General features: G+C 37.3%; 1 protein-coding gene and 2 long non-coding RNA genes across 3 annotated transcripts; 2 read left to right on the top strand and 1 right to left on the bottom strand.

Annotated features, from left to right (window-relative positions):
• Positions 1-31,447: 31,447 nt before the first annotated feature.
• On the bottom strand, positions 31,448-81,996 carry Emc2 (ER membrane protein complex subunit 2). The gene is made up of 11 exons (NM_025736.2): positions 81,900-81,996; positions 66,942-67,055; positions 64,421-64,485; positions 63,976-64,061; positions 62,107-62,164; positions 51,495-51,580; positions 51,304-51,363; positions 48,329-48,410; positions 47,415-47,525; positions 45,376-45,480; positions 31,448-31,828 (listed from the first exon to the last, which is right to left on the bottom strand). The coding sequence occupies exons 1-11, from the start codon at positions 81,937-81,939 to the stop codon at positions 31,742-31,744; spliced, it is 894 nt and encodes a 297-aa protein (NP_080012.1). The 5' UTR covers positions 81,940-81,996; the 3' UTR covers positions 31,448-31,741.
• Positions 55,812-56,425, top strand: Gm41316. Its single transcript, XR_003951458.1, has 4 exons — positions 55,812-55,851; positions 55,967-56,054; positions 56,123-56,210; positions 56,370-56,425. It is a non-coding gene; the product is annotated as a predicted gene, 41316 (long non-coding RNA).
• A 192-nt stretch (positions 81,997-82,188) lies between the features above and the next one.
• Positions 82,189-128,282, top strand: Gm10373 (predicted gene 10373). The gene is made up of 3 exons (NR_046064.1): positions 82,189-82,257; positions 119,453-119,642; positions 127,874-128,282. It is a non-coding gene; the product is annotated as a predicted gene 10373 (long non-coding RNA).
• Positions 128,283-144,179: the final 15,897 nt, after the last annotated feature.

The raw sequence follows: 144,179 nt of genomic DNA, 5'->3' as shown, positions 1-144,179 counted from the left end.
TTCCTCCTATAGGGCTAAGGATGAATTTCTTTAGGCATAAAAGCTACCAAAGTAATTATAGATGAAATAAACAATTTACACAGACTTGTAGTCCCTAGTAAAATAGCAACAGTAACTAAAAAACCCCAACAAAAATAGCTCAGGATAGCTGGATTCAGTGCAGAATTCTACCAAACCTTTTTAAAGAAGAAATAACAATAACATTACTTAAATTGTTCTGCAAGATAAAAATTAAAGGAATATTTCTTAACTGTTCTTATGAATATGCTTATCAGTTAACCATAATATGAAAACCACACAAAGACTCAATTCAAAAAGAAAATTTCAGACTAGTATCCTTCATAAATATAAATGCAAAAATTCTCAATAAAATACTTGCAAACAGAATTCAAGAACATATCAAAATGACTACCCACAATAATCAAGTTGGCTTCATCTCAGAGGTTTAAGAATGACTGAATATACAAAAATCAATAAGCGTAACCTACCACATAAACAGACTAAAGAGCAAAAACCACATGATCATCTCATTAGATATAGAAAGGGCCTTTGACAAAGTCCAACAACCCTCATCATAAAATCCCTGGAGAACCTAAAATACAAGGCACATATTGCAACATAACAAAGATAGTTTACAAGAAGCCCAGAGCCAACGTCATCCAACATGAAAAGAAATCAAACCATTTTTGCCCAAATCAGAAATAAGACAAAGATACCCACTTTTTCCATACCTGTTCAATACAGTACTTGAATTCTTAGGCACAGCAATAAGCCAACTGAAGAATATCGAGGAAACATGACTAGGAAAGGAAGAAGACAAAGTAGTCTTACTTACAGATGGTGTGATTTATATATGAAGACCCTAAAGATTCCACCAGGAAAAGTTCTATAGCTTATCAATACCTTCAGCAAGGTAGCGTCATAATACTTAATAGGTAAACTACAAAGCTTAAAACCAAAAAAAAAAAAAAAATGGAAAAAGAAACAAGAAGATGGAAAATTGTTCCATGCTCATGGATTGGTAAGATTAGTATGGTGAAAATGGCCATATCATCAAAAAAAAGAAAATCTGCACTTTCAATGAAATCCCCATCAAATTGCTGAAACAATTGTAAGCTGAAATTGGAAAAAAACAATATTCAACTTCATGTGGAGATGCACATACATACATATACAACAAACAGAATAGCTAAGCAATCTTGAATAATAAAAGAACTCCTGAAGGAATCACTATCCATATTCCAAGTTGTATTATAGAGATATAGTAATAAAATTAGCATTATATTGCCATAAAAGCAACTACACTGATCAATGGAATTAAAGACCCAGACACAGTTACACACACACACACACACACACACACACACACACACACATTATAATTGAAAAAGAATCCAAAATATTAAAAATATAATACTTTCAACAAATAGTTCTAGTCAAACTGGATAGCTGTGAGTAAAAAGGAAAATAGATCCATATATATTCTCTGTGAAAAACTCAAATCTAAATGGATTAAGGGCTTCAACCTAAGGCCAGAAACCTTGGATCTGATCAAAAAGAAAGTATGGAATAAAATTGGACTTACTGTCACAAGCATCATCCTGAGTGAGGTAACACAATCACAAAAGAACTCAAATGATATGTACTCACTGATAAGTGGATATTAGCCCAGAAACTTAGTATAGCGAGATATAAGGTACAATTTGCAAAACACATGAAACTGAAGAACAACGAAGACCAAAGTGTGGACACTTTGCCCCTTTTTAGAATTGGAAACAATCACCCATGGAAGGAGATACAGAGACAAAGTTTGGAGCTGAGACAAAAGGATGGACCATCTAGAGACTGCCATATCCAGGGATCCATCCCATAATTAGCCTCCAAACGATGACACCATTGCATACACTAGCAAGCGTTTGCTGAAAGGACCCTGATATAGCTGTCTCTTGTGAGACTAGGCTGGGGCCTAGCAAACACAGAAATGGATGCTCACAGTCAGCTATTGGATGGATCACAGGGCCCCCAATGGAGGAGCTAGAGAAAGTATCCAAGGAGCTAAAGAGATCTGCAACCCTGTAGGTGCAACATTATGAACTAACCTGTACCCCAGAGCTCTTGACTCTAGCTGCATATGTATCAAAAGATGGCCTAGTCGGCCATCACTGGAAAGAGAGGCCCATTGGACACGCAAACTTTATATGCCCCAGTACAGGGGAACGCCAGGGCCAAAAAATGAGAATGGGTGGGTAGGGAGGGTGTGGGGGACTTTTGGGATAGCATTGGAAATGTAATTGAGGAAAATACGTAATAAAAATATTTTAAAAAAAAGACTTTGATAGCACAGGCAACAGGAGCAAAAATTAATGAATAGGACCTCATAAAGCTGAAAATCTTCTGCACAGCAAAACATACCATTGGTCAAGCAAAGTTAGAATCTACAAATGGGGAAAAAAACCTTTACCACATGTACGTACATCTGACAGAGAATTAGTAGCTAGAATACCCAAAGGGAGAGAATGGAGCAGGAGAATCAACATCAAGGAAATAAGCAACCCAGTTAAAAACATGGTGTAAGACTAAACAGATCAGGAAACACAGATAGCTGAGAAACCTTTAAAATGTTGAACATCCTTAGCTATCATGGAAATGCAAATTAAAACTACTTCGAGATCTTCACCCAGTCAGAATGGTCAAGATTAAAAAAAAAGAAAAAGTGACAGCAAATTCTGGCACAAATGTACAGATGCAGGAAAAGAAAAACACTTATTCATTGTAATGGAGTGCAAGCTTGTACGCAACTATGGAAATCAGTGTTGAGTTTCCTAAAGAAAATGAAAAAACAAGAGAAAGAAAGAAAGAAAGAAAGAAAGAAAGAAAGAAAGAAAGAAAGAAAGAAAGAAAGAAAGAAAGGAAGGAAAGAAGGAAGGAAGGAAGGAAGGAAGGAAGGAAGGAAGGAAGGAAGGAAGGAAGGAAGGAAAGAGAAAGAAGGAAGGAGAGAGAGGGAGGGAGGGAGAGAGAGATGAAGGAAGGAAGGAAGGAAGGAAGGAAGGAAGGAAGGAAGGAAGGAAGGAAAGAGAAGGAAGGAAGGAGAGAGGGAGGGAGAGTAAGAGAAAGAAAGAAAGAAAGAAAGAAAGAAAGAAAGAAAGAAAGAAAGAAAAGAGAAGGAAGGAAGGAGAGAGAGGGAGGGAGGGAGAGAGGGAGGGAGAGAGAGAAAGAGAAAGAAAGAAAGAAAGAAAGAAAGAAAGAAAGAAAGAAAGAAAGAAAGAAAGAAAGAAAGAGAGGGAGGGAGAGAGAGAGAGAGAGGGAGAGAGAGAGAGACAACTAGAAACAGATCTATCAAAAGATGTTCCAAGGACTTCAAGTAGTAAGAGAGCCAAGGACTCTTCATCTTACTACAGAGATACTTGCTCATTCATATTTATTGTTCCTCTATTCATCACAGTGAAAGACTGTAAACAGCATAGATGTCTACCAAAAGATGAATTAATGATGAAAACATGGTATGTTTACACAATGGAATATTATTCACCTGTTAAGAAAAAATAAATTATGAAATTGAAGGTAAATGAATGGAGCTGAAAACAATCATCCTTAGTGAGATAACCCAGACCCCAAAAGACAAATATTGCATATTTTCTTTATATGTGGATGTTAGCCTTAGATTTTGTATTTAATTTGAATAATCAAAGTGAGTCGCTAGTAAAAGACCAAGGAGGGAGCAGGGTATTTTTCTTCCATGGAAGAATAAATGGAATATAGTCTTATAGAGATAGAACAGGAACTGGATAGGACGATTAAATGAGAAAGAAATATGAAAGGGCACAGTAAAGGAAAATCACGTGGCAGAAAGCTTACACTAAAGGTTTTTTTGAAAAGCTGTACAGAAATCCATCACTGCAGAATCTTCCTAATATAGTAACATATACTAAAGAAACTTATACTGAGCCACCATATAACAGAGAAGAGGATTTCTCAACTAGATAACTTAAACCATCAAATAAAACCTCCAGCAAGGAATGAATTACATCTTGAGAAGTCACTGGCCAAAAGAATCCCATAGACCATCTCACCCCAAATCACAGGCCATGACAAATCTATGGTTTTCTGTGATAGCTAGAATAGTAATGGCCTCTGAAGGCTCAAATATTTGAATACTTGGTCTCAGATTAGTGAATCCATTTGGGAAGTTTCAGAAGATGAGGCCTTGTTAGAGGAGGTGTGTCAATGGGAGGGGCTTTGAGGTTTCAAAAACCCTCATTATTCCCAGTTAGCTCATTCTGCCTCATGATTGTATTTCAAGACGTAAGCTGTCAGCTACTACTGTAGCACCATGCCTGTCTGTCTGCTGCCATACTCCGTTTCATGATAATCATGAAAAAATGTTATGGAATTTACCAACCAACCTTCAGAATCCATAATCTCCAAATTAAAGACTTTTTTTTGTAAGTTACCTTGGGCATAGTGTTTTATCACAGGAATAGAAAATAAGAAGAAAGCTCCCCTCTAGAACCTCACAATAAGGCCCTATTACTGAAGGCACCACTTACTTAGACCACTGAACACATAGAAATTTAGCTGGTGCCCAACTAAAAGCTGTATCCCTGGGTTTGATCACAAAGTGAAACTGGAGTTAGGGCAGGACAGTTGAATAACCCTCAGAATTCAACAAGTAAATAAATTGTACTTAGTGCATTTTGAAGAGAAAAATAAATAAGTGACCAATAAGTTAGGGAGACTAGATTTTCCCATGGATACAGATGAGATTCCACTTCTTAGATTCTAATGGCTTTGATTCTGTTGAACTACTTTCTTGTCAATTCTGTGTGTGGAATTCAAATTGTTAATGTAGTTCATTATTGTACAGAGTACTTTCTATACAACTTTGTGGAAGAGAAAAATAATCATTGATATCACCCAATAACAAATTCTGTAACCTACAGCAGCAACCTACCTGCAGGGTATACTGGTGTAATGGTGGCACAAATATCATGGCATTAACCAAGCACTTTTTTGAGTGTATTTAAGAATCATGAGATGGAATTCATTCCTGATGCTATTAAACTGGCCTAGGCCCTAAGGAGAAACCACTACTATTATTCTGCTAGAGGAGAATAGCAGTAAAATGACAACCAATTACCTATTTCTATACCTACAGAATAGTTCATCATCCAGACCTCATCAAAGAAGTTTGTTGTTGTTGTTGTTGGCCGTGGTGGTGGTGGTGGTGGTGGTGGTGGTGGTGGTGGTGGTGGTGGAGGTGGTGCACTACATGGTAGTTAACCTAGACCCCAATATCTTGACAATGAGTAGAGAGTGAGAGACTTTGAAACCTTCAGTTCTAAATGGAATCTTCTCATCAGCTCCCTTCTTTTAAGGTGCAGGTATCTATGTGGAAAAGAAGGTAAAATGATTGTAAGAACCAGAAGTGATAAATAACTCCAGGGGAATAGCATTTTCCAGGACTGATGCACGTATGAAATCCCAGAGACTTCAATAACATTCACAAGACTTTGAACTTGTGCAAGTTCAAAGCAGGGGAAAATCATGGAGAAGAGATACAAAGTCCTACCCCTTATCAAGAACCTATTTGCAATTCATACTTGACAGTAAAGGGAGTATCAGTTTTCTCCAACGGGTGCGCATTGGGAATATCAAGGACATTCTTGGGGAGGCCTCGTTCCCAGGGATAGTTAGATATTTAGCCAATGCAAAACAAATTTCTGGGGTTTTGTGTGTTTTGGTTTGGTTTAGTTTGATTTTGAGTTTTTGTTTATGTTTTGTTTTGTTGTGTTGTGTTTTGCCCTGTTGGGTTTTTACTTAATATTTGTTTTCTGTTTATTGGTTTGGTTTTGGTTTTGAATTTTTGTTTGTTTGGGTTTTTTTGTTTTGTTTTGTGTCTGAGAGGGCTAGAAAAGGAAAGCTTGGTGGATACAGAAGGTGGATCTTATGGGAATTGGGGGAGTAAGAGTAGACAGAGGGTGGTAATAAAAATGCAGGTATGCTTTGAAATGAAATAATTTTACAACTTTTCAACACTTTAGATATAAATAGTTGGTTAATAGGAAACCATGAATATGGAATAAATATATTCCATCAATGTAGATTGAATACATAGTGTACATTTTTAAAATGCTACCAGGTACTGGTACATGGATTTTGTTGGGAATATAGAATCTACTACTTGTAATCCAATGCAGAGACCTAAGTACTTCTGCTCACTCCATCATGTCATTGTAATTACCTTGGTGAATTAGTGCTTAGTGGCCTGTTTTGTTTTCTCTTGTGTGGCAACATAAGCGCCTTACCCCCTCCCTGCAGGAGACAGATACAGTACTGTGGTAGGCCATGTGCTGAAGGACACAGCTTTAAGCATAGGAAAGGGTACATAAGAAATCTAAAACAGAAAAGGGCTTTCTCACACAAATTTTCAATTCCATATAGACTGTTAAGACTCTTTATCTATTGGTAAGGGAATATTCCAGACCCAATTTACATTCTTATATAATAAGAAGGAGTAGAAAGTTGAACATATTGGATTGTCTTCCTTAACAAAACAGCTGTTCCTCTGTATTCACATGAGTCTGATTCAAAAACCCTGTTTTACCATTCCTTCTGCAGAAACCAAAATCCATACATGCTCAAATCCTTTATATTAAAAATAGCCTGGTATCAATATAAAATGAACACACATTCTCATATCCTTTAAATTATCTCTAGTCTACTTATAACACCTAATGCAGTCTGAGTGACATATAAATACATGCATTGCATTTGATCTTGCATTGATCAAGAATCATTAGCAATAAGAATTCTACAGATTTTCAGTATATAGACAACTTTTCTGAGTATTTCCACTCTATAAATGACTAAATCTGTAAATGCTAAGCCTACAGATTAGGAAGGATATCCATGCCTGATTCAAATGACCTATTTTCCCATAAAGACAAAAAGTTTTAAAGATATACCTTTAGTATAATTTGTCAATTACTACAAAGTAAAAAATCTTTAAGTGAGTGTACTCTAAGAAAAGGTCTTCATTCCGGAGGAAGATGTTATCCCCATTGTGGCTGCTCATCATACGAGCATCCTAGCAATGATGATCTAGAACAGAAAAGTGGCAACAGGAAGTCTCAAAAATACGGAAGTATTAAATACCAATGAAGAATTATCTCCCAACAAGTAAGAGTCACATGACACAAATGCTTAAGAAAAACAAATAGATAAATACTAAATATTAAAGAGAAAAGATACCCTAACAAGATGATAGCATCAAAGAAGCACTGTGAAGATAAAAGCAACTTAAGGAAAGAATGGTTTATTTTAATAGGTGAATAGTTTGAAGTTATAGTCCTTTATGGCCAGTAAGGCATGGTGGCAGCAAAATGAAGCAGGTGATCATGGTGCCTTATTTCTCCTTGCCACATTTATCCTTACCATTCATTCTGGGACTTCAACCCATGGGGTGGTGTCACACATGCCTTCATGCAAGGTAGGTTTTCCTCCTCACTTAAACATCTAGAGACACTTTCAAAACTGTTGTTTCCATGGTGATTCTGAACATGTTGACAATGAAAAGTGACCATCACAATAGGATAGTGTTTGAAGTAAGAAAAGGAAAAAAATCAGAGTTTAAGTATTTTTTTAATTAAAAAATAAATTGTGGCCATAATCCTAATTCTATAAGATATATAACCCAAATAAGAATGAAGATTATATTATTTTCTTCAAGTTACAGCCGCCAAATTGCTTGGACTCCAATGAAATATCTCCTACCCTCACTAATAGAACAATGCTAATGAAACTCAGTAGATCACAAAAAATTAAATGTACAAGTAGAAGAGGGAATAGTTAATAGAAATGATGTCTCTGGGAATGTATAGGTGTAAAAGATTGACAAAAATCCAATAAATATACAGATAAAATTAATTACTAAGGGGAAATCCTGCAATAACTAAATACATTGAGACCCCTTTTCCATAAAGCCAAATTTTCTTACATTATCTTTTTTCTTTTTGCAAAGATTATTTAAGGTAGGAAAGAAAACAATATAACAAACATGCTACCAAGATTTTTTACTTCTGTCTTCTAAAGTGATGTACCTTGCATTTTACTTAAGAGATAGAAAAGGGGCTGCAGAGATGATTCAGAGGTTAAGAGAACTTGTTGGATTCAGTTTCCCAGAATCTGCACTGTGGTTCACAACCATCTGTAACACATGCTCCAGGAGTCAAGCTTCCTGGACATGTGGCATGCATGTGGTTCACACACATACATGTAAGTAAACACTCATACACATTAAGAACAACAACAACAAAAACAGAGACAAAAAGAAACCTTAAAACGTTTGGGTTTTTTTTGTTTTGGGGGTTGTTTGTTTTTAAATCTAGAATAGAGTGAGAATATGATCAATTAAGGCTACTATAAAAACGACAGATCCTTTTAGTGAGCACTTTCAATCACTAGACAAATAGTCTTATTCTATAAAAGACATAAAGCAAGAAAGATATGAGTGTAAACCTGTATTCCCAAGACTTGGAAGGCCAAAGCAAAGGATCACAAGTTCCACGCCCATTGGTTACTTGGTAACATCTCCTACCCTCCAAAATTACATATCTATTTTTGTCTTTGATTCACTGTTTTTTCAGTAATTACAAAATAGCTTAATTGTGCTATAAGCTTAAAATTACTTTAAAATAAACTTGCAGTAATTGGAATGAGAATGCCCCACTTTGGCTCATATGTTTGCTTTCTTGATCTCCATTTAGTGGAACTGTTTGGGAAGGATTAGGAGGTGTGGCCTTTTTGGATTAGTTGTGGCCTTGTTAAAGGTTATGTGTTACTGGGTGTGATGGATTGTATATGCTGGGCTCAGAGAGTGGCACTATTAGGAGGTATGGCCTTGTTGGAGTAGATGTGTCACTATGGATGTGGGCATAAGACCCTCATCCTATCTGCCTGGAAGCCAGTCTTCCACTAGCAGCCTTTAGATGAAGATGTAGAACTCTAAGCTCTGCCTGCACTGTGCCTACCTAGATGGTACCATGCTTCCCACCATGATGATAATTGACTGAACCTCTAAACCTGTAAGCCAGCCCCAATTTAAAGTTGATTTGACTTGGTCATGGTGTCTGTTCACAGCAGTAAAACCCTAAGACACTGCGGGAAGGCTTTGAGGCTTCAAAAGCCCATGCCAAGGCTAGTCTCAGTCTCAGTCTCTCTCTCTCTCTCTCTCTCTCTCTCTCTCTCTCTCTCTCTCTCTCTCTCTCTCTCTCTCTCTCTCTCTCTTTCTTTCTCTCAGCTCTAGTACCATGCCTGGTTGCTTCCTGCTATGATGATAATTTACTAACCTTCTGAAGTTATAAGCAAGCCCTCATTAAACAGTTCTTCTATCAGGTTACTGGGTTGCCTTTTACATGGTCTGTCTTCACAGCAATAGAACAGAAATTAAGACAAAAGTCTATTTTGAATTTATAATCCTTGAGGCCATGGAACAGCTTTTTTTATGGCTATCAAATGTAAACATTGGAAAGATGGATGGATCAATAGGTGATTGAATGGAGAAACTTTTATCTATTTTCATTCTTGTTACTAATAGAATAGACAAATCTGTGATCTATTTCTAATTAAAAATATGAACCTAACATTCAAATTTAACAATTCCTTCCCTCTTTCAGCTTTTACCTCTGATAATCTGAAACAATAGAAGCAACTGGTACATGGTTACATAACAAGAATGCTCACTAACAAACTTGGGGAGAGGAGTGTGGCACTGTGGTATGTAACCCATACAAATCTCCCTGGGTAACAGCCATGAGGCCAAAGGAATTTGAGTTATTGCCACATTCAGTGCAGTAATACATGATGTAATTTATGAATTTGAGTTACCCTCTCACCCAGAAATTCAAGTTGTAGAAAACTCATAGTGAAATTTTCATGTGTGTGGGCAGAGATGTATTTACAGTTTTAGTCTGTACAGCAGCATTTATTGAAATATTGAAAATTCAAATGTTGTTCACAATAAGTGGGATAAGCTCACTAAGCTTATATTGCCTATTAGGGAAATGTTATATGCCCACTAAAACTTAATATAAGGGATTGTCAGTATAGATTGGTAAAGGAATGTTTGCTGAAAATATATGAGCTTCCAGCACTCTGTGTGTGTGTGTGTATGTGTGTGTGTGTGTGTCATCAAATTCAATGATGCTTATAATACTGTAAAAGTCAAATACTTTAAATAGTATGTGGCATTTTAAAAATACATATAGCTATAGACATAAGTACATGTAAGTATGAATAGAAAAAAAAAGTATTTAAAGGACCATATAACTCAAAAATCATTTGTCTTATCTATTGAAAATAATCCCCTATTTGGTCTTTATTTCTTCTACTACTCTAAAAAGACACAGTTGTAATATGCAGATCCTGTCACATTTCCAGTTAAAAGTACTGAAGAGTACTTTTAAAAGTTAAAAGTACCTGGGAGGTGAGAGACTCTAAGGACTCAAAGGGAGAGACCATAGATGAAATGCCCAAATTTGTAGAGTCTACCTCTAGTAGAAAGACAGGGCAGCAACCAGAGGGATGGGATTGCCATCCCACAGTCAAAAACTCTGACCCAGAATTGTTCCTGTCTAAAAGAACTGCAGGCACAAAAAACAGAGAAGAGACCGAGGGAAATGAGGTCCAGTGACTGGCCCAACTTGGGATTCATCTCAAGGGGAGGCTCCAAGGCCTGATGCTATTACTGGTCCTATGGTGTGCTTACAGACAGAAGCCTGGCATGCCTGCCGTCTGAGAGGCCCAACAAGCAGCTGACTGAGACAGATGTAGATACTTGCACCCAACCAATGGACAGAAGCCAGGAACCCCTGTGGTTGAATTAGGGAAAGGCTGGAAGAGGTTGTGAAGGAGAGTGACCTATAGGAAGACCAGGAGTCTAAACTAACCTGGATCCCTGAGATCTCTCAGACACAGAGCTACCAACCAGGCATACTCCAGCTGATATGAGGTCCCCCAACACCTATACAGAAGAGGACTGCCAGGTCTGGCCTCATCGAAAGAAGCTGCACCTAACCTTCAAGAGACTTGAGGTCCCAGGGTGAGTGAGGAGACCTGGTGGGGTGGGGGGTGGGGTGGGGACATCCTCTTGGAAACGGGGCAGAGGAGGAATGGGATGGGGAGCTGTGAGAAGGCACACCAGGAGGGGGATAACAGCTGAACTGTAAAAAAATATTAAAGAATGTTTCTAGAGAGAGAGAGAGAGAGAGAGAGAGAGAGAGAGAGAGAGAGAGAGAGAGAGAGAGAGGAGGAGGAGGAGGAGGAGGAGGAGGAGGAGGAGGAGGAGGAGGAGGAGGAGGAGGAGGAGGAGGAGGAAACTGAAAGGCTATATGTAATGATTTTTAAAAAGTACTGAAGTGTTTCTTGGAAGGTAAATAGGCATGTCTTGCAGGTTTCAAAGCCTATCCCCTTTGCTCTCTTTCTCTCCCAGTCTCTCTGTCTCCATTTTAACCTTTTGCTCTCCTTGCCATTCTTGTACTCTGTCTCTTCCTTTTCTCTCTCTTCTGTTACAGATCATTTCTCCCCTCATTGCTTTCATTCATAACTATTGCATCCCAAAATTCTGCTCAAGTAGACACATATACTCACGTCCATCTACAATTAAATATTGCTTTCACTCTTCCTAACTGTGGAGTACAAATGGTTCCAACATATACACAAGTAAAAAAAATTTATATATCATATAACACCAATAAATAGGCCAATTTTTTCTATGATTTTTAAAACAAGATCTTGGCTAAAAAATAAACAACACACAAAAGCAGATGGCTTCTCTCTGTAGTGTTTTGTACCCAGCTGTTTGGCTCTCTTGAATAAGGGTGAGATCTGCTCTTTCTGTGGCACTATTTGGTCATAGAAAGTGGGTATTCTACCTTTTCCTGCATCAGTAAATCATAATAAGAAAGGATGTTGACACGGATATCCCAGCCATACTCTGTGTTCATCATATCTAGCTTTCTTACCAACAATGCATCTTTGTGACCTCTTAGTGTTTTTTTCTGTAGTGAAACAGAATTATGACTTAGTTTGTATGCCTATTTCAAAATTTAATCCTGACAAGGGTACCTCTAAGACAACACCTTCCTGTATCCCTTAATTTTGTGCTAGCTATGTGCAGATTAGAGGTAAATGATATACCATGACTTGCCCTAATGCCATGAAGCCCCAGCAATGGATTTGAGCAATAAATGCTGCAGAAGAATGATGACTGCTATTACTCTGCTTCCTTTTATCTATTCCTACACCTTCCCTAGCTCTACTTCATGTCATTCTACATTTAGGTTGCATAGTTTTAGTGCCTACATATGAGAAACAAATATTGGTTATTTTTTTATTTCATGTGGTTTATTTAATCTCATATCCTCCGGTTTATAAGATACCCCAGTTTTCCCCATTGTTATATAAATTATGTCTGTGACTGAATAATGTTAATATATGTATGCATATATAGTATATATTCCATTTTCTTTGTCCTGTTATCCAATAACATTTAAATTGACTCTATACTTAGCCATTCTGTATAAAACCATATTTAGATAGAATTAATAACTTCTGATATTCTATAACATAGTGGGATACCTGTAGTTTAACATAATCTAGTCTGTATTTTGTAAAGAAATTTGAAAATGCCAAACACAGGGATATTGTGAAAATTAAATTCCAATTACCTTCATTAGATCTGTGTACACTTCATGCATGTGCTGAAAATTAACACTAACCTCCTTTAATATGTGCAATTCATGTATAAGCTAGTATACAAATAGGATTGTTAAAGGTGAACAGAAGACATGCCCCCACAAATCAAAGCATTTGCCAAATATTTAAATCCACATGAAAACTCTGGCAGCTGAAATGTTTTATGCATCTCAGTGCTAAGTGAAATTCTGAACATATACATGGGTTTTTGTGTGTATGTGTGTGTGTGGTGTATGGTATTTGTGTTTTGTGTACATGCTGTATATTTGTGTATGCTGTATGTATATGGTATATGTGTGTGGCTGTGTGTGTATGTGTGGTATGTGTATTTATTTGTGATATGTGTTTAGTGTGTATTTGGGGTATTTATGTGTGTGTTATGTGTGTTTATGTAAGTATAGTGTGTATGCACATGCATGTATGTGGTACATGAATGTATTGTGGTATATGGGTGTATGTAAATGTGTGTGTATGGCGTTTGTGTGTTTCTGTGTGAAGCAGGTGTGGTTCTATGTGTGTAAAAACATGTGTGGTGTGTATGCATGTGATACATGTGTGTGTGATATGTGCATGTATGTGTGACATGTGTGTTATATGGTGCAGGTGTGTGTGTGTGTGTGTGTGTGTGTGTGTGTGTGTGTGTTATGTGCAGATGTTTTGCAGAGAAAATCCCTCAAGTGTAAGCAATCCTCTTGTTGCTCAAGACTTGTTTTGATCATGGCTATACAGATAAATTCAAGAAGTTGTGCAACGGGCACCTCAGGAGGTTGATGGTCTTATAGACTCTAATCCCACAATACTCCACACCATCATTCTTTTAGAAAGGAAAATAACACATCCTTCATGAAGAAACCGAGGTAGACAGTGAATTCTCTCCCTCATAATTTTTCTTACTAGTCTTTCAGATTTTATAATATGATATGCTCTGAACCTTTTAGTAAAACGAAGGTTTCTCATTTCAGCCTAACTGCTGCTAATCTATTCCAAATGTTAACAATGCAAGTAAGGTCTGGTAACCATCCCTGCACTGAGCTGATAATAGGAGTAGAGCTGATCACCATCTGGTTTGGTTCAGAGTAGAACTTGCAGCCTAATAGTGCAGAATTTGAGTTGGAAGTCCCTTGCATTTCATGAATGCCACAAACAGAATTTAAACAAATGGCACTCCCCAATAGACATGAGTCCATATTCATTGCTCTGTAGGTTTGCTAAATATGGAATATCATATTACTAATTTTAGCAAATTCTAGGCTATATAAACAGGCCCAAACCTCTTAACATAAATTATGCCAGAGCTATTTAATGATAATTTACATGGTGATGCCTTTTAGGAGTTATGACAGAAACCCATTTTAGAAATAAAAAGCAAAATTTAAAATTGTGTTTTTCTTGCATGCTTCTCTTCCCAATGCTGCTGTTGTAGATCTATAAAAAATATGTTCTACTGCACCACATCATGCATAAATTAGAAAATCTGATTTACCTACAACTACTAGTGATTTTTAAATGGGTTGTTGGTCCAGACTAGAAGTGTATCACCAGTCCTTTTCAATTACAAATAATTTCAGCAGCAATCTAGATTTATACAAAGGAATCTTTCTTCTAATTATATTAAATTATAACCAGATTCAAACTTGTCTAAGAGTTTGGGAGCTCAGACCATGGATATTTAATAATCAGATCCATGTTCATCATAGTCTCATTGTATTGCCAATACTTTGAATTATGCCTGGCACACAGTAAGCATCTCCTAAATGAATGAAGCCCGAGAGACCTATATGGAAATTAACAAGTGTTTGGACAACATTGTTCTACTTTCTTGAAATTTCTGCTCCTTAGCCAGGGACATTTTCAAAGTTAATCAGAGAATATAAAGTTTTTATAAGCCTGGATGGCCTAGGCCTTTACAAGTATAACATCTACACTGGCAAATTAGCCCTATTTCCTGCAGATTAATTACTCAATTATTTATGTATGTACTCCATCTCCAAACAAAAGCTCAAGTAGGAGAGATAGTCCTCCTTCACAAACTTATTTGCTGTGTGTTGACACATGTACAAATATCACCAGATGCTCTCTTTATCACAAGAAAACAAAAATTGTATAGGTACTTCTATGTCTAAAGGAAAAGAGCCTGAGAGAAGACACAAGAAACAGAGAGCCACTTGTTTATCCACTCAGGGATCCTATAAAAACACTAAAATAGAAACCGTAATATATATGCAAAGGATGTGATGCAGACCCTTGAAGGCCTTGTATATGCTGCTTCCATCTCTGTGAGTTCATACGTACTTTGGTCATATTGATTTACAAAGTATTGTTTTATCAGTATCCTTCATCCCCTTTGACTTTTATACTCTTTGACTCTTCTCTTCCACAGGGTTCCCTGAGTCTTGAGGGGAGGAATTTGATTTAGGACTGAGCATTCCAAGGCCTCTCATTCTTTGCATAGTTTTTGGTTGTGGGTCTCCGGTGATGGCGAGTAAGGAATTGAGCTATAGGCATAGCAGAATGTCATTAGGAATCATTTTATTGATACATATTTGCATAGAATAATTGTATTTCATTATTATTGTTTGTAGTGATAACTGTTTTTCATAGATTGAAAGGTCTGAATATAAGGCTGAATTTGCAAGACAAAATGTTAATCACCAAACATAGTTTTCTACATTTATTTTCAGGCAAATCCATGTTTAAAGGTACTAAAAGTGGTATAAATGTATCATTAAAGGCCTACCAATTTGCTATTTTAAGGTCATCCAATGAATTCTTCTTAGATTATTCTGAGAATCCTCTGAGATTAGGCAGTTCTTTAACTTCATTTTTATCCTATGCCTTTTAGCTGATCTCTCTGCTCAACAGAGCACCTCTCCTCTTCCAGCCAAAAGTCTCACGTCTGTAATGTCTGCTTTTCTTTTAACTGTATGCTTTTTTTTTTTTGATTTTTATAATTAAGCAAGGTTGAGGTCTAGCAGCAAACTTATTTCTCTGTTCTGTTTTCTTGCTTTTCTTTTCAAGTTTCCCATCCCCTCTTTTTCAGACTCTGCACATCACGTGTCAGGAGCCGGGTGTATATTTGCTTTGTCATCCACTAGACATAATTCTGTGGATGGGAGTGGTACCTCTGTAGCATATTATATCTTGTGCCAATAAATCCCCATGGTACCAGGAAAATCCTTGTGTACTGTGATGAAGGTGCCTTCTAAGATCCAAGAAAGGAAACACTATTCCACATCTACACCTAAGAGAAACTTCATGTACTTTGTTTTTCTTTACTATCTGACAGCTCTGCACTTTTAGAAGTGAAGCAGAGTTGGATCTGCTTAATGTGTGGAAAGAAGGCAGAGATACTCAACAGGGTAAGTTTTCACTCCCATCCCCACCCCCACATCATTGCTGACCTCACCTGTTCACAGCAGTATGATAGAAAGTTAACACAGTGATTCAAGAATATTGTACACATTCTAAACTCTCACTGTGCCCCAAATCTCAGGACAGATCTTTTAAAGACTCAATTCTAAAATTCTAAAATTGAGTTTCTTGATAAGAATCTACTTGTCCATGGTGATTGGAAATGGGTTAGAATGAGAAGTGATATCACTCTACTTGAAAAGTAAAGTCAAATATGTATAATGTAATCTTGGAAATACATGTGCCCTTTGCCTGCTCCATTCTCAAAAGCTACTGATTAAAAAAAAAAATACTTGTCTCCCCTGTAGGGTTGCAGACCCCTTCAGCTCCTAGCATACTTTCTCTAGCTCCTCCATTGGGGGCCCTGTGTTCCATCCAATAGATGACTGTGAGCATCCACTTCTGTATTTGCCAAACACTGGCATATAGCCTCACAAGAACCAGTACCCCCAGAACTCGTGTCTCTAGCTGCATATGTAGCAGAGGATGGTTTAGTCAGCCACCATTGGGAGGAGAGGCCCTTGGTCTTGCGAAGATTATATGCCCCAGTACAGGGGAATGCCAGGGCCAGGAAGCGGGAGTGGGTGGGTTGGGGAGTATGGCGGGGGGGAAGGTATAGGGGACTTTCAGGATAGCATTTGAAATGTAAATGAGGAAAATATCTAATAATAAAAAAGAAAAGAAAAAAAATACTCGTCACTGCTAAACATTCCCTTTCCCTCAGGACTCCCCGACTCAAGTGCAGCATTCTGCTTGAAGCCGAGTTATAACAACCTTAGTAAATTATCTTCTGGAACTCAGTAAATGTGTACAAGCATAGGTTTGATGGTTGAAGCTTTAAAAATGTGTGCGTGTGTGACAAAAATAAATAAATGGAGACACTAGCTTATATTCCCAGTCTACAAAAATAATTCAGATCTTGTTTTATCATTTGCTCTTAAAAAATAAATGTCTGGTAAGCAGAAGGCAATATTTAGTATAGTAATGAATGGCCTCCTTGCCTCATTTCCAAATGCAAGCCTGCTGTGGAACAATTGTGTCTAACTTCTTCCCACCTCTTGCATATGGGCCAGTCTTGTTTTTCCAAAGGATATTTTCATCCATGGTTCCACTACAGTGCTGCTAATTTTGTTCATTTCGTTGCTAAAAAGGTTTAGCAATTTTGTTGAGCCTCAGCAATGTTTTAAATCTTACATACAACTGTGTGCTAAGTGGATAAAGTAATGTCATCGTTTATAGATGTGCCAAAAAAAGATGCTCATTTTTTTTTTGGTTTCATGCTAAGCTATTTGACAGTGTTATGAATCAAGATAATATTCACAAATAGAAATTCTAAGTGTTAGTTTTCAGCACCCATTCAGGTAGCATGTATGGTGATTTCCTCACCATAATGGCAAAGCTGAATAATTGTGGAAAGACTTTTAGGCTCACACACACTAAGCTATTTTCTATATAGGACTGCATTTGATCTGCATCACAATGCATTCTATAAACTACAGGCAGGCTTTTGAATTTTCCCCTACAAATCGACCCTTAGAAGAATGCAGAAGAGGAACACAGGCTCAGTTCAGCACTACAAAAATCACGATTGTTCACTGTTCATCCTCAGAACAAAACTAACAAAATTTGCAATATCCAAACCTGTCTTCAGTCTCTGCCTGACTCACTGAGTCGATGCCAAAAGGTGCTGCACACAAAGTATGTAGGGTCTTTTCGCATTTGATGACTGGAAAGTAAACTGAGGAACAGATAGGCCACTGTCTCCATGCATTCAAAGGATTTTTGAAACATGAACATATACAAGCTGTGTTAATGAGATTTTTCTTCACTATGACATAACATCTGACACAAACAACTCAAAGAAATTATTTTGGCCCCCAGTTGCAGGGGTCTCTATTCACAGTCCCTGACTCATTTCTCTGCAGTTTTACTGAGACAGTACATCATGGCAGAAGGGCACAGTACAGGAAAACGTCTCACACTTTGGCAGCTCAGGAACCAAGAGAATACCCTATGCCAGTGAGTTCTTTCTGTCCATTTTATTCCCTCTGGGTTCCCAACCTATTAATGTCAGTTCCATTCAAGGTGCCCCCTGCCCCACCTCAGACAATACTCTCCAGAAACTTACTTGCAAACACACAGAGGTAAACTTTACTTAGTCTCTCAATCCAGTCCAGTTGACACCAATCCATCATAAGTCAACTTGATATAAAAAAAAAATTCTGCTGCCAAAGTCCTTAGTACATCTAATAATGTACTAGGTTAATCTTCAAGAGGACCTAGAATCATAACAATTCCATTATTGTTCAAAAGTGCAAGTGCAGAGCCTCCTCTGAGAAATCAAGGGAAGCTAGTACATCTATACACCCTGCAAAATTTAAAAAGGTAGTTAAATGATTCCCACATACAATGACATTGAGGAAATATCCCCATCCCAAGAAGGATAGCTAGAATAGGAGGGTGAATTAGACAAAATCAAGACTACAACAGAGGCCAAATATTACATTCTGTAGCCCCACGTTAACAAGTGACTCAGTGGGTAAAGACACCTGTCTCCAAAACTCACCTGAGTCCAATCCACAAAACACATGACAGAAGAAAAAATTCTTACAAGTTGTCTTCTGCTCTCCAATTCAAGCTCATTTCCCTGTACACAAAGCAGAGAAATATACTAAAAACATTTTAGAAAGCAACACCAAAGTCTGTACCTTCATGTCCAGTATGGGAGCGTGTGGTTGAATGATATAGGCTGCTATTGGCAAGCCAGGTGACCTCATTCCTGTGCTGCCTGCCTGCTGCTTAGAGCGCTCCTTCCCAGATATTACATGTGTCTCAAGCATTGGAATTGCAGTTATGTACCATCATGTGTAGCTTTTTAAAAACATAAATGCTAGGCATCCAAACTGAGATCCTTGTGCATCTTTGCCAGCCATTCCTAGAACCTCACTCAACTCAGCTTTTAGCTCAACATTTCTATCAGCATTTGGCTTTCTGAGCTCTCTGCTTATAGAATTTAAGGTGAATCTTAATTTTTCTAAACTGTTGCCACAAACCACCTCAGAGGCTTCTGAACTGCATGGTTATACTATCACCGCAAGACCCTACTTCTTACATTAGGTGTCTATGCTAAGTAGACTCTTTGCCATTGTGACAAAATATTTGACAGAAATAAAGGTTCATTTTGGTTTAAAGATTTCAATCTAAGGGACCTTTCCTCTGTGTTTCCTGACCTTGGTGATATAACACTTGTACTGCAGGAAAGCCTTTTAGCTTGTGACAGCTAGGTTGGCTTTTCCTGTCAGCTTGACACAAGTAGCCTTACCTGGAAACAGAAACCTCAACTGAGAAATTGAGCCTTACAAATCCAGTCCTGAACTTCCTGCTCTCCTCTCTCCGAATTCAAATTTTCTTAAACTATTATTTAGGAATTTTCCAGTCACCAGGAAATAGACAATCATGATCTCACAGGAAGACAGTTGCATTTGTCTTAAAATAGACATGAAAGCTAATTTATAAATTCTCATTTACAAATGAAACACTCCACTAACTTGTAAGGACTGCATTTCAAGAAATGTTCAACATCCTTAGCCAGTAGGGAAGAGCAAATCAAACCTATTTTGAGATTCCATCTTACATTTGTCAGAATGGCTAGGAGCACTAATACAAATGACACCTTATGCTGGTAAGGATGTGGTGCAAGAATATTCCTTCATTGTTGGTGAGAGTGGAAACTCATCTAGCCACTATAGAAATCAATATGACTGTTCCTCAGAAAACTGGGAATCTACCTAACTCAAAACTTAGTAATACCACACTTAGACATAAACCTAAAAGATGTCCTGTTCTACCATGTGGACATTTCTCATCTATGTTCAGGATTCATAATAGCCAGAAACTTGAAACAACCCTCAAGCAACTAATAGATAAAGAAAATGTGGCACATTTACACAATGGAGTATTACTCGTCTGCTAGGAAAACATGACGTCGTGAAATTAGCATGTAAATGGAAGGAATTAGAAAAAAAATTTATCTTGAGTGAGGCAACCCAGACATAGAATGATAAACACAATATGTATTGAATTAGAATTGGATATTTGCTATTAGTACAGGATAGTCATACTACAATCCACAGACCCAGAGAAGTTATATAAAGAGCAGAGGTCTAGGAGGGAGGCACAGAATTTTCTGGGAAGGAGAACTAGAATAGATTTTGTGGATGAACTAGGAGTAGGAGGGTATAGGAACAAGAGAGATCATCGTGGGGTAGGTGGGATGGAGGGAGAGCCCACAGGGAGAGACAACTGGAATAGGTGAATATTTAGGGGGTGATGTAGAAACCTAGTGCAGTGGAAACTTCCTGGAGTTTATCAGGGTGACCCTAGAGAGGACTCCTAGTAATGGAGGATATGGAGCCTGAACTGGCCATCTTCTGTAGCCAGGTTAGGTTATCAGTGGTGGGACTGGGACACCAACCTATGAACCAGTACTGCTTGCAATAAATGCACTGGGACAATGGTGGCTCTGAGCTTGTGGGAGTAGCCAACCAATAACTGGTCTAACTGGAAGTCCAACCACTAGAGGAAGCTCATGCCTGACCCTGCCTGGATGGCCAGGATTCAGAAGCTGGATGGCTCAGAGATCAAAGGTAGAACCAAACACAGTTGGCAAAAATAAATATGTATGTCCGTACACATGTACGCAGGGATGCTTGTATCTATGTCATAGATGGGTGCCTAGTGATCATCAGAGAGGCTTCCACTAGTAGTTGGTGTAAGCAGGAATAGGGACCCATGGACAAACATTAGGTGGAGCTCCAGGAACACTTGAAGAAGAGAGGGAGAAAGGATTGTAGGAGCCAGCATGGTCAGGAACACCAGGAAAACATGGGCCACAGAATCAATTAAGCAGGGCTCAAAAGTGGCTCACAAAGACTAAAGCTGCAACAACAGAGATGGTATGGGTCTGCATTAGACCCTTTGCATACATGATGTGGTTGGGGGGGTTGCTGGGACTCCAAACAGTGGAAGTATTGCTATTTTGATATCAGTGAAGAACATCAGCTGTAGTAGCAATGATGAGATAGTTGTGATTATCAGTGAGAGGCAAGGCAGGAGGATGCTTTTCTTCTGCAACCTACCCTTTGTATGTGGACTGAGGGTAGAAGGACCAGCCCATTCTTGGAGAGTGTCTTCTTCCTCAGTAAACCTTCCTGGAAATTTCCCCCCAGAGATCTACCCATAGGAATACCTTAGTGTATTTCAGATCCCATTAAATTGACAACACTTACCATTCCATCAAAATTTGAGAATTAAATACAACAATTATGAAAGCTCATTTTTGCTAAAGTATCTTTATAAGATGTCATAAAAAAACCAGAAAATAAGCTTAAATACTTGAGGTATCAAAATCATGCAGTATTATGAAAGAGGTTATTTGTTCAAAAAGATCAGAAGTAACCTTCTAATCAGTAGCACATAAAATCTATTACATATAAGATTTTAAGATTCTTTTATTATTTCAGAAAATTATGATTCATAATGTTCTATCACACAAGAAAACCACTACCAGACTTTACTGAACACTGCCATGGAATTTTAAGTGCTCAAATGAGCAGAGATAAATATTTTAATGAATGAGCATGATTATTTAAAATAAAAAAATAGAAATAGAAGACAATAGTAAAATTTAAACCAATTAATTCTCCTCCATAAAACTATGGTCAGTAAATCATTTTTCTAAGATAAGGGAAAAAAATGTAAGAATTGATGTCACTTTTGAAATCATGTATTTTATCTTTAAAAGAAAGCTTGTCACATACTTAACACTCTCTTTAGATTTTCTTTAGCTGTTATAGTCTATAACAAAAATCCCCAGTGGTTTTAGTTGTATATTTCCAAAGTAGTAGTAATAAAGATACTGTCACAGAGCTGGGTGTGGTGGCACACTTGGGAGGCAGAGGCAGGCAGATTTCTGAGTTTGAGGCCAGCCTGGTCTACAGAGTGAGTTCCAGGACAGTCAGGGCTGCACAGAGAAACTCTGTCTCGAAAAAAAAAAAAAACCAAACAAACAAACAAAAAAAAACAAACAAAACAAACAAACAAAAAAACTGCCCCACAGGTACTTTATAGTAGATGGAAATTACAGATATCTCTTATATGTTTTAAAGTATATTGGAATTTCCTGTTCTACTATACAAATTCTGGGTCTTAACCTCGCTCCTAGCAAGAAAGACATAAAACCTATCACTTTAAAATGTTTTGTTTTCTCCTCCTTATAAATGGGGCATGTCATGCAGTGGTGGGACATGCTGGGAAGGTGGCATATACTTTTAATCCTAGCACTTGGGAGGCAGAGGTTCACAACCAGTCTGGTCTACATAGCAAATTCCAGCCAGGTCAGACAGGACTACATGGAGAAAACCTGTCTTTAAAAATAAATAAATAAATAAGAAAAGCATAACTCTTCCCACATGGGATCACAAAATTTCCCAACCCTTAGTTTCATTATCGTTTGAAGGTGCTGCATAAGCATTCAGTTATGAGATGCTGGACTTTCACTCTTACATTGACATCTTGGAAAGTTGATTAGTGATTTAAAAAAAAAAAAAGAAGAATTTTCTTTCTTATTGACTATCTTTCATACTAAAAGAAAGCTCCTTGAGGGCAAAATCTAAGAATGAGATCATTATCTGTGGCTCCATTTTCCACTTCTTACCTTGTGGTGTCCAGGTACTGCTGCATACCAGGTAGGAAAGAATGGCAGGCAGTCTAAAATGGATGGGTTGGCAGGATCCAGGTCTGGCAGGGGATGTAGCAAGGAGAAGGCCTTCTCCTAGGATTTTAGTATTACAGGCGCTTATACCGGCTCTTATACCGTATTCAACGAAGCGGCTCTTTTAGCTGAGGGTCAGTGAAACAGCTTATGCACATGCACTTTATTCAGGTTGAATCAAGACAAAAGGAAACTTAGAGAGAGGGAAGGGATTCTTCTTTGGCTGAGTTTCATTGGCTGAGGCTTAAGGTTCTGGGGATATTTCATTTCCATGGAGAGACGTTCCTCAGGTCGAAGATTGAGGGTCAAACTCCACAGGTCGTGGAGAAGATGAAGACCCTCTAAGAAAAGGGAGTATTCCATTTTCCGCCAAGCACAGGAAAGCTGTCTGGACCTGGTAGACTACAACCTCAGTAGCAAGGTGCAACAATGATATCACTATCACCCCTTTTACACATATGTACCACCATATCTGTGACATGAAACATTGTAAGTTCATGTTGAATCAAATGCTGTCTCTAATACTGCAAACATTGAAATTTTTAAAAATCTACAAAATTACAATGAAAATAATGTATATACCTAAGCATTAATTCTTTATATTAAGGACCCATATTAAAGTGTTTCTATAGTCTTGATTGCTCTTGGGATGCCTGATGATAGTCTGATGATGATCAAACAGGGCTATGTAGTAGACAAAGCCAAACTTGTAAAACTGGATTGAACAATATATGGTAAATCTAAAACAAAATTTATTTTTAAGAAAAAATCGCAGACTCTAATAAATTAACTGTCATTTCCTATCTTGGTTCTTTCATTATAACTGAAAGCTGAATTTTTAAGATAGTTTATTTAGATTTTCAGTTGCAGTTGGGTGATATAGCAACACGCGTGTAATCCCAGCCCTTGGGAAGCTGAGGGAAAAGGATCGAGCATTCAAAGTTAGGTTTGGTGATAGGGAAACCCTGCCTTAAAAATCTGAAAAAGGTTCCCCTTGTTTAAAGTAAATGATGCATTATATGATATTGATGATTCCTCTTCAATAAGCAAACAAAATTCAGAATTTCCATATGGACTAATTCCCCATATTAAAATTCCAATTAAAAGCCAGTGCCCTGTCAACTGACAGAGTACAGTGTTCTTGATCTCCTGGGTTTTTATATTATTAGAAAAGCCTGCCTCATGTATAGAACAAGGGAACACGACTGCAGCTACATTTTGTGTTCTTGGAATGAATCAATGCAAGTAACGAGAAGCTTCAGTTTCATTGCCCAGAAGTCAAGTTTAATATGCTTTCTTTCCCCTTCTCTTCAACTGGCTGAAATACAAGTTCCACTGCAAATGCAACAACCAGCAAACACAGATGCCATCATAAATATATTTTGTGCCAAGCAGAAAACTCTGCACTGACGAACAACAGAGCTCCCCATGGCAACTGCAAGAGACTCTGGGTACCATAAAGCCATAAGGCAATATTATAAATAAAATGTATATATCCTTTAGAACTAAAACATAAATTTGGGTTTAAAGGGTTTTTTTGTTTTGTTTTGTTTTGTTTTAAAGCCACTGACATTTACTATAACTTAGTGGATAATTTTTCTGTCTGGTTCATATTCTTAGCAGATTGGGAAATTTCATAAATCTTTCACTCTGAATTTCTGCAAAATGTAAGCTGCTGTCAAGGAGTTCCTGCTGGGCTCTAAGCAAAATTTGTCATAATCAATTAAAAATAAACCTAGCCTATAACTTTCAAATGTTGCTATTTAAATTCACAGACTGATAACCTCAGTTTGAGTGTTGAGAAGCTTAGCACTTCTTTGCTACTCCTTGTGGACATCAGTTGGCATGGAGACAAAATATGAGGTCAGCACACTTTCCTAAGCATTCTCTTTAGGACAAGTATATGCCTGAGGAGAAGGGAAACTGAAAGGAGACATTCTTACTGGGAGCTTTTGCATTTGTTGGTAGAAGACATAGATAGAGACCACCAGAGAACGAAAGCGCTGCTTCAGCAAGCAACCTGAACTCAGTGTGGCCCATCTTGTAAGCAGTATCATCTGCCCTCAAACATTCCAATCGTGAAGTAAAAAAACTGCGGCTCTTACAAGTGCCATTTGTAAGAACTATGAGGAATAGGGATTTTTTTTTTTTTCAAAGATAGAACTGAGGATTTTGGTAGTTGTAAGTAGCTCAGGATTCAAATTTTAAAGTTTTTTTATCGATGTTGATGAAATCTCTATCACAATCTCTAGTATATATTAATGCTTTTCTCTCTCTCTCTCTCTCTCTCTCTCCCTCTCTCTCTCTCTCTCTCTCTCTCGCACTGTCCAGTTAGTTGAACAGCCTAGAGAACTCAACATCGTAAGCAACAGTATCTTCATTAAAAACCTTTATTTTAGTGGTGAATTGTTAATCTGTTCTGAGGTCCTAGTGGTGATCACACTTCTAACACTGTTAGAGTTTTCTGGATTCACAAATGAAAGACACACATTCAACCTTTATATTTTGATACGCCATGACCAGCTCAATGGTTGGGTGCTTCCAAACCTCTCCTCAGCTAGCACACACTCACCTCTGGTATTTCTCAGTTAACACTTTCTAAACCTGTTTTGTACCTTTCCTGCCCTGTTTTCCCTCTGGGCAGCCCTCCCATGGGGCTGCCTTCCTTCTGCACCTCCACTGCTGGACGATTCTCTTCAGAAGCTCCGAAATCTCATCAGGTTCAGTGTCATGGCACTTCTCTTCCTTCTCTCTTCTGCATTTCTTGCCCAGGAATCCTAAAAGTCCTTCTACTTTTTTTACCCTGCCCAGCCATTGGCCTTTGGCTCTTCATTGATTAATCAAAAACCAATTGAGGATAGGGACCCTTAGCATCTGGAGATGCAGATTCCTGTGTGATTTGGGGAGCTGAATTAAGACAAAGCATTAGAACCAATTCTCAACACTTCATCCCTATGAATAAATCTTAAAACCAGCCCTCCTTAGGTTTTGACGTTTTGTTCCAGGGCATGTCTGCCTGCATATTGGTTACTCTTCTCATTGCTATGACAAAAGAAAATTCAAAGAAGGGTTGTTTTAATTTTTTTTTATGTTCATGCTTTAGAAATGAATACAGTCTATCACAGCAAAGGCATGCCAGCAGGAACATGAGGTAACACTGCCTAAATGATTATGAAGCAGAGGGTGGTGAGCAAGGGATCCTGTCTATGGAATCTCAAGTCTTGCCCCAAGACAAGCACTTCCTCCAGGTTCCAAGTGCTCCCCTCTACAGGTTCCAAGAACTTGTAAAGCAGCAGCAGCATCGACTGGCCACCAAGTGTTCAAACACATGAGCCTATGGTACTATTCCAGATTTAAACCACAAGACTACTTGAAAAGCCACAGGGATCAAATCAAAGGGTTTTAAATTTACATTTGTATTAACATTTGAAAATGTTTCCTACTGGAATACAGGCTAATGTGCATCCAAAATGCAAATTTCCATCATCAGACAATATTCAATGACTAGGACCTCAATTAATACAATTACACTTATAAACTCAATGAACACACCAAGGATAAATGACGCTGCCCTTGTTAGACATACACATAAGTATTGATTTATTCACATTATTTAACTAATAATCATATATTCAAATTAATCCTAAGGCTTTAAAACTTGTAACTCTTGAACTTAATTTCTTATTTACTACAAGTTGGCATGTTAAGTGAATTGCTGAATTGGGATAATCAAATAAGAAAAACATCCATCAAATATATAACAACTTTAGGAAAGTCTGATGTCAAAAAGCTAGAGCACATATATAACAATGTTCCACAATTATTTTAACCTCTGGATTGATTTGAATAAATCATGACCACATTTTGTAGTTTAAAATAACATCAACTGCCCCTAAATGGACTTCCTTGTCTGTCCTCAGTGGGAGAAGATGGGACAAGTCCTGCCGTGACTTGATGTGCAGGGGCTTCTCCAGAGAGAAGGGGAAGTTGGAATGAGGAGAGATCAAGGGCTGATAGGGGGTTGTAAAGTGAATAAATAAATTTTAAAATAATAAAAAAATAATACCAACCTAGCCTGCGGGTTCTAGAATTTAAAAAAGGTAAACACTAGGTGGCGTACTTCTACAGGCTTGTGAAATAGTATAGAACTTAACATGAAAGCTTTGTTATTTCAAACCAATAATTACTAAATTATGAATTTTAACTAATCAACTAAAATTGATATTTTTAACATATCAACTATAGATATAATGCTATTAATGCTACAAAATATGCTGTAGAATAGTCAATATTTCCTTGTGGGAAGCTAAAGAATATGATCAAGAATGTGAAGTCTATAGCTTCCTACCTCAAAATGAAAACAAATATTTTGTTGAACACCTTTTACTGATTTCTTTAACCTTTAAAACAGTTTTCTTTCTAATCTTTATAATAATGTTTTTTTGTGTGTGCAGGAATTGGAGTCATATGGAATATACATCATTAATTACTCTATTTCAAAATTATTCTACATGTTCACAAAACATATTTTTGGACAACCAGGTGGCTTGTTAGACACACTAACTGAGCTCCTGACACTGGAGGGTGTGTTTGCTACCCACAATCTTGATTATTACTGGTGATCAATCGTTTGTTTGTTACCATGTAGAAGGTACTATTTGGAGTTCTTTTTAAGTTCTTTTTAGAAAGATGTGTGTGTGTGTGTGTGTACATACACGCATAATATATATGTATCTTCAACATTTTCTCACTACCCTGATTCCCCTCATTAATATTTTAATTACAAAAATGATAGGCATCTGTATTCCAGTAGTTTGTTTTAAGTCACTGAGGGGTTACCAAACAATGGGGCTGTATTTTCTCTGGTCCTCTCTGACCTACGAAGAATGACAGTTAGGCCAGGAAACTGAAATTAGATCCAAAACCAGTTGTCATTTGAGCTGAACATTTGAAAGCAGTGGTTCCTTCTTAGCACTCTGGAGACCTTCACTTTGACTGCCAATTGCTGTGGACAGCCAAAGCTACAAGGGGTCTCAGAAGATGTGGCACACTCACCCTTCCATGTAATTCATAACCCATTTGCCTAAGAGGTACTCGAAAATAAATTCAAGTCACAAAGGACACTCAATACTTTATCCCACATTTGATGGGCAGTTCTTAAAATTTCTAATTCATTCTGTTATATAATTTTTTTACTGTTACTGTATAAGCTTCCCTAATAGTGACTTCCTTGCTAAAGGAAGTTCACCAAAGTTACACAGTAACTTGATAGAAGTAGAGAATTTTCTCACATATCTAAACATCTTAAAAATGAATTTTGTAAACTGGAGAGATGTTTCTGCAGTTAAGAATACTGTTCGTTCTTTGAGAGGACCAGAGTTTGATACACAGCACCCAAATGGCTCATAACCATCAGTATCTCCAGCTCCAGACAATCTGATGCCTTCTTCAGGCTTCGATATGTAGTGCACAGACAATAAGGCAGGTGAAACATCCATATACATAAGATTTTTAAAATGAATTTTAAATTCTTACAGTTTTTATATTCTTGTGAACAATAGAGATGCAAATATCATACTGGAATTCACTCATTTTTTAATGAAGGTTACTTCTAATTTAGTTTTTGAGAGATATCCAAATTTACTATAAGCTGTACAAGAACAATGGCTAAGGAACTCTGTATTCTTGCTTTCTGCTGTGCTATTTTGTGTGGAGCAGCAGTATTGCATACTATAATACAAAGCATGTATCTTCCCTACATTATGGTGATGATAATATTTTGTTGCAAAAAACCCCTGCAATTATGAATGTATATGGATGTGTACCTATAGACCTACAGGAAAATATTTACATATGAATATCAATAGGCTACTTTATAAATGTCTAATGTTTCTCATGATATTGAGGGCACTTAACATAAATAGAAATAATTAACCTTAACTTCTGAGAAATTAAAGTGATAGTTACTTAAAAGTGATAAACTATTCTTAAATTAAAAAGAAAAAAAATACTCCAAAATATAAAATACATGGGGTAAAAGGTTTGTGGTAAAAAGAAGTTTGAGTTAAAAATAAAAGAAAAAAGATGCAAAGCGAAAAGAGAAAAATATAATACAATAAACACTAACATAAAAAAAGGTTAAGCAGCAAAGAATGAAACATACAGATCTCCACAGCAACAAGTCTCCATTGTCCACCAACTTAGTATAACAATGGGTTTCCAATTTCAGTGGCTCTCAGGATTACCTTTCAAAAACACAAAATGCTAGAATTAGTAGGGCGTAGCTCACTTGATAAAGCATTTGCCTAAGTGTGGGTTCAAGGTCAAGGCCCTGGATTTGATCCCACCCAATTCCTCCAAATAAAAGCACATGCTGTTTTGTTAACTATCTGTAACTGTTCCAGAGTACTTTTAAAAGTTGCTCCAACACATTGTTTCAAACAGTACTTTCGAAAATCAAATGTCCATCCAGCTATGGGTCTGTTTCTTGGTTATCCTTTCCTGCCTGCCGATCCGATCTTCATACTGACCACTCCAAGAGTCCTGCTCACTGCAGCCTTCTATCTTAGTACCTAGCAGCACCATCCCTCAATTTTCTTGTCTTCAAGTGCTAATGCCCCTCTCTGGCGATGCCTTTTCACACACTGCAGAATCATCTTTTGACCTACAATAAATGGAGAATCCTGACAGAAATTACGTTAATTCTATAGAACCACTTTGAGAAAACAACTGTTAAAATGTTAAAGCCTTTAATCCCGAAAAAATGATTTTTTATATACATTTTATTAGCATGAGTCATATTCATCAAAAAATTTCTCTTTTGCTTAGCAAAAAACAAACAAAAACCCAAAACCTTACTGACCTTACTGAATTAATGTATGAATCCGGTATATTTTGGACGCTACCTTAAACTTTTTCTGTGGACAATCTTTTTAGTGGGAAGGAGATGTAATTCTTTCTTCCTTTTCAGTTTACAAGCCTTTTATTTCCTTTTTCTATGCAATTATGTGGCATAAATGAAGAAAATTTGTCTTTGCTCAGTATCTTACTGAGAATGTATGTAGTTTTTCTGCCGTTAAGTTGCTGTTGATTCTGCTCATCAAGTAAGGAAAGTTTTCTTTTGTTTCTGAGGCTTTATTCTGAATCATAAATGGAAACTGAAGTTTGCCAAATGCTTTTTCTACATAGATCTAGAGTTTTTCTATTATGATAAAATATATTTATTTTCAAATATTTAGCCTCACATTTCTGACACAGCTTCTACTCATGTCCTGTATCTGTCACAGAAAGGAAATTCTGTCATTGTCTAAACAAAACAGCTCACTGTAAATAAAGAAGAAATAGAAATTATCTGTGTACTTATATTAAAATTTATAAATTACTACTATTAGCAACAAACTTAGGCAGGAAGTTATTTTAAAAATACCTTTGAACAATCAAAGGAAACCGCAGGGAGCAGCCACAGGAAGAACTAACTTTCTTACTACACAAATACAACTTCAGAGATACATTCATATCTAGCAAGGGAGAAAAGGTGCAGGCACGAGGTTATTTATGTTTCATAATGCTGATAATATAAATGTTTCATAATGCTGGAGATGCAGTAAGTAGGTTTGTATACATAAAACGTATATCTTTATGCTAACAGATCGGTGGTGAAAAAGTATCTTCACATGGGCAGCATTAGCTCACAGAAGACTACAAATTTCTGTTCATTGCTCATGAACTTATAAAATGAAAATACCTATAACATGTAAGATTAAACACCAAAAACAATTTTCTGGTACAAAGAATTATTTAAACGGTTAAAAGTAGCTGATAATGAAAGTAGTTGTCAATATTTTCTGTAACCCCTACTCATAGTTGGAGAATAAACAGCCCTGTATAGACAGCTGCCTGGTGCTTAGCACTCAAATCTTTTCTAACCTATGGAGACAAGCAAAGTGCTGTTGAAGGCAGAGTACTGGCTATGCACTACTCAAAGAAACAGACAAGAAATTGTAGTAAAGAGATGACTATATATAAGAACAGTAATAATATTTTAAAAAATAGTTTAGATTTTTCCTTTCCCCTGAAAACTAAGGAGATCCCAGTGGTTACAATATCCTTGATATTTTTATGATTCTAAATATATTATATGTAATTCACAATTAAAAGCTTTAATAACCATAATGTGTAAAAGGGTTAATTCTAAATGTTTAGCCCATTATTGCCTTTGAGGCATTTTATGGATAAAAATGTCTACATCAAACAAAACCTTCACAGAGCTATCATCAATTTTAAAGAATGTTATAATTTATGTAAAATTTATTATTAGAACAATTTGAAAGAATAAAAACCTCAACAGCCCACTGAAATGTACAACAAAATCCAGCCTGACACTGTAAAATACTCAAAATAATTTGTTTCTGCAAGCTATATATTTGTATGTTTCTCCTCACCAACGAGAAGAACTTAGCTGACAAATGAGCTCTACAACAACACACGAATTCCAATAAAACAAAAGAAACTAGAATTTTCATACATGAGTTTAATAAACCATGGTTTATTTAATAAGGTGTAGGGGTGATATACGAGGATGGATATACAATCAATAGGTCTTAAATCTCTGTCCCATGGATTACCTCCATCTCCCTGCTTCCTAGCAGTACAAGGCAAGCTGAGGTTTAGTTAAACATTCTTTATAACAACCTCTTCAGAGAAAATTAGAATACAAATAGCACTAGATATTTAGTAAATTCAGTCACAGGCCAAAAAGTTCAACTGTGTAGTTTGAAATCTAACGTCAAATGGGTTCCTGAAACCTCAAGACTGAGTGATCTGCAATGTCTCCAACATGTCTTCAACTGCCTTAAGAGAGTATTTGGTTTCCTTCTTACTTCGACCTGCAAACTAATTAAAAAGGAAAAACAGTTCAGTTAGGTAGGTTCAATTTCATTGCAAAGTTTAAACATCACACCTCATCTTCATATTGTGCAAGAAAATATTATTTATCATTCCTGTGAAATCACATGTACTTTACAGTCTGAGCGAACTCTGAGTTTCATGGATATTTGCAATAGGGTTTCATCTTCAGTTGAAGTGTACAAATATTTCACTACATACTTGGGTAGTTTAAGCTGATTTTAATTAGCATGATAACCTATAAAAGTTTAGATTGAATTTTAAAACTACCCTAGGTTCAGACTCCAAAACATTTATGAGGAACTGAATAACTTAGATGAAATTTAAACACACACATAGAGAGAAATAGAGTTGATATTTACTTGTCTAACCTGTAAATGGATGTTTGGAATTTAAAACGAGGTGCACTATACATGCAAATATCTTAATTAAACATTTAAAAGTAAAAATGTACAGACTTTGACATTATTTAAAATAGGTCACATTTTTCAAACTTCAGATTTGTTACTTCGCTGGATGATAGATACACTTCTTGCCTACTAAGTTCTAATTCACTTTATAAAACTAATTGGGATTAAATTTTATAATGAAAACAAAATATATTATATCAAGTCCTAGGTTCCTGTATACAAAAGCAAATTCAGAACATATTAAATTCAAACTCATCCACTGGGGAATCAGTGCTGACTACCCCATGCTGATTTCAAAATGAGCTTTCTAACTGAGCTGGCAATCACCGTCATTTGCATCAGGTCTGATTTAACACAACAGATTTACCCAATAAGTGCTTGTTCCCTATGAGGGTGGGGGAAAGTCTATTAATCTGAAGTACTTATTTTCCCATAGTTTAAGTATTGATTGAAATGTGGTATTAGCAACATCTAGTATTCCTAGTTAACACATTTTCCAGCAACTGTCTTTTGATGTAAGTACTTAACATTTGATTTACTCTGTGTTTCTTTTCTTTGGGATGAACTGAATGTGGCAAATGACCTGTTCAGAAGATGGAATGAGAGCACAGATTACAGGAGCACAGGCTTCATGACTGGTAACCTCCTCTGACCTGACTACATTTAGCGCAGTAAATCCCACAGCATTAGGTGCTGCGGCTCAGAGTCTATTTGACAGAGGAGATAATACAAGAGCATCCTAGAGACAGTGAGGAAATGCAAGGCACCAGCCTGCCATAAGGCATCACAGCCTAAAGGATAGAAATGTTAAAAATAGCAGTGCTGTTTAGAAATTATGATAACAATATCATATTTAAACCTTTAAAACTCCTGTTAGCAATTAAAGATTACAGAGAAGGTATGCTTCTCTTGCAATTATCCAGCTGATAAATTTACCTGTGTGGCGTTTACCAGAACAGAAAGACTTTTCTTTTACCACTGTTTACTCAGTATAAGCAGGAATAGCTCTAATCAAAGAATTTATGCATTAATTTTGAGGAAAGCTTTGATGGGTTTGGGGCGAGGGTATACAATATGGTACCACACAGTAATAATTATTCTAATTTCTTTAAGTACAAAGGAATAATAAAAATCTGTGAAGCTTTAAAATCTATTTTTAAATATAGGATTTTAAAATTAATATGAAATATATTTTTAGAAGTAAAAGTATGATTTTTTTCATAATTAGCCATTTATAAATACACACATAGGCTAGTGACACCACCATTGACAACCAGTGCACTTTAGGATAAGCCAAGCTTGCTCATTCATGTCAGAACATATTGAAAAAGGAGCACATATAAATCTATCATCTCAAACTCTTCATGACATGCAATTATTTCTGTCTATTCTAGAATTATAGAGCAAATGAACTGATTAAGCCAGGATCTCATTTTTTCCCTCAAATCATAATTTAGTTTTCCGTTTTCCAAAGGAACAATAACAGAGCCACATCTACAGTTACATAATAACATATGGATCGCTGACAGGCAAATTTACAGTGTAAGGAAGAAGTGCCGATCTGAAGAACTGTCAGGAAAGTTCATAATAAACTCTTCCTGAACACTAAATCGATGACTATTCTAGTCAACATGCTAGACCAGGTTTCTAATTAAAGGTCAGGCAGTGGTCACATTTTGTTTCATTAAGTGGAAGGGAAGAAAATCTGATAATAAAACCTCATTTTATCAAATTCTTAAATACTTAGAAAAACACTACAGTAAAGAATATATATTTGCTTTATGCTTTGCACTGGTTCATATGCCTAGATACACATTCCTAAATTTTCAAATGCATCTTAAAATTTTATTTAGTTATAAAAATGTGAGTCTGAAAGCTATACTTCTGATACCATTCACAAATTTTCTATTTATCACAGTTACACTTGTTTGAACACACTAATCATGTCTGTACTGTGGATCTTAAAAATTTAACAACAAAACTCAGCAGGAAGAACATTAAAACAACCAAACAATAAAAAACATCATTCTCCAATGTACTGGTGTATTAGTTACCCAGGATAAGTGAGAAACTGAGCCAGACAGAAAGACATCTACATGGAGACCTGTCATCTATCACTGTGGAGCCTGAGTCAGGAGGACTGAAACAGGGTCAAGGCCACAGCCTGTGTTTCACCAAGGCCAGTTACAGCTACAAAGGAAAATCCATATACTGCCACTCCCACAAAAGCAAAAGCAGAACGGAACTCCACCTCACTGCATAGTATGGAACTTACAGAGCTGAAGCCAGAACCTCAAGCACACGAGCAATGCTCTCAGGGCTCTTTGTATTGGACAGTGAGATTTACAACACTTTATAAAAATGAAATGAATCTAACAACAAAATAAATAAGGGAAGAAAATACTGAGCTAAACGGAGAGGGTCGGAGAGAAGACAGAGGAGGAAGGGAGAAGATGAACATTGAAGCAAGGGTAAATGCCACCAAGAACAGGGTTTAGGTCTTCAATGGCTTAAAACATCAAAATGATGTCAGTTGGTGAAGTGGGTCTCACAAAGTAAGGGAAAGATGTTTGTTTAGAAATGTAGGGACTTTCTATAACTGAAAAGATGTGTAGGAAGCCACCCCAAAATCAGATTCTTTAATTATTATAGAGTATTTTACATCTAAAATAAAGATACAAGTAGGGCCAGCTATGATATCAATTACTTACATGAGATAATAACTGACGAGGGTGTTAGAATTATGATAGCACCTGTCTTTGTTAGAAGTATCATACTGTGATTTTAGAATAGCAACCTTGAAGGTATTAGAGTTCCTGGGTTGTAAAACAGGAGATGCAGGTCAATGGTATGTAATTTATCAATGCTATATAGGCAATTTAGAACCTAGAAAATAGAATCTACCATTTGTGACTTAAAAAAAAAAAACCACTACATATTAATGTGGGTAAAAACTGATTCTACTTCAGTTCATAAATTAGTTTTTCCTAATGAATAGGAATTTTAAATGAGAAACAAAATATATATATGAGTATCACTCTTGAGCCTTTAGTAGCCACAGATGTCTTATACAAAATATACAGATGAAAAACTATAGAGGAAGTGATTAATGAATTTGAACACATTTTACTTCAGATGATCTACTTCTCAAACTCATTTTAAAGAGAAAGCAAGCACTTAAGAAATATCTGCCATCATACACTCAAAACATGGATCAGCCCTTCCGCTCGACTCGAGACTCGAGCCCCGGGCTACCTTGCCAGCAGAGTCTTGCCCAACACCCGCAAGGGTCCACACGGGACTCCCCACGGGACCCTAAGACCTCTGGTGAGTGGACCACAGTGCCTGCCCCAATCCAATCGCGCGGAACTTGAGACTGCAGTACATAGGGAAGCAGGCTACCCGGGCCTGATCTGGGGCACAAGTCCCTTCCGCTCGACTCGAGACTCGAGCCCCGGGCTACCTTGCCAGCAGAGTCTTGCCCAACACCCGCAAGGGTCCACACGGGACTCCCCACGGGACCCTAAGACCTCTGGTGAGTGGATCACAGTGCCTGCCCCAATCCAATCGCACGGAACTTGAGACTGTGGTACATAGGGAAGCAGGCTACCCGGGCCTGATCTGGGGCACAAGTCCCTTCTGCTCGACTCGAGACTCGAGCCCCGGGCTACCTTGCCAGCAGAGTCTTGCCCAACACCCGCAAGGGTCCACACGGGACTCCCCACGGGACCCTAAGACCTCTGGTGAGTGGATCACAGTGCCTGCCCCAATCCAATCGCGCAGAACTTGAGACTGCGGTACATAGGGAAGCAGGCTACCCGGGCCTGATCTGGGGCACAAGTCCCTTCCGCTCGACTCGAGACTCGAGCCCCGGGCTACCTTGACAGCAGAGTCTTGCCCAACACCCGCAAGGGCCCACACGGGACTCCCCACGGGACCCTAAGACCTCTGGTGAGTGGAACACAGCGCCTACCCCAATCCAATCGCGTGGAACTTGAGACTGCGGTACATAGGGAAGCAGGCTACCCGGGCTTGATCTGGGGCACAAACCCCTTCCACTCCACTCGAGCCCCGGCTACCTTGCCAGCTGAGTCGCCTGACACCCGCAAGGGCCCACACAGGATTCCAAACGTGATCCTAAGACCTCTAGTGAGTGGAACACAACTTCTGCCAGGAGTCTGGTTCGAACACCAGATATCTGGGTACCTGCCTTGCAAGAAGAGAGCTTGCCTGCAGAGAATACTCTGCCCACTGAAACTAAGGAGAGTGCTACCCTCCAGGTCTGCTCATAGAGGCTAACAGAGTCACCTGAAGAACAAGCTCTTAACAGTGACAACTAAAACAGCTAGCTTCAGAGATTACCAGATGGCGAAAGGCAAACGTAAGAATCCTACTAACAGAAATCAAGACCACTCACCATCATCAGAACGCAGCACTCCCACCCCACATAGTCCTGGGCACCCCAACACAACCGAAAATCTAGACCCAGATTTAAAAACATTTCTCATGATGATGATAGAGGACATCAAGAAGGACTTTCATAAGTCACTTAAAGATTTACAGGAGAGCACTGCTAAAGAGTTACAGGCTCTTAAAGAAAAGCAGGAAAACACAGCCAAACAGGTGATGGAAATGAACAAAACCATACTAGAACTAAAAGGGGAAGTAGACACAATAAAGAAAACCCAAAGCGAGGCAACGCTGGAGATAGAAACCCTAGGAAAGAGATCTGGAACCATAGATGCGAGCATCAGCAACAGAATACAAGAAATGGAAGAGAGAATCTCAGGTGCAGAAGATTCCATAGAGAACATCGACACAACAGTCAAAGAAAATACAAAATGCAAAAGGATCCTAACTCAAAACATCCAGGTAATCCAGGACACAATGAGAAGACCAAACCTACGGATAATAGGAATTGATGAGAATGAAGATTTTCAACTCAAAGGGCCAGCTAATATCTTCAACAAAATAATAGAAGAAAACTTCCCAAACATAAAAAAAGAGATGCCCATGATCATACAAGAAGCATACAGAACTCCAAATAGACTGGACCAGAAAAGAAATTCCTCCCGACACATAATAATCAGAACAACAAATGCACTAAATAAAGATAGAATATTAAAAGCAGTAAGGGAGAAAGGTCAAGTAACATATAAAGGAAGGCCTATCAGAATTACACCAGACTTTTCACCAGAGACTATGAAAGCCAGAAGAGCCTGGACAGATGTTATACAGACACTAAGAGAACACAAATGCCAGCCCAGGCTACTATACCCGGCCAAACTCTCAATTACCATAGATGGAGAAACCAAAGTATTCCACGACAAAACCAAGTTCACACAATATCTTTCCACGAATCCAGCCCTTCAAAGGATAATAACAGAAAAGAAGCAATACAAGGACGGAAATCACGCCCTAGAACAACCAAGAAAGTAATCATTCAACAAACCAAAAAGAAGACAGCCACAAGAACAGAATGCCAACTCTAACAACAAAAATAAAAGGGAGCAACAATTACTTTTCCTTAATATCTCTTAATATCAATGGACTCAATTCCCCAATAAAAAGACATAGACTAACAGACTGGCTACACAAACAGGACCCAACATTCTGCTGCTTACAGGAAACCCATCTCAGGGAAAAAGACAGACACTACCTCAGAGTGAAAGGCCGGAAAACAATTTTCCAAGCAAATGGACTGAAGAAACAAGCTGGAGTAGCCATTTTAATATCGGATAAAATCGACTTCCAACCCAAAGTTATCAAAAAAGACAAGGAGGGACACTTCATACTCATCAAAGGTAAAATCCTCCAAGAGGAACTCTCAATTCTGAATATCTACGCACCAAATGCAAGGGCAGCCACATTCATTAGAGACACTTTAGTAAAGCTCAAAGCATACATTGCACCTCACACAATAATAGTGGGAGACTTCAACACACCACTTTCTTCAAAGGACAGATCGTGGAAACAGAAACTAAACAGGGACACAGTGAAACTAACAGAAGTTATGAAACAAATGGACCTGACAGATATCTACAGAACATTTTATCCTAAAACAAAAGGATATACCTTCTTCTCAGCACCTCACGGGACCTTCTCCAAAATTGACCATATAATTGGTCACAAAACAGGCCTCAATAGATACAAAAATATTGAAATTGTCCCATGTATCCTATCAGACCACCATGGCCTAAGACTGATCTTCAATAACAACATAAATAATGGAAAGCCAACATTCACGTGGAAACTGAATAACACTCTTCTCAATGATACCTTGGTCAAGGAAGGAATAAAGAAAGAAATTAAAGACTTTTTAGAGTTTAATGAAAATGAAGCCACAACGTACCCAAACCTATGGGACACAATGAAAGCATTTCTAAGAGGGAAACTCATAGCGCTGAGTGCCTCCAAGAAGAAACGGGAGACAGCACATACTAGCAGCTTGACAACACATCTAAAAGCCCTAGAAAAAAAGGAAGCAAATTCACCCAAGAGGAGTAGACGGCAGGAAATAATCAAACTCAGGGGTGAAATCAACCAAGTGGAAACAAGAAGAACTATTCAAAGAATTAACCAAACGAGGAGTTGGTTCTTTGAGAAAATCAACAAGATAGATAAACCCTTAGCTAGACTCACTAAAGGGCACAGGGACAAAATCCTAATTAACAAAATCAGAAATGAAAAGGGAGACATAACAACAGATCCTGAAGAAATCCAAAACACCATCAGATCCTTCTACAAAAGGCTATACTCAACAAAACTGGAAAACCTGGACGAAATGGACAAATTTCTGGACAGATACCAGGTACCAAAGTTGAATCAGGATCAAGTTGACCATCTAAACAGTCCCATATCACCTAAAGAAATAGAAGCAGTTATTAATAGTCTCCCAACCAAAAAAAGCCCAGGACCAGATGGGTTTAGTGCAGAGTTCTATCAGACCTTCAAAGAAGATCTAATTCCAATTCTGCACAAACTATTTCACAAAATAGAAGTAGAAGGTACTCTACCCAACTCATTTTATGAAGCCACTATTACTCTGATACCTAAACCACAGAAAGATCCAACAAAGATAGAGAACTTCAGACCAATTTCTCTTATGAATATCGATGAAAAAATCCTCAATAAAATTCTCGCTAACCGAATCCAAGAACACATTAAAGCAATCATCCATCCTGACCAAGTAGGTTTTATTCCAGGGATGCAGGGATGGTTTAATATACGAAAATCCATCAATGTAATCCATTATATAAACAAACTCAAAGACAAAAACCACATGATCATCTCGTTAGATGCAGAAAAAGCATTTGACAAGATCCAACACCCATTCATGATAAAAGTTTTGGAAAGATCAGGAATTCAAGGCCCATACCTAAACATGATAAAAGCAATCTACAGCAAACCAGTAGCCAACATCAAAGTAAATGGAGAGAAGCTGGAAGCAATCCCACTAAAATCAGGGACTAGACAAGGCTGCCCACTTTCTCCCTACCTTTTCAACATAGTGCTTGAAGTATTAGCCAGAGCAATTCGACAACAAAAGGAGATCAAGGGGATACAAATTGGAAAAGAGGAAGTCAAAATATCACTTTTTGCAGATGATATGATAGTATATATAAGTGACCCTAAAAATTCTACCAGAGAACTCCTAAACCTGATAAACAGCTTCGGTGAAGTAGCTGGATATAAAATAAACTCAAACAAGTCAATGGCCTTTCTCTATACAAAGAATAAACAGGCTGAGAAAGAAATTAGGGAAACAACACCCTTCTCAATAGTCACAAATAATATAAAATATCTTGGCGTGACTCTAACTAAGGAGGTGAAAGATCTGTATGATAAAAACTTCAAATCTCTGAAGAAAGAAATTAAAGAAGATCTCAGAAGATGGAAAGATCTCCCATGCTCATGGATTGGCAGGATCAACATTGTAAAAATGGCTATCTTGCCAAAAGCAATCTACAGATTCAATGCAATCCCCATCAAAATTCCAACTCAATTCTTCAACGAATTGGAAGGAGCAATTTGCAAATTTGTCTGGAATAACAAAAAAACCTAGGATAGCAAAAAGTCTTCTCAAGGATAAAAGAACTTCTGGCGGAATCACCATGCCAGACCTAAAGCTTTACTACAGAGCAATTGTGATAAAAACTGCATGGTACTGGTATAGAGACAGACAAGTAGACCAATGGAATAGAATTGAAGATCCAGAAATGAACCCACACACCTATGGTCACTTGATCTTTGACAAGGGAGCTAAAACCATCCAGTGGAAGAAAGACAGCATTTTCAACAATTGGTGCTGGCACAACTGGTTGTTATCGTGTAGAAGAATGCGAATCGATCCATACTTATCTCCTTGTACTAAGGTCAAATCTAAGTGGATCAAGGAACTTCACATAAAACCAGAGACACTGAAACTTATAGAGGAGAAAGTGGGGAAAAGCCTTGAAGATATGGGCACAGGGGAAAAATTCCTGAACAGAACAGCAATGGCTTGTGCTGTAAGATCGAGAATCGACAAATGGGACCTAATGAAACTCCAAAGTTTCTGCAAGGCAAAAGACACTGTCAATAAGACAAAAAGACCACCAACAGATTGGGAAAGGATCTTTACCTATCCTAAATCAGATAGGGGACTAATATCCAACATATATAAAGAACTCAAGAAGGTGGACTTCAGAAAATCAAATAACCCCATTAAAAAATGGGGCTCAGAACTGAACAAAGAATTCTCACCTGAGGAATACCGAATGGCAGAGAAGCACTTGAAAAAATGTTCAACATCCTTAATCATCAGGGAAATGCAAATCAAAACAACCCTGAGATTCCACCTCACACCAGTCAGAATGGCTAAGATCAAAAATTCAGGTGACAGCAGATGCTGGCGAGGATGTGGAGAAAGAGGAACACTCCTCCATTGTTGGTGGGAGTGCAGGCTTGTACAACCACTCTGGAAATCAGTCTGGCGGTTCCTCAGAAAACTGGACATAGTACTACCGGAGGATCCAGCAATACCTCTCCTGGGCATATATCCAGAAGATGCCCCAACAGGTAAGAAGGACACATGCTCCACTATGTTCATAGCAGCCTTATTTATAATAGCCAGAAGCTGGAAAGAACCTAGATGCCCCTCAACAGAGGAATGGATACAGAAAATGTGGTACATCTACACAATGGAGTACTACTCAGCTATTAAAAAGAATGAATTTATGAAATTCCTAGCCAAATGGATGGACCTGGAGGGCATCATCCTGAGTGAGGTAACACATTCACAAAGAAACTCACACAATATGTATTCACTGATAAGTGGATATTAGCCCCAAACCTAGGATACCCAAGATATAAGATATAATTTGCTAAACACATGAAACTCAAGGAGAATGAAGACTGAAGTGTGGACACTATGCCCCTCCTTAGATTTGGGAACAAAACACCCATGGAAGGAGTTACAGAGACGGAGTTTGGAGCTGAGATGAAAGGATGGACCATGTAGAGACTGCCATAGCCAGGGATCCACCCCATAATCAGCATCCAAACGCTGACACCATTGCATACACTAGCAAGATTTTATTGAAAGGACGCAGATGTAGCTGTCTCTTGTGAGACTATGCCGGGGCCCAGCAAACACAGAAGTGGATGCTCACAGTCAGCTAATGGATGGATCATAGGGCTCCCAATGGAGGAGCTAGAGAAAGTAGCCAAGGAGCTAAAGGGATCTGCAACCCTATAGGTGGAACAACATTATGAGCTAACCAGTACCCCGGAGCTCTTGACTCTAGCTGCATATATATCAAAAGATGGCCTAGTCGGCCATCACTGGAAAGAGAGGCCCATTGGACTTGCAAACTTTATATGCCCCAGTACAGGGGAATACCAGGGCCAAAAAGGGGGAGTGGGTGGGCAGGGGAGTGGGGGTGGGTGGATATGGGGGACTTTTGGTATAGCATTGGAAATGTAAATGAGTTAAATACCTAATAAAAAATGGAAAAAAAAAAAAAAAAAAAACATGGATCAAAATTTAAAGCTTTTATGAACAGATAGACAATAGACTTTATGAAAGAAGGTATCTAAGTAGACAAGAAAAGAAGATATCTATGTAGACACAAAATATACAAAAATGTTCAACCTCTCTGCACATTAGGTAAATACAATATAACAACATGAAGTAACATTAGGAGCACACCAGAACATACGTTGGTAAAAAGATGACTCTCTCCAAGTACAAAGAAAGTAAATATTGATTTAGAAAACTCTCCTCCCTAATAAATATGCGCATATTCTAAATCAGTGCTACCAAGTAACACACCAGATGTGCACATGTACTAAGACCAAAACATGTGGACAGAAAATTAAGTGTACAAGCATTCCTTATAACCTTAAGCAAGAAATAAATTACATACTAGCAATTAATAAGTAAGAGACTTTGTACAACCAGAATAACTAAACTGCAGACATATGGAAGGCTGACCTCAAACCTAGCAGTGAATCAAACAGAAAAGGCAAAACAAATACTACAGTATGGTTCTGTAACCTAGGAGGGATTGGCCAGGACTCCTGAAAAAGACAGAAGGAACGGCCATTGGGAGGACCTCCTAAGACATAATGTTTCTACTTACTAGCCTAATAAACTTATTCCATGTTGTTCATTGACATGCCTACCCATAACAGGTTCTTATTTCCACATATGGAGTAATTTAATAATAGCTGATTTTAAAAATGTATTCACGCTGTGTCAAAAGATCAATTTCTCGGTAGCTTGTTGTTTCTAATAAAAAACTAAACATACTCATACACTATACATGCTATTAGTTTATGTTATTACATTGGTCCTATCTTTAAAACACACACACACACACACACACACACACACACACACACCCACACCAGATATAGGCCATGCCAACTGTATTTGAAGAAACACAGAGTACCTATTTATAAGGATTTTGAGTTGTAATATGCTAACAGAACTAAGATTTTCTATAATATATAATATACATAAATAAAGGTTATTCTCATGATATAATTAAGGGGCACAGTTTTTAATAGCCCCAATCTTCTCCAACCAAGGAATGCTAAAACAACATGAAAACCAAACGAACAGAAGAGAACACTAGCCCTCTAATGACATCTTTCAAAAACTCTATCATAAGCAATTTTCTAAAAATTCCAATGTGATCATGTGGCCAGTGGCAGGCAGCAGAATTGCAACAGACAACTGGGTCTAGGCTGGAGCAGGGGAGAAGAGAGTAGATCACTCCTTATATTAAATCAAAGCTGAAAAGTTAGGAACAAACACTAATCCTGCAAAGAAGGAAACCTGAAGTGATGAAATCTACAAACACCCCAAAACAAACAAACAAACAAACAAACAAACAAACAAACACACAACCTCGGTAAGTATCTTCCCAGCCTTCAAATTACAGGCACATTTGAAAACTGTATGTAAACATGATTAAACAAATTGAACTATATATAAGATCTCAAACTAGCAGCCAATTACTTCTGTTTCTTGAAGCATAAATCCTTCAAAGTATGAAGAAAAATACTAACATCCGAAACCAAATTGCATAGGACAGAAACATGGAACAGGAGGAAGAAATGATCTAAGGAAGCTGAGGAGGAGCTAACAGCAGAGTGGACACCACAGGCTCAGAGGACTCCACGCCTACAGAACTCTGTGAGGTGTAACTGAAGACCAGAATCAGAAAATCCTAGTCGGCCATCATTGGGAGGAGAGGCCCTTGGCCTTGTGAAGATTATATGCCCCAGTACAGAGGAATGTAAGGGCCAGGAAGCAGGAGTGGGTGGGTTAAGGAGCAGGGCGGGGGGAGGGTATAGGGGACTTAAGGAGAGAAAACTAGGAAAGGGGATAGCATTTGAAACATAAATGAAGAAAATATCTAATAAAAAAAATAAAATAAATTTTTTTCTAATAAAAAAAAAAGAAAGAAAGAAAGAAAGAAAGAAAGAAAGAAAGAAAGAAAGAAAGAAAGAAAGAAAGAAAGAAAGAAAAGAAAAGAAAACCAAGTCAGGCTTAACTGGCACAAAGACCAGACACCCAGCGGTTATAACGGAGATCTCAGCAACAAAGGGAGGAGGACACAGTAAGGCCAGGAAAGCTACCTTATCACATCTCCAGTGCCCATCCCACACAGTTACCAACTCAATGTGGAAAAAGAAAAAGAAAGTGAACAAACACCATAGCTTATTATTATGTTAAAATGACAGAATCACAGAAAAAAAGAAAAAGAAAAAGAGTAAGAGGCAAGAACAGTGAAGGAATGCATTTATAATTGGAATCTTACAAGAGAAAAGAAACTGAATTCCTAAGACTATCTTTCTCAACAGGACTAAATCCTAGAAACAACTGTTTTGTGCATTTAGACATAGTGACCCTAAAACAAGAAAATAAGTTACATACTGACTTAAAGAAAAACTTCTTTGGGACAACAAAGTAAAAGTCTAAGTGACTTGTGAAAGTCAGGGTGGCATTAGGGTTCTGGACAACATTCTATCGAAAAGCCACTGGGGAAATATGGTTAAAATCTGTAAGTAAATGATAACCAATGTATGAACTGCCAAAGGATTTTATAAATATAAATGCTGTCAAAAATATACAAGCATGTATTTTTCTCATGAACAAATTTCCCATGAACAAAGTCCCCTGAAAAAAAAAAGAATTTCCCCTAGAGAGGAGCTCCTGAACACTAACAAACAGAGGTTTGATGGAAGCTCTGCGGTGCACACAGACAGGGCAGGCTTTAGGGTGAGGTCTGCCTAGTTGGCCATTAGGCCTTTCTCTTTATTTCTGAGGCACATCTAATCAAATTGCATTCTCAATTCCAATGTGCTTCTAAGCTGCATCTTCTAGTTTAACGTCGGGGTTTTATAATTCTTTTCTATTTAAGAAATGAAAATTTACAAATAAGAGATTAATTATATCATAAAATTAATAGATTGTTTTGTTGGGGAAAGGTCATAAAAATAACATTTGTTAAAAGCCTAAGGCATTAGAAAAAACTTTCAGTGATAGACATTTAGCTTTGTACTTTACAGGGATCAAAGTGACAAAGAAATACATCCAGTAATATACATAGCAAAATTGCCAATACTAACCTGATAAGCCCTGTTTATTTGATTAGCGGCCCAACTAGCATATTTGATGTTGTCTTTTTTCATTTTTGCACTTGCTTTTGGATTAGAAGCAATATGACTTGCAGACTAAATCAAAACAAGAAAAAGAAACATCAAAAGTAAAACTCTTTCTAGTTAAGATAATAAAGACATGAAAGTCATAGCTGTAGAGAGTTGATAACAAGTTTTAACACTGAAGCAAAAACAATTTTAAAATAAAAATAATATTGAATGAAATCAATACTCTAAACTTAAAATATAAGTTAAAATGCAGCATAGTCCAAAATAACATGACAAAGAATATTTTTAAAGTGTATTTTAAGTGTAATTACTTATGTATTTACATCAGCCCTTAGAGCTAAAATCTCTATCACTAGGGAAAGATACTTTATACATAACAAAGGACTTTGCTTAGGTTACTGCTATTTCTTGACACTGAAGAATAGCAAAATTCCAATATTTAATTATCAAATATTAACAGAGATCTCAAAAACAATTTAGCATAACTTCCAATATGACCAGGTGAAAACATATTCAGGCCGATAGGAATTATCTAACTTGAACAAAGCAAGTTAACTGAACTCTGAGATAAAGAGGATATTTATCTCTACCTGACTTGTCTTTTACTCTATACCAAGAGCTTTCCAGTTATACTCTAAACACCAGAATAGTCACAAAATTTTGCTGTATCTGTATTCTTATAGCAATTTCTATACATTTATGAAATATTATTACATGTTTGGTGTGAACTTAGGCAAATACAATGGCTGAAAAACTGAATAGTCAACTTCTGGGGCTGGGATCCCAGTTAAATATAGTAGCGTTACGGTCAGCTTTGAAATTAATTATATTTGTATCTCAGTTGCACCATTTGTGAACTTCAGGTAGCAACTGGAGAATTTATTTAAATGACTGATGTGAATAACTACTGATTTAAAATGAAATCTCAGACTCAGAGCAATGCTCTGTATAAGCAAGCGGTTGTTAGTAATCACTGCCACGGAGTTTCTAAGATGGTTGTTTGACTTATTAGATAGTGTTAGCAGCAGTACATCCCCAAGCCACTGGAACTGTTTCTGGTAGAATCAAAGAAAACTTCCTTCCCATTTTTCAGAGGCATATTTTAACCTTACTTCTTTCCTAAAAATCATCTCATTTGTTTCTTCCTATTGCTGCACTTTCAAACAATTCTCTTTCACTGGCTTCAACAAGAAGACATCCATAAAGAATCCATTAAAAAAAAAAAAAAAAGACCAGTGAAATACTGTCAGCACTAATTAGTATACTTGTAAAAAGTGTGTATGAATTTGAGAGAGGAAGGGGGGAACATAGCAAAAGGCAGAAGGAAGTAGAAAGTGAATTTTATCAGAACATTACATCCATGTTTGAAATTCTCAAATGATAAATATTCAAAAATAAGCAAACAGGTATACCACAATTTCAAAGATTTAAGGACCCATTAGAGTTTATTTTCCTAGCGTTTCTGATTGCAACCAGGTGCTCATTTTAGAAATATTCTAAAGCTCTGCAAATTGTCCTTCTTCCCATAGGTCTTGTTAATTGATTTTTCTAAGCTCTTTATGAGGCATACATAAATAATAACTATTTAATCTCACATATAATTTCCAAACTGCTTTTTTACACTTATTAAAATATTTAAAATTTGATATACTATTGATTTTATTTTTAATACTTTTTATTGACATAGCTTAAAATATTAGGAAATAAGTACAATAAAAATTGGCACAAATCCCAAGAACATCAAAACAAATGGACAATATACATTATGCTTTAGTATTTAATACTGTTTAGTTCTGATAAGTCAAATATGCCTCAATTGAAATGTCAAACGGCAAGAATGTACTAAAATTCACAATTATAGCATTTTTTACCATCTTGTCATAATTAACTATGCTCATCAAAAGAATACAAAAGCAAGCAGGGAGAGATTGGAAGGACAGTTAAATGCATTTTAAATGACAGACTCCGTCAAGTGACGTTGAACACGTACATCAACTCACCATGTAGAGCCCAAACAGAGCTCTCATGTTCCTGTTGTTGAGTTTCAGTGCCTGTGCAAAATACTTTCTTGAAAGCTCGAGGTTTTCAAGTCCACCTTGGGTGTATTTGACCTGTTAAAAGTTGCAGATTGCTGAAACCTGTTTATTTTACTACTCTGAAATGTAGCATGTTCCATCATACATAGGCTTTATGTAATGAGAACAGATATTCTCTAAACAAATGCAACATGCTAAAAGAATTCACATTAAGGTAGTTAATCTAAAATGTAAAACACACCCTAGCTCTTGATGAACTATTCTCTCCTCTGAACATTAAGATCTTTGAGTAGCTATTATAACCAAAATGTTGTCACACTAAAAAGCAGAGCACAATTTTTGTATCAATAGTCTTGCTGTTACACAACATTGTATTTTCTATTACATGTATTATAAATCTAGACCTTGACAAATTTCCTATTTTACTTGTGTACTTTAGAAATGAGAGCAATAGTCTTTTTATATTCTTTTATAATGACATATTTGTAACCTTGTGGCATTTAGTTATACTGTGATTCTTAATAGTGTGCAAATTAAACACATTATTTTCAACATGTCAATATTCTAGTTTTCTAGAATATGTATTCCATTATCTTTATAAATGTCTCATAACAATTAAATATGATGTAACTGATTCATAATTAGGAAAGAAACAGACACATAGAAACCCACAAATACTGTAATAAATCACAACAAATTTCAGTTTATCTAAACTTTTAATTGAAAAGTATTTCATTTCAATATTTACATGTTTTAGCTTTTATTTCCTCACCACTCACTAGACAGGCTTGTCTAATGTGAGGAAAATATACTTAGTAACATACAACAGACAGAAGCGGCAAGATTCAACTCAATAGTGTTGTCACTGCAAGACTTACTTCTGCATACTGCTGACAGTATAAGTGGTTATGTGGATTTGTCATCATCAGCTCCTCTAAGCAAAAAGCTGCTTTGGCATAGCTGCAAAATATTAATGGGATAGATTGACTTTAAGTCATAAGTTTTCATAAACACACCTTAAAATTAATTTAAAACCTTACTGACATTAGATTTTATTTCTAGAACTATTTAAACAGATTTAAAGCATTTGTTGATTCAAAAAATGAGTAACATCAAAACCTTTACTGAAATAAATAAACAAAACTATGTCTAAATGCCAAAGTAATCTACAAACACTCAACGGATATTCCTTTGCTAAAAGTGTATTATTACCGAGGCACCTACAAATTAGTAACACAGGCTTCCACCCTGAGAGCTCTACAACTTCTATAAATCCACTGATCATCTAATATTAATGTTTAAATAGAGCAGCAGAAAGAAATACAGTATTTAATGAAATAGTTGTTAGTTGCTACACAGCCTTCATAGACATCTGTATCAATATGTTCTATTGTAAAGATTTCTCATTAAGTTTATATTCAAATATCAACTCAAAATAAAATTATTTGTTTCTAGAGCTATCAATAATAGATGAAGTTAGTTCTGATATGCCCTCCACTATTATTAAATCAAGTGGTGCTTAAAATCTATGGATGTCTGCCAGAAGGATTTTGGTAAAGTAGCTTTTAGAACATGTGATTATAATTCATCTTAGTTTTTTCTATGCTCAGAGCTATGTATTCATCCTCATTATTTACAGAAAATCCTAAAGAATACTTAGATAATGCAAGATTTATTCCCAGTGAGGTGGTAACACTCCTTAATAGAACAAGACTAAGAAACGTCATTTTTTAGTACTTGTTATCAATATGTGAATATTAACACTTGGTACCTTTTCTGAAATATATACAGTCTAAATCCACACCTACCTATAGAGAAATATGTACATTTTATAAAATACTCATTACACATCCTACACTGCTTAGAATATTTAAGTGTATTAACCCATTTTATCTTAACAAAAATCCTAAAATGTAAAAATTATCGTTGTAATTCCCTAATAGAGAACATAGGCACAGTGAAGGCAACTGTAACCCAGGCTGTCCCACTGCAGAGAGCCGTTATAAAACCACTACCTGTCTTACCTTCATAGCTCCACACAAAACAAAAATCTATGCTGATATAGTAATAAAATGTCAGTGGGTACAACAACAACAACAACAACAAAAAACCCACAACGACATCAAGGAACCAAATTCATCCCATAAATTCCCCAAAATCATATTTTAGATTTTGGGAGGATCTTACATACAGATTCCCATCCAACTTCTGCAGTTTTTTAGCCCTACTTATTTTATACCTGAAACTTAGCATTTGTTCTTGAAAAGCTATCCATTCAATAAGTAGCTGAATGAATAAATAAATACAAATCTGAAACAAAACCAGGAATGGCACACTTAATATCTACTCATCTAAAAGATGAGGAGAAAGCAGTCTCTATCTTAAACATTCAATAATTAATAAAGTCTCCCTTTACCTACAATGCCACCATATATTCAGTTAAGAGATTTAAATGAGTTTAACCACAGTCCGGTTCAGATGAAGGTAAGGCAGGGAACACTGAAGGTAGATGGGTGGAATTAAAAGTGGATTTTATCATGCCTTTGTTTTATTAGAGTTTCTAAGTTTTATGTATTAGATATTTCTTTACCTTGAACAGAAAGATTTTCTTAATTATTCAAAATTTTATGATGCCTTTACTCACAGAAAACTTTGAAAAGGACAAAGAAATTGTGAGTGTCCTGTGTTTCTTAAAAAATAAAATCTAATGTTAGTATTGTAATACATGCTGAAAACCCAGTTTTCTATTGACTTATATGTGGTCTTACATGCCTGAGAGAAACCTGAAGATAAATAAATATATAGATATAGATATATTTAACATAATTCAGTAAGAGATCCCTTACCATAAGAAGTGATTCTGGCAGAATCTGACAGAAGGGAAGGAAGCACGGCTCTTGAATGTAAAATCTTTTTCACTATATATCACTTATGGCTTTTATTCTAGATACCATTTTCACTAAAACCACCAATGTGATTTCCAGTCTTTTTTATAGACTTTGCATGTATAGACTTTTGCAAAGGCAACATACAAATGTCTTCATTCTATTTTATTTCTGGTGTCATCTGTGCGTAGTATGAGACCAAAGTTAACTGATAACACAAATAAGAATATGTGCATGGGAATCTAATTCTAGCCTTTCAAATGAAGGAACGATACAATGTGTTATAGACTTCAGATTCAGAGCTAAGAGGGAAAAAGAAGTAAGCTGTCACACCCTATATGGAAGCTAGCACTAATGCTGAGATATCTGCAAACCTCCACTAGGACTCTGTGCTAATCCTTTCACACTGGGATTTCCTCTTGTCACTACAGCAATAAAAAAGCTAACAAAAACATTAAATATCCAATAACCAAGTTCCTACAGCATTCAACATTCTTGATTACACTTCATTTTTAACCCAGGCAACAGAACGCTTCTGCTCTGGAAGCGTTGATTCTCTTAGTACTGAGGCTAATAAATGCATACAATTGACTGCATTTTTAAACAGCAGGGAGCATAATACTCTTTGTGTATGAGAACAATTTGAACTCCAAAATTCACAATTTTGATTCCCCCAAAGTAATAGCTTAGGAAAAGGCCTTTCAGATTCCAAAGGATCCCATTTCTACTTGAAAGAAAACCTTATTTATTGAACAAAAATAATTTAGTTAAACCAAATGACGCAGTTAAAAGATATTCACATATTATAACTAGCAATTTTAATTTATGATTTTTCACTTATTTGCTCATTTAATTAATTAATTAAGTCTAAAATGAGAAATGACTGACTTCTTTCCAATCTTCTGGAAATAAGTCTACTAAGCTTTACAATTTCATTCTTAAAATTCTCCGTGTTTTTAACAACTTACTCGTGTTCATTGATATAAAGTTCTGCAAGTTCATGCCAGGCTTCTTGGTCTCCAACAAACCTGATACGAGGAAAAAGGGTATGTGTAAATGTTCTATAAATGAACACACTAGGAAATCAAATGCAAATTCCATTTTAATTAAAAAAGATTTATGAGAATAACCAAACCCAATCCTCTTGGAAAGCACTCACTGCTCCAGATACTCATTCAGCTCTCGGATGGCCTCCACGGTTTTCCCCTGGGCTTTTCGAATGGCAATCTTACGCTTTCTGGCAGCCTATGGGTTGACATTAATAAAGGATTAGGTCCTCATGATTTTTTGTAAAGAAAGTAATTTGACTGTGCAAATTATTATCTCAATGCCAGTGAAATTCCATTGTAGAAGAACTGCTTTAGTGAGAGTTTATAAACATACCCATGCCATCCCACTGGGGAATTCAGACATTCCTCCAACAATCACACACGCTTGACTTTTGATGCATGCAAAACCGTATGCATCGTTTCATCCAAATAAATAACCGTCCAAAGTCCTGTAATTACAAGCCAGCGGGGAATCTTAATCTCTACCCAACCTAATGTTCTTTGCTCTGCCTCATTCGCAGAATCGGTATCTTGAGAGGCAGTGGAGATTAGGGGGAAAGAAAATTACACAATTGACACTTGAATGTCATTTTACAAATCTGGCTTCTGACAACTTTTTCACAATTTTAAGAGAAAAATAAATTACTTATGAACCTTTAAAAAATAAAATAGGTGTTAATAAAAGTACTTTATAATAAAATTATTTAAAACTTATATTTTAAAGTTATAAAATGATAAATATAGAAATTAATGTTATTAATTCATGAATTCTTCAAATAACTATTTGATAACCTGATCGTTGTTTATCAGGTACTGTGCCAATAAAAAAATGACAAAAATAAAACAGGAAATAAATCATTCCTTATAGTAGCTATCTTATGAGAAATATGTATTTTGTACAATATTAATGTAGTAAGAGCAATGAGAGATATATCTAGGATGACACCGCAAAAAGGAAGAGATCCCAATAAACTATGGCACAGTGAAAGGAGCGAAATAAGAAGCAGCAATGAGGATCCCATATAAAGATACCCACACTGAAATAGAAAAGTTAAAGGTAGGCAGCTACCAACACAGCCAGCCAGGGAGCTCATGTGGAGCACTACACCCAGCAGACACAAATAAGCACAAGTAGAAGAAAGTGCCACCATGTGACTCTAAGTTCAAGACCACTGTGAGCTGCTAGGATCAGACAGCACTGTTTATAAAGAATTACATGTACACCAGCACTAACTGTGAGAAATTCAAATACAGGATACACAAAATGAAATATGACTTAGGCCAAGTGACCTTATATTACGAACATGATTTAGTGCTTTGTGGAATACACTGTCTACAAGAAACAGACAGAAAAGGAAAAATGGATCTTTAAAGAGTTACACATAGTGGAAAGGAAGCTCACTGGTTTGGTTCTGAAAAAAGAAAAAAAATTAGAAGAGGCTCACTATTAAGCCTCAGAAAAATATAATGAAGCCAACAATACTTTACTAATGGCATAATTAGAAAATATATCTTGATTATTCTGCTCACAAAAATACAACCACACAAAGCCACACAGTAGGTACATTCAATTGTTTAATTTATTTTTCTCAATGGGGGACTGAAGAGATTTGTTTTATTATATAAAACAAAAACCCAAAATAAATGAAAAATTTAGAAAAATCTAAAAAAAAATATGTTAAAGCTTTGAAAGTAAGTCAAGCTGTAAGGTCACTAGAATATTACATAGTGGGACCCTTATCTCATGTACTGAAAAGGAGGGCATAACCCAGTTCATTCTCTCAAATCTGCCCCCTATCCTCCCACTTCAACCCCATCTCTGTTATTTATTGATTGATTGATTGATTTTGAGACAAGAGTCTCATTATCACACTCAGGTTAGCACTGAATGCATCCTCTTGTCTCAGTCTACCAAGTTCTAGCATTATCGGGCTGTATTACTAAGCCTGAATAAGAAACTGATTTTAAGACTTCAGTTGACTTCTGTAGACCTTCCTTGAAGAAACAAACCACAGCCAGGCAGAGAGCCAAAATACAGAAGGCAGTATTAGCACTCAAACACACATTTGTAGTCTAAAATGTTCATCCACCAGCTTTTTGTATGTATTGCTTGTGCCTTATCTCACCCAGAAATACATAACCATTTTCTGAATATTCCCAAATGTTTTATTTGGATAAATCTTGGCAGGAGTCAACTGAAGTCTTAAATTTCGTTCTATATCTTCTAAGTGATTTCAATATCTGGATTAAAATCTCTATTATAAAAAATAGAATTTCAAAACATGCTCTTCTGCTGTAGAATCACAAAGGGAAAGCTATTCAAGTCTTAAAACCTTGCCATTGCCTTTAAATTTTATGTAGACAATATCATATATGAAATCCTCAGTCAATTGTAATCACAGTGTTTCACAGACAGGGAAGGAGGGAAACTGAGGCTCACATGACAATGAGCTCATTCCCACTGAACAGTGCTGGACACTGAGAGCACATGCAGATACACAGGGAAGACAGAAAGCAGCTGTCTCATATATGTTACAACTGGAAAGAACCTGAGAATGAGCAGTGATAATTAAATCTCTTCATTTTATATAAACAAAAGCCAGTCTCAACTTACACAGCAAAGCTTAAAGCGCCTGTACACTTTCAGTCTGCTTTCCAGCAGCGTCTTGCTCTGGGGATACTTACTCAGAACAATTACAATTGACAAAATCTAACTCAGACAATATATCTTCAGAGAGCCACGCGTGATGACTGTGTGGGGTTTGAAGGATTACCAAGCACAGAGCAAAGTTCAAAACAGGTTTCTTTGGATTTTAATCAGAACACATAAAAATGTATATAGGCAGTGGTGGCGTACACCTTTAATCCCAGCACTCGGAGGCAGAGGCAGGCGGATTTCTGAGTTTGAGGCCAGCCTGGTCTACAGAGTGAGTTCCAGCCAGGGCTATACAGAAAAACCCTGTCTCAAAATCCCAAAAAAAAAAAAAAAAAAAAGAAAGAAAGAAAGAAAGAAAGAAAGAAAGAAAAAAAAATGTATATAAAAAAATGGGGTATCTTTCCTATTATGACTTTACTAGTATAAAATTCACTGGAAACTATATAGACTCGGGACATAGGAGGGGATAAAATAAAAGCAAGTGGTTTGCCTTCCTGTGACTTACTGACTGCATGATGCTGGTGAGGTCTCTTAACTTTCTTATGTTGTTTTGGTTCCTTCATAAATATAGTAACATCTGACAAAAATCATAGGATTACAGTGATGATTATCAGAAGACACATAAATGTTCATCTCCATGAGGACGCATAGCAAATATTCAAGAAAGAAAACATTTCCCTTCAGTCTCCTCAACTCATCTGTAGGCAATTATCACACCTTTGTTTAGTAGGAAGTTACAATATTACTCTAAGGTGGGTATAAATATAACATAAACTATTCTTCTAAATATATATGCCCGACTTGCAACAGAATTAACAAAACCAGAACACATTAAATAAGTAATATCGCCTTTCAATCAATTCTAACACCTACATTTTTGAACTAATAAAAAGTAGAATTTCAGGAGCTGAAAAGATGGTTCAGTACTTAAGAGTAATTTTTGCTTTTCAAGAAGACTTGCGTTCAGTTCCCAGCACCCACATCCAATGGCTCACAACCACCTGTAACCACAACTACAGTGATCTGATGCATCTGAACACTGCAGGTACCTATACTTAAGTACACACACACACACACACACACACACACACACACACACATGCACGCACACGCGCACACACACACACACACCCCTTTAAGAATTTTAGCCTGAACTAACTCCAATAATGTATTCTGTAACCTAAATCAATATTCTGAATTAACAATTGGGCTACATTATTTATTAAATACAAGAATAGTTCTGAAGAAACTATGTACAAGTGGAAACAATTCAAGTAAAAATATAACAGACCACAAACAATCCATTCTACTGCTCAAAAATGAGTAAAGTGGCTAATAATACATCCTGTATCTAATTCTGTGTTTTGTTTTGTTTTTCCTTCAGGAACCAAATAAATAAGATTTAATACCTGGTTTCAGAGAATTGACTCATCTAGGCTAAATCTGCTTAGCAAATATAATATACATACTTTTGCATCCTCATTAGGGCACATAGGATATTCTCATATAAGTTTTCAAATAATAAAAGGGGAAGTAAACACAGGAAAGCCAGCCTAGGAGATAAATAGGATGTGAACAGAAATGTTTCTATAATATTTTTCCAATTCAGATAATGTGGAAGCTATTTATAGGCACAAGTTCACATGTGTATACTCCCCAAACCTGGGAAGCAGACACACAAAGACTGAAGTTCCAAGGCCACTCGTCCAAAAGTGATCTCCAGGTTAGCCTATTTTACTGTGATCTCCAGGTTAAAGTGATCTCCAGGTTAGCCTATTTTACTGTGATCTCCAGGTTAAAGTGACCTCCAGGTTAGCCTATTTTACTGTGATCTCCAGGTTAAAGTGACCTCCAGGTTAGCCTATTTTACTGTGACCTCCAGGTTAAAGTGACCTCCAGGTTAGCCTATTTTACTGTGACCTCCAGGTTAGCCTATTTTACTGTGATCTCCAGGTTAAAGTGACCTCCAGGTTAGCCTATTTTACTGTGATCTCCAGGTTAAAGTGACCTCCAGGTTAGCCTATTTTACTGTGATCTCCAGGTTAAAGTGATCTACAGGTTAGCTTTTACTGTGACCTCCAGGTTAGCCTATTTTACTGTGATCTCCAGGTTAAAGTGACCTCCAGGTTAGCCTATTTTACTGTGATCTCCAGGTTAAAGTGACCTCCAGGTTAGCCTATTTTACTGTGATCTCCAGGTTAAAGTGACCTCCAGGTTAGCCTATTTTACTGTGATCTCCAGGTTAAAGTGACCTCCAGGTTAGCCTATTTTACTGTGATCTCCAGGTTAAAGTGATCTACAGGTTAGCCTATTTTACTGTGACCTCCAGGTTAGCCTATTTTACTGTGATCTCCAGGTTAAAGTGACCTCCAGGTTAGCCTATTTTACTGTGACCTCCAGGTTAAAGTGATCTCCAGGTTAGCCTATTTTACTGTGATCTCCAGGTTAAAGTGACCTCCAGGTTAGCCTATTTTACTGTGACCTCCAGGTTAAAGTGACCTCCAGGTTAGCCTATTTTACTGTGATCTCCAGGTTAAAGTGACCTCCAGGTTAGCCTATTTTACTGTGATCTCCAGGTTAAAGTGACCTCCAGGTTAGCCTATTTTACTGTGACCTCCAGGTTAAAGTGACCTCCAGGTTAGCCTATTTTACTGTGATCTCCAGGTTAAAGTGACCTCCAGGTTAGCCTATTTTACTGTGACCTCCAGGTTAGCCTATTTTACTGTGATCTCCAGGTTAAAGTGATCTCCAGGTTAGCCTATTTTACTGTGACCTCCAGGTTAAAGTGACCTCCAGGTTAGCCTATTTTACTGTGACCTCCAGGTTAGCCTATTTTACTGTGATCTCCAGGTTAAAGTGACCTCCAGGTTAGCCTATTTTACTGTGACCTCCAGGTTAAAGTGATCTCCAGGTTAGCCTATTTTACTGTGATCTCCAGGTTAAAGTGACCTCCAGGTTAGCCTATTTTACTGTGACCTCCAGGTTAGCCTATTTTACTGTGATCTCCAGGTTAAAGTGACCTCCAGGTTAGCCTATTTTATTGTGACCTCCAGGTTAAAGTGACCTCCAGGTTAGCCTATTTTACTGTGACCTCCAGGTTAAAGTGACCTCCAGGTTAGCCTATTTTACTGTGACCTCCAGGTTAGCCTATTTTACTGTGATCTCCAGGTTAAAGTGATCTCCAGGTTAGCCTATTTTATTGTGACCTCCAGGTTAAAGTGACCTCCAGGTTAGCCTATTTTACTGTGACCTCCAGGTTAAAGTGACCTCCAGGTTAGCCTATTTTACTGTGACCTCCAGGTTAGCCTATTTTACTGTGATCTCCAGGTTAAAGTGACCTCCAGGTTAGCCTATTTTACTGTGATCTCCAGGTTAAAGTGACCTCCAGGTTAGCCTATTTTAGTGTGATCTCCAGGTTAAAGTGATCTCCAGGTTAGCCTATTTTACTGTGATCTCCAGGTTAGCCTATTTTACTGTGCTTATGAGTGTTATGTCAACTTGACATAAGCAAGTCATCAAAAAGGAGGCAGCCTCAATTGATAGAATGCCTCCGTAAGATCTGGCTGTCGGTAAGCCTATAAGGGCATTTTCTTAATTAGTGATTGATGGGAAGGTCCCAGCCTACTGTGTGTGTGGTCACTCGTGGGCTGGTAGCTCTGGATTCTGTAAGAAAGATGGCTGAAGGAGTCATAAGGATCAAGACAGTGAGCAGCACTCCTTCATGGCCTCTGCATCAGCTCTTGCCTTCAGGTCCTACCTTATTTGAGTCCTATCCTGACTCCCTTCAATGATGACAGTAACATGGAAGTACAAATCAAATAAACTCTTACCTCCCTAAGTTACATGGTGTTTCATTACAGCAATGATAACCCTAACTAGGACAGTTACATAGAGAACCTGTCAAAAACAAACAAACAACACATACACAGACACACACACAGACAAACACACAGACACACAGACACACAGACACACACACACACACACACACACTGCTTTAAATTTTAAGATCATGAATAAATCTTCATCAAATTAGTTACATATCTTCTAAAAACTTATACATGATTGGGCTAAGCCATAACAAATTTTGTGGAAGACATGACACATCTTTTAAGAATAGATTACGTGCAGAGAAATGACCTCTAGAAATGAATTAAAGGATTACCATATCCCACCCAGTAAAACACAACTTACAATTCTCCAAACTCTGAATTTCAAAGGCACAGAAACAATAGTTCCAATATAAAACTGAAAATACTTCATCAATGACAAACACACATGTGCGCACGTATGCATGCATCCATAGAGAGACATTCACATGTATGCATCTTGTCTGTGATTTTAAAATCAACAACAACAACAAAAAAAAAACAATTTCTGAAAGCAAACTTAATCAGTAAATCATGGAGTAATGAACGGATATCCTCCTAAAGGGAGGAGGACTTGAGCACAGGGGTATAATATTTTTTCTCATGTATCATTTTCTAGTTATAGTTTTTTGAGTATCCAGTACTTAAAAAAAATAAAAATTAGGTAATATCCCTTTGACTACCACTTCTCAAAAGTCTGAAATGTAATTGTAATCATATTCTTCCCTTCCCTAAGGAAGTCTTGCACTTAACAATGTGAAACCTTACACTTGGGATTTAATATCTTTCTCCAAGTCACTGTCTTTGTTTCACTTAAGCCACATTCATTCTTTACAGCCTTTGAGAGTCAGAACTCATATAGGACATCACAAAAGAATCAAATTGAATCAATCCATTTCAAGGTTCAAAAGATGGTTGTCATGTAATAAAGCCTCTTGAGAGGCAAAGACAAGGCAACACTGTATCTAATGCGCCCTCTGTCCAGCACCAAGAGCAAACACTCCATGTTTTTGAAGGAATAATGAATGTGTGTGAATGAGGTGAGTCTTTAAAACTGGATGTATAGATCCATTTCTTCATTGAACATAGAATCACAAGACAAAAGGGTCAGATAAGTATTAGACAATGCAGGGCTTTCACCTTTGAGGTTATGCCTCAAAATTTGCTTTATAAAAGTGATGCCTTCAACACAGCAACTCAACTGTTTAATACTAAAGTGAGGTATTCTACTAGATATGTTCATTTTAAATCTTGAATGGCTTTATGTCCTCCCCACCAATGCCTAGTATACTGATTGATTGCTAAGAGTAAAAGAACAGAGCTGGGTTTTATTGCTGTGTCATGAGAAATACTCAAGAGATATCTGGGAAAGAAAGGAGCTTGGGAAGATCTGATTCGAGAAACCTGAATGTAGTCACCTTGCTCAACACGTCTAACTAATGGGATCTACTTACTGTCACCTCATCCATACTCTGAAAGAAATAAGGTGGATTTCTCTTTTCACCAGTCTTAAAAACCACAAAAATCCATAAAATAATGAAAAGCAAGACAAAGATAAAGTCATATTAAATTATAAACTGCCAACTCTTCCTTGTATGTGGTCTTGGAGATGAAAACCAGACTTCACAGGTATTTTATCATTAAGCTACAACCTCAGTCCTTGCCTTTAGGTGAAGTAATTTATTAAAACTATCCCCACTTAAACTAATGCAGAAGTAACATGTTTTATTTCACAAAAACAAATTATTCACCAGTCATATTAGCTTATATCTGAAAAGCATAGGAAAATCATAAACTAAATTTTCCTCTTTTTCAATATATGGCTAAATTGCAAAGGAAGCTAGTAAATTCTTAAATGAGTTAAGAACTCGTACATATACTTTAGCAATAGAAAAGTGGTCCTTTATAATTTATGTTATTTTATGTGTGTGGGTGTTTTGTCTGCATGCCATCATGTCTGTGTATCATGTGTATGTCTGGTGCCTGCAGAAACCAGAAGAAAGCATCAGACCCCGAGAACTTGAGTTACAGACTGTTGTGAGGAGCCACTCCATGGCGCTAGGAATTCAACCTATGTTCTCTGGAAGAGCAGCCAATGCTCTTACCACTGAGACTCCCTCCAGTCCTTTTTAAAATTAACTTTTTCTAAGACAAATGATAAGCTATTAAAATAGTTAAGATTAGAAAATTATTTTAAAAAACCAATTTTTACTCTCTTTATAGTAATAGTATCTAGACAAACTAATAGTTGTTATTCTCATTTTGGTGTGCTTGTCACGATCTGAACTTTTACCTCCACTTTCTTGATTCTGAGAACCATCATGGAGTAATGAAACCTTTCTATTCCAATCAATAACAATAAACAACAAACAAATAAACAAAGCAAATTTCCCTAAGGAAACACTAAAGATAGAAATCTAGCATATACATGTCAGCTGCTGTAACACTCTGTATCATTACCTAATGGCAAAGGGGAAAGCAGGAAGGAAGTTTATAGTCAATGCCTCTACAACGTGCTTTAGGAATACATTTATTCAATTGTATAATTATTGTATAATAATTAATTTCCATTACTTATTGTTAAATTATGTATTACTAAATAGTTTCCAGTGTTAACATCATCAATCCTGTAAGTTGAATCGAAACCGTTGTTCAATTAAACACTTTAAGATCTAACATAAAATCTTTAAAAATATATCACATGATTTTTTTAAAGAGTGATTTTTAAAGATATATTTGCCAAATAGGAAAACATTTTCTTAATTTATCTTATATAAACATAACTTTTTTTTATAAAAAGAAAACTTGATATTTGTTTAAAAATTCCAAAAATAAAGGCTAGAGAGATGTTTCAGCCATTAAGAGTACTGGTTACTCCACCAGAGGAGCCAGGTTGAATTCCAGAGCACCACAGGTGGCTCACAACCATCTCTAACTCCAGTACTAAGCAATCTGATATTCTCTTCTGGCCTCCACAGGCACTAAACACTAACTGTGCATAGATTTACATGTGAGCAAAACACCCATACCCATAAAAATAAACCAATTTTTAAAACATTTTTTATTCTAAAAATATTTTCTTGCTGCAGTTACATCTGTACATGGAAATATAGAAAGGCATAAATATGAATATTATCTAAAAGTCCCCTGAAACTTTCCATTTAGTCAAAGACAGAGAGGCAAGCTATGATGTCAGTATATTCAATTAAACATTTCCACATTTAAAAGGACAACTGGGAATTTAGAGACTGCCCCACCCTGGGATCCATCCCATAATCAATCTCCAAATGCTGACACCATTGCATACACTAGCAAGATTTTGCTGAAAGGACCCTGATATAGCTGTCTCTTGTGAGGCTATGCCAGTGCTTGGCAAATACAGAAGTGGATGCTCACAGTAAGCTATTGGATGGATCACAGGGCCCCCTATACAGGAGCTAGAGAAAGTACCCAAGGAACTGAAGGGGTCTGCAACACTATAGGTGGAACAACAATATGAACTAACCAGTACCCCTAGAGCTCGTGTCTCTACCTGCATATGTATCAGAAGATGGCCTCGTCAGCCATCACTGGAAAGAGAGGCCCCTTGGTCTTGCAAACTTTATATGCCCCAGTACAGGGGAACGCCAGGGCCAAGAAGTGGGAGTGAGTGGGTAGGGGAGCAGGGTGGGGGGAGGATATAGGGGACTTTTGGGATAGCATTTGAAATGTAAATGAAGAGAATACCTAATAAAAAATTGGGGAAAAAAAGACAACTGGGAAATTTTAAACAATTATATTACTTTGGTTTTTAATTCAAGTAGTAAATAAAAAATGAGATAGATGTACTAATGCCATATAACAATCATTGATGACTTCTTTCCTTTTTAATTATGACAACCAAAAAGTATTTGTACATACTAAATGGTACATCCTAACCTTCACAACACTATAGAAACAGAGCCTTGCTGGGGTTTTATGTAAGCATATTCTGCTCCCCCCAACTAAGTTTTAACTAACTTATTTTTTAAATAAAACAAAAGTCAAATCTTACTAGGGAGCAGGAAATGTCTTTAAAGTAAAAGTGTCTCACCTAATCTATAGAAAAGAAACAGAAACAGTCTGGTTCCATCAATAGCTGTTGAGTATTTCCTCAAATAATTCATTTTACCTTTACATTAATCATGAAGTCACCTGCAGGGCAATGGACAAACTTACAGTGTTAGTTGGATCTTCTTGCAAAATCCGATCATACAGTTGTATAGCATCGTCATATCTATTTAAAAAGAAAGATATATCAAGAAACATTACCTGAGATGTCACGATATAGAAAAATACTAAGTAGGGCTTTAACTCATTCATAACTGCTATGCAAGTCTCCTTATCTATATTTAATGATAAAAGAATATTTAGCCTACTTTTTAAGAAAACAAAAATCATAAGGTATATACATAAAAACCTTCCACAAAAACCACTAATTTCATGTACATACAGTGGTAAAAACTAAAAACCAAAGCTAAAAAATAGGTTTTTTGTTTGTTTGTTTGTTTGTTCATTTTGTTTTTTTGCTTTTGTTTTGAGTTTTGAGACTGTGGCATTAAAGTCATAAACTACAGAGGAGAACACAGAAACACAAAACATGACAAAAGCTGAAGGTAGAAAAGAGGCCATCAGCTACATCTTGGAAATAAAGAGAAAAGATTTAAAAACAACAGCAACTTCAGTACTGCAGATACACTGGCCTTAGCAGACAGAATGGACATGAGTACTGTATGCACACATAGTCAAGGCTCAATGGGGAAAGTTGACAAGATGCAAAAGAGATGAGAGTCGTAAACATATGGACCAACACTCACTTCTCTGTGTCTAATGATCAGGAAAATCCTAGGATGGGGACTTTAAAATGCCAAACAGCAAGAACACATTCAAAATTCCTGGCAACCCAGGTAACACTAGTTGGCATTTCTCACTGTCTGTTACAGTGATGACATACACTGCCTACAGATACAGGTAGACAAATCTAAAGGGTAATCGTAGTCTCAAGTTTGACCCATGGGCACTTCTCTCAAGAATTCAAATTGCTCATATTCAGTTTGATATCCATGATAATACCAAAACCTACTAATTCTTATTTTTGTTTTTTTTTTGTTTTCTTATATTGAAAGCAACTCAGCATAAAAGACAGAAAGCCGAGTCATTTTTATATTTTCCTTTACTTCTGCAATGCTATTGTCTATTTTCTATTTCTTATTTATTTTTACCCATCCTCTATGTTCTGCTATTAACAATTGTATAAGAGGCTCAAGAACTGTTCTTCAATAGACTATAATCAAATAGAATGTTTTTACAGATAAATACATGGGTTGTCATTTTTTTAATAACCTAAAGTGCTTTGTTCATATTTTTAGTAGACACCCAATTACTGGGCATATTAGTGGTTCATAACCTTTAACTGCCTGTTATCTCTAGCTTCAATCCTAGCCTAAAACTCCATATCACCTCATACTGTAGCCCCTATAAACTCTTAATTCTCCTAAACTTCCCTCCAGATGTGCTTCAAATGTTTCAACATGGGTCTAAATGGGTCCCCGCCTGCGATTCAATTGAAACAAAGCATCTCTTCTCTAGATTTCTAGGCTAAATGTATTTTTCAAAACAGATTTCTTTTTCTAAAAGGTTAAAAACGTGTGGTCTAAATGATGACCAAGCATTTCATGTACTCTGAGAGTCTATGCATGTGTATGTTTCCCTCAAAGCGCAGGAAATTAGCAATACCCTTTTTTTAGAGGAATAAAGCTGAGAAGACAATATTGATTTGTCAAGTCAAAAACTAGAAAATGCTAGAATTGGAATCAAAATTCAGTTCTTCTAATAAAGCATGACCTAATTTCACTAGCCAGAAGTGGCAAAAGAATTATACTTCATGCCAAATGCTACTTCCTAGAAGTATGGGTGGGATTTGTACTAAGAAGCACTCTGATGTCAAACAGAGCTCAAGAGCACAAAGCCCTTCTGCATCGATGATGCAGTATGGACACAGCTTCTGCATCTGCAGGTAGGATTACATTGTTCACTAGAGATGTTTACCTTTCCATAGCTTCAAATCGCATGCCTGTTAACCGCTTAACTCTGTGACTACCAGGGAATTGTCTTCTTAATTCCTGAAGACAAAACTGAAAACATAATGGGTTAAACAAAATAACGACTTGAGCAACCACCATTACATCTTCAAAATAATCCATTAAAAATGGTCTAATGAGTTTCTAATGAGAGTTTCACTTAACATTTTATTGGTATGGGTATTTTATTTATTTAATTTGTGTTCATGATGCTAGAGAGTAAATCCAGAACCTTGTACAAGCTAGCCAAGCATCCTGCCACTGAGTTACAGGCTAGTCTCGTACTTAGAAAAGCATTCAAGACTTGCTACAGAAAGCACTCAGTACATGCCCCACAGCAAACCTTAACTACTTCCTAATTTATAACTCATAAAACAAATACAGAGTAAAATACAGTTAATTTAAGTACTTACCAATGCCAAGTCATCCCGACCATAGTCTAGGGCTGCAATCATGACCTGCTCATATATGATCCAAACTAGCGGTATGAGATGAAAAAAAAACCCTGAATTTAATATACAAATTTCCCAAACAGAATTAATAAATTCCTCACTCTAAAATATTTTAAAGATATTATTTGTTGCTCAAAATTAGTAATTATACCATTATTGGAAGTAAAATATATTTAGAATTTATTTTTAATTATTTTATTTATTTTTAGAGTTATTTTATTTTTACTTATTCTATTTACATTTTTTAATATTATTTTTTATTTATTATTTACTTTATTTTAAAATTATTTTTAGAAATAAAGAACACTCCTCCATTGCTGGCGAGATTGCAAGCTGATATTACCACTCTGGAAATCAGTTTGGCAGTTTCTCAAAAAATTGGACATAGTACTACTGGAGGATCCAACAATACCACTCTTGGGCATATACCCAGAAGATGCCCCAACATGTAATAAGGACACATGCTCCACTATGTTCATAGCAGCCTTATTTATAATAGCCAGAAGCTGGAAACAACCGGATGTCCCAAAACAGTGAAATGGATACAGAAAATGTGGTACATTTACAAAATGGAGTACTACTCAGCTATTAAAAAGAATGAATTTATGAAATTCTTAGGCAAATGGATGAATCTGGAGGATATCATCCTGAATGAGGTAACCCAATCGCAAAAGAACACACATGATATACACTCACTGATAAGTAGATACTAGCCCCAAAATTCAGAATACCCAAGATACAATTCACAAACCACATGAAACTCAAGAAGGAAGACCAAAGTGTGGATACTTTGATCCTTCTTAGGAGGGGGAACAAAATAAGCATGGAAGGAGTTACAGAGACAAAGTGTGGAGTAGAGACTGAAGACCATCCAGAGACTGCCCCACTTGGGGATCTATCCCATAAACAACCACCAAACCCAGACACTACTGTGGAAGCCAACAAAAGCTTGTTGACAGGAGCCTGATATAGCTGTCTCCTCAGAGGCTCTGCCAGACCCTGACAAATACAGAGGTGGATGCTCACAATCATCCATTGAACGGAACACAAAGTCCCCAATGAAGGAGCTAGAAAAAGTACCTAAGGAGCTGAAGGGGTTTGCAGCCCATACGAGGAACAACAATATGAACTAACCCATACTCTCAGAGCTCCCTGGGACTAAACCATCAACCAAGAAAACACATGACGGGACTCATGGCTCAAGCTGCATATGTAGAAAAGGATGGCCTATTTGGTCATCAATGGGCAGGAAGGCTCTTGGTCCTATGAAGGTTCTATGCCCCAGTATAGGGGAATGCCAGGGCCAGGAAGCAGGAGTGGGTGGGTTGGTGAGCAGGGGGAGGGTATAGGGGTTTGGGGAGGGTATAGGGGTTTTTGGAGGGGAAACCAGGAAAGCGGATAACATTTGAAATGTAAATAAAGAAAATATCTAATAAAAAAATAAAATAAAAAATTCTTAAGTTTAGACTTAAGAATACATCTTTATGCATATTCAGCAACATAAAATCTCCTGAAATGAGAATAAATATTAAATACATACTAAATTCTAAAATTCTCTATGAAATACATTTTGACCAGATTAGAATATCATTCTGAAATATACATTGACCAAACATTTATCAGCTTTGTGAGCCTTTCAAACAATGCTTGTTTAATGGTTTTACTACTGCAGTGGTTTCAGTAAGATTGTCATCCACAGTCTCTGGCACTTGAAGACTTGGTCCCTAGTTGTCTGGGGAGGTCTAAGAGATGTGGCCTTGCTAGAAGTCCATCTCTGGGGCAGGATTTGAGGCTTCAAAGCCTCTGCTTCATGATTATTGTCCAAGAAGTGAGTCTTCCACTTCCTGCTCCTGCCACCATTACGAACTCTAGCCTAGAACCATAAATCCAAATAAGCTGTTGTAGCTAGATAAAGACCATGGCTAAAAGCAATCTGGTGAAGAAGGGTTTATATCCTCTTACAGCTTTAAATTTATCATCCAAGGAGGTCAGAGCAGGAACAAAGGCAGAGGCAATGGAGGAGCCCTGCTTATTGGCTAGCTCAGCCTGCCTTCTTTTATAACCCATGATCACCAGCCCAGAAGTAGCCCCGCCCACAGTGAACTGGGCCCTCCCATACACATCATCAGTCCAGAAAATGTACAGGGGCTTGCCCACAGGACAATCTGGTGGGGACATTTTCTCAGTTGAGATCCTTCTTCCATAAAGACTCTAGCCTGTTTCAAGCTGACATAAAACTAGCCAGCTCAGACTTTCCTTTCTATTAGCTGTCACAGTCATGTTACCGTATCACAGTAATAGAAAAGTTAACTGATACAACTACCAACAACTATAAATCCTCCTTAAACTGAAGCACCATTCATTATATCTCCTGCAACAGAATGATGTAACTAACTTGTAAGAAAAATGTTAATAAAGATATATTAAAAAGAATAATCATAAATATGACATGCTGAGCCTACATAAATTACTGAAAACTTACTGTCATCCCCAAGCTTAGAAGCATAATCATTAATTAATTCTTCTCCAACTTCCATAATTTGTTCACTATTTCTTGAGTTTTCTTCTCGCCATTTTCTCATTTTATCTCGCATTTCTAAAAAAAAAGTAATAGTCAATTTCTTTACACATACACATATATGAACATATGATGGATGTCAAAATACTGAATAAATGAAATCAACTATTTACATAAGGAAATCAACTATTTACATAAGGAAATGAACTCCAATGTGTAGGAAAATCTGTGATATCACAACCATCTTTAAATGTAGAGAATATCATGCCATGGGTCTGTTACAATGCCCTCTATCACTGTAGGCCTTAATTGGAGGGGTGAGGGGTAATATAGACTACTTTGTAGGGTTTGTTAAAAGGCCAGAGATCATTTTCTAAATAATAATTTTAAAAAAGCATACAATTACATACAGATAACTCAAAATATTCAATATATTCTTGCAATTTACTTAGGGCTATAATATTGCTCAATAATTTTCATAATACTGAGCTATCAACAACAAAAGGATATTCACCTCACATTTCCTTAACTAGATTGCCATGCAAGGAAGTAAACAAGAAAACAATAACAAAGGAAATCTTTGATTGAACTTAGGAGACAACATGAATGTCAGTAAGATCAATTGCATTGTTAGCTGCATTGAAAACACAGGAGACCAACTCTGCAAATTACAATTCAGCAGGAAATTCTGAACTAAAGAACTCTATCCAGTCACAAAAGAACACACATGGTATGCACTCACTGATAAGTTGTTATTAGCCCAAAAGTTTGGAATACCCAAGATACAATTCACAGACCATATGAAGCTCAAGAAGAAAGAAGACCAAAGTGTGGATGCTTCAGTGCTTCTTAGAAAAGGGAACAAAATACTCACAGAAGGAAATATGGAGACAAAGTGTGGAGCAGAGACTGAAGGAAAGGCCATCCAGAGACTGCCCAACCTGGGGATCCATCTCATATACAGTTGCCAAACCCAGACACTATTTCAGATGCCAAGAAGTGCTTGCTGACTTGAGCCTGATATGGCTGTTTCTTGAGAGGCTCTCCCAGAGCCTGACAAGTACAGAGGTGAATGCTCCCAGCCAACCATTGGACTGAGTGTGGGGATCCCCAATGGAGGAGTTGGAGAAGGTACTGAAGGAGCTGAGGGGGTTGCAGCCCCACGGAGGGAGCAACAGTATCAACAGGCCAGAACCCCCTGAGCTCCGGGACTCTGGACCACCAACCAAAGAATACACATGGAGGGACCCATGGCTCTGGCTGTATGTGTGGCAGAGGATGGCCTTGTTCAACAACAGTGGGAGGAGAGGCCCTTGAGCCTGAGGGGGTTCCATGTCCCAGTGTAGTGGAATTCAGGGGCAGGAAGGCTGGAGTGTGTGGGAGGGAGCACCTTCATAGAAGCAGAGGAAGGGGGAATGGGATAGGGGGCTTCCAGAGGGGTGACATGGAATGGGGATAACATTTGAAATGTACATAAAATATCAAATAAAAAAGGGGGGAGGGAGTGCTCTGACCTTGGGACCAGGTGAGAACACCATCTTGTATCCAGGTCCCTAAGAAACCAGTCTGCACAGGAGAGCACACCAGTGGCAGATGCAAAATAGCTTCTGGGACAGGGTCCCTTTTGGGCCTATATCTTCAGCCAGGAGGCAGAACTGAGCTCTAGACCTCTGCACATTTTCCCCTCCAGAGGAGGGTTGGCCTCCAGAGAGGGCTCTGACCATGAGACCAGGTGAGAACACCATCTTGTATCTCGGGTCCCTCAGAGACCAGTCTGCACAGGAGAGCACACAGGCAGCAGAAGCAACATGGCTTCTAGGACAGGGTGCCTTTCAGACCTTCAGAATACCCAAGATACAATTCACAAACCACATGAAACTCAAGAAGGAAGACCAAAGTGTGGATACTTTGATCCTTCTTAGATTAGGAGGGGGAACAAAATAAGCATGGAAGGAGTTACAGAGGCAAAGTGTGGAGTGTAGCTGAGCTACAGACCTCTGGGCACCTTCCTTGCAAGAGGAGAACTTGCCTGCAGAGAGTACTCTCACCACTGACACTCAGGAGAGAGTTGGACTCCCAGGAGTGCTGACAGAGGCTAACAGAATCACAGGAGGAACAAGCTCCAGTCAGAGACAGCTATAACAAATAACGACAGAGATTAACAGATGGCAAAAGGCAAACATAAGAATATTACTAACAGAAACGAAGACCACTCAGAATTATCAGAACCCAGCACTCCCACCACAATCAGTCCTGGATAACTCAACACACCCGAAAAGCAAGATTCAGATCAAAAATCATTATCTCATGATGCTGGTAGAAGATTGTAAGAAGGACATTAATAACTCACGTAAAGAAATACAGGAGAACGCAGTGAAACAGGTACAAGGCCTTAAATAGGAAGCACAAAAATCCCTTAGAGAATTACAGAAAAACACTGCTAAACAGGTAGAAGCCCTTAAAGAAGAAACACAAAATTCCCTTAAAGAATTACAGAAGAACAGAACCAAACAGGTGATGGAATTGAAATAAAACCATCCAAGATCTAAAAGGGAAGTTGAAACAATAAAGAAAACCCAAAGAGAGACAACTCTGGAGAGAGAAACCCTAGGAAAGATATCAGGAACCATAGATGCAAGCATCAGCAACAGAATACAAGAGATGGAAGAGAGAATCTCAGTTGCAGAAGATTCCATAGAGAACATCGGCACAACAATCAAAGAAAATGCAAAATGCAAAAAGATCCTAACTCAAAACATCCAGGAAATCCAGGACACAAGAAGAAGACCAAACTTAAGGATAATAGGTATAGATGAGAATGAAGATTTTCAACTTAAAGGGCAAGCAAATATCTTCAACAAAATTATAGAAGAAAATTTCCCTAGCCTAAAGAAAGAGATGCCCATGAACACACAAGAACTCTAAATAGCCTGGACCAGAAAAGACATTCTTCCCAACACACAATAATCAGAACAACAAATGCACTAAATGAGGATAGAATATTAAAAGGAGTTGGGGAAAAGGTCAAGTAACATATAAAGGCACACATATTAGAATTACACCAGACTTCTCACCAGAGTATGAAAGCCAGAAGATCCTGGACAGATGTTATACAGACCCTAAGAGAACACAATTGCCAGCCCAGGCTGCAATACCCAGCAAAACTGTCAATTATCATAGATGGAGAAACCAAAGTATTCCATGACAAAACCAAATTCATACAATATCTTTCCACGAATCCAGCCGTTCAAAGGATAATAAAGGGAAAACACTAACACAATGACGAAAATTATGCCCTAGAAAAAACAAGATAGTAACCCTTCAACAAACCTAAAAGAAGACAGCAACAAGAACACAATTTCAACACTAACAACAAAATAACAGGAAGCAACAATTACTTTTCCTTAATATCTCTTAATATCAATGTACTCAATCACCCAATAAAAAGACATAGATTAACAGACTGGATACACAAACAGGACCCAACACTTTGCTGCTTTTAGGAAACCCACCTCAGGGAAAAAGACAAACACTACCTCAGAGTGAAAGGCTGGAAAACAATTTTCCAAGCAAATGGTCTGAAGAAACAAGCTGGAGTAGCCATTCTAATATCAAATAAAGTTGACTTCCAACCCAAAGTTATCAAAAAAAAAAAAAAAAAACCCAAGGAGGGGCACTTCATACTCATCAAAGATAAAATCTTCCAAGATGAACTCTCAATTCTGAATATCTATGATCCTAATGCAAGGGCAGCCACATTCATTAAAGAAACTTTAATAAAGCTCAAAGCACACATTGCACCTCACACACAATAATAGTGGGAGACTTCAACACCCAGCTCTCATCAATGGGCAGATCCTAGAAACAGAAACTAAAAAGAGACACATGGAAACAAACAGAAGTTATGAAACAAATGGACTTAACAGACATCTAAACAACATTTGATCCTAAAACAAAAGGATATACCTTCTTCTCAGTACCTCATGGTACCTTCTCCAAAATTGACCATATAATTGGTCACAAAACAGGCCTCAACAGATACAAAAATATTGAAATTATCCCATTCATCCTATCAGATCATGATGGACTATCACACAAATAATAGAAAGCCAACATTCACGTGGAAGCTGAACCACACTCTACTCAATGATACCTTGGTCAAGGAAGAAATTAAGAAAGTAAAGACTTTTTAGAGTTTAATGAAAATGAAGCCACAACAAACCCAAACTTACAGAACACAATGAAAGAGGTCCTAAGAGGAAAAACTCAAAGCTCTGAGTGCCTCCAAACAGAAACTCTGCCACGCACTCTGGTCAAGTCAGCTTGACAGGCCGAGAGGCCTGGAAGCCACGCACGAGGCAGAGAGTTTTATGGAAACTCACCTCCTGGAGTCTGGCATTCTCTCTAACCCATACATTCATATTCCATTCCCGCGTTAGTCTGGTGTATGGATCCACGTGCTCTCTTTTAGTATTATCCTATTATAAGTGCCTTTTAAGATTGAATTCTGACATAGCTAAGCCTTTACCAGTGTTCCAACAGTCCTAGAAAGTCCTTGAGCTGACCATGGGCTTGGAATTCAGGAAGAATGTTGCCTATTCAGTGACATTCAGAATTGCCTCTGGCATTACACTATCACTTTGAATAAAAGCTAGGTCACTGCCCTACACAGGAATTTACCATCATCGAGGAAGAAGGAAGTTTGAGACCTAAGGAGGAACCAGAGTAGATACTTAGAACTATAGATAGCTGAGTTACACCCATACACACGTATTTAAAATGGCTTAGGGGGAAGGTGGACTATACAATAGACTAAAATAGGAACTATGGCAAGGGCACGAAGCCCTTGACCCTGGCTTCTAAGATTAAGTGAATCTTAGGTGGAGCTTTTTTTGATCCCAGTTGTTAACAATGAATTCTATCCCAGGTGGTTCCTGTTAGACCTTCTGTGTTTGTATTCCTCTGTTTTGTGTAAGACTCCAGTAACCTCTTTGTACCTTGTGGGTGTGTCACCCAACTTCCATATTTTCTTCTGTATAAAAAGTTTGATGCTCAATTTGACAAATTACATTCAGATTCTACACAACCTCTCCTGTGTGCATCTGTCTGTCATTCCATCCCACACTTTGCCCACCTGCCCCAGAGACCCATTCCATGCAGACAAAGGGATCCAGAGGGTCTGAGGCAAAACTCAAGAGAACATACAATAGCAGCTTAACAGCACACCTTCAAGCTCTAGAACAAAAGGAAGCAAATTCACCCAAGAGGAGTAGATGGCAGGAAATAATCAAACTCAGGGCTGAAATCAACCAAGTGGAAACAAAAAGAACTATTCAAAGAATCAACCAAACCAGGAGCTGGTTCTTTGAGAAAATCAACATGATAGATAAACACTTAGCCAGACTAACTAGAGGGCACAGGGAGAGTATTCTAAATAACAAAATCAGAAATGAAAAGGGAGACATGAACAGAACCTGAGGAAATCCAAAGCATCATCAGATCCTACTACAACAGGCTATACTCAACAAAACTGGAAAACCTGGATGATATGGACACATTTCTAGACAGATACCAGGTACCAAAATTAAATCAGGATCAGATTAATGATCTAAACAGTCATTAATAGTCTCCCAAACAAACAAACAAACAAAAAAGCCCAGGACCAGATGGGTTTAGTACAGAATTCTATCAGACCTTCAAAGAAGACCTAATTCCAATACTCCTCACATTATTTCACAAAATAGAAGAAGAAGGTACTCCACCCAATTCATTCTATGAAGCCACAATTACTCTGATACCTAAACCACAGAAAGACCCAACAAAGAAAGAGAACTTCAGACCAATTTCCCTTATGAATATCGATGCAAAAATATTCAGTAAAATTCTCACTAACCAAATCCAAGAACACATCAAAATGATCATCCATCATGATAAAGTAGGCTTCATTCCAAGGATGCAGGGACGGATTAATATACGGAAATCCATCAATGTAATCCACTATATAAACAAACTCAAAGACAAAAAACCACATGATCATCTCGTTAGATGCTGAGAAAGCATTAGACAAAATCCAACACCCCTTCATGATAAAAGTCTTAGAAAGATCAGGAATTCAAGGCCCATAGCTAACATTATAAAAGCAATATGCAGCAAACCAGTAGCCAACATCAAACTAAATGGAGAGAAACTTGAAGCAACCCCACTAAAATCAGGGACTACACAAGGTTGCCCAATTTCTCCCTACCTTTTAAGTATAGCACTGGAAGTCCTAGCCAGAGTAATTAGACAACAAAAGGAGATCAAGGGGATGCAAATTGGAAAGGAAGAAGTCAAAATATTACTATTTGCAGATGATATGACAGTATATATAAGTGACCCAAAAAATTCCATCAGAGAACTCCTAAACCTGATAAACAGCTTCAGTGAAGTATCTGGATATAAAGTTAACTCAAACAAATTAGTGGCCTTTTTCTACACAATGATAAACAGGCTGAGAAAGAAATTAGAGAAACAACACCCTTCACCATAGTCACAAATAATATAAAATGCCTTGGTGTAACTCTAACTAAAGAAGTGAAGGATCTGTATGATAGGAACTTCAAGTCTCTGAAGAAAAAAATCGAAGATCTCCGAAGATGGAAAGATCTCCCATGCATGGATGGGCAGGATTAATATAGTCAAAATGGCTATCTTGGTGAAAGCAATCTACAGATTCAATATTCCATCAAAATTCCAACTCAATTCTTCACTGAGTTAGAAAGGGCAATTTGCAAATTCATCTGGAATAACAAAAAACCTAGGATAGCAAAGGGTGCATGCCTTTAATCCCAGCACTTGAGAGGCAGAGGCAGGCGAATTTTTGAGTTCGAGGCCAGCCTGATCTACAGAGTGAGTTCCAGGACAGCCACGACTACACAGAGAAACCCTGTCTCAAAAAAACAAAACAAAACAAAAACAAAAACAAACAAAAACAAAAAAAGAAAAACAAAAATACCTATTCTCAACAATAAAAGAACCTCTGGTGGGATCACCATGCCTGACCTCAAGCTGTAACTACAGAGCAATTGTTATGAAAACTGCATGGTACTGGTACAATGACAGACAGGTAGATCAATGGAATATAATTGAAGACACAGAAATGAACCCACACACCTATGGTCACTTGATCTCTGCAAGGGAGCTAAAACCAGCCAGTGAAAAAAAGACAGCATTTTCAACAAATGGTTCTGGCTCAACTGGCAGTTATCATGTAGAAGACTGTGAATTGATACATTCTTATCTCCTTGTACTATGCTCAAGTCTAAGTGGATCAAGGAACTCCACATAAAACCAGAGACACTGAAATTTATAGAGGAGAAAGTGGGGAAAACCCTCGAAGATATGGGCACAGGGGAAAAATTCCTGAACAGAACAGCAATGGCCTGTGATATAAGATTGCGAATCAACAAATGGGACCTCATAAAACTGCAAAGCTTCTATAAGGCAAAAGACACTGTCAATAAAACAAAAAGGCCACCAACAGATTGGGAAAGGATCTTTACCAATCCTCAATCAGACAGGGGACTAATATTCAATATATATAAAGAACTCAAGAAGAAATCCAGAAAATCAAATAACCCTATTTAAAAATGGGGTACAGAGCTAAACAAAGAATTCCCAACTGAGGAATACCAAATGGCTGAGAAGCACCTGAAAAGATGTTCAACATCCTTAATCATCAGGGAAATGCAAATTAAAACAACCCTGAGATTCCATCTCACACCAGTCAGAATGGCTAAGATCAAAAATGCAGGTGACAGCAGATGCTGGTGAGGATGTGGAGAAAAAAGAACACTCCTCCATTGTTAGTGGGATTGCAAGCTGGTAAAACCACTCTGGAAATCAGTATGGCAGTTCCTCAGAAAATTGGACATAGTATTACTGGAAGATCCAGCAATAACTCTCCTGGGCATATACCCAGAAGATGTTCCAACTTGTAATAAGGACACATGATCCACTATGTTCATAGCAGCCTTATTTATAATAGCCAGAAGCTGGAAAGAACCCCGATGTCCCTGAAAAGAGGAATGGATACAAAAAATGTGGTACATTTACACAATAGAGTACTACTCAGCAATTAAAAACAATGAATTTATGAAATTCTTAGGCAAATAGATGGATCTGGAGGATATCATCCTAAATGAGGTAACCAGTCACAAAAGAACACACATGATATGCAGTCATTGATAAGTAGATATTAACCCAGAGTCTTAGAATATCCAAGATACAACTTGCAAAACACATGAAACTCAAGAAGAAATACCAAAGTGTGGATACTTAGTTCCTTCTTAGAATGGGGAACAAAATACCCATGGTGAGAATTACAGAGACTAAGTTCGGAGCTGAGGCAGAAGAAAGGACCATCCAGAGACTGCCCCACTTGGGGACCCATCCCACAAACAACCACCAAACCCAGACTCTATTGCATATGCCAGCAAGATTTAGCTCACGGGACCCTGATATAGCTATCTCTTGAGAAGCTATGCCAGTGCCTGGCAAATACAGAAGTGGATGCTCACAGTCATCTATTGCATGGAACACAGGGCCCCTAATGAAGGAGCTAAAGAAAGTAACCAAGTAGCTAAAGGGGTTTACAACCCTCTAGGAGGATCAATAATATGAACTAACCAGTACACCTCAGAAGTGTGTCTCTAGTTGCATATGTAGCAGATGGCCTAGTCCGCTATCAATGGGAGGAGAGGCCCTTGGTCTTGTGAAGATCATATGCCCCAGTACAGGAAAATGCCAAGGCCAGGAAGCAGGAGTGGGTGGGTTGGGGAGCAGGGCAGGGGGAGAGTATAGGGGACTTTCAAGATAGTACTTGAAATATAAATGAAGAAGATATCTAATAAAAAAAAAAAAACTCTACTTTGGTTTAAATGCCTCGTGGGTTGGAAATTTGATTCTGAATACAACCAGATTGAACCTTTAAGGTATTATCAGATCCTTATGGCTTCTGTCCTACTGAATGGATCAATATCCTTATCACAGGAGTGAGCAGAGAGGAGTATTAGTTATCTCTGGTGTGTTATTTATGACAAAAGAGAAGAGGGTTCCTGGTTTTGTTTTGTTTTTGTTTTTAAGAAAAATGAATTCAGCCCCTTATGTCTAACCTGTGCACAGCGTTTGTTCTTCCCCCAGAGAACCAGAATGCCTTCCCCAGATGCACTTGGCCAAAAATAGGTAGTAAATAAATAAATAATAAAATAAAATAAAAATCCCAGTCTGGAGAACTAAGATCTGAAAATCTTAGTTCATAAGATTTTATAAGGTTTATAATAATAAAAACCAAAACCAAAGTATTTTAAAAGCATGTTTAATCTGATTCCTTTTACACAATATTACAGGATAAATGTTTGCGATTTTTCAAGTTAATTAAAAACTTAACTAAACTAGAACTCCCAAGACCTTAAGTGGCAAACAGGCCTGTGGAAGGCAGTCAGTGCTCTCACAAGATGTAAAAGGCTCTGTCTTCTCTGCTCTATGCCATTAGTTGTCTATTCCTTGCTAGACACTAGATCTGCCAGGACCTGCCTCTCCACTTCCTATCCTCTAGAACCATATGAAAACAATGTATGATTTAAGACATCCACTGTAGTATATTTGTCTATTAGCCTGAATTAAGACAGATAGCTAAGGTACAATTAAGTATCTACCTTAGAACATACATCTTTCTTATTTTCATCTGCACACACAGATCAAGATTGGAAATGCAATACTCAAACATCTGCTCTTCAAATCTCAACACTAACATTTTCTACCTGGATATTCGCTGAGTCAATCACTTTGCATTTCAACATTCTCATCTACCAAGTGAAGATAAAAAATAATACTCGTATAATTTGGCTACTGTAGTGAGCATTATTGTGTGTGCTGAAAACAGAAAATTTTGTTCGTTTGTATGCATGTTGCTGCTTTGATGATTCTCCCTCAATCAGCCTCTATTCAATAATAACCCCAAACACTATTAATCTTGTTCTAACTACACTATCTTTGGCTTGCTCTTCACTTTGCATTTATAGCAGAAAATTTAAATTTGAGTCAAGAAACTACCACCTTATGGCCAAAATTTGTAGCCAATTGTTTTGCAAGCCAACTTTTATTAGAACATATGTTTAGGGAGGTTTTGTTTTTCTGTGCTGTAATGTTACAGGAAGAGCCAATACAAGCCAAATAATACACAAAGCTGCTGACATTTAGAACATTTAGATAGAAATACTTACTATCAGGTTCTTCTTTATTAAAAGAAAACATGCCGATGCTTGGCTCTAGGCACTAAGAAGCAGAATGACAAGGGATGTAGCTGGAGAACTAGTATTAAATCAACTGCCTCATCAACCTGAAAGTGGTGATTTGGGACTTATCACTGAACATTTCTACCACTTTGGTTATTAAATACACAGGATTAGAAGCTTTAACGGGCTCTTGTGAAACTTAAATACAGCAAAACCGAGAGCCCAGGTTTGGACAGTGGTGTGGTTTGGACTTTTCTTTTACTTCTAAGTCGATTTAAATTACTAGCCCTTGTGAATTCCTCATAGGCACTGCTACAGTCTTTCAGCCAACTTCATACATACACTGCCCCCATTTATGTAGTGTGAGTTTAGGACTCCTACTATCGAGTAATTTATAGGAAGCATTCTAGTAAACATCAAACACTACAAAAGGCTAGGCTACCTTAAGTAAGCAAAATAAGGGGAAACCTCTGGCTAGAAAGAAAATTTGGGGAGCATCCCTCCCTTGAGTATACTTCTTTTTAAAGCTGTTCCCCAAAGCCAGCATGCTCTTCAAATCCAAGCTCATTTTATTGTATACTTTAAAGGTAAGCTACTAATCACTCTCTGTATGCTATTAACTTCTGTCTTTGTACTAGGGGTAATAGCAATAGGAGAGGTTACAAATGGGCTATCCTGTTTATTTTTCCCTAAGGACTAGGTCTCACTGTGCTAAGACACCTGAACCTCAAGAAATGAGGAAATAGCCTGCTTCCTACTCTTGTTTCTTTTGTACAAAACTCCTTTCTCCATGTATTTCCAACATTCCAATATAAATACTCAAAGACCATTTACAGATTCACTTATATGAATCAGTATATACCTTCTAACAATTATTCATAGTCCCAAAATTTGGATCACCAAATTAGTGATAATGAAATTGCCATGGCTCTTAATGGATGAGGTGGGTACTAAATTTGAAGGCAACATGTAAGTTATTACAATGCATAGAAACTTCAGTAGAAGTGTTCTTCCAGCTATGTATGGCAGTGCACTAGTGAGATGCGAAGTCAATCTAATGTGTTCCAGCACTTGGCAGCAAATGGATGCAGAGAACCCATCAAAAGAACAGTGTGAAAAAAATGAAGTAAACCTAGAAATCGCTATTCAGAAACAAAAACAAGGGGCAGGGGGGAAAGACAATTCACCTGATACAGTGCTTACTGCAGAAGGATAGATAAAGACCTTAGTTCCAATCCCTAGAACCACTGCAAAAACCTGGACATGGAGACACTCTCCCTTAGTTTTAAGAACACAGAGAAGTGGATCCTGGAGACCCACGGGCCAATCAGTCCAGCCAATGAGTGAGTTCAAGATATAGTGGGAAAAACTGTTTTGTAAAATTAGGTAGAAATCAATAGACAAACACCTGGCAGGAACTTACGACATCTACATACATACACACACATACATACAAAAAGATAAAAAAAAATCAAAATCTTACAAAGAGGGAGTTATTTGTAATGGTAAGCATAACAGATATATAAAATATAAACATTTGAACTGGCACAAGGTTTTCCTAGCACCTTAAAGAAAAAGTAAGATACAGAAACCAAACTGTTGATACTTATACAATGCAGTGCCTATACCTCAATCTCAGAGAAAATCACAAAAATGTGGCCGAAAAGTTGAGAGTCAGCAAACCATAATGTCAGCTATGAGACTATGTCTTCTAGATATGAGAGGGAAACTGCATCCATGAACTGTCAAAATTGTGGCTTCTTAAGGTATGAAGTAAAAAGGGAGGAATACAAACAAAATTTTCTACAGTATTTTAAAAACTCATTTCACATCTATTATGCTAGGCTCTGCACAAGGCACCCTATCCAGCCATGCCTAAATATATATTCTCAAGAAACTTGACTACTTTCCTTACAAGTCTAAATTCTAAATATTCTACTTAACAAATGTTTTCAACTGGCTTACGAAATGAACATTTTATTTGTTTATATCATCTATTTGAGACTTAAAAGAGTGTTAAACTTACTAAAGTCTTTTATATGCATTCCTATTACAAAAATTACAGGGTCTGGAGAGATGCTCAGTGGTTAAGAGCTCTTGTTGGGTAAGAGTCCATGTTTTGCAACCATAAGATCCTGAGTTGAATCCCTTGCAAAACATAAAGAGCCCTGCTTGGCTCTAACCCCAGCACTAGGAAAGAGGTCAGGGGAGGAGATATTGCTCACTGGCGTTTGCAGTCTTCTAGCCTGGCTTCAGGTTTAGTGATAAACCCCGCCTCAAATAAAGAGTGTACAGCAAGATATATAACTCCCTCTCCTGGCATCTTTGTGCCTATGCACACCCACACTCTCATGTATGACATGTAACAAACACCACACAAAGAGACATATATATGCACACACACAGACACCCCACACATACACACTCTATTGTGTTCTTTGGATCCATTTCTGATGCTAATGGAGGTCCTAAGGATACAGCTGACTCTGTCCTCCATATCCAAACAAAACTCCATCTGAGTGTCATCTCATCAACCATCCATATTCTCATAAAACAGGTTTTCAGGAAAATTAAGCCTTCATTTTACAAAATAAGGAAACTGTGTTCTAGTCACTGGGGTGCCCAGGTTCACATAAGATAGTGGCCAGAAAGCTAGAAAAAGCATGGACAACTTATTAGTGTTGGTTGTAAACACTTTGAATAATTCAGTCAATTAGTAAATAGTTTCTTCGCTGTGCCAAGCACTAGTTACATAAAAGTGAGCAAAGTAGGCCTAGTTTCTTTCATTCTAACAGAGAAAAAAATTTGAGGTAAAACAAGCAAGCAAGTGCTTCAATAGAAAGAAAGCACATAGTCCAGGAGGTTTTGTTCCATTCAGTTGCTTGAGATTTTCATTTTCGTGTTTTTTCCTCTTTACTTCTCTTGTAAATATGGTGGCAGGGGTGAGAAGATGCGTGCTTAAGGGTACTGCAACCTGTAACTTTTGAGCACGATTCTGAGAGACTAACATTTAAGAGTGAGGCTATGAGGGGAGAACTCTGTTGATGGAAAGAATCACTTGTGCCAACCACGAAGACAAGTATATGCCAATTTAGGCAATCTAGGAAAGACAAGCTGAGCCAGCTCAGAGTTGGGACAGGCAGTGGCTCCAGCTAGATGCCATCTAGAGCCAGATCATTCAGCAGAATGACATAATAATCCCAGCACTTGGGAGGCAGAGGCAGGTGGATTTCTGAGTTCAAGGCCAGCCTGGACTACAGAGTGGCAGCCAGGGCTATACAGAGAAACTCTGTCTCGAAAAACAAAAACCAAACAAACAAAAAAAACTATCAACCAACAACAAAATCTTTTCTCTCAGGTTAGAAGCTAACTGACCACTTTAAAAATAATTTCTTCTTTCATTGCTCAACAAATTACACAGCAGTCACTATTCCAAATCTAGTTATATCGCTATACCTTAGAATGCCCACAGGACAGCATGAAGCTACGCAGAATCATTTTGCTTGCCAACAGTAACATAATCTTTGTCCTTGATTTGTACACATTAACAGATTTTAAAAGCTATCCTTCACATACCTTAAAAATATCACTTTTCAACAATCTTAAGGTATTTATAACATGTTTAAAAGCATTGAAAGGAACACCTACTAACCTATCTACTTTACAGTGGAAGGGTATGTGTTGACATGAACCTTTTAAAAATGAATTGACAGGTCTGTTGTTCCATTAAACTGTAAACTCTTTGAACATTTGTCTTATATGACATAAAGAACTAGGACTTACATTTTTTATTCAATATAAAATCTTTTCCTTCTTATACTATTTGAGATTTATTTGCATTCAAACAATTCATGTAAATTTCACTCTACATGTTAAAGATCCCACAAAAGTATTCAATGGGCAAACTAGCTACTGAAGTACACTGTACTGTGCCAACTGCTGGGAATATGGACAGAAATCTCATGCTTTTAAAAACACCCATTTATTTTCTTAAGCATGACTCCCACCAACGTTTTTTGAAAGAGATAACAGCTCATACAGAACTGATCCAAGATTTAAATATTTTATTTAAAGATTCTCCACTCTTGGTCAATCAGACAGGATAAGACTATCACATGTGAACACATACCTCCAATTTAACCAGTTACAATCTCCTTCAGAAAATGAATTAGTTGGCAGAAAGTAAGTAGGAAGCTACATTGTGTGTGCTTTAAATAGGACTGGCCAAGGAAGTTAAAAGGGGAGACTTTCTAAACCCATGGAAAGTGCATGTTGAAGAAACAGATCCCATTGGACTATCTCTTCGCTTCAACACATTGATCCCGCCTCCTCGCCTCCCAGAAACCACATGCTGTGTGACAGCCGCAGCTCCGCGTCCCTCCTGCCTCCTAAACAGTAGATGACAAAACCGGTGCGCAGAGAGGCAGGTGGATCGGTGTACGGGCCAGCAATCGCGACACTGGTACGCCGCAGATTGTGGCCGGGCCCAGGAAGGAACCAGCCCCAGTGTCCACTCGGTTCGGGCAGTTCAGGGAGAGCTGCCCGACGGAGGACACAACCGGGTACGAATCTCTCCGGGGATTCTGGGTAATTCTAAACCATTTCCCAGGGCTTTGGGTCTTCCTGCACCCTCCCCGCCCAAAATTACCTTCCCAAGTCACATCGTAACGCTCAGTGACCTTCGCCATCTTCCTAGAACCCGGAGTCGGCGAGGAGAGAGGGCGGGGAGACGCAGCACTTCACCCGCGACCGGGAAGTGGCAAATGACGAAGCCAGTTTTTATTGGTCGATAGCGGGGAGTGGGCGGAATCTTCCTCTCATTTGTAAACCACTCAAGAGGAGAGAGGGCGGAGCCAGAGAGGTCTGAGTGGCCAGACTAGTGGGAAGAAGCCGGAGAGGCGGGGCCGGAGGGCGGGGCGAGGCGGGGCGGGGCCAGCGGGGAGCTGAGGGAGCTGCTGAGGAAGGAGTCTGTGACAGACAGCTGAGGCTGAGGTACTTGGGCTGAGGTAACTTTCTACTTTTACTGCAACTTTAGATAACTATCTACTTTTCCTGCGATTTTATCAAATGTAATGTCTTTAGTGTCTGCCGCTCCAGGTTTTTTTATTTTCCTTTAGCTAGACTCATTCAATTCTTTCACAGTCCTCAATGATACCTCAGCCTTAATGAAGTATCATTGACAAAAGAATATATATATATATATGTATATATATATGTATATATATATATATATACATATATATATATATATATGGTGTATAGGGTAATGATTTGAGATTATTACTACAATTAATTAACTTATCTATCTCTTCTAATAGTTACCATGTTGGAAGGTAATAGCTTTTACCAAAATATCAAATATATGATGTGATACTATTGTTGACTAAAATCTCCATATAAACAAAAAAGTTTCTCCTCAGACTAAGCAGACTTAAAAAAATATTTCATTCAAAACAATATTAAATGCTTCAGTCAAATTCATACCAATGCTCTGATAAAACGGAGCAGTGTAAATATTATCCCATACTGTTTCTTTCTCTTTTTTGCTTTTCCTCCATCCTTCTCTATTTATCTATATCTATCTATCTCTATGTCTACCTCTATCTCTCCTTTTCCTCTTTCTCTTTTCTTATACCCATTCCTCTTACTTTTCCATTTCTGAAAGCTCAAATGCAGACCTACTTTAAACTTACCTCTTCATTTTAGTCTATCATTAACCAAATGTCCCACACGCCCCCCCCCATTTTTGCTTTTACTCAATTATTTAAAATCCTATGTGGGCCAATCTCCTCTACTTCCAGTATAACAGCCCAATACTTATTGCTAGTCACACTGCAGTTGTGACCCTTTTGCCTCCCTTCCACCCATACTATCAGTATACACAGTGCCATTGACTCACCACTTCAAGAACTAATATTTAAAAAGCATCCATTTTATACTCATTTTGTATTCAGTTATTATCTACTGTTATGAAAAATGGGTTAGTTACTGAATAGTTGCAAACAGGAAATATTCAAACTCAACCCTCAGCAGCAGTCAAAAGATAGAGCCTGGTACCTGGAACACCAATCTAACATAGCACTGCACCACAGCTGACCTCCAGTCTTAAGCAACAATTTGACCCCCTAATAGTCATATCCCAGGAGATAAACCTAAGAAGCATGAAAATTTAAGACAACTTGATACCGCCAAAAATTACCAACCTCATTCAAATGGCCTCCAGCAAAAATGATTAACATAGAAGTTCATATACAGAATTTTAAAAATCATTTTAAATATGGCACAACAACTCACAATGGACTCAAGAATTATCACAGAGAATACAGACAGCAAAATGAAATAAGGAAGTTCATGTATGTTGTTGAAATAATTTAATAAGGAGATAAAATACTGGAAAAAATAAAACCAGAATGATAATGGAAGTAAAAAAAAAAATAGGTCGGACTCCAAAAAAACAAATAACCCCATTAAAAAATGGGGCTCAGAGCTAAACAAAGAATTCTTACCTGAGGAATACCGAATGGCTGAGAAGCACCTGAAAAAAATGTTCAGCATCCTTAGTCATCAGGGAAAAGCAAATCAAAACAACCCTGAGATTCCACCTCACACCAGTCAGAATGGCTAAGATCAAAAATTCAAGTGACAGCAGATGCTGGCAAGAATGTGAAGAAAGAGGAACATTCCTCCATTGTTGGTGGGATTGCAAGCTTGTACAACCACTCTGGAAATCAGTCTGGCGGTTCCTCAGAAAATTGGACATAGTACTACTGGAGGATCCCGCAATACCTCTCCTGGGCATATATCCAAAGGATGTTCCAACTGATAAGAAGGACACATGCTCCACTGTGTTCATAGCAGCCTTATTTATAATAGCCAGAAGCTGGAAAGAACCCAGATATCCCTCAACAGAGGAATGGATACAGAAAATGTGGTACATTTACACAATGGAGTACTACTCAGCTATTAAAAAGAATGAATTTATGAAATTCCTAGGCAAATGGATGGACCTGGAGGGCATCATCCTGAGTGAGGTAACCTAATCACAAAAGAACTCAAATGATATGCACTCACTGATAAATGGATATTAGCCCAGAAACTTAGAATACCCAAGATACAAGATACAATCTGCAAAACACATGAAATTCAAGAACGAAGACCAAAGCGTGGACACTTTGCCCCTTCTTAGAATTGGGAACAAAATGCCCATGGAAGGAGTTACAGAGACAAAGTTTGGAGCTGAGATGAAAGGATGGACCATCTAGAGACTGCCATATCCGGGGATTTATCCCATAATCAGCCACCAAACACTGACACCATTGCATACACTAGCAAGATTTTGCTGAAAGGACCCAGATATAGCTGTCTCTTGTGAGACTATGCCGGGGCCTAGCAAACACAGAAGTGGATGCTCACAGTCAGCTATTGGATGGATCACAGGGCCCCCAATGGAGGAGCTAGAGAAATACCCAAAGAGCTAAAGGGGTCTGTAACTCTATAGGTGGAACAACAATATGAACTAACCAGTACCCCCCAGAGCTCATGCCTCTAGCTGCATATGTATCAGAAGATGGCCTAGTTGGCCATCATTGGAAAGAGAGACCCATTGGTCTTGAAAACTTTATATGCCTCAGTACAGGGGAACTCCAGGGCCAAGAAGTGGGAGTGGGTGAGTAGGGGAGTGGGGAGTGGAGGAGGGTCTGGGGGACTTTTGGGATAGCATTTGAAATGTAAATGAAGAAAATACCTAATTAAAAAAATAAATTATAAAAAAAGAAAAGGTGACCATGAAAATAAAAGTAGCAAAACACTACTAAGCATTCCAAAAAATAGGTCAAGTAAAAAGTTAAGTGGACATCCTCACCAACTGAATGGATGGTATTGGAGATAAAATATCATGTATGAAGAGGTGAAAACAAAAATGATGTATGAGTCAGTCAAGGTCAATGATTTTTTGAATGTATGAACAGAAGATGTCAAAAACTATGGCAATACCTACATATTCTAAATATCCAAGAAGAAATTTTTCATGCAAATGCCATAAAATGACATCATGGAAGATATTTTCTCAAATATAGTGAAAGGAAGCCTATCTAGACACAAGACGCATATAGAACAGCAAAGAAGCAGAACAAGAAGAGAAACTCTTCATTTATATTATATTTAAAACCCTAAATCTACAGAACAGAGAGAGTGTACTGAAAATGCAAAGAAGAGCCAAGTCACATAGAGAGGCAGGCCAGTCAGAAAAGCTTCTGACTTTTTCTTTTCAATCCATTAACTCAAGAAGGACTAATATCTCTCAAACTTTGAAAGATTATTACTGCACACCCTCTCTAATATACCCAGCAAATGTCTGCCATAATTCATGGTGAAATAAAAACTATGATAAAAAGCAAGCAAAAGGAATTATTATTGACCACTAAAGTAGCCCAACAGAGAATATTGGAATAAATACTTCAGTCTGAAAAAAAAAAAGATGAACACAATAAAGAGGTTAAATAAGGGAAAAAATGCTGCAAATGTTTCATCACTCATTAAAGAGAAGAAAGAGAAATTCTCAAACACGAAAAGATTAATAAAATGACAGGGAACAATATATACCTTTCAATAAAAACTAAAATTCAGTGACCTAAATCACACATCAAAAAAGACAGACTAGCTGACTATTTAGAAGACAGAATCTTTCCTTTTGCTGCTTCAAGAAACATGTTTATCACTAAATATAAACACTATCCTAAGGTGAAAAAATTTCAAAAAAAAAAAAGGAACTGAAAGCAAATAGAACCAAGAAACAAACAAGTGTTCCTATTCTAATGTCTACAAAACCAAATACTGTCAAATGACAAAAAGAGGGTGCCTTAGTCAGTGTGTTATTGCTGTGAAGAGACACTATGATCATAGCAACTCTTATAAAATAAAACATGTATTTGGGGATTGGTTACAATTTCAGAGTTTTAGTATATTATCATTATGGTTAGGGGCTATGGTGGCATACAGGCAGACATGATGCTGAAAGCAGCTGAAAGTTTTACATCCAGAACCAGAGGAAGCAGGAAGAGAGAACCAATGGTCATGGCTTGGGCTGTTGAAACCTCAGAACCCACTCCCAGTAACACACTTCTTCCAATAACTACCCTAACAATGCCACACCTCCTAATCCCTCTCAAGCAGTGCAATCATTAAAATTTGGGACATGACAAGAATGCCCACTCTCTCCCTATGTACTCAATATAGTACTTGAAGTTCTAGCTAGAGCAATAAGACAACAAAAGAGGATCAAGGAGATACAAATTGGTTAGGAAGAAGTCAAGGTATCACTATGCACAGATGATTTAATACTATATATAAACGACCTCCAAAATTCTACCAGAGAAGTTCTGCAGCTAATAAACAACTTCAGCAAAGTGGCTAAATACAAAATTAACTCAAAGAAATCAATAGCCCTCATCTGCACAAATGATAAATGGGCTGAGGAAGAAATTAGGGAAACAACATCCTTCATGATCATCACAAATAATATAAGCCATCTTATTGTAACTAAGGATTTCCACTACATCACAAGGACACATGCTCCACTATATTCATAGCAGCCATATTCTCAATACCCAGAAACTTGAAGCAAATCAGATGTCCCTCTGAAGAACGAATACAGAAAATGTGGTTCATTTACACAATATTGGATACTATTCAGTTATAAACAAAGACATAATGAATTTTGCAGGCAAATGGATGAAACTAGAAAATATCATCCTTTTGAGTGAGGTAACATAGACTCAAAAGGACATGCATGTCAGGAGTCTAACATGGTTGTCCTCTGAGAGGCTCTACCATCAGCTGACTGATACAGATGCAGATACTCAGAGCCAAGCATTGTATGGATGTTAGAAACCTCTATGGAAGAATTAGGGGAGGGATTGAAGGGATTGAAGAGGATGGTAACCCCAAAGAAAAACTGGGGGGAATTGCAGGCTGGTCTCCAGTTGAGCTGAGGTCTGAACCCTGAGAGTGGTGATAATTCACCTACATAACATGGTAGCCGTTCCCTCATGCTCATGGAACTCTGGCTCCTGCCTAAGTTACTACCCCCCAACAGCCCCCACAAGAGAAGCATGGTCAGTGGTCATGTAGGCAATGGCCCAAGCTTCTGACCTTCAGGCTAAACTCCTCCCCAGTTACCTAGCAACAGTGAAGACCATAAAACGGGTTATTCAGCCCCTGCTTGTTCTCTTACTTGTCCCTCTTACTTCTCACTCTCTTACTTCTTACCCCTCTCTCTCACCCCCTCTCTCCTCTCTCTTTGTCTTCTCTCCTCTCTTTGTCTTCTCCTCTCCTCTCTTCCTCCCCCTCTCTCTCTCTTCCTTCTCTCTTTCCCCCTGCATTTCTATAATAAAGCTCTAAAACCATAGAATGTCTCTGCTCATCAAGGCCTACTGTGCTTGGAGGATGAGACAGGCTTTCTCCTAATGAGCCGTTTCTAATCTACTGTTAGAAGGCCTTCCTGCACTACAGTCAGGATCCACTGCCCACACTCTCACAGGTGTTAGGAACCTCTTCCCTCATCCCTCTCTCCTATAACCTCAGGCTTTAGCAAGGTAGCTCTGGTAATCCCAGGTAGGGATGCCCCTTGGCCAACCCCTGAAGAGTGGGATAGAGGAATTCCTACCCAGGGATGAGTGGAAGGTGCATGGCAGCCTCCCATGCCTAACAGACCAGAGACTAGGTGAAACTCTGGCAGGGTGTGGGCCTTTTCCCTTCCCCCTCATCCCTAGGGCCCCCTTTATTAGTTCTCTACAGAAAACCAAAACTGTCAACCTAACTGGACCCCTAAGAGTTCCCAGAAACTGAGCCACCAACCAAGAAGAATACATGGGCAGATCCAAGGGCCCCAGCACATATGTAGCAGAGGGCTACCTTGTCTGGCCTCAGTGAGAGAGGATGAACCTAATCCTTATACCAGATACTGAGAAAATTTCAAGAATCATGTAGATTTACATTAAATATATATTTTATCATATTGGAACATTTAAAAAACTATAGGTAGATATTTATATTTTGTACCAAAATTAAACCATTATGGAATGAATAACTTAAATACAGCTGAACAACCAATGAAAGAGAATCAGTAATTAAAAGTTTCCCAACTTAAAATTCAGAACCCAATGGATTCGTAATACAATTATATTAGATCTTAAAAGAAGAAGTAACAACAATACTCCTAAAATTATTCTGTAAAATAGAAAAGAACACTTCTAAATGCTTTATTCAAAATCAGTATTATCCTGATAGAAAAACCAGATAAAAGTCCAAAGGAAAATAGAATTTTAGACTAATCTTACTGGTGAACATTGACACAAAAATTCTCAACAAAGTACTTGCAAACTCTATTCAAGTTTCAACTCTATCCAAATATAATTCAAGTTTGTGATGAAATTGGCTTCATTCCAGTGAAGCATACGTACATACATACATACATTCATAAAACAATAAATATAATTCACTACATAAGTGTGCTCAAGTACCAAAATTATATGATAACTTCAATTGATTCAGAAATAGCCCTGTGACAACCTCAGCATCCATTCATGATATTTGAACATAATAAACAGCTGTGACAAATCAATATTCACTTTTATGTAAAATAAGGGGAGAGGGATATAACAGGAAGAACTAGAACACTTATAAAGAGACTTGGAGAGATGGCTTAAGGGTTAAGAGCACTGACCACTTGTCCAGAGTACCTGGATTCTATTCCAGCACACATGGCATCTCATAGTTCTCTGTGACTCCAGTTCCAGAGGATCAACGTCTTCTTTATCACTGTACATGAATGGCTCACAGACATATATGCATACAGAAAATCCATACATATAAGATAAAAATAAAATCTTAAAAAACATGAGATGAGGATACATATAAGAGAACACGGTGGGTCTTGGGGGTGGAAATGGGAGGGGTGGGAGGGTAGATATATTTTCTTTGTTATTTCTTTGAGAAGTTTATACAAGTGTGATGTGCATTTTGATCATATGCATCCCCCCCAATTTCTCACAGCTCTTCTTTTTTTTTCTTTTTTTTTTAAATTTTTTATTAGGTATTTTCTTCATTACATTTCCAAGCTATCCCAAAAGTCCCCCACACCCTACCACCCACTCCCACTTCTTGGCTCTGGCATTCCCCTGTACTGAGGTATATAAAGTTTTCAAGACCAATGGGTCTCTCTTTCCAATGATGGCCAACTAGGCCATCTTCTGATACATATGCAACTAGAGGCATGAGCTCTGGGGGGTACTGGTTAGTTCATATTGTTGTTCCACCTATAGAGTTACAGACCCCTTTAGCTCTTTGGGTATTTCTCTAGCTCCTCCATTGGGGGCCCTGTGATCCATCCAATAGCTGACTGTGAGCATCCACTTCTGTGTTTGCTAGGCCCCGGCATAGTCTCACAAGAGACAGCTATATCTGGGTCCTTTCAGCAAAATCTTGCTAGTGTATGCAATGGTGTCAGTGTTTGGTGGCTGATTATGGGATAAATCCCCGGATATGGCAGTCTCTAGATGGTCCATCCTTTCATCTCAGCTCCAAACTTTGTCTCTGTAACTCCTTCCATGGGCATTTTGTTCCCAATTCTAAGAAGGGGCAAAGTGTCCACGCTTTGGTCTTCGTTCTTGAATTTCATGTGTTTTGCAGATTGTATCTTGTATCTTGGGTATTCTAAGTTTCTGGGCTAATATCCATTTATCAGTGAGTGCATATCATGTGAGTTCTTTTGTGATTGGGTTATCTCACTCAGGATGGTGCCCTCCAGGTCCATCCATTTGCCTAGGAATTTCATAAATTCATTTTTAATAGCTGAGTAGTACTCCATTGTGTAAATGTACCACATTTTCTGTATCCATTCCTCTGTTGAGGGACATCATGTAGAAGAATGCAAATTGATCCATTTCTAGCTCCTTGTACTAAGGTCAAATCTAAGTGGATCAAGGAACTCCACATAAAACCAGAGACAGTGAAACTTATAGAGAAGAAAGTGGGGAAAGCCTCGAAGATATGGACACAGGTGAAAAATTCCTGAATAGAACAGCATGCTTGTGCTGTAGATCAAGAATCAACAAATGGGACCTCATAAAATTGCAAAGCTTCTGTAAGGCAAAAGACACTGTCAATAAGACAAAAAGGCCACCAACAGATTGGGAAAGGATCTTTACCTATCCTAAATCAGATAGGGGATTAATATCCAATATATATAAAGAACTCAAGAAGGTGGACTCCAGAAAATCAAATAACCCCATTAAAAATGGGGCTCAGAACTAAACAAAGAATTCTCACCTGAGGAATACCGAAGCACCTGAAAAAATGTTCAGCATCCTTAATCATCAGGGAATGCAAATCAAAGCAACCCTGAGTTTCCACCTCACACCAGTCAGAATGGCTAAGATCAAAAATTCAGGTGACAGCAGATGCTGGTGAGGATGTGGAGAAAGAGGAACACTCCTCCATTGTTGGTGGGATTACAAGCTTGTACAACCACTCTGGAAATCAGTCTGGCGGTTCCTCAGAAAATTGGACATAGTTCTACCATAGGATCCTGCAATACCTCTCCTGGGCATATATCCAGAAGATGTTCCAACCGGTATGAAGGACACATGCTCCACTATGTTCATAGCAGCCTTATTTATAATAGCCAGAAGCTGGAAAGAACCCAGATCTCACAGCTCTTCTAACCAGGAACTTTCTCTCCTTCCTCTCCCTCTCCCATCCCCTCTCCCTCCCTGCTGTCTCTCTCTCTCTCTCTCTCTCTCTCTCTCTCTCTCTCTCTCTCTCCCCCTCTCCCCTGCTCTCTCTTTGTATTTTGTTGAAGAAATTTATTTTTAAAAATAACATTTAGATCTTATTCAAAACCTCACCATTCAATAGCTGAATGACTTTAAACATGTGTATCTCTCTTGAGCATCAAAGATGCTCATATGTAAAAAAACTAATTACCTAAGCTAAAAGAAAACACTTTGGAGCTTAATAAATATAACATTAATTGGACCTGCAATCAACTAAGAGACAGGTCTCTGGAAAGATATGAGAGTATGTTTACAGGAAAGACTACTGTAGGGAGAAAGATCCTTCTCTAGTGTGAGTAGCACCTTCCCAGAGCAGCACAGACACAAAGGAGTCAAAGGGGAAAGGTGCCTGCTTCACTTCTTATTTGTGAATGCTTCTGTCCTGTCACTGCATTGCTGCCATCCTCTGCTACCATTGCCTTTGACACGTGGACTGAAAACCAGTCCCTTTCCAAAACTCATCTAGTTATTTAGCACTAAGGCTACTGATACAAGATCTGTTATATCCTGATTCCTCCTAAATTCATAAACCTTCCAGTACCTTGTTGAGCTCCCTTAGTGTTCTCATTTAGAATGTTATTGAATATGTAATCACTATATATTCCAATCAGAACTTCAGGTTCCTGATGGCACCTCCCTTATGCACATTGGTATTCCTCTTTACATTTGACTAAACCACTCCCTTGCTTGCAGAAGCTAAATGATATCCAACAAGAGGAAGTATTCTGAATTCCATTTTTAGTACCTCCCCCTCATCTATTCTTGTTGCGCGCGCTCAACTAGCCAGGAAGAACGACGCTACAACAGGATCCTTCTGCACACGTTTATTCAGTCCTGTTTCTTCTTTCTCTATATCTCCCCTGTTTATATCTCCCTTGTTTATATCTCCACCGAACCCTGGGCCTCTCACTCTTTTATACTCTCAGTTCCCATCCACGCACAGCAGGCCACGTCACCTCACCAGGTACACAGCTTCAGCTAATCAGGGCAGCAGGGGCATATCTCCATCAAATTGGATTCACCTGTATCCTGGTACACCTGTGCAGCACTCAAGATGTTTGTGGCTTATATGAGGAAGTCAGGTGCAAGTCATACGACTTAGCTGCAGTCCCTGGCGCCTTTGGGACTGCCGCCACACCCGCTCCCCACAATTCCCCCTTTTTTTTTTGGCAGAGAGAAATGTCTGTAGATAGCCCCTCGCAACCATGCCCCTTACCTGTCTTTGGGAGACAAACAGCATTGGTTTGATCCCTGTCTTAGGTTGGTGACATGCCCAGGGAGTCTTATCACTGACTACCTCTCAATCATGCCAAGCCACTCCTGGGGAGATTGTGTTTTGCTTGCGGCAGGTGCATCAAAAGGCCAGGATGTTAATTAACTTATGGCCAGATCTTAATTGCTGCAAGCAAGCCTCATGGGTGAAGGTAGAGGTCTGATCCCCAGTGTGCAAGCATAGGGGCCCTACACAAAACCATCCCTTAGGCTCATCACCCAGAGAGGTCTTGGCCAGCTCCCATGTCGTTTTTCCTGGGGGAAGGGAACTAGGACACTGAACCTTCATGCAATCAGACGTGCCTTCCACAGGATGCCAACAGCAAGCTATCCTCTGTGCAGTGCTTAGCCTCGCACCCCACGGCATAATGCAGCATAATTTCTTTTAGAGCGGCAAACCGAATCTGAGGAGATTGTCCCGCCTCCACTGCAGCAAAAGCCTATGCTACCATGGCGAAAGTGCAGGCCGCACACTCTGCACCTAACACATGTGCCAAACACAAAACACACACACACTATAACAAGCATACATCCCAGGGCTCTCATCCCCACTCATCTTCCCTGAAGCAAGGGATAGATAGCCAGAGGGGATATCTCTTTAAGGGGAATTCAGGGATCAAAAAGCGTGGAAAAAATATCATGTCGAGCTGGTATCGGCTTCTGGAATACCGAAAGGATCTCTCATCTCGGCTCCATCCTTTGTGCTTGTGGGATCATCCACCACATCCACAGGGGCAACTGGATCAGGAGCCTCATTCTTGCAGCGTCTCACCAACCTCTCCAGCACCCAAAGAGGTTCCGTCTGGTCCTGTAGAAACACACAAACAGACCCTCTCGCCCACATCAACACCTGATCCGGTCGATCCCCAGTGGAGATGGACACAATACCTCGTGGTGATGAGACCATAACCTCAATCACCTGTGTGTCCATCTGGGGAGTCAATATGAGAGTCAAGTTTTCACTAGCTTCCCCTCTGTTGGGCAATGATTTCCACGCCCTTATAGCAATCTGATTCACCTGCTCAAACACTTGCAGTGGATATCCTGTCTGTTGTTGTGCAAATCGACCTTGATCAAGCAGCATATCTCTATCCCATGCTGGATTTCCTGCAGCAGCGTTAGCAGCTGCCTGTTCGCTTGCAAATTCAATAAGGAAGGGTTTCCAATCTAAATACTGCCCAGGTGAAAGGCATGCCTTCACCAAGCCTGCCCAATCGGACGGCGTCATGCAGTGTCTATTCAAGGCCTCTACTTGAGCCACAGTATAGGAAGCACTCAGGCCGTATGTCCGCACAGACTCAGCCAAATTCTTAATTACCTTGAAATCCAGAGGCTCATGATATCTCTGCCCTGTTTGGTCAGTGAAAACAGGACATCCTAGCAAGGAGAATCTATCCTCTCTCCAAACCTCCGGACAGAAGGTCCACTTATATGTGGCTGCTGAGGAGGCGTAGGGAGGGGGCGCAGAAGCTAATTTGCCTTCCTCCTCCGCCTCGGCTCTTTTATTTTGTCCTTTCTGTCCACCTGATAACACTGTGTCTCCTTTCTTTTTCCTTTTTCTTTTTAAGCCCTTCTCCTCTTCCGACATACTTTCTTGTTGCTCTGTAAGGATTTTCTGACCTGTCTTGACTGCCTCTACACACAGTTTCAAACAGTAACAGAGTCCATATATCAGAACAAACAAGACCAAAACTATCAGACCTACCCACAAAGGGTCAATGGGAGAAAAAAGCATAACTACACAGCGAGGATCTATTGATCACTACACTGAGGTTATCATAGTCCCTTAACTTGTCCCCAAACCAGGAACCTTAACTTGTCCCAAAGCCAGGAACCTTATCTTGTCCCAAAGCCGGGAACCTTTCGTTACCTTGTGCCTGCTTCCTGGCAACTTTATGCTTGCCTCTATTTTATCCGAGGTCCTTCCCAAACTCCTGGGTTACTTTGTGCCTACTTCCTGGCAACTTTATGCTCACCTCTATTTTATCGAGGTCCTTCCTAAACTCCTGGGGTGGCAAGTTTCACTCACCGTGAACTTACCCTGCTGGCAACCACTGATTGCTGAAAGTTCTGAACTCGGTGGGGGAGTCAGTTCCCCGTACGGGCCACCAATTGTCGCGCCTGCTCTCGACCAGCAAGAACGATGCGACCACCAGTCCTTCTAACAGCAGTTTATTCAGTCTTCATCTTTCTCTTCATCAGTACCGTTCCCCAGCTGAAGAGTTCTGAATCCACACCAGATCCTTCTCAACAGTCTGTTTTACGGGAACTTTTATTAACCACTCCTTCCCCGTGATGCAGTTCTGAATCCTCCCTGTAGCAGGGGGTCTTCGCTCATGCCTGAAGATGTTTCTTTTCCCGGGTTTCGGCACCAACTGTTATTAGACGCGTTCTCACGACCGGCCAGGAAAGACGCAACAAACCAGAATCTTCTGCGGCAAAGCTTTATTGCTTACATCTTCAGGAGCCAGAGTGCAAGAAGCAAGAGAGAGAGAAAACGAAACCCCGTCCCTATTAAGGAGAATTTTCCTTCGCCTAGGACGTGTCACTCCCTGATTGGCTGCAGCCCATCGGCCGAGTTGACGTCACGAGGAAGGCAGAGCACATGGAGTGAAGAACCACCCTCGGCACATGCGCAGATTATTTGTTTACCACTTAGAACACAGCTGTCAGCGCCATCTTGTAACGGTGAATGTGGGCGCGGCTCCCAACATATTCTGTCAGCAAATTCTACAATTCTCATCCCAAACACTTCCCAGTTGACTTCTTAAATGTTTCTACCTTAATCTAAGCCATCACCATCTCATGCCTAAGTAACTGGTATCTCCTAACTTTGTTTCATTCTGGTACAAACAAAACAAAACAAAACAAAACACCCATGTGTTATAGACATCAGACCTTAGATGTTCTTTGCTCGAAGCCCTTAACAAATAGTTTGCTATAATACTAAAAATATCCTCCAAAGGTTTCATGTAGACATACGGGACTTTGTTTAATGTAACATACATGTATCTTTCTTACTTCCTGTTTTATCTATTTTAGATAGACCCAGTCATTTTTATCTGTTTCTAATTCCTTAAACATGTCATGCTCCTATGTGCTTTGAACTTAGAATTTGCAAATGTTTTCCTAAGATGGTCCTTTCCAGGGTGTTAACTATTTTTTGGTCAGTAGAACTTGATTTTTTAAAGTGCATCTACTATAGAGAGGTCTTTCTTGACCATCCCATGAAAAAACATGGGTTTTAGTTAATGACTTAATGCCTATCATGATAACACACATAATGTTTAACATTTTTCTCTTCTTCTTAGTTACTTTCTGTATTTTCTACTCCAATGAGATCATGACTTGTAGTTCAAAATATCCCAATGAGCACTTATGTATTTCTTTGTCTGGGGCCCTAAATAAAATGGTATTCCCAAATTCTCACTACTAAGAGTAACAAAGTTGGATTACTCATATCGAAGTTATAGATATGTGTTGCTAGATGACAGATACAAGCTGAAATATCTAAGATATACAGAGTTGTGTGTGTGTGTGTGTGTGTGTGTGCATGCGTGCACTCATGTGTGGGGGTGGTGTGTAATATGAAAATGGAAGGACTAGTTATATCAAGGGTGAAAGGTTCAGTATGGGAAACAGAGGAGGAAAAAAACATGATAATGAGTGGAAAGACAGGTTTCACATGTTTTCTCTAGTATTAAGAATAGAGGAGGGAAGAGAGGCCCCTTGGTCTTGCAAACTTTATATGCCTCAATACAGGGGAAAGCCAGGGCCAAGAAGTGGGAGTGGGTGGGTAGGGGAGTGGGGGGGAAGGGTATGGGGTACTTTTGGGGATAGTATTGGAAATGTAAATGAAGAAAATACCTAATATAAAATAGAGATGTGTATCTCTATATAAGCATATCATATATATGACATGAAAACAGAAAAGTACACTATGCTAAGGAAGGCACCAGTAGGAGAGACAAGGGAGAGTAGTTGGGAAATGACTATGAACAAATAAACTGCTATGTATGTATAAAAGTGTAACAATGCAACCTGTTATTATGTATAATAATAATTAATAATAAATATAGAAAATACAATACCTAGGGAAATTTTTTATGAGTAATATTTCTTGAAGAAAAGTGATTGTTTATAATCTATTGCATTACATATCTCTATTAAAACTTGCTCTACTTAGGCACACTCAGGAAAACTCTGTCACATCAGTAACAATAATTCTTTACTCCTTAATATTCTGTAAACATAACTGAACTATTATAAACTTACTGTCTTATAGATTAGATCATAACCCTAAAAGTATAGACATGTGTTACCTTCAACAATACTACTTATAGATAATATTCTCAAAATTTTACTTCTTAAAATTCTCATTACTTGAAAATGAGTTTTTTTGTTTATTTAAATTAAGAAATTTTACCTTATCTGAATGGACACTGGCTCATAATTGTGATAAATATGTATAAAATACATAAACATTTAAATATTGAATTATCATACCACCCACATTATGATCAATGTGTCAGGCATGATGTGAGTAACTAGCTCATTTGATTATCTCAACACAATGAAAAATAGCAAGTGATTAGAATCTACATTAGGATAGACAGGAATAACTTTGAAGGAGCTCATATTCTTTAAAATGGGATTAACTTTTTATTATTTATCAAACTGGATCCAAAAAGTTTTAGAGTGCTCCAGTTGTGTGGTTTATTCAATCAATTTGCTATCTGCAGATATTATGAGAGACTAAAACAATTTCTTAAAGTTAATAGTCTTTATGACATTTATTCGGTGTTCATTATTTAATAGTACAGAGTGCCATACTGTGTTAATTGATTTTGTAATACTCATCTTCTCCCCAAATTATTTATGTAGAATTGATTTATTGATTTGTTCTTAGTCATAGAGAGTTAAAGTGCCTCATGACGCATAGCACAATATATTTTCCAGGACAATTATCTATTAAAGAAAACTGCTCTCACTACAACAGCTATATAGAGATTTATCATTTTTATAAGTCATAATGTTACTATTTATAATTATTTAAAATCATAATCCATTTTGTTTCTAAAAGAACAAATGCTCCTTAATCTTTATTTCATTTCAATAAATTTTCACTCCAACCCAAGAAAAGAAACTTAGAGCTTTGTTTACCAAAAGTCAAGTGGACATGGACTTGTTGGAGGACAATACCAAGCATTGTTTTTAATACATTTCTAAAGGATTGTATGTAATTTAATATCATGCTTTAAAACACAAAAACCCAACTCCCTTTTTCTGTCTGAACTATAACATTTTTGGGCACTTTTAACATTTTTGTGCTTTCTGTAATTTGTGATGTGTATAGATTTAAAACACTCGCCATAGATTTCATATCCAGTTACTTCAGAAAGCAAAGAAGAGTCTTTGGAATCATGTTCAGTGAGGTCATTTCAGCCCTTTCACAGTAGAGTTCATACTGGTGATTACCCCTCTGTGCCACAGTTGTGAGAGAGAGGAGAAAGTACATCCAGAAAGAATACACCCAGAAATTTCTCCCACAGGGGTCATAAATTAGAGCTGTTTCTTCTCTTTGAGATTTACAACCATACTTGAGTCCACTTTTTCTAACAATTTTTGTTTAATTTTCCCATAGTGCATATTCTATTCAGAGACATGCATACATCTGTAAATGTAACAGTCCTCGTGTAAAATGTAAATTCAAAACTATCCATTGTGAATACTGAATATGCAGAAGTCCCTCAGTACAAGTACCATGACCCAGTGGTCCCTAGAGAAACCCTGCCTCTAGTTTGCCACAAAACTATAGATTCATAACTTGAAAGAAATGCCCATAAAAGTACTTATTTCAGTAAACACTAAATATTAGTTTATGCATATGCTAATAATTATGTGCTATTCTATTACAGATGTAATTTTCATTTTGGGGGTAGTCCCTCTCATAAGTGAGTTGGTAGTAGCATTCTACATACAAGCTACTAAATCATTCTCTAAGACCTATAATTGTGAACTGTCCACCCTGGCCACCAGCCACAAACCACTTACTTTACTGCTCCTCATTTTCTTTCACTGATCACACTTTTGCCTAGAATTAGCTTAAAGGCCAATAGCCACACTGAGCATAAGGTCTCATCTTTCAGCTCATAAATCACATGCCGCTTTGCTCGTAAGAGAGCAATCCTTAGTCAACTCCATAGATTTATTTAGGTAAAAGGCCAATTCCTTGGTAGAATCTTTCCAGAAAATGTGCCCACCTTCCAAGTGCGTTTCATCAACCCCATGATACTTTACCAGCTTCTCCCCTGGGAAAGCATGTGCTCCAGTTTTAGGCATGTTTAGGCAATGTAATTTTCACTTAAAAATTCTTTTAAATCAAATTATGAAATAAGAACCAACATAAATGTGCTTTAAATGCTACCACTTAATTCATATTGTTACCACTTCATTAGTTCGCCATGATATTAGTTTCCTTTTGTTCTTTGTATTTCTGGAGTGTTTATTTTGCATCTTAAAATAATAGATTAAAACATTCATCTAGCAAAAAGAAAAGATTATATAGTAAGGGCTTCCATTTCTTTAATTTTATATTAATGTCAATATTTTGAGATTTGAACTATAAGTTCAATGTATATGAGTGCACTGTAGCTGTCTTCAGACACACCAGAAGGAGGCATCAGATCCTATTAAAGATAGTTGTGAACCACCATGTGGTTGCTGGGAATTGAACTCAGGACCTCTGGAAGAGCAGCCATCTGTTAACAGCAGCCTCTTAACCGCTGAGCCATCGCTTCAGCCCTATAAGTTCAATCTAATCATGAGAGAGCATCAAACAAACTCAAATAGGGAATCATCCATTAGTAACTAGTAGTGATCACTTGTAACACTAAATTTGCATTTTCTTTTCAAAGCGTTTAGTTAAAATGTTGGTCTTAAGCATGTTGACAGATGCTTAACAATTTGTTTACTGAGCCCTAGTTTTCTAAAATGTAAACTAGTCATGGTGACACTTGTTAATTATGACAAGAATTATAAGTAGCGAGCATAGAATCCTTCATTCTGCATGGCGACATTTTTTTTTTATTTAGTATTTGTAGATGTTTTCTGAGCCAAGGTCTAATTATGTAGTCCAGACTAGCCTCAAAGTCTTAGTCCTTGCACCTTAACTGAGATGCCGAGGTCACAAGTATGCACAACCACACTGAGCTCAGTAGCAATATTTGAATTGTTAGATACTACTTGTTGAGTACTCTGTGTAAAGTCATCTTTCCTGATCACCTCATTCGCCTACACATAGACCTACAGCATAGATAAAGGACAAGATAGAAGAGGGAAGTAAGTCCTGCTCCCCAGACATACTTATCCTATTCTCTTATAAATAATATGTATACTTTTCAGTAAACTTTAAATCCTTCTTGACATTGTCATGTCATGTTCAACACTTATGCTCAGAGTCTCAGTGAGGATTTGTGGAAAAGCAGAAACCCCATCAAAACATTTATTTTATTTTATTTTATTTTACCAACTTGGGGACTTTTTGGACTGGTGGAGTTATAATGAATAGGGTGTGTGAGAAAAGTGAAACATTTGTCTACTCTCTTTTTAAGTAATAGCCACTATTTACCCTCACATTATTGTATCTTAAAATTCCTCTTTTTAACACCAGGGGAATTATAAGGATTTGCTAGAAAATTCCAGGAAAAGGAGTATATCTATGTTTACCAGAAAACGGTGCCAACTTCCATCTGGAATGGCCTCACAGCACACTTGCAGTAATGCTGACAAAGCTTCTAACGGCATTTGATAGATAACTTGGGACAATAGGAAACAGCATTCACCTATTCTAGAACAACTTTTTCGGGATAACTCTTCCAAATAAATAGACTTGATTCTTACTCTTATTTTCTGTATCTTTAAAGAAACACACACACACACTCACACACTCACACACACACACACACACACACAAAGACTCTGAGAGTGTTGGCACATGGTTTCCAGCTGGGACTTATTTAAATTTTTTTCTCCTCTTTTCTAAGTAAATCTCTGAAGGAGTGAACAGGTTAGAGAGCAAGAGCTACTGTAACTTTGTTATTTTAAAACCATGTTTGGAGGAGAAGGGTTGCTCCAGTCTGATCTAAGGAGAAAAATAAAATTATACTTTAAGTATCTCATGGCACAAATTTGTGGCAAATTTGACTTGAATATATATATATAATTTCATTAGAATAAGAACAGGCAGTGTTGTTATGTCTACAAATATGTGTGTGTTGGTGGGGGTATTAACAAATGGAAAAGACAATAAACTTCAGCAACAGTGTTTCTATTTTAAGTACCACTTTTAAAAAAGAAACTGTGAAATAAGTTACAGCAGGCTTTGGGAAAGCAGAGTCATTAAAATTAGGAGATGGAAAAGATTAAATCAATGATGTGAGGTAAGACGCTTGATGATACTGGAAACACCCTTGTAAATCCTGCCTGCATGTAGTGCCTGTTGTAATAAATATGAGTGGTTCTATAATTACAGATCTATACTCTCTCCTTATTTTTATCCTACTTTCGGTTGTAACTTCCTTGCTATCCTTATGGTGGGAAAGCATGCCTTAATATTCTTTTTATACTCAATTACAATACTACTGTTAAAAATAAATCATGTTATTTTCTGTTATAAAACAATGGGTATATTTCCCAACTAAACTTGTAACTTCAAATAAAATAGTAAATCTAGGGATATCTCTGTATAGGGATAAAAATTGGACATACTGTGATTTATAATCTCTTAATACTGTAATCTCACAGAGTTATTTGCGGTTTTTTTACATAGTGGGGTGGATTTTACTTTGTCACAATCCTTTGAAAATATATTTGACTCTGTTTTGAATGAATGACATGAATATTCAAACTTTAAAAGTGTTCTAATAAATTTGCTGTGGTCATTAAGGAACTTCCTAATTTATATTTAAGAGATAATTTAATAGTCCAAAGTGATTCATATATATATATATATATATATATATATATATATATATATATATATATATATATATATGTTTCAACACAAGATGAGTAAAAAGCACAAGAAAGCAGATTTGTATTAGTTTTACAATGTGAATTGGTCTTCTAAGTTTTTATTTAGTTCATAAATAGGCTAATAAATCCTCATAAGTTTTAACATTCTAAAAATATTAAAAATGAAAGGATGTGTGTATCATTTTTGAGAAGTGTTAATGAGAATAGTCAAATATTTTTGAACTATCAGGAACTAAATTTGGTTTATCACTCATGAAACTAGTTATAATTGGCAGCATATTATCAATGAATAAATACCCAAGTGTCAACACAGGCAAGACTATCGACAATAAGCTGCATGCTAAGCACGATTAAGTGAAAAACAACAGTTCAACCAGAGTGCACTGGTCAGATTTTATTTTGAAAGTAGTTATCTGCCTTTTCAGGTTATAGTCACTTAACATTAAGCTATAGGAAACTAGCTGGAGTAGAAAATTTGTCAAAACTAGAAAAGCACTTTGTTTAATATTTGAGAGAGGAAAGGATGTATTTATGTAAAATAAAAATATTTGCTGAAAAATGTGGGCACCTCTAAAGCTGTCCTTGGTTTATCAGCAGACAAATAGAGAGAATGGTGTTTTTGAAGAAATGTCATTAAGAAATAGATACTCAAATGGAATTATAATCATGCAAATAAATTGAACAACAAGTGGCACAAATATGAGTACATAATATTTGCCACAATCACTATGTATAAGAGAGTCTTCATCAATTGGTTTTGTTTTTCACTGGTATGCCCCCGCTTTGCTGTACTTCAGATCTTAACCTAGCTCAGCTTCTGGCATTATTGGTATTTAAAAACATAAGCTTGCCAGGCATGGTGGCATACACCTTTAATCCCAGAACTCCAGACGCAGTGGCAGCTGATCTCTGTGAGTTTGAGGCCAGGCAGAATGGTCTACAAAGCAAGTCCAGGACTTCCAGGGCTCTGTTACTCAGAGAAACCCTATTTCAAAAAAAGCAAAGCAAAACAAAACAAACACAAAAACAAACAAAACAACAAACAAACACAGAAGCTTATATGAGTCTGACTATCTTAGTGGATAGAAGGTAATCCTACATACCTTAGAAGGTCCTTGAGAAGACTAAATGTAAAAATATCTGAAAATATAGCACAATACTTAACACACGAGTAAGTCTTAAGTGGTTAAAATAATCACTGTAATGAAGTCATCATTTCTTGGACTGTTTCTATTTTCTTTTCCATTCATCATTCAATTCGGGTACAAGATGACCTAGCAAACTCTGTAATATTTGGTTAGTGACAGTTATAGATGACTGATGTAGGTTTAAAAACATCTCAGAATGAGCAAAAGTAATTTTTATTTTTTTAGCTTTTTATCTATATTTCTCCAATCTATATATTTTAAGTTGTCAAATATGTAGACAGTTGTCTTGAATATTCAGCAAGAAATCAAAAAAGCCCAGGTATTTCCCTATACTTATAAAAGGAAACCCATGAAAATTTCAAGAACAGTGGGGTTATAGTCACATCTATCTCTCTCATTTCTTGATATATGTAATGAAAAATATTAACTGTTTAGGCATTAAAATGCCAGTGATAAACTTACAAACATACAAGATTTTTTCTTTTGTTTTTTTTTCTGTTTAGATTTTTCCTTTAACACTTTTAACAATAAAAAGCCATGATATAATCCATGTCAAATAATACAACTTTAATTCTTTTAATTATTTACAGCTTCAAAAGGAAATGAAGACACTTAGCAGTAAGGAGACATAGAAGTTTCTTTCACAGCAGCAGACACACTAGTTCAGATATTTTGGGTTCTAGGATCTGCTCCTTCTACGTCTCATCTTCCTGGTCTTGTTCCTTGTTGCTTGCATATGGAAAAATAAGAAATGGCTTCACATACTTGTTAATACAAATGTAATTTTAATCCTCTAATAATAAGCAAACCAGTAACAGTATGAATGTGAACCAAGGAATATAAACTAGGAAACAAGGCCTTTTCTCATACTGGTGGCAACCAAGATAAAATCCACAAGAACAACTCACTTCACCAGGGACTCATTCTGTCCTAAAATGTTGGTCAGTTATAATAATGTCTATAAAAAAAAAGCACAGGACTGAACAGTTTCCTGTAACACCCTTGATTTAAAATCCCAGTGCAGACACATGAAGGTGTAATTCAAGTATGAGAAGAGAGATATACATTCTGTTGTATATGTTTTATACTTTACCACATCGTTTAGAATTCCTGTCAATCATTCTATATTTGTTTATTCTTCACTTTGTTGAAGTTGAGCTAGAAATTGAAAGAGACCATTTTTGTCCATATCAAATGAGCTTAAATAGAAAACTTTTTCACCAATGTGCCCTGTTTTTCCCATGACCTCTTTTTTACTTCCCTCAGTCACTAAGATTATATCATATCAGCAATGCTCCTTACCACCACACACAAATGTGCACACACACAAACACACAGGTAATCACACACATATGCACACACACACACACACACCACATATGCATACACACATATACACATGCGCACGCACACATTTGTTTAAATCAGGTCTAGGCAGTTCTCTCAAAATGAGCTGCTCAGATCCTCTTTTCCAACCATTTAACATATGACTCAGAAATTCTAGGTGACAAATTGGGGGCATCTTAGGAGATCGCATAAAAGTGGCCTTTTAGTGGGTGTATTTGGACACACAGAAAAATATCTCCTTAGAGAAAAAGTAATGGTTCAGGTTCAACATAGAAGACATGTTCTACAAAGAGACTAACAACAGGAAATAAATACTTTGAATCTTGATAGTACTTCATTTTCTTGTCCCAGCCTCATACAACCTTTCTTTAAGATTTTCTCCAGTGGCACTGGATTGGGAAATTCTTTTGGAATTCCTAGGCAAATTGATGGAACTAGAAAATGTCATCCTGAGTGAGGTAACCCAATTACAAAAGAACACACATGGTATTCACTCACTGATAAATGGATATTAGCCCAGAAGTTTGGAATACCCAAGTTACAATTCACAAATCATATGAAGCTCAAGAAGAAGGATGACCAAAGTATGTATACTTTGGTCCTCCTTAGAAGGGGGAACAAAATACCCATGGGAGGAGTTACAGAGAAAAATTGTGAAGCAGAGACTGAAAGAAAGCCACCCAGAGACTGCTCCCACCTGGGAATCCATCCCATATACGTTCATCAAACCCAGAAATTGTATATGCCATCAAGTACTTGCTGACAGGAACCTGATATAGCTGTCTCCCAAGAGGTTCTAACAGTATCTGACAAATACAAAGGTGAATGCTCTCAGCCAACCTTAGAACTGAACACAGGGTCCCCAATAGTGGAACTAGAGAAAGGATCCAAGGAGCTGAAGGGGTTTGCAGTCACTGAGAAGTGGGAATTAGCCAAAATCTCAGAATACACAAGATACAATTCACAGATCACATGACGCTCAAGAAGAAGGTAGACCAAAGTGTGGGTGCTTCAGTCCTTCTTAGAAGGGGGAACAAAATACCCATGGGATGAAATACAGAGACAAAGTGTAGAACAGAGACTGAAGGAAAGGCCATCCAGATACTGCCCCCATCCATGGGCATCTATCCCATGTACAGATCTCAAACTCAGACACTATTGCTGATGCTAAGAAGTGCTTGCTTGACAGAAGCCTGATATAGCTGTCTCCTGAGATGCTTTGCCAGAACTTGACAAATATAGAGTTGGATGCTCCCAACTAACCATTGGACTGAGCACAGGGTCCCCAATGGAAGAGTAGAAAAGAACTGAAGGACCTGAAGGGGTTGCAACAACAATATCAAGGAACCAGACCCCCCTCCAGAGCTCCCAGGGACTAAACCACCAACCAAGGAATACAACTGGAGGGTTCCATGGCTCCAGCCGCATTTGTAGCAGAGGATGGCCTTGTGGGACATCAATGGGAGAAGAGGTCTTTGGTCCTGTGAAGGCTTGATGACCCAATGTAAGGGATTTCCCAGGTGGTAAGGCTGGAGTGGGTGGGTGGGAGCATGCACCCTCATAGAAAGAGGAGGAGGGGGGTGAGATAGGGGTGTCTGGAGCAGAACACAGGAAAGGGGATAACATTTGAAATGTAAATAAATAAATATCCAATTTAAAAAAAGAAAATGTGGTTTATATACAAAGCAGTCTTATTAAAGTCCAAAGAAAATAAATTTTCTAGAAAATTCATGGACTAATAGATCTTTTTATTAAATGACATAAGCCACATTCATGCATTTTTCTCAAATGTGCTTGCTTATATGTACAATTGATATAATATAACATGGATAAAAGAATCCTCTGTGCATAATGGGGAACTATTTGAGGAAAAGAAAGAAATTAGAGAAAAGGGGGACCAGAGAGCAGAAAACAATCAAAGCACATTCTATATTTGAGTGAAAGTTATGCAACCCATCACTGTGTTCATGAATATATTAAGAAAGAGCACAGTAGGGTCTGATTTACTGTTTCATGAGATGAGAAGAAAACTTCTAGTTTTAATTCTGTTTCATTTTCCTCCAAAACCCCCCAAAAGCCAAATAAATTAATGGGAAAAATACCAAATTATAATAAAGTGGAAAGAAAAAAAAGATGGTGAAATCTGTAATGGAATTCCTTGAAAGAGAGAAAGAAGAAAAGATCTTAGTAATAGAAACTATCACACAAGGGTCCTCACATAGGAGAACAAGCATCCAAAACATACTGTCTTGCTTTCTTATGTGTGAATTATTTGTATTTAATTTTTATTAGTATACTGGTGAGGCCTGAGTGCTTGGTGTGTGGTTGTAAATTTGAATAGTGAAAGCACAGAATGGCTAAAAATGAGTATGTTTCCACGATTTGTTTTGTGACAAATATCCCAAATTAAGCAAATTTCTTTCCTATCATCAACATATAATAGTCCAGAATTTTTCACTGTCCTCCTTTACTTCAGGGTTTCTTCATTCTGAATGATAAGCATAAAAACACTTGCAAAAAGAAACCCTTATCTGTTCTATTATATGGGAAAGAAAATAGATCTACCCTCTGATCTAAGTAGACAATGCATGAGTATTTACCCAAAGGAGTCCAAGTCAATATATCACAGGGATACTTGCACGTCAGTTTTTATATACAATAGATAAATAAGGAAACAACCTAGATAACCAAGGACAGAGTAGTGGATAAAAGTACAAAATGGAAAAAAAGTTTAACCATAAAGATTGAATTATATTGTTAAAAGGAAAATGGAGGTAACTGGCAATAATCACATAAAGCTAGTTAAATATCATGTAATTTCTCTTAGATGTGTTTCCTAGATTTTGTGTAGATGCATAAAATCATGTATAAGACATAAAAGTACAAGTGAAATTATCTAAACTGGAGAGAATGGAGGAGAAGGGACAAGGAAGGAAGATAGGTATGGAGGAGCAAATATGTTCAACACACAGTATACACTCGTATGAGAATGGATTTATGTTATGCAATAACATGTACAATGAGTAAAAAAAATGGATTGTTTTTAGAAAGTCCTTTGAACAATGTAACTTCAGAAGCCCACCAAAATTACAAATATAACTATTACTAAAACATTTAAGTGGAACGCTCTTGAAACTCCTGAACCTTGACTTGGGCATATACTGTCATTTCCTGAGTGTCTCACTCTCTTGTAACAGTCATACTTAAATCTATTTTATTTTATGCCTCATCTATGCTAATGTAAGAAAACCTAGTTAAATTCATTGGTTCCGCTGACTAAACTTGGTTAGAAATGTGCCTTTGGTCTGTTGCTGCTGTATTTGAGATGACACTCTTTAATAGTGTCATCCAGTCCCAGAATGCTAAATGTCACTCTCTTCTGGTGACTTCTCAGTATGAAAGCAGTTTTCTGACTTCAGACATGTATCTGTCTGTCTATTTAATAACCCCAACTAGATGCCCAGTAAGCATTTCCTACTTACTGTGATTAAACTAAATTCCTGATGTCCTAATCTTCCAAACATTCTATGCCAGCTTCCCCAATAGTCTCCCTTCCTCAGTAACTGCATCTCTATTCTTCTAGGTTTTCAAGCCAAAACCTTATCATCTTTCTCTCACCCCTCACATCCTATCAGTCAGCATATTCTGTTGACCCTATCTTTGAAAACATAGATAGACACAATTTTACCACTTCTTATCACAAATCACTCACACTTGGATTATTACAACTACTTTCTTGCTGGTTCTTGGAAAACGTCTTGTATTTTTTAAATTAATATAAAAACCAGTAAGTTTTTTAATAGCTTGTAATCCATATTTTGTTGCTTTTAAGAGATGAAGATCTCCTGTGTAGCCCAAGCTGACCTAAAAATCATTATGTGGCCAATGGAAAGCCACAAATTAGTAACATATCTTCTACCTCTACCTTTTGGTTAAGAGTTTGGAAATGTGTGCTACCATGCTGTTTCAACATTTCTCAAGTTCGACCCACAGCTTCCACCATACTTTGAACATATGGAAATTTAGTAGCCTAATTATCTAGTGCCTTGCCATTTTCATTGCCTATTAATCCCTCCCCTTTCTCTATCTAGCCCCAGTGGCCTTCTTGTTCTAGCCTGTTGCTCATGACATATACTAGAATGACTCCTCCTTGTTTTCAAACATTTTCCTATTCACAATGTCCATCCATTCCTTGTATCCACTGTTATGCTTTTTTGTTTATTAATATGGTGCTAGTGGAGTTGCTAGTGGGAAAATTAATAAATTTTCTATTTATGACTTTGAGTCAATACTTTTTCAGTCACTTGGGAACTGAATAGAAATCTTCTGAGTTTGCAAAAGTGATTACTATGTAATCTCACAGGTTTGCTTCCTTCCCAGACTGACTGTGCTTACTGAGAATGGGTCAGCAGCAGCTCAGGGACTGCATTCTCTTAAGCTCTGGTAAACCCCAGTAAAGTTTTCATGGAATGCCTGAGTTACAAACTCATTGGTTTGTTGTTGTTGTTGTGTTATTGTTATTGTCTTGTTTTTCTTTTTCTAATATAATTACATTAAAAAGCACCTACTCCTAAGGATCAGGGAACATTGCAGAAGAGGGGTCAAAAAAGACTGTTAAGAGCCAGAGGATCAGAGAGTTTGCTCTGAAACTATATGTCCCGGAAATATCAGATGTAAACCATAAAGTCTCACCAACATGACTACCTAACATCAAACTGAAAAGGGACAGCAATAGACCTGTCAAAGTGGACAAAAAGATCTCATAAGACCTACCCTATACACAAAGAACTACAGGCAATTGTGAAATGCAAAGAAGAGAGAAATAGTCTTCCTTAGGGACTAGCATACCAATTGGTTATCCAATACCAAGTATATTCATATAACATGAATTTAAAAAGAAGCCATGAATTTGAAAGAGCAAGAAGGGGTTTATGGGAGGGTTTGAGGGGAGGAAAGAGAAGGAGGAAATTATCTAATTATATTACAGTCTCAAAAAGAAAAGAAAAATTGTAAAAGGTCATAAATTTGATAGACGGGGAGATAAGAGAGAGGTGTGTAAAATGGTAGCTTGGATGAGCTGCAGTAAGAGAAGGTAAGGGGACAAGTGATATAATTCTATTTCAATTTAAAATTCATTTAAAAACAAATAAATAGATAAAAGACTAAGTTGACACCAGCTCAAAATATAATATAGATTTTTAATAATGTTGAATTTACTTATTAAACCCTCTCATAGTTGTAGCTGGTTTTTGCTACTTTATGGGATCTTCTTTTTCCTACATTTTCTCCCCCTGGTTTTTCCCCCTAACGCTAGATAGGAGAGAAACAAGAATAGAGAGGAAAGAGAAATTAGGAAAATCTCCAAATCTAAACTTTTTTCCTTCTGTTTCTTCTTCCACCATAGTTAATAACCAACAACAAACAACCTTCCTAAATATTCTCTTGGGTCCCTATTGGAGTAGGTGAGGTCTTGGTGGAGAAAGTGTTTCACTGGGGGGTGGGGGGAACTTTGAGGTCTCAGAAGCTCAGTCCAGTCTAGTGACGCAGTTCTTTGCCTGCTGCCTGAGGATCCAGACGTAGAACTCTTTAGCTCCTTCTCCAGTACCATGGATGCCTTTATGCTATCATATTGCCTTTTATGACAATAATGAACTAAGTCTCTGAAACTATAAGCCAACCCCAATTAAGTGTTTTCTTTTATAAGAATTGCCATGGTCATGGTGTCTCTTCACAGCAATAAAACCCTAACTAGACATATACTATTTCCTTCAAAATATCTTAATTGTGACAAATGTGCCACACAGTCTATTTCAAAACCACAATAATACATTCCATGCTGGTAAACCGCCCTTCTAGTGAGAATGAAATCACTTGGCTCTTAGATTGGTTCATGTGTCAAAACGTCCTCAAGGGAAATAATATCTACTCAGAATTCATGTAGTTTCTATTTAGTTAATTTAAGTTGATAAATGTTGTGTTCAGTAAGCTCTGTTGTTTATTCCCTGGCATTTTAAAGGCACTGTATTCTCTAAAAATATTTTTAGTAGTCATTAAGCTTGATTTCTTTTAGAGAAAGAAAGATTAAAATGGGTATCATGCACTAAAAAAGAGCCAGAAATGGTGCGTTTTCCTAACTGTAACAGCGATGGTGGTTGATCCTAGTTCCCATGTCTGGTGGCAAATATTCTCTGCCTTCTCTAAGCTCACATCCTTAGATCACATACTTTCTATCTACCCTATCACATGTCCATTTTCACACACCAGCTCAAGTTCATTCCTCACCAAAGGTCTAATAGAATGCTGAAGGCTGCTGAGAATGGGAACTAAGAGCTATTAAAACATATAGAGTTAGAGATTTAGGGTGAGGTCAATGAGATAGAGAAGGATAGGTATGCATAGGAAAAGATAAAATTAATATTTACATTAAATTAGCCCCCACTTTGTGGATTTAAATTAAAAGATGCCATAGCTTTTTCACATTTAGTAAATCTTGTGGAAAAGATAAGACTTAGGGGCACTTTGGTGAAAAAAGCTAAGGGTACTTAGTAGGACAGAAGGTAGGAATAAGTAAGACATTCCTAAGGGTGGAAAAATATGCTTAAACAGTTGGGTTACAACAGAGTCCAATGGAATGAAAACGTCTTTCCAACAGTAGCACCAAGCTGAGTGAAGGAAGGGAGGTTTCATAAGCAAAGGAAAAGGAGTCTGATTAGTTTAGCATAACTATCCAGATCAGTGATTCTGTAGTTTAAGGACCAAGATAAACTTCAACACTTACACAAATTAGAGTTATTATTTGAAGAAATCAGCTCAAAAGAAAAAAGAAAAAAAAAAGAAAGAAATCAGCTCAATCAGTTTCATTGGTCAATGGAAACTTAATCTTGAGTGTCTAGTTGTGTGTGTGTGTGTGTGTGTGTGTGTGTGTAAAACAATTTGCTTGACAGGAATTAGGAAGCATTCCAGAAGCTGTAGCCATGGATCTGATGGATCTGTCATATCTTTAAAGGCTTTCCTAGAATAACTGCTTAGTAATAGCTGCATTTGGTATAAATATACATTTTCTTTGAGACAAATTTAAAATTTTTCTTTTGACTTAAGGTTTATTTAATTCTCCTTGCTCTGTTTCTGATAGCCTATTAGGTAATTATAGCCTGTGTAGCAAGCCGAGAGTGCCAGTCCATGTGCTCTTAATTAGTATGGTTTCTAGAAGTTCCACAAATGGATATGATATACTTCTAAGTAAAGCGGTCTCTCAAAAAGAAAGGACATAACAACATGAAATTGAGAATAATTAGGCTATGAATTCATGTTGTTATAATAATGATACCATTAAGTATGAGATGAGGACATTCCTATTAGGCTCAGGACAGGAGATTGTATTGCCTCTTCCAACAATAAATCATTTAAAGGAATTTTCAGTTTATAAAAACATAACATTTGAGAATAGCATATAAATTCCTCTTGAGATCTTTCAAAAATTAAGTTGACAGTATGCCTGATAAAGTTCCTCAGAGAAAATAAACTTTTTCAGGGAAGTAAAATTTTATAATTTTTTAATTTATATAAACACAGCTGGTATAGAAACCTGCAGCATAGAAAACGTCGTTCTTTTAGGAGGACTGAGAAGTATTTAAATAGGGTATACCCATCCATATTATGCTTAACAATTTCAGAGTAAGAGTGTTTCGTGAGTCAAAAAGTAAATTCAAAGTATAGAGACACAGAGACTTGAGGGGAAACCAGACTAGAAACCAAATAACCTTCATGACTTCCAAGAGGCAGTGAAGCCTAACCTACAACTTTAAACACTGAGTCAGAGACTATCAGATAGTGAAATAATAATTAGTACTGACCTATTCCTAGCAGACCCTGCTTTAATGACTGCACAAGTATTAGCTACTCTTATCCTCAAGATTTGATGAGGTCAAAAATAATTCAATTTTATAAATAAGAAAATTGACTCAGGCATCTGGCTCGGTGTCCCAACTGGTAGATGGCAGTCCAAAATGCTGTCCCATCAATGTTGACACTAGGTCTCTTAAAGGCAGTGGGTGGAACACATGCTCTCCCTTTGCTCAGCTCAGCCTGGGGAGAGTGATCAAATGAAGCTCCTTACTCTACATTCTTGTCCCCAAATGAAACCTTTGCAGGATCTCACTTATCAACTCATTCATAAAAATTTTTCTTTTTGTTTACTTTAAAAAAATATTAATAAGTACAGAAAAAAAGAATCTTCATTTTTAAAAGCACTTATCAATGAAAAAAAAATGTTTCTTTTCAAAAAAATATGTTAATCCTGAGAATTGCAAGAGGAATAATAGATACACAATTTTTGAGCCAAATTTGAAGCAAGCTTTAAAATACTGGCCAGGATGCTGGACTATTTCTAGATTCCCAGAAAATGGCCATGAGTCACATTTTTTTTTTTTTGCATAGTCTTAGAAAGGCAAAGCCATTGAGCCTTTCTCATCAGATCCAATCAGGGACAAGCATGAATTCTGACATACTTACTACCCATACACCTCCCACCTCCACCCAATCAAGTACATCTGGTGCAGATGAGTCAAACAAATGTGTAGGGGGAATCAAAACTATGTGATATGTTATCTCACAGGAACCATGGCCAACAGCATTCAAGGAAGCTATCTTTCCTTGGACAAGTGAGACTTAGAAGTTAACTTTAACCTGTAATGGTCAATGTAAAAAATGACGTAAATAACCCAAATACCATTTCTAGTATCATTGAAGTAAGGAGCTTCTTCCCTTTTCCTTGCATTCTTGGTTACAGTGACAATGTTCTAGGACTCAATTGTGTCTTTGAGGTATCTAGTTGAAGAGAAAGTAGGGCGTACCTAGGCAGAAGAGAAAAAAAAATCACCTACATAGAAATTGAAATATCGAAAATAAATAAGGTATAGCCTGTCATGATTATGAAGCAGAAAGGAAGGGAAGACAAAAGGGGGAAGAAGGAAATAATAGTATAAATAATAACTTATGTGAGAGGTTTCAGCAAAAAGAAAAAAAAAGGCCTTAGAGAAAAGTTTTCAGAGGAAGTTGAGATCTTAATCTTGTTACCTTGACACAGGGGTTAAAGATAAGCAAGTCTGTGGGAACAAGTGTGTGTGAGTGAGTAGTACAAACATGTAAAACCTGAATAAAGCAAAAATAATACTCACTCCAAGTAACTGGGTGACCAGAAATGCTATGACCTGACCTGTGAAAAAGGAAGTGGAGAATTAGAAAATGGTAAGACAAAGTGTTTTAGAATATGATGAGGAATTTAAATTTAATTCTGAAAGAAGTGGAAGTCAATGAAGATGCTCAACCAGAAAAGAAGGATGATCAAATTCCAGCTGGTGAACTGTAACCCTCCGAAGGCTGGATTCTCATAGGGACATAGATCCACGTGGGGATGAAAAGGCACCTGAGCTGAGTGGTGTGTTGTAGAGGTGCTTTTTAGAGCCCGGTAAGTAAACACAATGCAGAGTTTAGGAACAGGGCCTAGACAGAAAAATAGAAAAGGATACAAGATTAATACCTAAAGTTTCCATACACAAAAGGTGGGCTGAGGAGGAGAGAATAGTGAAATCAAAGAAAATCTTAGACTCTGGCCAACAGAGACTTAGCTACTGGGAAGCACAACATGAAGATGCCTATGATGTCGGCGTATTCATATTCTCATCCAATCTACTGTCATTAACTGTGACTTTGCTAAATAAGATTTTAATTTGAGCTTGTGTTTATAGCTTGTGAAAACTTAATAAATACAGATTGGATGAATAATGTTAATGATAGCTTTTTGGACAATACAAATTAGTGTCTAATAAAGGAAGGACAGCCTATACACAGTGTCTTCTTAAATGTTGAAATCTTGACATTGATGACTTGGGCACTAAAGACAACTATTCTATCAGGGTAAACTTCGTATGAGTTGCATGTCTTCTTGCTGTTATATAATACTTCTATCTCAAGAACAGTTGTAAGCTGCCCGCAGTGCAACCACAGACCCTCGAGAAAGATGCTGTGTCTAGTTATTCAATTAGCCTCCTCTACACAAATTGTAACAGTTTCTCCCTCAGGATAAGTTTTTTTTTATATATTTTGCAAAAGATTATTGTTTTAAAATTAGATTTAATGTGAAATAAAATGTGTCAAGAAAGACACAAAGACACAAACAACATAAACAGTTTCCTTTGGTGCATAAATACCAGTGTAGAAAAAACCAATCTATTATCCTGCCTCATTTTTGGCATTTCTATATCAAATTAAGTTGGATAAAAAGTTCTAATTCTTCTTCAGGAAGTATTTTGTTGTTTTCTTAAACAGCAGTTTTCACTTAATACAGAACAACTCTGTGGCAAATGCCCAGATTTTATACTGACACGTGTAATTTTCCAGAAGAAATGTCAAGTGCTATTGCTGGCCTCATAATATGGATTGATTGGATGCAATGTCAGAGTTCTATTAAGAACATATGAAATAGAGAATGCCTAGGAAAGTGGGCACATCTATGATAATACTAATATTTTGCTTCTAAAGCCGGGATGTTTCATGCTAACACAGTACACTTTGCAGGACTTGAATAAATAAGATCGAATTTCAGGCTAAATGGTGGAGTACAAACACTTGTGTAAAAATACATGTGTTATTTTTACACATGTATACATGGCCCTCGAGGGAGTTTCTGATTCGTGGTGATTAGCATTAGCTTTGGGATCTCCAATCGCCCAGCTGTAAAATAGTAATGTCACCTCCTGATCATCCTCTTTGCCCCTTGGGTCTCATCTGTCAAAGTTAGTCTTGAAATATTTGGAGTAAGAGTCTTGTTTCCTTCAATGCTGAATTAATAACCAGGCCGTTTTTACTATTTCTGATTATATTTAAATTTTATGCTGTAAAACAACTCTTAACAATACTTTCCAAGACTGGATTCTATCTTTAAAACAACCAATGACATTTACCTTAAAGTAATAAACTTGAATAAACTATCACAGCACTTCCTATAAATTAGGTTAAATATACTTATTGCCACTGTAGTCCCAGAGTAGTTTAGTGAATCCCATAACTAGGAATTATCTCTTGTCTCTTTCATCATTCATCATGGTCACAGAGAAGCTGATTCCCTATGTGTTCAGGACATATCTGTTTATATGCTGCATTATGTTTTTACTACCTATGAAAGTATATGTGTTTATATTTTCTTTCATACACCACAGATGCTAGCACTTATATGACTGAACACTATTGAGAGTCCTAGACCAGCCTCAACTATATAGTGAGACCTTATCTCAAAATAGTAAAAACAGAAAAGGTAAAGTATTTTGCTAAGTACCTATTATATCCATTATATTAATAATACATATAAACAACTTATATACATATAAACTACTTAAAAACTATTTTGAATCATACTGATATTCTATTAAGAACTGAGACTTTTTTTTCCCCAATCAAAAAGTGCTCACAATCTGTAGCTGGTAATCCCTTTGGAGGTCAAATGCCCTTCTCATAGGGGTCACTTATCATTGGAAATACCGATATTTGCATTATGATTCATGGCAAAATTACAGTTATGAAGTAGCAACAAAAGTAATTTTATCATTGGGGGTTCACTATAACTTGAGGAAGTGTATTAAAGGGTCTCAGCATTAAGAAAGTTAAGAAACACTGTTTTGAAACATTGCAGCAACTAGGCTCTTAGAACTCAGAAGTGCACCTGCTTGCTTAATTATAAGTGATGAGGCCTCAAACTCTTGGTCCTCCACTTCCTCTACCCCACCAAATACTAAATCTACGGATGCACCACCAAACCCAACTGTTAATAATAGCGGTATATTTTAAACATTCAGGCTTGAAGTGATTAACACTTTCACCCAGCTACTAAGTAACAGAGCAGAGGATATAAGGCCAGGTCCTGGGACACATCTACATTATACAATTACCTCCTTGCTAATATAGGAAGTCCAGGCTTTACACAACAGGTATGAGAGTTTTCAATGTGTAAGGCATCCTCTCCCTCTCTCAGAGGTGTTGATACTTAGTTGGTCCGTTATCCACTTGAAAACTATAACAACAAAATACAAATTTGAATGCTAATGTATATATTTAATTTGTACTAAATTGCTTAGCCTCTAACTTAGATTTTAATAATAGTATAGCCTGCCCATCTGTTAATTCTCTTTGGTATCTAGTCCCCTCATCTGCCTTCCCTGCAGTTCAGGCCCTTGAGAACACTAATTTGACTAGTGATTATATGCATGACACAAGGCCCCCATGTCCCACTTTTCTAACCATTCTCATGAAGCATCAGCATAAACCCCACCCTAGTGATCATGTAGAAATGTTCAAGGTAATGTTGAGTCCTGTCACCTTCCCCGTGGACTACAGCAGCCCTAGCTCATATAAAAGTATACTGAAGTCCTTTGTTTCTTATCCATTTGATACTGGAAGAATAATAACCTTAGAAAAGCTTTCTGGTCATTTATTTAATGGAAGAAGAATAGGAAGAGATAGGAGGAGCAGGATGAGGAAGAGAAGGAGGAAAGGAAAAGGGAGGAGGAAGTTGAAGTTTTATAATCTTACTTCAGGCTTTATTTTGTTGCTCATATTTTTTTATTACTTTCCTCACTTTCTAATGGATCCTCTATTCACAAATTTACCAAAATATTGCTTCTGAAATCTTACTTTAATTATATAATATACATGAAATTTCTAGTCTCTTTATGCTAAAAATTTCTAACCTGACAAACTGAGTCCATAACACTTTGAACAGAACAATGCACTCCAATCATGCTTGTATATTTCTCCCTTCTCTCCCACACAGACTTATCCTCAAAGGCTTTTATAAACTACTTAAAAACTATTTTGAATCATACTGATATTCTATTAAGAACTGAGACTTTTTTTTCCCAATCAAAAAGTGCTCACAATCTGTAGCTGGTAATCCCTTTGGAGGTCAAATGCCCTTCTCATAGGGGTCACTTATCATTGGAAATACCGATATTTGCATTATGATTCATGGCAAAATTACAGTTATGAAGTAGCAACAAAAGTAATTTTATCATTGGGGGTTCACTATAACTTGAGGAAGTGTATTAAAGGGTCTCAGCATTAAGAAAGTTAAGAAACACTGTTTTGAAACATTGCAGCAACTAGGCTCTTAGAACTCAGAAGTGCACCTTTTGGTCTCTGAATTGCCCTTACCATGCATGCCTGCCTTTAGCTTTCCCCTACATACCTAATTTCACTCCTCCTTTAATGTCCCATTTTGATCTCTTTTCAGCAGTCCTGCCCCATGATCAGCATACATTAATCTCTCCATATGGAACTTACTGTCTGCACTACTTCTTAAAATGTATTCCATCTTCAAATAGGATTTTAACCACAGTTTTGCAAGATTTTCAGTGGCTATCACATTTTAACAAAAACCTAATTTCGAAACTGTTCATTTCAAAGCCAAAATTAGACCTCTCTCTCTCTCTTTATCTCTTATCAAACTATAATTAATAGTTTTCTTATTAAGATGTGCATAGAAATTCATTCATTTTTCTAAAGGAAAGAAATCAAAATAATAGTTCTTTTTACAAATATTAGTTAATATTGAGTAGTAGTAAAATTTTGTCTACATTATGCATCAGACTTCACACACACACACACACACACACACACATTTTTCAATGCATACGTATCTTAACTGCAGTTTCTCCTTCCTCCTCTCATCCCAGTCTCTCCCCACCCCAAAATTCGCTCCTCCTCTATTTCCATTCAGAAAAAGGCAGGGCTCTCAGGGATATCAACCAGCCATGACCTATCAAGTTGCAATAAGACTAGGCACCTCCCTTCATATTAATATTAAAGAGGCAACCTAATATGAGGAAATTGGTCTCCAAAACAGGTAAAAGCATCAGAGATAACACTCCCTGCACACACTGTCAGAAGACTCACAAGAAAACCAAGCTATACAACTGTAACATGTATAGATGTAACATGAAAAGTGTCTAAGTCTGTCCCATGTAAGCTTCCTGGTTGTCAGTTCAGTCTCTGTGAATCCCCAGGAGCCCAAGTTAGTTGATTCTGTGACTAGTCTTTCATAAATGACATGAATACTAGTTTTAAAACTCACTTAGAGCTAGGTTTGTTGTGGCAGGCCTGTAAGCTCAGCTATTAAAAGGGTAACGAAATTAATCTCATGACTTTAAGAACTGCATGAGTGACAGAACTCAAAGCCAAACTGTGCAATTTAGGGAGACTTGATATCAATATAAGACTGGAGAGATAGCTCAGTCCTGGAGTACTTGCCTAGCATATGTAAGGCACATGGTGTAATCCCAAGTACTTCCCCCCAAATCCAGTGTTTGTAGTATGAGATCTCTGAGAGGAAGGTTTTGACAATTTTCTAATACATAAAAGTAGAAATCATCACATTGTCATGAGAATGAATATAAATCTGCAACTGACGGGGCTGGGGAGACAGGAAGCTTCTTCGGGAAGAGACAGAGACCTGGGATAATGGAGGTGCCCAAGAATCAGTGGGGTGTTCTTAGCTGTGGCTCACAGCATTGGGAATATGGAACCTGAAATAGCCCCCTCCTATAGCCAGGCAGGAACCCCAATAGAGTGATCAGGACACCAACTCACCAACAAAACTTTCAACCCAAAATTTATCCTGTCTACAAGAAATGCAGGCACGGAGGATGGAGCAGAGGCTGAGGGAATGACCAACCTAACTAGCCCTAGTTGAGACCCATCCCATGGACAAGCACCAGTCCCTAACACTATTAATGATACTCTGTTATGCTTTCAGACAGGAGCAAGTTGCCCTCTGAGAGACTCCACCCAGCAGCTGACTCATACAGATACTGACACCCACAGCCTAACAGTGAATGCAGCTTAGGGAATCCTTTGGAAGAATAAGAGGAAGAATTGCAGGCCCCAAAGGGGATAGGAACTCCACAGGAAGATCAACAGAGTCAACTCGCCTGGACCCTTGTGGTTCTCAGAGACTGAACCACCAACCTAAGAATATGCATGGGCTGGACCTAGGCTTCCCCGCATATATGTAGCAGAAGTGTAGCTTGGTCTTCATGTGCATCCCAAACAACTAGAGTTGGAAGAGGAGCTACCCTAAATGCTGTTACCTGCAAGCAGAGTACGTTCTAACTGGGCTGCCCGGTGTGGCCTCCATCAAAGAGGATGCGTCTAGCCTCACAGATACATGATGTGCTAGGGTGGGGGTATACCAAGGGAGGGGAGGTTCCCACCTGCTCAGAGGAGAAGGAGAGGGGTATAAGGGAAAGAACTATGGAACAGGGCAGTGAAGCAAGATGTAAAGTGAGCAAGTAAAATAATAATAATAATAATAATAATAATAATAATAATAATAATTCATTTTAATAAAAAATATACAAATCAGTATTCATATATAGCCCTTGATAGAAAAATATAAGAATTTTCTAAAATGACACATACTTTACTTTATAACATTACTGTTTGAATGTAATAGATGGGTCTTGTATTACATTTCCTAAAAAAAACAATGTCAGTTTTTCCATCATATGACTTTTCAGGTGAAGGAAGATCTATAATGAAGCCAATGTGAAAGTTGAATTCACCAGGTCTTTGCTTAATCACCAGTTCCTGATGACTCATTGAAGACCCATGGCTTTTCATTTGTTGCTCAAGAGAGTCACACTGTGTTCTACCTGCATTCTTTATGCGCAGACCCAGACCATAGTTCATCTCTTTTCATAACTTCAGGTTTGTCACCTCAAATGTTGACCACTGCCCGACCTAAAAGAAGTTTCCATATTAATTTATCCTAACCATCCGAATGCTTCCTTTACTAATGTTTCATAGCCTTTAATGATTCTATCTATGTGTTCATTGCTTTACTTTTTACACTCCATTGCTATTGGATGGAATTGATCTTAAAGACAAGTGGTAGTATTTTGCTAACTATAGATATGCATTGGCTGCTACAGTGGCTGGTACATAAATGATAATTAATAACTCTTAGTTAAATAAATATCTTGTATTTCTTTGGTAATAGTTCTATTTATGAACATATATCATGATTTCTTAGTTATACTATTCTGTCTTTAAACATACACACACATATATTTAATTTTTTGAGAATTTTCCTGGAACAATGTTTTAAAAGAAAAAAATGAATAAAAATTAGGTACAGTTCCTTTGAAAGAACCTGTATAGATGAAAGGAACCTAAAATGTAATGTGCATAGATCTCTCCATTAAGTTCTCCATTAACTACACCTAACTCTTGATTGAATGGGTTTCTTCTTGTCTCATGCCCAACAATTGCAAGACGTTACATCAGGGTACTTACTATTCATCTCACAGTTTATACGGTGTGACCTTTGATGTAACCTCACTCTTTCTCCATCCTCCCATAATTGCTGTTGATTTCATGCAACAAAATGCCAATTGGGCATCACTATGATAATCCAGTATCATCAAAACTGCTGTGATTAAGAGAAAAAAAAAACCAGCTGTGACTATGCTAAACTGACCCAGTGATGACACTCACTACATGGGTATGGCTCTAAGTCTGAACTGTTCTGAAAATATTTTAATCATGACACCATATTTTCTTTTCTTTTTTTTTTCCTTTCACTGTCAATTTACATTAGGAGCCATCATCTACTTTTATTAACAATTAGTTTTCTTTATTTTTACTTCATGAGATTTAAAACAACATGGCATAAACAAGTGCATAGCAGCCCCTTCAGTAAGTACCTCCTGAACTCTTAGCTCCCAGCTACTCCATTTCAATACTTGGAGGTAGTTTCAGCTTTACTGATGAGGCAATAAAATTAAGAGAAAAAAATGGAAGTGTACTAAATGTGTCAGTAAGAATTAGAGTTTCTCAAATATGGTTTCCTCTCAGCAGCAGCAGTTGAGCCCTCTGCCCCGCTCCCCATATTTTAGGCCATTGACTTATGGGTTCTCACAGTGAGGAGTTCAGTGTGTCTGGAGAGGATCTGCCATCTGTGAAGAAATGTTTTGGTTAAAAGATCTGCATCAGAGATTGGGAATGTTGAAACACAGGCAAAGAAAATAAATGTCCTGAGGGACTTTAACTTACAGAGAGCATAGCTACCTCATGAATATATTGTGTGGTTGGGGAAACCCAGATATTTCAACTCTGAGGCAATAGTTAAAGCAGAGAGTAATGGATGTGATGACAGTCAAGGAGATGACTTGGATACTCCAAGAATTATGCTTTCTTTTCAATATTTTTTTAGCTGAGTCTTTAGGTAAGAAACTCATACTGGGATTTGTAGGCTCTGCTTATGTGTGAAACAATGGATTAGTACCTACTATATACCCAATGCTGTAACAAAAGTTTTCTGACTTTAAAAAATGCACAATGTGATAAGCAAGGAATATACTCCACATATGGTATTTGGTGCTGAATATCTGTAAAGAGTCACACAAAGGAAGAAGTAACTCTTGATTGGGTGTGAAGGAAGACATCAGAGAAGATATGGACCCAAGTGAGGCTGACTTTAGTTTTTCTGAAAGCCATATTTAAGTCAAAAATTTTGGTGTAATCTCAGGTATAGAGGAATGGAGATCATGAGAAATGCAGAAGTATCATTAGGTAACTGGCTGTAATGACCTTAATTATGACATTTGGACTGGGTCTTTCAGACATAGCTGTTGAATCACTTTTTATTTCAGTCCTCATCCGAGTCCCCATTTAGACTTCCCATCCATGCTAGCTATCATCATCATCGTCCTAGAGGCCTCAGGTCAATTTGCACTACAAGAACCAGTGCACTCTCCGTAGAATCTGGAAGATGCCAGAGAATGAATGACACCATGTTTTGAAGGGTGTTTTTAAGGATTAATAATGAGGGAGGAGAAAGAAGGGAAACCTCATGGTTTTTTTTTCTTTTTTTTTAAGAATTATTTTTTATTAGGTATTTTCCTCATTTACATTTCCAATGCTATCCAAAAAGTCCCCAATACACTACCCCCCCACTCCCCTACCCACCCACTCCCACTTTTTGGCCCTGGCATTCCCCTGTACTGGGGCATATAAAGTTTGCAAGTCCAATGGGCCTCTCTTTCCAGTGATGGCCGATTAGGCCATCTTTTGATACATATGCAGCTAGAGTCAAGAGCTCTGGGGTACTGGTTAGTTCATAATGTTGTTCCACCTATAGGGTTGCAGATCCCTTTAGCTCCTTGGGTACTTTCTCTAGCTCCTCCATTGGGGGCCTTGTGATCCATCCAACAGCTGACTGTAAGCATCCATTTCTGTGTTTGCTAGGCCTCGGCATTGTCTCACAAGAGACAGCTATATCTGGGTCCTTTCAGCAAAATCTTGCTAGTGTATGCAATGGTGTCAGCGTTTGGAAGCTGATTCTGGGATGGATCCCTGGATATGGCAGTCTTTAGATGGTCCATCCTTTCGTCACAGTTCCAAACTTTATCTCTGTAACTCTTCCCATGGGTGTTTTGTTCCCAATTCTAAGAAGGGGCACAGTGTCCACACTTTAGTCTTCATTCTTCTTGAGTTTCATATGTTTAACAAATTGTATCTTATATCTTGGGTATCCTAAGTTTTTGGGCTAATATCCACTTATCAGTGAGTACATATTGTGTGAGTTCCTTTGTGATTGTGTTACCTCACTCAGGATGATACCCTCCATGTCCAACTCATAGCTCTGAGTGCCTCCAAAAAGAAACTAGAGAGAGCACATATTAGCAGCTTGACAACACACCTAAAAGCTCTAGAACAAAAGGAAGCAAATTCACCCAAGAGGAGTAGACTGCAGGAAATAATCAAACTCAGGGGTGAAATCAAACAAGTGGAAACAAAAAGAACTATTCAAAGAATCAACCAATTGAGGAGCTGGTTCTTTGAGAAAATCAACAAGATAGATAAATCCTTAGCCAGAATCACTAGAGGGCACAGGGAAAGTATTCTAATTAACAAAATCAAAAATGAAAAGGGAGACATAACAACAGATCCTGAAGAAATCCAAAACACCATCAGATCCTTCTACAAAAGGCTATACTCAACAAAACTGGAGAATCTGGATGAAATGGACAAATTTCTAGACAGATGCCAGGTACCAAAGTTAAATTAAGATCAGGTTAATGATCTAAACAGTCCCATATCCCCTAAAGAAATAGAAGCAGTCATTAAGAGTCTCCCAACCAAAAAAAGGCCAGGACCAGATGGGTTTAGTGCAGAGTTCTATCAGACCTTCAAAGATCTAACCCCAGTTCTTCACAAACTATTCCACAAAATAGAAACAGAAGGTACTCTACCCAACTCATTCTATGAAGCCACAATTACTCTGATACCTAAACCACAAAAAACAAAACCAACAAAGATAGAGAACTTCAGACCAATTTCCCTTATGAATATCGATGCAAAAGTCCTCAATAAAGTTCTCGCTAACCGAATCCAAGAAAATATCAAAACAATCATCCATCCTGACCAAGTAGGTTTCATCCCAGGGATGCAAGGATGGTTCAATATACGGAAATCCATCAACATAATCCAGTATATAAACAATCTCAAAGACAAAAACCTCATGTTTAGAAACATTTTTGAGCTGCTGAATTTGTAACCTTGTAAATATCTTTCCCTGGAGTTCTTGAATATATAAAAGAAGTTCAATCCACTGGCTGTTTTAAAGGCATGCATCAGAGGAATCAATCAAGGCTGACATGATATGGAATGGTATGGAATCTGAAGATAGGGTATGCAAATGTTACAGTGCAAGGGTCAAGATAGCAAACCTATAACTTTCAAGACACAATATATTATAGAAAGGAACTAAATTTGAATAATTGTGGGAGAAGAGATTGCATGGGTTGTAGGAGATTCTTGGGTGGGGGCACTGGGAGGGAAGAGGGTAAAAACATGGCCTGAAGAGTCTAAGAATCAGGAATCAATGGCAGAAAAGGAGGCAGGAAGAAAAGTAATGAAAGGGGCCTCTGGCAGTTAACTGCTTCCCAGGCACCATGTAGGATAGATTAGTGTATCAGCTTCCTCTGGTACAAATGGCATGCTCCATTCTGAGGAACATCTTTCCTCCCATGTTGGAGAGGCCTCTTTGAGACATATGACTACAAACATTAACAATCTTTGATACAAATATCATGGTTGGTGATGAATTACTCCCATGTTCTCATACAAATTGTTTGGTCACTGAACCTTGTGATGTAAATGGCAGTTGCTTTCCTTAGCAAAGAAGAACAAGAAATTTGCAATATGAGGAAAACCCTGTTTTGTTTTTTTTGTTTTTTTAACTAGGAGAAGACCAGAACAAAGCCAACAGGCAAAAAATGTATATGTTGTAGCTAAAGATATGTTAAGAAAATGGGAGCAATAACTACTTCTTAAAAGAGATAGATACATAAATCCCTAAGACTGTTCTTCCATGCAGTTTATTTCAGACTCACTATAAAGCCCTCCCCTGTTTCTTTGCCCTTTGCCAGACACTGTTTGTGATACACTCTCATTCTCTCTCAAATGCCTCCTAAGTCACAGCTCCCCAGCTCTCACTGTGCAAGGACTCCCAGGCCTTCGCTGCTGAACCTCACAGCTTGCCTGACTTCTGTGTCAGAAAGCCTAACTTCTTCTATGCCTCCTTCTCTATCTCCTGTCTCCTGGAAGCTGCTGAGGTCTCTGCCTTTCTTATCACTCTGGCTTTTCTTTCTATAATTCTAAAGGCATCTTCTTGAATTTCTTTATGAATTAGTTTTTGAACTTTTATTGATAAGTCCATAACTCTGAAAAAGGAACTCTGTGTGTCCCCCAAGCGGTATTAGATCTCCACTTTTCACAATTATTCATATCCAAGCGAGGCCCTGGACCTATTGAACAGGAGCGCTATCACAGGGATGGTCATAATCTATGCTGGGACACTGCATACTCACAGAGAACCTAATTCAGGCTGGCATTCATAGTCCAGCTCACTTGAATAAGTGCACAATGTAGGTGTCAGGGGAGGGGGAGAGATGCACTAGTTTATCTCCTGAAAATTTTTGTAAGAATTGTACTTATTTGTACACAGCTGTCAAAATAAGCCTGGGCATATCCTTATTCTTGGCCACTTTTCCAACACTTGATAATGAATCTCTTCCTTTCAGTAAAGGCAGACAGAATACACAGCTCACATACTGGGAAATGTTTATCTGGAAGAAGAAAGAATAACTTTCATCTATTCATGAAAACATTAATTCCATCTATTAGTCAGGTTCCAGTATAAGTGATAAAGTTATTATCAAGAATAAGACTAAGAAGAGACCTGCCTTCATGGAATTGGTATTTCAGTAAGGAAACAATCAAATAAGCAGCCTTATTTCAAGGTGTGATGATCTCTAGTCGAATGAAAACTCTAGGAACAACAGCCAGGGGACACTCTGAGATGGAGGGACTCTTCAGATAGAAGGCTCAGGTAGTTCTCAAGAGATGTAAAAGCTGCAACTCAACAACACCCAAGGGAGAATGCTAAGAACTGAGATGAGAGATGCTGCATTAGAAGGAGTTCATAATTGATTATTAAATATTATTATAGAATTTTAGACAACAAATTGATATGATTGTATTTCCACTTATGAATGACACTAATATGGAGATGAAAGTAGGGAAAACTTTGTAAACAAACAACTTAGAATCAAGATCATGGTTGTCAATATACGTGCAGAAATATGACAGATATGGAAAGAGTAATGACATATTGAAGTTCTGTATAAATAATTTGCTTCTTTAAAAGAAAGTTGTGAAACATAAAGAACATAACAAGAAGGATGTGTCCTGCATAACATTCTTTATTGTTTTTCATTAGAACAATTGTTCTATATTGTTAGAAATACAAATTTATAAAGAACATTTTACTTGTAATAATGATTGCTAATGAAAGGGTCCAGTAGAGCCATCTGGGAAATGTATAAGCAAGAGCCTTTTGATGGGTCTTTGGCATGCTGAACTCATAGCAACTCTAAAGAGGACAATCACTACTCAGCCCTCAACTATTGCCAGATAGGAACTCAGATTTGTACTGCTAGAAAATTAGAAGTCTGTTTTTTTACAAATGTGAAATGTCCTGATTTTAAAGAGTTGGCAATGTATTCAAACTAACTAAACAAAGTAAAATGAACCACTAAGAGAATACAAATGGAGAGGGGCAAAGGAAGAAGGGGGAGATGTCAAATGCTTGTTCACTGGATTCACACTATAAGTTGCCATTCTGCTATCTCTGCCATGGGATCCCCATTACAGTATCTTTTTGTGATAAATCTAGACAATATTATAATACTTGTAGAAAGCATTATTCAAATCCAGAAGATGAAAATATTCCAGAGATCTGAAAAGAAAGAAAAAGAAAAATTATTAATCAGAGCCCTGGAGTCCCTATGGAAAAGAGAGTTAGTTGTGGTAAGGGTGATTTTTAACCTCTTGTAGACTTAACAGTCTGCAAATTCTATACTGTGGGAACCTCAGAAAAGAAGCCAGACCTATCCATTGACTCCAAGGCTGTATCAAAAAATGCCAGATCCAGCAGGCCCTTTGTATTTTAGGCTAAGGGTCCAAACAGCTGTAAATAGTTTATGCCAAGATCCTTACAAGTGTGACAAACACAGAGCATTCTAAGTATCTCAGGAGGCCAGTTAAAGCTAGGAGATCACAGATGACAATCTGAATACTGTGGCCACACCTCCCAGGGCTGATGGCCATGATGTTTTTTTCTGTTCTCTCCTAATCAGAAATGAATCTGGGGTGGGAAGTTACTTATACATGGAGTTTGGTTTAATATTCAGCAAAGGAATTTTGGACCTGCATATTTCCTTAAAAGAAATGATTGCCTAGATGTAGAATTCATACATCTGTCTATCTTTATCATCCTATATGATTTGCTCACACAGTTTTCTTCTAGATTTATCCAACCCACCAAAGATATGTAATGAACTAATAATGAAATAATGAACATACTCACTTGTCAGAAACTACATCTCTACAAATGTGTAAGGGGCCTATGTGGGGGCATCTTAAATCCTGTTTTTATCATTTAAAAAGTTGTAGTATTTTTGTATTGGTTTAAAATTAATTTGGTAAAATTTTGTAATAAATTACTAGCAACAATGTTGAAATAATACCTGGGAAAAGCAAAAGCCATGCAGAGTCTAAGGATAACTCAATCAATGGCATTTTACTCTGTAAGTAGACACTCTTATTTTTGGCTGTTATTTATAATATAAAAAGATTCCATAAAATGTAGGATCAAAGTCCTTAAGACATGAATATCAAAATCTTCAAATTAATTATATGACTTCTAAAATGGCATGACTTCCTATTGATTCTTATTGCCAACATTTCTATTTACTTGACATTTATAACCAAATACTTCTCTTCAAGAAGTACTCCTTAAAGGACAAAGGTGTATAAATAGAAAAATTATGATCTCTCAATTGTATGTAAAACTCACACTAGTTAGAGATTATTGTCAGTCTAGTTTTAATATATTCATCAATCAAATGAGTTTATGTTTATGATGAGAAACTGGATAAACTCAGAATATAAGTAGGAATGAAAAACTTACCTGCATAAGTTAGAGAAATTAGCAAAACACCACCAAGGACAAGAGTTTATACACATTAAATTTTTTATATAATTATATAGACATTTTTCTCATTTTTTTTATTGTTTAGAATCCAAAAGCAAATGATAAGCCTTGGCTGTCATTGCTCTGTGAAATAGCAAGAGATAACCAGCCAGTAATCAATTACTTTTGTGTTGTCAACTAATCTTGATCAGAGGGGAAGTTGAGCAAAACTGGGCCCACTCTATTATTTGCCTTGCCAACTCCATCCTACTCTTCTGTCTTACAAACAATGCTACAGAACTGTTTGGTTGATAATCTCTCAACCCCAGCCCCAGGAGGTAAATGCTTAGTACTAGTCTCTGTAATTATATGAGTCTCATTCTCTCTGGGCCCACAGGTGAGCAGAGGATCCTGGCAAGAAAATAAGACATAAGGAGAATCTCTTTGGGTAAAGTATCTGCCAACTACTTCAAGTTCTGGATTTATGTTAAAAAGAAAACCAGAAGCCAAAAAGAACAAATATTGACTGAGTCAGTGCATGCCAAGTCTTTACTTTTAACACTAATGAAGAACAAATACAGTTTAGAAAGAGGAACATCTATGGAAGCAACCACAATACTTTTGTTAAAATTGATTACTCTGAGACACTCTTCCCTGATGCTTTCATCAATAATCATTTTATTGTTCTCTGTTAAGTGATCTTTACAATTTAATATGATAAAGTAATTAGGCACTCATTTCTTCTTACCAATTGTGGAGCTGGCCATTTTATTTTTCAACATCCTTGTTAATAAATGAAGATAGCCATAGTATATGACTCATAGGACTTTTGTGTGCATAGAAGAAAATCTGAATAGGAAATATACTAACATTGGCTTTTGGATCCTTTACTATGTAATTTTAATGAAAATTTTGCCAAAGCTGTGATCTATATTCAATAGCTAATTCTATTATCTGCATAGCTAATACTAAATTTGGGGAAAGCATAGATAGAGAGAACCTCTTCCATGCCTAATACATATGTATAACTAATTTATTAGCTAAGTTATTTAAACATAAAATGATGTTATCTCAAATACAACTTAAAGCAAAACATAGCAGAAAGACAAGTACTAAGTAAACTTTGTCATCATCATTTTCAATCAACAGATTTTTTTAAATTTTGATTATAAATAGAAAGAGAAAGCAAAGCAAAGTTGGCTTTTTCAACACCAGCCCTATAAAAACAGAAATTATCACCAATGTAACTAGAACAGATTGCATGCTTGCATGCTTGCATGCTTGGGAAATATAAATCAGCACAAAACTGATTTTCTCTCTGCCTCAAATAAGCCATTATGGGAAAATCAAATTTTTATGGTCCAGAGATTCACATTTGGCACTGATTCATACATAGACTTTTAGATACATAACATGCTAATAATTTTAGTATGAACATCTCATTTAGAAACTGTAATTGTGCTCCTTAGTGGTTCAGGTCCTAAGTCCAGTTCCAATTCTCCAGAACATCTTCTTTTAAGTGAAATTAAATTCTGCCTTATTGTATTTAGGCTTCATACTTTTATCAGTATTTAGATAAAAAAAAATACCTAGGTTTTTTTTTTAATCTTAGCTAAAAGATTCTTTTCTTTCTTTCTCTTTCTTTCTTTCTTTCTTTCTTTCTTTCTTTCTTTCTTTCTTTCTTTCTTTCTTAGTTATTTTCTTTATATACATTTCAGATGCTATCCTGAAAGTTTCCTATACCCTCCCTCTGTCCTGCTCCCCTACCCACCCACTCCTGCTTCTTGGCCCTGGCATTCCCCTGTACTGGGGCATATAAAGTTTGCAATACCAAGGGGCCTCTCTTCCCAGTGATGGCCGACTAGGCCATCTTCTGCTACATATGCAGCTAGAGATATGAGCTCTGGGTGTACTGGTTAGTTCATATTGTTGTTCCAAATATAGGGTTGCAGACCCCTTCAGCTCCTTGGGTGCTTTCTCTAGCTTCTCCATTGGGGGCCCTGTGTTCCATCTTATAGATGACTGTGAGCATCCACTTCTGTGTTTGCCAAGGACTGCCATAGCCTCATACGAGACAGCTATAACAGGGTCCCTTCAGCAAAATCTTTCTGGCATATGCAATAGTGTCTGGGTTTGGTGGCTGATTATGGGATGGATCCCCTGGTGGGATAGTCTCTGGATAGTCCATCCTTTAATCTTAGCTCCAAACTTTGTCTCTGTAACTCCTTTCATGGGTATTTTGTTCCCTCTTCTAAGGAGGAATGAAGTATCCACCCATTGGTCTTCCTTCTTGATTTTCTTGTGTTTTGGAAGTTGTATCTTGAGTATTCTAGGTTTCTGGGTTAATATTTACTTATCAGTGAGTGCATCTAATGACTTCTTTTGTGATTGGGTTACCTCACTAAGGATGATATCCTCCAGATACATCCATTTGTCCAAGAATTTCATAAATCCATTGTTTTTAATAGCTGAGTAGTACTCCATTGTGTAAATGTACCACATTTTCTGTATCCATTCTTCTGTTGAGGGACATCTGGGTTCTCTCCAGCTTCTGGCTATTATAAATAAGGCTACTATGAGAATAGTGGAGCATGTGTTCTTATTACCAGTTGGAACTTCTTCTGGGTATATGCCCAGGAGAGGTATTGCTGGATCTTCTGGTAGTATTATATCCAATTTTCTGTGTGATCCCCATCAAAATTTCAACTCAATTCTTCACTGAGATAGAAAGGGCAATTTGAAAATTCATCTGGAAAAATTAAAAACCTAGGATAGCAAAAACTATTCTCAACAATAAAAGAACCTCTGGTGGAATCACCATGCCTGACATTAAGCTGTACTACAGAGCAATTGTGATTAAAACAAACAAACAAACTGCATGGTACTGGTACAGTGACAGACAGGTAGATCAATGGAATAGAATTGAAGATCCAGAAATGAACCCACACACCTATGGTCACTTGATCTTTGACAAGGGAGCTAAAACCATCCAGTGGAAAAAAGACACCATTTTCAACAAATGGTGCTGGCACAACTGGCAGTTATCATGTAGAAGAATGTGAATTGATCCATTCTTATCTCCTTGTACAAAGCTCAAGTCTAAATGGATCAAAGACCTCAACATAAGACCAGAGACACTGAAACTTATAGAGGAGAAAGTAGGGAAAAGCCTCAAAGATATGGGCACAGGGGAAAAATTCCTAAACAGAACAGCAATGGCTTGTGCTGTAAGATCAAAAGTCGGCAAATGGGACCTCATAAAATTGCAAAGCTTCTGTAAGGCAAATGACACTGTCAATAAGACAAAAAGGCCACCAACAGATTGGGAAAGGATTTTTACCAATCCTAAATCTGATAGGAGACTAATATCCAATATATGTAAAGAACTCAAGAAGCTGGACTCCAGAAATTCAAATAACCCCATTTAAAAGTGGGGTTCAGAGCTAAAGAATTCTCAACTGAGGAATACCGAATGGCTGAGAAGCACCTGAAAAAAAAAAGTTCAACATCCTTAATCATCAGGGAAATGCAAATCAAAACAGCCTTGAGATTCCACCTCAGAATGCCTAAGATAAAAAATTCAGGTGACAGCAGATGCTGGCGAGGATGTGGAGAAAGAGGAACACTTCTCCAATGCTGGTGGGATTGCAAGCTTGTACAACCACTCTGGAAGGCTTAAAGATTCTTTATAGGACTGTGTTTGTGAAATTCAGTTCTCTTTAACTATAATAGGAAAAAGAAAGCATGGACAATATGATTGTAAATATAGATTATATCTCCTCATAAAAGTGCTGCTAAAAGTACTGTTCAGGGGAATAACCTCTTTAAGCATGAACAGTAATTTTTAGCAATTTTATACCATCTAGATTACCAAATCATACTTGCATTTTGAAAACTTTGCATTTCTTACATATAGTATGTTAACCTGGTTTTTCTATTCAAAAGAATGTGCAAATTTGAAGTAAGTCTGATTTGCCTTCTCTCTTGTAACAATTTAGGTCTTAATTGCCCATGTATTGAAGGGTTCCTAAGGAAAATGGTGGACCTAGAAAGAAGTCTTCATGATCATTAAGAATGCTCTCTGAAAGAGATTATAGAACTATAATCACTTACTATACTTCTTTCTCTTCCTAGCCATACAATTTTTACAGCTTAATTATTAGGCTGAGGTGAGAGACTCAGAAGACAACTTTATAGAATTGCTTCTTTCCTTCCACCTTTACATGGGTCCCTGCGGGGATAGAATTATGTGGCAGACACCTTTCTCTGAAGAGCCAAGTCGCTAATCCTCCTGTCCATGCAAGTAAGCAGCTTGGCTCCATCATGTGTTTTCTGCCATCGCACTCCACTGAAGAATAAAGAGATTTGTTCTCTCTAACCACAAACTAGGCCTTATAAAACTGTACACCAAAAATGAATCTATTCCACATATAAATTTGCTAGTATTTAACATACTGACAGAAGTTGACTAACATACCTTACCCACTAAGATTTGGGTATGTTTGAGATCACGTCAGTCATTCGGGGGCTATTATGGCATATGTGAGTCAACTTTCCTCATAAATAATAAAACAGGACTCATAGCCCCAACATTGAAATCTAGTGCCCTTGTCCCATCAAAGTTTATTTATGACTATAGACTCCTCCAATTTCCTAGGTATCCCTGAGACAGTGGAGGCATGGCAAAGTCTTCAGAATCCAGTCATCTCCCTTCTCCCAGTCCTGTCCCCATTCACTACCTTGCCTCCGTGAGCTTTCTTTATGCACTTAACCTTCTCTTCATTTCCCAAAGTGCTATTTTTAAAAAAGACCATTGGGTTATTAACCAACATTTTGTTAAACGAAACATTTGGAGAATATGCCCAATACAGAATGGGAAAAATAGAAAACTAATCATTAGAAGATTAGTTTTAACTGAGCTAACTCATTTTTTAGTGTCTTATTTTCTTTCTACATTCCTCATCTGCTTGCCCTAGGATTTCAAATCCTAAATTTATGGCCAATCAATTGAAAATTCTTATTAATATGTTATGCATAAATTATGTATACGAGGTGGGCGGTGCTCCCCCCCCCCTCCAGCGGAGCTGTCTTCACCCCTCTCCCCTCGGATATGGCTGAACTGAAGCTCACAGAGGGGAGATTCTGCAGGATCTGCGCATCTGAGCAGTGAAATCTTCAAGTCATCTAACTGTATATTTACTTTATTGTAAATAATGGTGAACTGTGGTCAATAAATAGTTTCCTTTAAAAAATTATGTATACAAAACTTAAGGCCATTTTGTCTGGTCTTATTGTATCTTGTTTTGTCATGTTTTATTGTTGTCTATTGGAGGCCTGCTTCCTTTTTTCCATTTATTTATTTATTTATTCATTCATTCATTCATTCATTTTTGCATCCAGATTGATGCCCCACCACCCCAGTCCCCATCACACAATACCTCCCCCATTTCCTCCTCTTCTTCTCCTCAGTGAGGTGCCCCCCATATTTCCTCTGGTGTATCAAGTTTCTGTCAGGCAGGGCACATGATCTCCCACTGAGTCTGGGCAATCCAGTAAGGGGAATGGATTCCATAGACAAGCAAGAGCTTTAGGGAGACAGGTCCTGTCTGGCTACAGGAGGTGGCCTCTTCAGGTTCCATGTTTCTACTGTTAGGCATCTCTGCTAAGGTCAATATCATTGACTCTTGGGAGCCTCCCCATCTCCCAGGTCTCTTGTACTAGAAATGCCCGCCCCAGCCCCCAGCAGATGCAGATTTCCATTCATTCTTCTGGCCCTCTGGCCCTCTCTCCTGTCTTTTCCCACACCTGATACTGACCCCCCCTTCCCTTCCCCAACCCCTCTTCTACTCAGTTTCCTTCCACCATCTGCCTCCTATGACTGTTTCCCTCCCCCCCCCCCCACTATCTATGTGAGATTAAAGCATTCTTGCTTGGGCCTCCCTTCTTGCTTAGCTTCTTTGGGTGTGTGGAATATATCTCTTTTCTAAAGAGAAAATGGAGGGGGAGTAAGTCTCCGGCAGAAGGAATATGGAAAAAATTGATATATTCATTAGGATGCTTACCTAAATAGCAGAAAACAAAGTAAGATGAAGCCTTGCACTTAGAGTCCATCTTTTCAGATGCCTGAAATGCTACTCAGTTGCCTCCTCATGTTATTCCATGCCACCTTGGTCACTTCACTTGTCTTATATGTGTCCATTATGATCCTGGCTGTAAACAAGCAGCACTATGGATCAATCTTATAACTATCTGGTTTCTCTGACTATTATTAATAATACCATTTGCTTTCACATCATTTTATATAATCTAGACCTAAATAAGATTCTGACCAAAAACTAATGAACAAAGCCACTAAGTAATTGCAGAAATTATTTTAAAAACTGATAAAAAGTAATTGGAATAAATGTCTGTGTGTGTATTCATCTCTCTCCCCTTCACTGATTTCATAGCTTTAGTATAACTTACCTTGTGCCATTGTGTACTTACTGACTATATATTTGATGTTATTTGTAATTCGCTCAATGTGTTTTGAATTCTCATTCATAGTAGTCTTTGAATGACCACCACAGTTTGGACAAATATTATTCCTTCTATTCTATACCTAAAAAGAATGTATGAGTCTGTCAAATATGCAATATTAGTTCTTAGTAGTGCCAGCATTGTTGATCCTTATTTTTTTTTCATATTCTCAAACTATTTGGGGCAGAGGATGTTTGTTATCTTTATATAGTTGAAGAAAATCATCAAGATTTTGTGGCATAAGAACAAAAACTTTGGAATGTTATGTTCCCATCATGTTACACTGTCCAAATTCCTAAGAGGTATTGGGAAACTTTTTAAAAATTTTTCTCAATCTTTGAAACTTCAGTGAAATAACACATCATCAGAGTATTGAATGCATTAAGAAAGAAAAGCTTTCAAAGGGATTATAAAGATTATTTACCTTTATTTTATAAAATAAAAGATAGCATATACTGTAATAAGTCAAAATCATTGTGTATAGACTTAATTGTATATAATTTTATCAATTTGCAATCCAAATAATCTTAGTCATAATATAATGTTTCTAGCTAATAATAATTAAGGTATATTTTTTTGTTTCTTTGTTTGTTTATTGTTTTGAGAGAAGTTCTCACTGTGTTGTTCTGGTTGATCTGAAACTGGTCTAGTGAAGTAGACCTGGTTGGCTTTGAACTCACAGAAAGGAACCTGCCTCTGTCTCCTGTGTACTAAGATAAAGACATATGCTATGATGCCTCTCTTGATCTCATTTTTTTTAACAGAGATAAGTAAATTCTATAAAGATTACAGAAGCATTATTATGCAAATAAATGTTTAGGAGAAATTTTTGATATTCATTTCTATATCTCTAAATATGTTGCTTTTTAAAAAAGTTATCTACTGCTACCTTCCTGTTGTACTTAAGCAAATCAACATTCTTTGTCTTACCATCTCTTCAGATATACACTTGTTTCTCACCTCTACCCTTTCTGCTTTCATATATATATAAATGACACCATTTCAGTTATTCATTGGTCATTGTTCATATCAGTATAACTTTGTAGAGGCTCTTTTAAGGCATGTCATCTTTTATGGTCAATCTTAATTTTCAACTTGACTGATTTATATCACCTAGAAGATAGATTTTATAGTATGTCTATTAGGACACTGAGGTGATAAAATACATCATGAGTGTACTGAACTCGATAAAAGAAAGAAAGTGAACAAACACCAGTATTCACCTCTCACTCTTAACGAATATGGACACAGTGTGATCATGCTCTTCCTACCTGAGCTAGAAGGGATGTCACTGCCTTACATCCCGCACTGTGATGAACTATACTCTAAAATATGTCTAAAATAGATTTTGACACATATGTTGTTATAGCTATGAAAAAAGTAACTAATAATGAAAATTGGCACTGAGAGTAGATATTAAAGAAGCACTCTTGCTTTCTATAGCATTCTAAATCATTCTACATTATAGAAGAATGTGGAAGAGCTTGGCACCACAGTCTAATAGACTCTTAGAAAAGTTGATATTGTAGAAAACTTAAACTCCAATAAGTCTATATTTTTAAAAGGACATAATAAAGTTATTATAATTATAAGCTATCTTCACAGAGCGGCAAGATCTAATACTGTACTAACTTATTCCCCAGCTATAAGACACTTTGTTATTTGTGGTTTCTTTTAGATACATGGTTGGCTTCTTCCTCCTCCTCTTCCATCCTTTCTCTCTTCTTTCTCATTCTTCTTTATCTCTCCACTGTCCAATCACAGGCTCTAGCCTTTATTGATGAATTAGAATGAGGAGAAGGTTCACATGAGATCACCTGAATACCTGATCAACTGCTCCTCATGGACAACCCCTCTTGAGGAAGCAGAATTAACATCAGAATACAAACAGCATCAGGGCAAACCACAACATTTCATCCTTTTTGTCCATTAAAAAGGCTTTTTTCCTCAGATATGCAATGAAAATAGTTACAACAGTTATATAAACTATAAGGTATGATACTCACTAATAATGAATTTTGTCAATTTAGATATATTATTCTAACATCTATCCTACCATAAAGAGTCTACAATTCTACATCTAAATTATGATTTGATTTTAACTTGTATTACTATCTGGAAAACATACTTTCAAATCTAGGTCATCTGCCTTAGTGCTAAACAACTTAAGTTTGATTATGAGACTATAACTAGTCTTCAACCCTGTCAGAAATCTGAAAACAAATTAAATAAATTATCTAAGCATTCGAGAAGCACAAAAACATAGCTTTCAAAATGTAACAAATTTGTAGAGACAGCTGACTATCTGGACAGTCCCCCAATTCTGTCCTAGAACCATCTGACAGACCTTATGTGAAGCAGGAATTATAAAAGACTACCTTACTCTGTTTGGCAGAGCTAAGCTGTTGACTATCCCGCATCTCGTGTCTGTCTGTCTGTCTTTCTTTCTTTCTTTCTTTCTTTCTTTCTTTCTTTCTTTCTTTCTTTCTTTCTTTTTGACAGTATTTTCTTTGTCTGTAGATGAATTAAGGCAATTTTTTCCCAGTGGCAACCTTGCCTCAACTGGAGCAACTCTATATGGAGGTTATGAAGTTCAATATCTTCTTTGAACCATGAAGGAAGTACTATCAGGAACAGATAGGTCTCTTAGTCAAAATATAGTAAAAATGAAATGATTATGAATGCCATAATTTGTGGATTTCTTATGTTTTTGAAGGCTGTCTATATAAAGTATATATGAACTGTTAAGCCTTGACTTCTCTTAGCTATTCTATTTTAATAATATTGAAACACCTTATTATAATAAAATCAGAATCTAATATAACCATGAGTTTACTATCTGGCCCTTAACTTGTGTTACTTAGTCATCTTAAGCAGTTTGTATTAGCAGCTATAGAGAGACTGGGTCAAAGTCTTGTATTCACAAATGACTTGCATAGGCACAATGCCCATCTGAGAGGAACAATATTAATTTCAAATTTTGTATCAATATACAAAGATTTATACCAATGAAAACCTTAAACTTGTGTCAATATATGAATTCTGTACCAATGTAAGAAATTATAACTTCAATTTGTATCAAATATAAAGATTTCTACCAATGAAAGATTGTGGCTATACAATTCTTTATTTAACAATAAAATTAGTACTCTCCCATATATCTAATTTCTTATAATATTATTCTATTGTCATTTTCCTTCAATCCACTTCCTTTTATCTAGGAAAGAAAGACTAGAGAAGAGAAAATGAAAGGCAGAAATCCCCAAGTCTAAGTTCTCTATTTAGTTTCCTTCCTGTTTAAAATTATGACACTTTCTACTTTATTTCTTAAAATGACAACCTATTTAAAATTATAAAATAACTATAACCAGACACTCAAGCTCAAGGAATTGGGATGATGACCTTCTTGTTGAATTGGGGTGATGAATTATTATATTTTTAAGGAGTTTGGAAAGGGGTAGGAAAATTTAAAATAAATTGGTTAGACTTAAGAAAGCTAACTTTAGCATTTATTATCTAGTCTCTGTATGCTTGGAAGGCTCAGGGCTGGACTGAAGCTCTTCTGGATCTTTCTGAAAGGCTGGATGAATGAGTCCATTGGGATTCAGCAGCTATTTCTGTTCTGGAAACAAGTCTCCAGAAACAGTATCAGGAGGCAGGGAACTAGAACACAGGTCCTTTCAGTGTCATCGTGGATGAATCTTGTCAGAATTGTACATTCTGTAATACATGAATCTTGCCACCAAAATTTTAATAATGTGAAGATATTCGTATGGATTGTGCAAGGTACATTGATCAGTTAAGGATGAACTTTTGTTTCTTGTTTAAGCAGGTAAACGATAATTATCATTTTATGAGTTAATCTGATCAATAACGAATTGTAATAGGTTCATGTCATGTGAAGGATGGCATGATGAATCTTAAGGATTTGATAACCAAAAAGATTTATTGTCTAATTTTAGGTGAAGTTTGGGCTAGAGACATTGTTATGTCTAAACGAGTTATAGGGCTGTTTCCATGTGGAGGAATTAGCAAATCAATTAACTTGTCCTGCTTGATCTTCTTGAAGTTTTTCGTCTATAGTCAAGATCTTTAGGGGGTCTTCCCTGTCATATCTGAACCCTATCACTTTGGAAGGGGTCCAAAGCTTTTTCTTCTTTCCTTTTAACACAATACAGAGCCTCTCTCCAAAAATAGCATGTTGTTGTCCTAGTAACCCAAAATCATCAAAGGTATAGATTTGTTCAAATTAGTAGCCTCTTTTTTTTCTTTAGGCCTGCTCTATTGTGATCTCTTTCACAGTTTATTTTTAATACCATAACCATCAAATGTATAACCACATACATTCTGATAATTAAAACAATTTAAAGCAATCGAAACAGTTATTTATAATTCATTGAAATAATGTTGTTTTGTTTTGTTTTGTTTTATTTTTTTGCCATCTCCTGCCTTGTTCTTACATGAGATCGAGGCTTAAGTTGCTATTATCTGTCTGTCATAAGGATTTTCTCCTTATCCCCTGCTCTTGTTTTTATTTTTTAAGATCAAAGACCTCAATTTATTTATTTATACATGTATACTTAAAAATAATTAAATTACTTATTCATTTCTCTCTTTTATGGAGATTAGTTTCTCTGAGGATATATATATATATATATGTGTGTGTGTGTGTGTGTGTGTTTGTGTGTAATATATGTGTGTATGTAATATATATATGTGTGTATGTAATATATATAATTTCTCTTCATATAATTTGAATTAATATCCTTTCCCATATGACTTTAATTAAGTTTCCTTCTACTTACTGTATAAGCCTATTTCAAGGCTACCATTATTTTTTTTCTATCATTAAAAACAAATAATTTTCATTTATTCCCCTGCTGTGGAGATTAATATCTTCTTATTATTTGTTGAGATAGGGTTTCTCTCTATCTCCATGCCTTTGTTTACTATATTTGAGATCAAAGGCCTGGATTTCTTTATTTAGTATATACTTAAAAACACTTAAACAATTACCATTATATCTCCCTTCAATCCTTAAAACAATGTAACTTCCCTTTATTCCTATCTTCTAAGGAGGTTAGTGTCTATGGATATATAATTATATCCCCTTTATCCTTATATATCTCGAATTAACATTTTTTCTATGTATTTTACTTCCTATCCTTTTCTATTGAGCATCCTTTAATTCTTATAAGCCTATTCTTAGGCTGTCATATATCAGGCTAAGCAATCCTAGAATCCCCACGAAGCCCACATTCAAAAACAAAATTGTTTATGAAGCATTGACTTATAACATTTTATCAGTTCTTCTATTTCTATATTTAATTTAGACTTGTTCTCAGTGGCCTATCTTCTACTAAGGTTGGATCAGGCCAATGAGGTCTAACATCAATTGTGTATCTAATCTACTCATCTATTGATGTTGTCCTTGCCTCCAATGGTCTGATTACCTCTTACCAAGTCAGCATTTGAATTTTCAAAAGCTAAAGACTCAATTAGTGTCTTTCTTGTTGATGGATCTGATACACTCCTTTCTACAACAGAGGTCAACCTTTGCAAAAGGTCAAGGAATGTTTCACTTGTACCTTGCATGACTTAAGAAAATGGTTCAAGTCTTTTCCCTGTTTCTACAACTCTGTCCTAGGCATTTAGGACTGCCAAGTGTCATATCAAGGTTTTCTTCATCATATTCTGCCTGCACCTCTACCTCAGTAAAATGACTCTCACCATGTAGCTGATCTTTAGAAATATTATTACCTCTGTTTTTTTTTTCCTGCCGTACTATCTCCTTTGCCTCTTCTCTACACCATTAAAAGCATTACAAATGTGACCCCAGTTCTAATATTGCCTTTGCCATACTCTTCTGGTCTTGGGGGATTAATTTATTTTTAATAGCCCAAGAAGTCGGGATTTGTTTTTACAAATGATGAATGCATCCCAAAATTAGTGATGTTTCCTTTAATTTTTCTCATTTCTAACATATCCACAGGTTGTCATTCGAATTCCTGATCATCATCTGTTGGTCTTTATTGTATATTAAATGGGCAAACTAAAGTATGTTTTTTTAACAACCTTTGGTTGGCTTTCTCTAGTTTGACCTTCTGTCTCTGTCTGAGTATTTTCTCTAATTGAGAGATGGAAAATGTGCAGTTTGGAGAGGGCAAGAATGTGAACAAATTTAAAGCTACAGACAATGGAGGTATGGAGAAGGCTTCTGCAACTGTTAAAGAAATCAGTATCATTTTAAAAATGGATTCTGAACTGGGAAAGTAGAAAAGGGGCCCTAAGAATATGACTCTACCCATGAAAAGCTCCAGTTTGTGAAAGTGCAAATTCATTTGAAAGAAACCTAAACTGAAAAAATGTCACTGAAAGGCATTTCTGGTTTTTAGAAAATCCAATTGCATAGTATTTTTTCCAAACTCAGCCATTTAAGTGCCCAGAGAGCACTACAGCTAGGTAGAAAGGGTCCAGACTACACTGTGAGCTTGCCAAAGAGCTTGGCAGCATGTTCTACACTGTGGTAAGTTTGCACGCATACAGAATGGAACAGTACAAGGGTAATGGAGTTATGAACCAAGGTTCCAGAAAGCTGCTGAGACCAGACAATGTGAGGAAGGCCAGATTCTTTCAAGGCAACCCTAATAGGCCATTGTCTTATGCTAGGGAAGTCCAAATTGCAATGGAAATGCCAGCATGTTGGAGATGGTAAGGTTGTGAGATATGAGCTGAGGAAATTGCAAGTGTCAGGTGGAGCTGTCCCAAGAAAGAGTTTGAGTGTACTGCAGACAGCAGGACTGCAATGGAGTTCCACAAGCCCATAGCAGATGCTAATATCAGAATTCTCGGATGAAAATGCAGAGCTGTAAGGTTTGATGTTTGCGTTGCCTTGGTCCAGTCTTAAGTTGGAATGCTTCTGTTCCTGTTGAGGTTTGGTCTTGCTGTCTATTGTAATGCTAAGTGCAAACCTCCAAGACCTGAAGTATACAAGCTGACCTGTGACCCTACCCCCAAGTTATTTCTGATTGGTAAATAAAGATGCCAACAGCCAATAGCTGAGCAGAAGAGACATAGGTGGGGTTTAGGTTTCCCTGGGTTTGGAGGAGAACCATGAAGAGAAGGTGCGGGAAGAGGAAGAAGAAATCTCCATGGGTTAGGTGTGCCATAAAAACATATCCCTGAGGACTGAACAATAGGAATTAAGAGCAGCCCAGATGAAACATAGTAATAACTTGGGGTTATTGGTAGGAAAGTAGATTCTAACAACATAAAAGGTAGGTATCTGCCCAGCTTTTGTGCTGTTTAAGGTTTATTGTAAATATAAAGTTTTTGTGTGTGTTTTAGACAGGAACTAAATGGTCAAAGGTGGGGTAGAAACATGGACTGGGATTAAATAATTTCTACAACACATTTCTTCATTTTTGGTTGAGAATAAATAGTCTGTGCCATGTGTAGAAATGACATTACATTTTTATTTTTAAGGGACTCACTATTAAGAGATTTTTCTGAGTCACAGACAAGATTCTAAAGTTAAATTCTAAAAATCATTGAAATTATGAAGATGTTGGAGGCTTGTAGAGACAGATATAATGTATTTTTTATCTAATGATGAGATGAACATGATTCTTTAGAGAACAGAAGTGGAATGTTGTTGATATATTTAGGTTTCAAGTTGACAAGAGGTAGATTTAAAATAGCTAACCTTTATTGTTGAATTGATTAGACATATCTCACCTAGGAGAAAAACCTCTCAAAATATTGTGAGGATCCTTTCCAAGAAATCTGAGAGAAATTGGAAGACCTACCCTGTACTTTACAGGACAAGGATGAAAACACTCTAATGAGACATTTGGGCCCATCCAATTATCAAATTATTGAAATAACAGGCCTCCCACCAAACTGAAATTTACCCAGGAATCTCATGCAGAAGGATGACTTGCTTGTCTCTCAGAAAAAAAAAAAAATCAGTTATAACACCTCATCAGATTGCCGGAGTATACAACTGGAAACCATGATGGTGGGCAGGACTAAACCTTGACCAGGACTACTTTGTTATTTCGGTGCCTTCTGGATATGACAATACCGACTCACTCCTGAACTTACAGCAGCCATGGTTGCCTGCACAAGATCAAGTCAGCCTGTGTTCCACCATGTGGAGGTGTTCACCAGCCCATTCCCTTAACTAACAAGCTATGAGAAGCTGATGACTTTCAGGCAAGGGAGAGTCAGTTCTTTTCAAGAATGAGGGCCCTGGTAAGTTGACCATGCTCCAAGATGCTATTGTACCCATGAATAAGCTCATGGGTTGCACACACACACACACACACACACACACACACAACCTCCATGGGCTATTTAAAAGAAAAAGACTTGAAGTTAGTGGGTAAGGAGATGAGGTGCACCTAGAAGAACTTAGGGGGTTGAATAAGGCAAATATGATAAAAATAAATTCCATGAAGTTTCAGGGAATTAATAAAATAATATATTTTAAAAAGAGCAAATTTGGGAAGGAATAATGTCAGGAGACAGGGAAAATTGAAGATGGAGAAGTGTATAATGTTGGGGTGGGGCATTATGACTCCAGTATAGGATAACACATTTTAAACTCCATTTATACATGAATAGGCATGTATTTTAGGAAGTACTAAGCTTCTAAAGTACTAGGCTTTCAGGTGCCATTTCAAAGGTCTTTAGTGTTGGTCAATCACATGCTCCCTCCTCTCACCTGCCCTCCCATGTCCCTACCCATTTAGCCCCTTATGCTCATATTTTTAATTTAGAAGCACTCTAGATTATTTTCAGTTTACATGATCTTCATGAATGTTGATGTTATTAATGATTGTCAGTCTTTATTCTCACTGAATAGGCTCTGTGTCTTCCAACACCTGTCATTTTTTTTCTTTTTCTCTTTTCATATATACCCATAGATAGAAAAAGTCTTTTCTCTCACACATGTTTATAATCTTGAAATCTTGTCATATTAAAAGGCAGATGACCAACACTTGACAAGTAGATTTGAGGGTGAAGTGTAATTACCAACTTTTGTCATCACAATAGAATAACTTCATAAGGGTATTTTGCTGATATACTTCCAATTGCAAGATTTTACACACTGTTCACCACTCCCCAACCCCAGGACTGTCTTCTATGTCCTAGGGTATTTTCCTTATGAAGTAATAAACCTCAGAATTTTATGTTAGTAGACTGGAACCATCTACCAACTGCACAGTGAAAAGGAGGAGACTCTAATTGTTTGTCAGACACCCTTATGCCTTAATCTCCACATTCAAGCCACTAATTCCAAAGAGATAGGGACTCTGTGAAGCAAACTGGGTTATATACTTATTATATCTACTACTGGCTTGATATTTAGCATTCTCATTTCCTACTTCATTACCACCTAGTGAACAACTTCAAGAATCTTTTACTAATTTTCCCACCTGTTTTCTTTTACATGGGGTCTATTGTTCAATACAAATTCATTTTCTCATCCTTTTTGGTAGAACTGGAAAGAAGCTAAAAATGGGTTCATTTATCTCCTCTTTTAAGTTTTCTAGGATCCACAGGGAGTTCCCTATCCCCCTAATTCTCAGAGCAGCCTCATGAAAAAATAGAAAATTTAAGAGACTTTTTAAATCTCCCATATCATGTGTGTTCATCCAAGTTATCTGATTCATAAAGCATTTTACTCTTTAGCCTCAGAAGATTAACCTTGGCACTTAAACTTTATACACTGAAAACATGACGCACCTTTAGCAATGGAAAGAAATACAGAGCAGCATACTTATCAGTAATTTACTTCTCTACTCTACATAGGATAGTTTTTACAACATAATGCAAAGGCCAAAGACTTGGGACAGGAAAAAAATCAATTAAAAGCAGAGAAACAACAGATTCCTGGTAGCAGTTCAATGTTTCCTTTACTCCATGAATTACCTTTGTATCCTCCCCAGCTACATGTATCAATAATAAATTACCATTTTCCCCAAAATCAGTTAAATTGAATTTCTGTCTCTCAGTACTGAAAACATTCTGATTAATCCCATAAACTACTAATAGTTTTCTGGTACTAAGAATAAGGGAATGATTTTCAATCTCACATCAGAATAGGGACATTTATATCGACCTTGATGTTATGGTCCTGTAAAAGCATAGTCCTGTAAAAGCGTGTTTTGAATATG

This window comes from Mus musculus, chromosome 15 (genome assembly GCF_000001635.26).
Source record: "Mus musculus strain C57BL/6J chromosome 15, GRCm38.p6 C57BL/6J".
In the NCBI taxonomy this organism is placed as follows: Eukaryota; Metazoa; Chordata; class Mammalia; order Rodentia; family Muridae; genus Mus; species Mus musculus.
The sequence above is the reverse complement of the archived record's forward strand: the minus strand, read 5'-3'. Positions and strand labels throughout refer to the sequence as shown.

Bases quoted from the DNA above. Each gene is read 5' to 3' on its own strand.
- Emc2 (NM_025736.2), bottom strand. From the start codon at position 81,939: ATGGCGAAGGTCACTGAGCGTTACGATGTGACTTGGGAAG. The intron at 62,165-63,975 runs GTAAACATCTCT...CTTTTTAAATAG, and splicing joins CGATTTGAAGCTATGGAAAG to ATATGACGATGCTATACAAC. The intron at 51,581-62,106 runs GTAAGTTTGTCC...GTCAACCCATAG, and splicing joins AAGAAGATCCAACTAACACT to GCTGCCAGAAAGCGTAAGAT.